The sequence below is a fragment of the Meriones unguiculatus genome, chromosome 8, assembly GCF_030254825.1.
Source record: "Meriones unguiculatus strain TT.TT164.6M chromosome 8, Bangor_MerUng_6.1, whole genome shotgun sequence".
In the NCBI taxonomy this organism is placed as follows: Eukaryota; Metazoa; Chordata; class Mammalia; order Rodentia; family Muridae; genus Meriones; species Meriones unguiculatus.
Genome location: NC_083356.1, coordinates 70,973,709 through 71,114,345, shown reverse-complemented (window position 1 = coordinate 71,114,345; position 140,637 = coordinate 70,973,709). Strand labels below are relative to the sequence as shown.

At 49.5% G+C, this 140,637-nt stretch overlaps 4 protein-coding genes and 2 long non-coding RNA genes across 11 annotated transcripts; 3 read left to right on the top strand and 3 right to left on the bottom strand.

Annotated features, from left to right (window-relative positions):
- Nucleotides 1-684: 684 nt before the first annotated feature.
- On the bottom strand, nucleotides 685-11,338 carry Gbgt1 (globoside alpha-1,3-N-acetylgalactosaminyltransferase 1 (FORS blood group)). Of its 3 annotated transcripts, XM_021639374.2 has the most exons (7): nucleotides 11,080-11,338; nucleotides 10,258-10,447; nucleotides 9,641-9,703; nucleotides 4,602-4,652; nucleotides 4,487-4,522; nucleotides 3,666-3,800; nucleotides 685-2,002 (listed from the first exon to the last, which is right to left on the bottom strand). In XM_021639374.2, exons 2-7 carry the CDS (start codon nucleotides 10,326-10,328, stop codon nucleotides 1,318-1,320), a joined length of 1,041 nt encoding a protein of 346 aa, XP_021495049.2. In that variant the 5' UTR covers nucleotides 10,329-10,447; nucleotides 11,080-11,338; the 3' UTR covers nucleotides 685-1,317. The 3 variants fall into 3 exon arrangements, with proteins under 3 accessions (XP_021495049.2, XP_021495134.2, XP_060245742.1); XM_021639459.2 differs by lacking the exons at nucleotides 10,258-10,447; nucleotides 11,080-11,338 and having other exon boundaries at nucleotides 3,666-3,985; nucleotides 9,641-9,658; XM_060389759.1 differs by lacking the exons at nucleotides 9,641-9,703; nucleotides 10,258-10,447; nucleotides 11,080-11,338 and having other exon boundaries at nucleotides 3,666-4,291.
- Nucleotides 11,339-19,364: 8,026 nt separating this feature from the next.
- Nucleotides 19,365-21,902, bottom strand: Mrps2 (mitochondrial ribosomal protein S2). The gene is made up of 4 exons (XM_021639256.2): nucleotides 21,788-21,902; nucleotides 21,571-21,687; nucleotides 20,999-21,128; nucleotides 19,365-20,318 (listed from the first exon to the last, which is right to left on the bottom strand). Exons 1-4 carry the CDS (start codon nucleotides 21,828-21,830, stop codon nucleotides 19,736-19,738), a joined length of 873 nt encoding a protein of 290 aa, XP_021494931.1. The 5' UTR covers nucleotides 21,831-21,902; the 3' UTR covers nucleotides 19,365-19,735.
- Nucleotides 21,903-21,939: 37 nt separating this feature from the next.
- On the top strand, nucleotides 21,940-28,125 carry Pierce1 (piercer of microtubule wall 1). Its single transcript, XM_021632572.2, has 4 exons — nucleotides 21,940-21,990; nucleotides 23,358-23,777; nucleotides 24,614-24,692; nucleotides 27,697-28,125. The coding sequence occupies exons 2-4, from the start codon at nucleotides 23,635-23,637 to the stop codon at nucleotides 27,883-27,885; spliced, it is 411 nt and encodes a 136-aa protein (XP_021488247.1). The 5' UTR covers nucleotides 21,940-21,990; nucleotides 23,358-23,634; the 3' UTR covers nucleotides 27,886-28,125.
- A 4,550-nt stretch (nucleotides 28,126-32,675) lies between these two features.
- On the bottom strand, nucleotides 32,676-41,516 carry Ppp1r26 (protein phosphatase 1 regulatory subunit 26). 4 transcript variants are annotated; one of them, XM_021639047.2, is made up of 3 exons: nucleotides 41,495-41,516; nucleotides 40,032-40,143; nucleotides 32,676-38,129 (listed from the first exon to the last, which is right to left on the bottom strand). In XM_021639047.2, exon 3 carries the CDS (start codon nucleotides 37,816-37,818, stop codon nucleotides 34,318-34,320), a length of 3,501 nt encoding a protein of 1,166 aa, XP_021494722.2. In that variant the 5' UTR covers nucleotides 37,819-38,129; nucleotides 40,032-40,143; nucleotides 41,495-41,516; the 3' UTR covers nucleotides 32,676-34,317. The 4 variants fall into 4 exon arrangements, with proteins under 4 accessions (XP_021494722.2, XP_021494638.2, XP_021494557.2 ...); XM_021638963.2 differs by lacking the exon at nucleotides 41,495-41,516 and adding an exon at nucleotides 41,093-41,236; XM_021638882.2 differs by lacking the exon at nucleotides 41,495-41,516 and adding an exon at nucleotides 40,695-41,072.
- Nucleotides 41,379-136,249, top strand: LOC132655860 (uncharacterized). Its single transcript, XR_009593760.1, has 9 exons — nucleotides 41,379-41,595; nucleotides 45,051-45,197; nucleotides 81,009-81,115; nucleotides 116,209-116,338; nucleotides 125,961-126,046; nucleotides 126,398-126,498; nucleotides 133,434-134,227; nucleotides 134,702-134,818; nucleotides 135,265-136,249. It is a non-coding gene; the product is annotated as an uncharacterized LOC132655860 (long non-coding RNA).
- On the top strand, nucleotides 46,436-59,920 carry LOC132655861 (uncharacterized). The gene is made up of 2 exons (XR_009593761.1): nucleotides 46,436-46,527; nucleotides 59,740-59,920. It is a non-coding gene; the product is annotated as an uncharacterized LOC132655861 (long non-coding RNA).
- Nucleotides 136,250-140,637: the final 4,388 nt, after the last annotated feature.

Here is a 140,637-nt window from a genome sequence, read left to right as displayed (position 1 = left end):
GGCCAGGCTGTGCCCTTGTACTTGAGACTCTGTCCGCCACTCTCATGACCACCCCTGCTTGGCAGATGAACTACAAGGTATAGAATAATAGGCTCAGGGAGAGCCTCCAACTTTGCCAGGGTTGGGTGGGTTATGGGGTGCCTGCATGACTTCAGAGCATACCCACGTCGTTTCCTTCCACGGAAAAGATACTGCAGCCTAGGGAAGTGTGTATTAAGCAACCAAGCTCTCAACCAGTGTCCAATTCCATCTCTGCCTGGCCTCCAAGGACCTTTGAGGTTCTGGGTCCAGGCGGTTACACTATCTGTTTCTGGCCTATCTTGTTCCACTGTCCTGGAGCCCCATACCCACCAGTGACCTCCCAGAAGCACAGTGGCCATGGATACAAAGGGACACACAAACACACCTCCTGTATGTCCAGGGACTGAGGGCACAATGACACTGATGAGCACTGTTACCCTCTAGGTGTTCCTCATCTCTCCATGGAACCCCACCTCCTCCAGACTCCTAGAACTGGAATGAGCAAATTCTCTGGCAGCAGCCAGCTTCAGCTCAGTCTCCTGGAATAACTGTTAGCCAACCCTCTCCCCACATAGGCTGTCTGAAATCCAGTCTGTCTGTGTCCGCCAGACCTATCGTGACTGGCAAAACAGTCCACTGTGTAGGCAAAACCCTGGTCAGAACTATAGTATAATACACCATCGTTTATTGAAAGCTACCTCAAACTGTGTAACAAAGCAATGATCTAGTCCCTGAGAGTGTGGCTTGCCATGGGATGCAGGGGACCAGAGGGAACCTAAGCCTGGCCAGCTTCCAAGCTAGCTCCGGAACCCTGAATGAAGAACTGGTGCACGTGGCTGGGGGAACAGCATGGTACCTGGGATAAGATCATTAAAGTGCAGCTTCAAGGCAGTAGGCAGGGCTGAGCATAACTCAGGGGCAGAACTTCCCTTCAATGTGCAGCGCCCCAGGTTTGATCCCTAACACTGCAGATTAAAACAAATTTAAAAAGCAGTATTTAACAAGTTAGGGCAGCAGCACTAACAAGTTAGGGCCCCCAGGCACTTTGAGCAGGGCTGGATTCCAGGGCCTGCCTTGGGGGTGGGGGTGGGGAGACCTGCCAGGCCTTGTGGTTTTGAAGCTCTGGCCTCCCTCTTGTCCAAACATATAGCTAGATCGCTATATGACAGTGGGTACACAGCCCTTCACAGGTTACACTGTCTCTACTCCTTTTTTTCTGGTTAGACTCCCCTGGTAGACTGTGCTTGGCAATGGGGTGGGATTTGACAGGGCTGTGGGTGGGTCTTAGCTCCGCTGTCAGCTCCTCAGCCAGTTGGTATTCTTGTCCACTGTGGAGAATCGGATCATCTTGAGGGTTGGGGGCTGAGGCTTCCTGTCATCCCAGAGGTACTCTGGGGACAGCACCGTAGATGGTTTGTGCCAGATGAAGCGGCGGTTCAGGTGGCTCTCCTCCTGCCAGGCCGCCATGATGCCATTGGCTTTGTCCGCCAGAATGGCCATGTGGCAGCCCCTGGTAAACTCATACACTCTGGCCACTCGCCCCCCGAAGACTGCCCCACCATAATAGAAGTCCCCCTCACTGTCTGCCACAAAGGCAGAGGATGCTTGCCTGCGCTCATAAGGGAATTGCTGTCGAGGTACAGCAAAATAGCCTGGGTGAATGGCAGCCACTAGATCTCCCAAGGTCTCAGGGCCCCATGGGTTATGGAAGACCATATCCACATCAAGACAGAAGAGGTAATCCACCTCTTGGTGGGCTCTCTCAGCGATGTGTTTGCTGATGGTCTCCATTCGGCGCATGGAGATCTCCTCCCACTGGGAGTGACCCTGGATGGGGATGATGCTGAGGAGCCGACCGGGGCCCAGTGGGACTCTGGGAACAGCTGCAGGATCATGGGTGAAGAGGTAATAGTGTACTTGGTACCCATGCATAAAGAACTCTTCAGCTGACTCCAGGAAGGATCGAATGAAGCAGGTGTACCTGGGGATGACAACGCTGTTAACCACTGCTGCCCACCACTGCCTGGGGTACCCTGTATTCCCTGAAGTCTACAAACTAGTTTACCACCTCGAGAAGTCATTCAGATCTGACCTTGGGGTCCTTATCTGTCCAACTCCCACAATCTTTGTCAAAGTTGAACACCCTTATCTGAATGCCCTGCTTCAGAGATTGGGATTAGGATGCATAATTGTTAAAGTCTGCACAAATTCTAAAGTCTGTACTGTGAGACACTTCTGGTCCAAGTGTTTCCAATCAGGGATACTCAATGGGTGACAACCATGTGAGTCTGGTCCTTAATCAGCTGTGTCTGTGTGCATATATGTACCAGAGGCTGATACTGGGCATCTTTCTCATTGCTTGCTCCTGATGGTTTTTGGTTTGTTTCTTTTTGGTTTATTTTGTTTTGTTTTGCTTTTGTTTTTGAGACACAGTTTCTTGTGTAGCCTTAGCTGTCCTGGAACACTCTCTGTCAACCAGCCTGGCCTTGAACTCAGAGATCCAAGTGCCTCTGCCTCCTGATTGCTGGGATATAAAGATGTACATTGCCGCCCACTATCTTATTTTTCTGAGACAGGGTCTTTTTGTTTGTATGTTTTTTGAGACAGGGTTTCTCTGTGTAGCCTTGGCTGTCCTGGACTCAATTTGTAGACCAGGATAGCCTCAAACTCACAGAGATCCGCCTGCCTCTGCCTCCTCAGGTTCTGGAATTACAGGTGTGTGCCACTGCACCCAGCTTTGAGACAGGGTCTTAATGAATCTGGACCTCACCAATCCGGCAAAGCTGACTGGACTGCAAACCTCAGTGATGTACTTTTCTCTGCATCCCTACTAGCGTTATAGGCATGTGCTGTTGGGTGTGGCTTTCTTTACATGGGTGCTGGGGATGGAACACAGGCCTTCATGTTTGCATGAAAGCACTTTACCAATTGAGCTGTCTTTCAAAGTGTCTTAATGTGCTTCTTTAAAAATTAAAAACATTTATTTATGTATATGTATGCATGCCGTGGGGTGCCTGTGGAACTCAGAGCACAACTTTTAAGCATCCGTTCTCTCCTTCCACCCTGAATGTGTTCTGGAGATCAAATTGAGATCATTGGGCTTAAAGGCAAGTGCCTTTATCTACTAAGCCATCTTGCTTTTACTGAGCATTTACTGAAGCCGGACGGTGTTCTTTGCGATTCCCATGGTCTTTTTCTTAGTATTTATTAATGATCTGCTTAGAAACTAGACTATTTTATATGCACAAATACTGAGCAACAGGAGGATGAATGAAGCAGTTGAGCTGCTAACGGGGGGACAGAATCAAGGGAATATGAATGCTAGGTGCTTCCCTCAGACAAAGGGTCATCTGATCTTTGTGGTCCATTTTTCATCTGGCCAGCACTTTACATCCTAGGGCCCAATCATGGTTCCCAAGTGGACTTAAAAGACATGGAGAGGAAGGGAAGACAAAGTCTCTTTCTATACTCTGCTATTCCTCACCTAGGCTTCTCGCATCTCCCTTTTCATGGCAGGTGAGGCCTTACATAAGAAAACTCTCCCAATCTCTGTACAGCACTTGGCCAAGCTGACCTCTCCCCAGACCAGAAACTGCTGTGGCTCAAGGAGACCAAACCCCACCCCTGCCTAAGCCACTACTCACTTCCCCACGGCAAACACGGTGACTCCGATGGTCAGGTTCAGTGGTTGGTACATATTCTTCAGAAACTCTGGGTCGAAGGTTCCCTCGGAGATGATGGGTGCCAACCAGGGGGTAAGCGTCAGCAGCTCTGTGGGCCTGGCATGGGGGAGGCTCAGGCCATGGAGGCCTCCCTGTTCAGAAGCCTGGACAGCAGTGTGGCCCTGTTGCTGGGCCTCAGTTTCCCCATGTGAAAGTGGAGATAGTAACAGCTATCTCCTGCTAGGGCTGGGAAATCTAGGAGTTGGCACTGACACACAGTGTCAGAAGCAGTGGTTCTCAACCTGTGGGTCACAATCCCCACGAGTTACATATCAGCTATCCTGCATATCAGAGATTTACATTATGATTTACAACAGTAGCAAAATTAGTTATGAAGTAGCAATGAAATTGATTTTTTGATTGGGGGTCACCACAACATGAGGAACTGTAGTGAAAGGTCACAACAGGGTCCTGGCAGTCCCACTGCAGACCAGGGGATACTATAATGTAATAGAATGTACCATAGGTGACATGCTCCTGTCTAAGGCACGCGCCATAGAACCACTGTTCACTGTTCCAGCCTTCTACAGCGTAGGTCATATTATGATCTCCTCAAAAGAAAAAAGCACAGAGCAGATGGCCAGCCACCTAAGGTCACACAGCCAGTGATAGGTGAAGCTTATCTCCCGGACTCTCTGGGCCCAGGACCCCTCTGCTATTGGTACCTCCACCATCCCTCTAGCCACACTGGGTCTCTTCCGTTCCCCTCCCTGCCACTACCACGCCCATTCCCTGACACATACCTGCGTTCTAACAGCTTAGGCTGAGGGTACTGTAACCTGTAATCAAGAAGAGCCAGTGTGAGTAAGGCAGCCCTCACTCCTGGGCCTAGAATCTAGGGAGAAAGGGTATACTTACTGTGCCATGGGCTGCGGCAACTTCTCTCGCCTGAACTGCACCTTCATGTTGCTGGTGACAAAGACAAGACAGAGTGGGACTTGTTAAGGACTCTTTAATATAGGCTTAAAACGTAAGGGTTAAGAGAAAGAGAGGGCTGGTGAGATGGCACATGCCTTCAAACCCAGTATGCAGGAAGGCAGAGGCAGGCGGATCACTATAAATGTGAGGCTGGCCTGGTCTACAAAGCAAGTCCAGGACAGCCTAGACTACACAGAGAAACCCTGTCTCAAAAAAAAAAAAAAAAAGAAAAAGAAAAAGGAGGGAGAGAAAGAGAAAAAGAGAGGGAGAGAGAGAAAGAGGGAGGGAAGGAGGTTGTTACTGGGGAAAAAGACACCCAAGAGGATGCATGTGGGCTCAAGGGAGAGGTGTCTCACCTTTTCTTTGAGATGGGGTCTCACTCCTAGTAGGTTAGGCTGGCTAGCAGCAACCCTAGAGATCTACCTGTCTTCACTTCCTCAGCCTGGGAACTATAAGGGAGTACACACCCCACACCCATTATTTTCAAAGCTTCCGGAGATCGAACTTGCAAGGAAAACACCTTACTGACTGAGCCCTCTCACAGGCCCTATTTCAGTTACTTGTAAGTGCACAGTGGCGCAACCCCTGTAATCCCGGCACTTGGGAGGCAGAAGCAGGCGGATTTCTGTGAGTTTGAGGCCAGCCTGGGCTACAGAGTGAGTCCAGGACAGCTAAGCCTACACAGAGAAACCCTCTCTCAAACAAACAGACAGAATGTTTTCTTTGTCATTCTAAATTTGGATACATGAAACAGCGGCTCCCTGTGGGCCTGCCCATGGAAGACCTGCCACATCCTTCTGCCTCTGTGAACTGGTACCTCTTGAAGTAGAATAAGATAGAAAAGACCAATTATTAGATACTGCTTTATTGGTTTATTTAGTGATTTATCTAAAGCACTGCTTGTGCTGTGTATTGGCCAAGGATGACTTCACTTGCCATCTAAAAAGCTACCTGAAACAGGATGCTCTGGAGAAATAACCAAGCCAATAGGCCATTGCCCTTAACTACCTGCTGACTGTCATATTTGCTTCTGTAAAATCTTGCGTGCTTGCCTGCCCTGCCTTGTCGTTTTAAAGTCTCAAGTGAGAATGCAAACTGAGTCCTGGACAGGAGCCTTTCAGGAACTGTCTGGCTTTGGTCCTTGGGGGACATCTCCTCTCTTGCATTCTCATTGGTGTTAATGTGCTTATTCCAAGAAGAGTCTCACAGTACTCTGAGCGTAGAGCGTCTGTTTGTTCATGGTTTGCCTCTCCTCTGTAATTTTCAATCTTCAAACTGTCTACTGTGTCCTTGCTCAGGAAATAAAGGGGTTCTGAGGAGGCAGTCAGAATCAAGATGAGGATGCTGCACCAGGGCCCAGCATTCTGTGCAGCCTGATGGTGATTTCCTTCTCCTACAAGCCCAGACACGCTTTAGTTACATTAGGGAATAATACATGAGAATACAGAAGCTGGGGCTGAGAGTGTAGTTCAGGGGAAGAGAACCTGTATACTACACAGGAGGCTTTTAGCCTACCACACACTTGCCAAAAAAGGAACTTCATAATCTAAGCATTTGAAGGGAATAAACTGAAAGGAAAGATGAGCCAGGTATGGTGGCACGTGCCTGTGATCTCGGCACTCAGGAGTGAAGGCAAGAAAATCAGGAGCACAAAGTCATCCTCAAATGTAGTGAGTTCAGGGTCAACCTAACACAAGCTAGGTCGTCTTGGATCAGGTACCCTCAACAGAGAAATGCCTTCATCAGACTGGCCTGTAAGCAACTATATGGGGTCATTTTCCTGATTAATGGTTGATGTGGGAGAACCCCGCCCAGTGTGGAATGCCATCCCTGTGCAGATGGTCCCAGATGGTATAAGAAAGCAGGCTGAGCAAGAAGCCAGTAAACAGTGCTCCTCCATGGCCTCTGTTCTAGTTCCTGACTCCAGGTTCCAACCTGACCTCGCTTTCATGATGGACTGTGTTGGGGACATGGAAGCCAATCAACGGTTTCCTCCCCAAGCTGCTTTTGGCCGTGACATTCTATCACAGGGATGGAAACCTAAACGGGGCAGTGTGGTGGTCTGAGTAAGATTGGTCCCCATCGGGTCTTATAAGTGTGACTTTGTTAGAGGAAGTGTGTCAGTGGGGGCGGGCTTTGAGGTTTCAAAATGCCATGCCAGGCCCAGTCTCTTTCTGTTGCGTATGGACCAGGATGTAGAACTCTCAGCACCATGCCTGCCTACATGCCATATGGTCCCCACCATGATGATAACGGACTAACTACTGAAGTTGTAAGCAAGCTCCCAATGAAATGTTTTCCTTTGTAAGAGTTGCCTTGGCCTAGAGAGATGGCTCAGAGGTTAAGAGAGCTGGCTGCTCTTCCAAAGGTCTTGAGTTCAATCCACAGCTACCAGGTGGTGGCTGACAACCATCTATAATGAGATCTGATGCCCTCTTCTGGTGAGCAGGTGTACATGCAGACAGAACAGTGTATACATGATAAATAATAAATCTTAAAAAAAAAAGAAGAGTTGCCTTGGTCATGGTACCTCTTCACAGCAGCAGAACAATGACTAAGACAGACAGATAGCCTGAACTACATAAGACCCTGTATAGGAACTGAAGAGATGGCTTGGAGGTTAAAAGAACTGCTTTCTCTTCCAGAGGACCTGGATTCAATTCCCAATACCTACATGGTGGCTCACAACTACCTGTAAGTCCAGTTCCAGGGGTTCTGATGCCCTCTCCTGGCCTCTGGGGGCACCTGGCATGCGGTACCTAGACATACATGTAGGCAGAATACCCAAGCACATTAAAAACAAATAATAATAGCCAGGGCAAAGTGGCATACACTTTAATCCCAGTATTCAAAAGGCAGAGGCAGGTAGATAGCTGTGAGTTCAAGGCAAGCCTGGTCCACAGAGTGAATTATAGGACAGCCAGAACTACATAAGAGAAACAATGTAGTTTTCTCATAAAAAACTATGGTTTTTTGTTTCAAAAAAAAAACAAAACAAAACAAGACAAAATTGGCTGGGTGTGGTGGCACACACTTGTAATCCCAGCACTCTGGGAGGCAGAGACAGGAGGATCTCTGTGAATTTGAGTCCAGCCTGTTCTACAAAGCCAATCCAGAACAGCCAGGGCTACACAGAGAAACCCTGTCTTGAAAACAAACAAACAACCCTCTCCCCAAATAAAACAAAACAAAAACCCAAAAAAGAAAAAGCCCAAACTAATAATAATGATAATAATAAAAGCCAGGTGTGATAGTATACACTTTTAATTCTAGCACCCAGGAGACCAGATCTCTGTAAATTCAAAGTCAGCCTGTTTGACTTAGAGAGGAGTTCCAGGACAGGTAGATCCTATCAAAAAAAACAAAATAAACAACAAAGAAAAGCAAAAAAAGAAACAAAAACCCCACAAAAACATGTCTTTAAAACAAAAAACAAAAAGACCAAAAAATATGCACACATATCCTGTCTGTCTCTTACTATGCAATTAATGCCCTACACTGTCCTGGGACCTTGCCAGCAAGAAAACCATTAACAAATTCAACACAAGTAGCTCCTTGATCTGGGGCCAGGACTATGGTATCCTGTTATAAACATCTGGATAAGGCTTAAAACAGTACTACATTCTGTTTTTTAATAAAACAGTGATGCTAGCGAACAGGCAGAATGCCAGGCCCAGGGCCAGTCTTCGGCGGGTCATCACTGGGTGCTGAACAGAGGATGGGCACCTTTTGGAATGAATACAATTTACCCTTGCTCATTCAAATGCTGATTTCTCTAGCCCACTATCTGGTTTCAATCCGGACATTGCATTGTGATACTTATTCTAAGCATCACCTGTCTCAAGTTTGTGTAAACATGCCACCATTTGTTCTCTGTATTGTCAATAAAACAACCAGCCACAAAGCTGAGTAAGAGAGAGAATAGGGTGGGACATCCTGGTCCAGAGGGGAGGAGAAGGAAGTGAGGGGAAGGAGTAGGAGAGCAGGGATCAGCAGGAGAGGACTGCAGGAGAGGACTTCAAACCACTAGGAGAGATGAGCTGGACCTAAGACATGACTAATTCAAGTATAATGGGTGAAATCTGAATGGGAGGAAACTATGCAGACTTGGAGGTTTAGGATGGAATAACTATTGCCCAGCACTGTGCTCTAGGTTAATTAAATAAATCCTAAGTCTCTGTGTGGTGATTTGGGTATACAGCTGGTTTTGGAATAACCGCTGTTTAACTAAAAGATAAATCAATAATAAATATTAATAACCTACAACACATGTGTTATGCCAGGTGGTGGTACACACCTTTAATTCCAGCACTTGAGAGGCAGAGGCAGGTGGATCTCTGAGTTGGAGGCCAGCCTGGGCTACACAGAGAAACCCCATCTCAAACAAAACAAAACAAACAACCACACAAAACAAACAAAAAACCCCATCACAACCAACAAAAAACAATAAGTAAATAATAAAGCACCCATGTTATCAAATAGGCTATAGCCCAGATGCTTTTCTTTCGCTGTTATGAAACACAAAAATTCATAAGGCCCAGTGCTTTCACTCTTAGGTTCACCAAGTGGGGAAGGCCTTAGCCCAGTGCCACTCAGTTCCCTGCATTCACACAAAATGAAGAGGTTCCTTCCTTACAGGGCTGTTTACTGACCACCTTCTCCGCACCAGGGCACCAGGCTCCCCCTAAGCATCAGCCAGGAGAGGCCTGTCTACCCATTCCATCTAACAGGCACAGGAAGCAACAAGGGAGACCGGAGCTGTGCAGTGTGGCTAAAGCAGAGGCATGCTGAGGGCAGCAGGATGCTTGAGGGCTGAAGTCTCAGGTTCTTAGCACATGCCTGTAGCAACTGCAAGTGGCACTTCTCAGAGCCATAAGCTGAGGAACGGGCACCCTCAAACAACGTCAGCCCCAAAGGGTCCCTGTCTCTGCAATATGGCCACCCCACCCTGCCCCCAAATCCCCTAGCCCCATACTTACAACTCCGGGCAGGGAAGGTAATAAGGCACGTAGGAGACCAGCAGCCAGTCCTTGACATATCCACTAGAAAGAAAAAAACACCTGCTAATGCTACTCTGCCTCAGAGGCTGACACCACTTGCACTTTATCAGGAGCAAAGACCTTCAGTGCATTTGGGAAGAAGCGCCATCCCTCTATGATTGTTGTCTATGGAGGACAGCACTAGCAATGCAGCACAGGGCTTAGTGTGTAGCTGTCTTGTTGTCCACATGGCTATTCACTCATGGCATGTCTATGTCCTTGATGCCACGTCCCTCAGACAAACAGTAAGGAGACAGACATGCAATGCCAGTAGCTCCCTCCAAGGCCAACGGGGTGACTTTAAGACCATGAACAGGGTTCCTTGTAACACAGTCTCAAGGACAGTCTAGGCAGAAAACATGGCAAGTTATAGGCTGGGAAGCCAAATCATGGTAAAACACAAAAGCCAAAACTAGTTAGTCTGGCTGAGGCTGGAGGATCCTGAGGCTCGAGAGGCTAGTGGGACTTGGAAAACTGTATGAGTATCAAGGTTCAGGGGTGACAGGCAGAGAGAAGTGATGTGAAGGGCAGCGGGGAGACTCTAAAAGGCAACTCACCACAGGACCCAGAGACTGATGCTAGCGAACAGGCAGAATGCCAGGCCCAGGGCCAGTCTTCGGCGGGTCATCACTGGGTGCTGAACAGAGGATGGGCACCTTCGGAGACCCCCTAGGACCTTGGCCAATCAGGCACTTTCCTCCCAGGTCTGTCAGGCTGAGCCTGCCTCTCTCGAGGTCTCGGAAACGCCTGCAAAGAATGCTCTAATTATTTTCCTCCTTCAGCTGACCTCGGGTTCAGCACTGGGAAGCAGCAGGGACAATGCCTTGGTGCTCAGTAGCAGCTACGATGTCTCCCCCAAGCAGCGGTCTGTTGCCTAGGCTCTGTCCCTTCACCAGCAAAAGCGATAAGGGGCCACCTAGGGGCAGGCTGGGTCAGCATCCCCAGTGACTTCAGCTCACGAATGTGGGCTCTTCATTTCCTAAAGCTGTGACTGTCCACCTGAGAGAGGCGGGGCCTGAGCTCTGGGGGACACAGCAGAAGGCTCTTCACCAATCTTCGGCTGTTTGGTTGTTCTCTACAGCCAAAGGGTTGGGGGAAGACGTGATGCTGCTACCGACCACAGAGGTGGCCCACAGAGGTGGACCCTAAATAGAAAGTTCCCAGGTCTGAGGTCCTGGGGGTTAGTGCCCTGCGCACTCGGTTGTTAAAGCAAACCCGTTCCTTCTCTCGCCCTCTGGGGCCGGTTTCCCTCCCCAGCTCCCACCACTTCCTGCCTCACTAGCTTCGGCCTCGAGCTGGACAGAAAAGCCAAGCCCAGGTCCAAACCCGGCAGGTCCAAGAGGAGATTCAATTCCAGAGGCTCGGGCTGAGACGCGCACCTGAACTTTGCCCCACTTGTGCTGGCTCCAGGACCTCTTCCTCCTCCTCAGCGGCTGCGGTGGAGTGCGGTGCAGGCCCGGGTGGCGGCCAGGGTAGGGCGCAGCGAGACTGTTCTTGGGAATACAGAATCACTCCCTTTGGGCTGATCAGGCGATCGGACGGAAAACAGGAACTGGGAGACTCCCCGGAGCGCAGCTGCGGGCCTACATAGGTGGAGCCTAGTAGAGCACGCCCAGCGGGTCTCCTGGCCTCTGGGGCGGAGCAAAGTAGATACCGAAGAGGGCGGGTACCTTACCCCCCCCGAAAGTCTCCAGGGTCCCACCCACCCACGCCCCTCCCACAGCCTGGAGACCCTGCCCACCGGCCTCAACTGTGCACTGCCTTTAAGGTTTGACTGGCTGAACCGTGCCAGAGCCTTCTCTGGTTTTCTAAATCCTGGCCTAGTGCAGAGGGTCCAGCTCGTAGGCAGGGATCGCAGGTCCCGGAACATATGACAGCATGTATGCAGAGCTGTGAGATACAATTTTGGAGGAAATCTTACTTCCAAACAGTCAAGAAAAGAGAGAACCAGGGGCTCTGAATCCGGCCTGGGCCTTCAGAATCTCCTGGAGGAGGAGGCTCTGTCCCTCCCTCAGTCCAATAGAGTGGTCATGCTTCCTTCTTCGGCCTATCGGCTCCAGGAAAGGCCGCTCTTCTCTACTCCAGGGGCCTAGGAAGGACCATCTGACAGGTCTGATCAGTTGTGTCAGCCAAGCCCAGGGGCTGCAGAGGACTCCATTAGGAAGGATAGAAGGGGAGAAACCAGCCAGAGAAGAACAGATTCGAAAGAGATTATGGATTTGCTCAGGGTTACAGAATGCTTGAAGCGCAGGTGCCACAGCCCTCCAGCTCAGAGCAGTTAATGAGCAGCGAAGTGAGAGAGCCTTATAGTCCAATGGGTGAGGCTAGGACCCGGGAGGGACTCTCTACCAGCATTCTTCAAAGTGGCCAGGCACTGTTATAGTAAGTGATGTGTAGAGGTTATGGCTTGAAACTAGATGGAGTGACCCTGAGGACGGAGGGTAGGATCAATGTTGTCCAAGGAGGATGTTAGAGAGATAAGAACCTCTGAGGAATGTTGGACCACTTATGTGTCTATACCTAGGGGTTGAGAGAGTATGATGGTACCCTCTGTATTTTGATTGTGCTTGATGGGCAGCTGTGATAAATGCTGTAGTAAAGTGACCCCCGTCTCCCATCTGCGGTGCCATGGAGCCTTACTTAGGAAGTAAAAGATCCCTCGTTCTGCATAAAAGGTACAACACCATCTTGAATATGCATCGCGTCTCCTACAGGATCAATAGGGGAAGCCTCCATAAGTTTCTGGAGGCTATTACTATAACAGACAGTAATCTCTATTTTGATCAAAAGCAAACAAGCATGGGAGACAGGTGTTTTAAAAGTTAATTAGGCATCTCCGAGTTCAAGGTCAGCCTGGTCTACAAAGCGAATTCCAAGACAGCCAGGGCTCGTACACAGAGAAACCTTAAAAAAAAAAAAAAAAAAAAAAAAAAAAAAAAAGAAAGAAAAGAAAAAAAGATTTAGGCCTTTTTTGGCAACCTGCTCGTGAGCTGTCTGCAGACCGGACCATGACAGTAGTGTCTGAACTGTTGAGTATAGGTTTCCTGAACCTTTGAAATCTTGTAACAATAGCATAGGGGAGGAAAGAAATCTGAAATATTTTTTCATTACCTTAAATCTGTAGTGAGAATTTTGGAATTTGGGGTCTTTTAAAAGACACAGAAATAGAGCTGCTCATAGGTTAAGAGCACTGGGTGCTCTTCTGAAGATCCTGAGTTCAATTCCCAACCACATGATGGCTCAAAATCATCTATGAAATCCGGTGCCCTCTTCCGGCCTGCAGGTATACATGCAGGCAAAACACTGTATACATAATAAATAAATCTTTAAAAAAAAAGGAACATCAGTATTAGCAGAGCATGTTTTTGTTTTAATCCCAGGTGTGGGGATATTGAGCTACTTTGCAGCAGCTGATTGTGATTTGCCCCGTTTTCAAGCAGCGGTGTGGTTTTGCCAGCTGCAGATAGTTTCTGAGATTGTGTGACATTTGGAATTCTGGGAACTTTTCGGAGGGTATAAGTGCTAGGGCCTGGAGGATGAGTGGTTGGTGGGTTGCTGTTTGTCAAGAAACAGCAACCAAAGAAGAAAGAAAAGAAGAAACTAGATCTCTTGATGGCAAAGGTCAAACTTGCTCTAAAGAGCTCGATGCCCCCAATTGGCAGGCAGTAATGAAAACGTTGCCTCATTTCCTCTTTATCCCGGTTCTCTCTTATCTAGTGTTAGGGAGTTGAAAGGGTGGAAGTAAGAAGAACTCACACAGAAGCAAAAGGCAGGCTTCATAAATCACCTTCTTGTACTTGAGAACTTTCTTAAGCTGTCGAACCCTCAGACCTTTACACACTTTCTTAGACTCACTGCAGCTGGGCTGTGTTTCCACCAATAGCCTCTCCTGGGCTCTCTTTAGGAACTTCAGTCCTGCCACACAGTGCTAAGTCTCAGCTGCTCTCTATGACCCCTCCATATCTTTTTAAAACTAATACTACCTAGGCGACTTATATTACAAAATTTGGCTACCAGCATGAGGTTACATTTTTGTATACGAGTTCAAGGAGGTATAGCTTTAATACCTTATTAAACAGTTTTTTAAAAAACCTATCTTTCATAAACTCTTTCTGTTTATTTCTGATTTTAATTCTCAGAAATTATCAAACAAAAATAGAGAAATCAGCCATGGAGGTAAGCCTGGGTGAAGAAGAGATGAATAAGGGAGTTATAGGGAATTTGATCAGCCTTTGACAGCCTGCTATAGAGCAAAATTTTCCTACCCTATTAGGACAGGCTGTTGGTTAGAAGGTAGGGTCTCTCTTTCATGATAAACATCCATCTGTAAGAACTACTCCAGCAGGTGTATATGGAAGGAAATAGAGGAGGAGAAAGCAAGTTTGTGTGGTGGCAGAAGCTGCAACCATCGACAACTGAGCATGGCAGGTTTGGCCATTCAACTGTACTGAGGCCAAGCTGTTTGTTGTAACAGAGTGAGGACTTAACAAGATCTGAGTCGGTGGAGGAAGAGGGGAAGGGTCACAAAATGAACTCTGCTGAAGAGGGTTTTATAAGCTCCAAGTGGGAGCCCCGAGACCAGAAAGCAGCCTGGGAGTGCTTAGAGAAGCTGTGAGACTCTCAGGGTGGTGCTGAGAGGCAGGAGGACAAGGCTGCAGAGGACAGGAAGAGCTTAAGGAAGCTGCAGAACTTAGCCGACAGCTGCTAAGGGCAGGAGGTAAGAAACAGGAGTGTTCCAAATAGACGGGCAAGTGGAGAGATGCCCATGGGGCCCCGGCGGGTGGAGGACATAGTGGCCTCCGGGAGCTAGAGAGAGGGCACCAAGTAAGTGGGGAGAGAAAAAAAGATGGTTAGCGCCGGTGGAGGAGAGAAGCTGCTGAAGAGGCAGACTCTAGAATTTGGAACCAAATATGAGCAGTGGTAGAAGCCAGCAGAAACAGATGATCTGTACATATCTTAAGAAAGTCAAATCAGGGGCTGGATAGATGGCTCAGCGGTTATCTGCTCTTCCAGAGGTCCTGAGTTCAATTTCCAGCAGCCACATGGTGGCTCACAACCATCTATACTAGGATCTAATGCCCTTGTCTGGCATGCAGAGAGAGTTCTCATATATGTAAAATAAATAAATATATATATTTTAAAAAGAGTCAAATTAGCTGAGTCAGTTTAAAATGCTAAGATGTCAGGCTGTGGTTGTGTACACCTTAGACCTCAAGAGGCAGAGTTGGGGGCAGCCTGGCTATAGAGTGAGTTTCAGGACACCCAGGGCTACACAGAGAAACCCTGTTTCAAAGAAAAAAACAAGAAATGAAACACTGAGACATGGGCATGGCTAAAATGTAAGTGTGGCATCCTCTACCAATGCTACCTGAAAAGAAAGAAATCATGAAGGAAGTAGAGTTTGGAGTGTGTGTATGTTAGGAGATGGGATAGGTCATGAAAAGAGAAGACAGGAGTGGGCTATCAGAAGCTTAACTTTTCAAATGAATATAAGAAGTTCAGCTTTGGCCAGAGCATGCAGGCAAGGTGCCCATCCTTGGACAATATGGTCTCAATTTTTTTTTTTTTTTGATAAGTATGGAACATACACAAAGGAAGGTCCCAGTTGGTGACCCAGAATCCTGAAGGTATATCCCTCCTTTTCTGTAACAGAAAGAGAAGGGAAGATTTAAGTCTGGAAGCTGTAAGGCCAGGGCCCGTTGGTAGGCCTGTTGAAGCTTACAAAGAAGGGCTCGTGTGAAAGGCCAAGGGCCGCCTCATATAAGGAGCAGGTGAGAAGACAGAAAGGAATCCAAGAGAATAAGCCAACCATCCCGAGGAAGGCTATAAGGTTGGCTTGAAAGCAACTGGATGAGATATTTCCTATCTAGGGTGAAAAAACCCTCTAGCCAAACATAATCCTCCTCTTATCATCCAACTACAAAAGTCTTTCACTCCCATCTAGGGCAAAAGCAAGGTTGCCTGCCCACCTGTCCTGGTTGTTTGACCAGTTTTGTCTGTTTTTTAAGTGCAGATGGGTCTGTGTTTTCTCGTGTAAGTCTTGTAGCAAACAAGGGAGTGGAGATGGAAACGGGTGAGGCGCAGCTGAATGGCCGGCTGTGGCCACCACGTTTTGTTTCTGACTCATCTCTGAGCATGTGAGCTTTCTGTGCTCTGGGTTTACAGCCACCAGTTACTACTGCTCATGGTGCTTGCCATGGTTGCTCTGATGGCCAGGGCTTAGAATTTATCTCTGGGTTTTCTGGCTACTGGATTCACTTAAACAGGGATTCAAATAGCTTATGAGTACGGATAATATTAAAGTTGTTTAATATTAAACTTCTTAATTTTTTTTTTTTTTTTTTTTTGAGAGACAGGGTTTCTTTGTATAGCCTTGGCTGTCCTGGAACTCTTTCTGTAGACCAGGCTGGCCTTGAAGTCACAGAAATCCACCTCCCTCTGCCTCCCAGGTGCTGGAATTAAAGGCATGCACCCAGCAGCTTGTTTAATATTTTAACTTTTTGTCTAGACTTCAACAAAAAAATCCAAGCGATTTCTAACCAGACTTTTAATCAGTTGTTATTACAGAATTACCTGTTCCTAGCTACAGAGCCATAGGCCTGCAACTCCTGGTTATATCCTGATAGTGAAGTTCAAGCTTGCCCCAAGGACTTCAATGACCCCATGCAGCAGGAAGTTGTCTAATGATTGTAGGGTAAATGGGCCAGGGACAGAATACCCTGACCTTGACCTGACCCCAAGACCAAGACCAAGAAACAGAATCTCATCAATCCCTTCCTCGCCACAGCATGCCACCAATCCCCGAGTTTACCACAAACCAGGCCACCCTAGAAAGCTCCACTCCCCAAGAAACCCTATACAAACCCTGCCTCCTGCTCAGTTCTCAAGCGAATAAAAGCAGCCAGCTCCCTGGGTTTCCCTGCCTCCAATAACTCTCTCGTGTGGGGTTTGTTGTATGCTGTGACTTTGTGGTTCTTAGCTCTTATTGCTAGGATACCTCTAGGAGCTGCAACAGTTTTGCTGGGGAAACCTACCCCTGCCAGAACAGAGCTGTACACTTATATATTGGGTAAACCTTCTCTCACAGTTGGAGCAGAGTTTTGCTTGTTTTTGATAGGATTTCTTTGTGTAGCCTTTGATGTCCTGGACTCACTTTGTAGACCACGCTGGCCTTGAACTCAGAGATCTGCTTGCTTCTGCCTCCCAGAGTGCTGGGATTACAAGGCGCACCACCATGTTTGGCCTGTAATACTTCTATAGGGAAAGCCTTTCCCTTCTGAGCAACAACAGTTACGATTTGTTGTTAATCCCAGATGTGGTCAAGCTGACAACCAAGAATAGCCATCACAAGTCCACCCCTTGTCAACTTAACACGCAGTCCCATCTCCTTCTGTCATGATTAATTTCCAAATGGAAACAGGTCATACTCACACCTAACATGACACTTGTATATCTGCATATTTGTATAACTGCAAACACATTATAAATTTTAGAATAGTTAGCAATGTCCTTTGAGGGACATTCTTTAGCTATCATAACCACTGATATTCTCTTAATTGCTGTGTTAATGCTTCAGCTGTCCACTTCTTGGAGGTGCCTGCATAAACCTGCATGACCATCAGTAAACCAGGCCCAAGTCTTCTCCTCCTCATCCAGAGGCTATAGGTACATGATTGGCAGCAGACGACATTGCACTAGGAGTAGAAACCACAGGCATTTGGCCAACTTTTTCATGTAACTTGCCTGTGCCCTCAGAACCTGCTTGGGCCCAATAGTGTATATACTACTTCCATTTGGTAATGGATTGCTGCTGTGCACATCCTATCTTATGACTTGGTGGGCCAGATAACACCCAGCTCATGGTGCATAACAACTTGATGGCCCATTGTGAAAGTTTCCCCTAAGGCCCAATAGCAGACTAAGATCTGTCTTTCAAAGAAGGAATAGTTGTCTGTAGATGATGATAGAGCCTTGCTCCAATTCTGTGATTTACCTATAGGAGCCTGCCAAAGGCTTCAAACTGCATCCCTATCTGCCTCTGACACCGAAAGTACCATCAGGTCTGCTGGATCATATGGTCAAAGTAGGGGATCAGCCTGCACTGCAGCCTGGACCTGTTGAAGAGCCTTCTCCTGTTCCAGGCCCCACACTTGTAAAGCTAGCACTTTACAAGTCATTGGTATATGGGCCAGCTGACACACCCAACTAAGAACGTGCTGGCTCCAGAATCCAGATAGGCCCACTAAATACTGGTGGTGGGAGCGGCCATGGTGGAATATATCTGCAAGCCCCACACCACTAGATTCCTCCAAGAATTTCACTGAGGCCCTTGAATTTTGGTTGGATTTATTTCCCATTCTCTGACGTGCATATGTGTTACTAATGAGTCCAAAGTGGTTGCTATCTCCTGCTCACTTGGTCCAATCAGCATAAGGTCATCAATATAGTTCATCAATATGATATTTTGTGGAAGAGACAGATCCCTTCTAAGTTATGACACAGTACTGGGGATTTAATATATCCTTGAAGTAGAGCTGTAAAGGTATACTGGCGGGGGGGGGGGGGGCTGGAGAGATGGCTCAGAGGTTAAAAGCACTGGTTGTTCTTCCAGCGGTCCTGAGTTCAACTCCCAGCAACCAAATGATGTCTTACAACTATTTATAATATCTGGTGCCCTCTTCTGGCGTGCATACATAATACCATTTACTAAATAAAGGTACACTGCTGGCCTTGCCAACTGAAAGCCAAGTGCTTCTGATGGTTCTTATGGACAGGCATTTGCTTAATCAGTAGCTGCATACCATGGATCAGGAATGTGTTAATCTCAAGTAAGGACACCACATCTGGTAAAGCAGCTGCAATCAAAATTACTGATTGAGTTTTGATAGTTGTCATCCTCCATGCTTCATGTCTTCTGCACTGGCCAGATAGGAGAGTTAAAGGGAGATGTGGTACGAACCACCACCTGCATCTTTCAAGTCCTTGATGGTGCCACTAATTTCTACAGTCCTTCCAGGGATGCCATACTATATTTGAGTCACTATTTTCAGAGGCAACTCTGAAAGTTTCCATTTGGCCTTTCCAACCATAAGAGCCCTCATTCCACAGGTCAGGGAACCAATGTGAGAATTCTGCCAACTTCTATCTATCCCAATTCTACATTCTGGGACTGGGGAGAGAACCACGGATGAGTTTAGGGATCCAGTGGACCTACTATGAATTGGACTTTAGCCAAAAGTCCATTAATCACTTGACATCCATAAACCTCTACTTTAACAGGAGAGTCACAATGTTTCTTGCGATCTCCTGGAGTCACTGTTAAGAACCAGTATCCAACAGACCCTGGAAAGCATGCTTGTTTCCTTTTTAGCTGTTCAAGTTTCCACATTAAACCTAGATCTCCACTCAGAAGGCCCATAGCAATAAACTCTGCCTGATTACATCCTTAAAATCCATTCCCACATATATTCCCCAGACCTCTGTTTGAATGAGTTAGCAAAATTTAATTAAGCTCTTTAGTATCATGAACTTCCTCATGGACTACACATTTTGTAGCTCCCCTCTAGGAGCCTGCTTAGCCTTAAGTCTGGCTATAGGTCTAGAGGTAGCTATTTGAAGGCTATCAGTATTGTCTTGCTTGTAATTTTCTTCAGAGAAAGATTAATTAGCAGACAATGAGGATTAATTTTAATTGAAAAGAGAAACTAAATGGAACCCACCTGATACAGACCTATACTTCTAAAGTGGAAGCAAGGGCTTCTTGACGAGAGAAACAGTGCCATCCACTTGGCTATCTATGTCCAAGTCTTAGTGGATGCCAGAGGCCATGTGGTTGTGCACTTTACCTGAGTTTGTCCCCAGAAAAAAGGCGAACAAGGGTCAGCTCAGGATAGTCACACTCGGGTGGCCGTAGCTCAGGAATATAGGACACAGATGCTGACTGAGGATGGGGAATGGGGGTACAGACCAGGGCTGGACCAGGAGCTTCCTGTTTAGAACAGTCCTGCCTATCTGTTGTGGGTGCAAGGCTTCCTGTCATGGGGAATGGCTCTTATCAGGTGCAGAAGATGTCCCACTGCCCTCAGAATCCCCGCTCTGCAGCCGATGCAGTGCCTCCATCTGCCTCCTCTTCTCCTTGGCCCGGTTGATGGTTGTCCGGAAGAGCTGGCAGAAGAGCTGGACAGCTTGGGGTGAGTCGTCGTTGCCAGGGACAGGGTAAGTGATGAGGCATGGGTTGCAGTTGGTGTCCACAATGCCCACTGTGGGGATGTTCATCTTGGCCGCATCCCTCACAGCCACATGGGGTTCAAAGACATTGTTGAGTGTATGCAGGAAGATGATGAGGTCTGGCAGGCGGACTGTAGGCCCAAGGAGGAGCTGAGCATTAGTCAGCAAGCCACCTTTGAAGTAGCGAGTGTGGGCGTACTCCCCGCAATCCCGGGCTGTATTCTCAATCAAGTAAGAGAACTGCCGGTTCCGGCTCACAAACAGGATGATGCCCTTCCGGTAGGCTACATGGGCTGTGAAGTTCAAGGCCAGCTGGAGATTCAAGGCTGTCTGATCCAGATCGATGATATCCTGACCCAAGCGGTTCCCAAAGATGTATGGCTCCATAAATCTGCCAAAAAACAAACCCCAAAGTGAATCCGTGTTCATGGAGCCACCCTTCCCCTTCCACAGACCCCTATCAGCAATGCAGGCTTATACAAATGGGCTGCAGGCTGGGAGGCACTATTTATATTACCTGTGCTCCCTGTTACTCCTTGCCTAGTGAGGGATGGGCTGGGTTGTGGAGTTGAGCAGCTAGTATCAGGTGTGTGGCTCAACCTGTCCCACTTTCTCCCTGTGGAGATTTGAGGACCAACGGCACCTTAAACATGAACCCTACTGGCAAGTGGGTGATGTGGCACTTGCCTTTAATCCCAGCACCAGAGAGGCAAGAGTCAGGCTCTGTGAGTTCTGAGGCCAGCCTGGTCTACAGAGTGAGTTCCAGGACAGCCAGCACTACACAGAGAAACCTTGTCTCGAAAAACAAAACAAAAAAGCATGACCCATGCAGTGCACTCTGTCTAGTGTTGCTCTCTATGGCTACTTCAGTTCTATAAGGCAGGACCTCTCTATGGGGTCCTGGCCAAAACTTGGGGGTCCTCGGCCGGTGATGACCCCCAATTTCCACCACATCTGTGAAAAGCATCAATAATATACGGCAGTCGGTATTGCTGCTGACACCCCCATCCAGCACCACTTCCAATCTTGACCCGATGCCAACCCTCTGCCCACACTGTTTGTGCCAGCTACCTATGCCGACAACCAGCTTTGTGTCCCAGGTGTACTCGGGCCTCGAAGAGGCTCTTCACAGAAAACAGCTCCTTGACATTGAAGAAGTCCGAATGCTGCAGCGGCACATTTAGGATCCTGCTCTGGAGATCTAAAGAAAAAGGGGGAAGACACTATGGCCCACCAGCACCAACCAAAGGCTCCTGAGTGTGGGGACCTCAAGGCTGAGGTGAAATGCCAGGAAAGATCTGGAAGACACGGGGGCATTTTTATAGCACTAGTGCCAAGGTCTCAGGTGGACTCCATGTGGGGAAAGCCTGGTCAGCTCTCTTCTCTTAGTTTCCTCAGACACAAGAGGAAAGAGATGCGGGCATTGTTAACTTCTGGTGCCTCAAATGTCCCGCCTGAATATCAGCAAGGTGGACAGAGACAAAATTGGTCTCCACTGGTCTCGGGAGCTACGAGGCCGCTGAGGGGCTATTCTCCCTCCCACCCCACTTAGGGAGATTGACCCAGGCTTCGCTCAGGGATCCCGCAATGACAACCCCTCCACGATTCCGCTCCCCGGCCCACTTCCGGCCGCTGGCCTTTACCGTAGCTGTCCTGGGGCTCGCTGACCGCGGGGACCGGGGCTCCTGTCACCATCCTACCATTTTGCCCCGCTGGGCCCAGGGCCGCCTTCTGCAGGAAACCTGGCCAGCGCCGCACACCTGCGGGAAGAGAGGCGATGGGGCCGCGCCCTGTCCACGTCCTTGTCCTCCTCTCTCAGATCCCAGGGTCCCTCCCATCTCTGGCGTCCTCTGCTCTCACCTGCACACAGCAGCGGGGTCAACAGGGCCGGAGCAGGAGCCATGGCGGGCGCGTGGACAGAGATGCCGCAGAGACTCTTCCTCCCGGGCAGAGCGCCATCTCCGCCCAGCGCGCAGGGCTGCAGCGCCACATGCAGGCCGGGAGGACCTCCGCCACCCTGCGCAGGGCAGGCCGTGCAACCTTAGAAGTGGGATTCTGCCCAGGTGAGCCAGTGCTGTGGCGGGTGATTGGTGCCTAGGTGGGACGTGGGACTGAACCAGGACCAGGGCACTTTCACCCACAGCTCGTTCCTCCCTGTGAAATGACAGCATCCTCTCAGAATCGGTCTGGAGGAGGCATCCTCTTGTTCAAAATGTTTTTTACTGGTCTTTTTTTGTTTGTTTGTCTTTTTTTCCCAGGGAGTCAGGGTTTCTCTGTGTAGCCTTGACTGTCCTTGATTGTCTCTGTAGACCAGGCTGGCCTTGAATTCATGGAGAGCCGCCGGCCTCTGCCTCTGGAGTGCGGGGATTAAATGTGGGAGCCACCACCATCAGGTTTATTATTTGTTTGTTTTTGTTTTTTTAGATTTTATTTATTTATTTTGAATCCTCTATCTGTATGTACACTTGCATGCCAGAAGACGGCAGTAGAAGGTATGGATGGTTATGAGCCACCACATGGTTGCTGGGAATTGAACTCAGGACCTCTGGAAGAATAGTCAGAGCGCTTAACCACTGAGCCATCTCTCCAGCCCTATCGTTTGTTTTTTAATTGCGTTTTTTGTTGCTGTTTAACAATTGTTCTAGGTTTATGTATTTTATGGATGTATTTGGCTCTCAGGTATCCATATGCACCTTGTGAGTACCTGGTGCCCTTGGAGCTGAGAAGGTGTCTGATCCCCAGGAACAAGAGTTAAGGATGTTTGTGAGTCACACTGTAGGTGCAGACTTGAACCCAGATGCCCTGCAGGAGCAACAAATGCATTTAACTGCTGAGCCACCTCTCCAGCTCCAAATTACATTCAAGAATGACGACTATACCAACCAACCAAAGTCTCCCTGGCTGGCCAGGCATTCTGCCTGCCTCCACCTCCTGAGTGCTGGGATTACTGGCGTCCAGCACCACATTGTGCCCAAGCAGTTTTTATTGTTTGTTTTAAAAATCGTTATATTATTATTATTATTATTATTGAGACAGAGTCTTACTATGTACCCCTGGTTGCCCTAGAACTCAATGTAGATCAGGCTGCCTTGAACTCAGAGATCTGCCTCCTGGCACTGCACTAGCACTTCATTAATGCAGTCACTCTTCTGTGAGCTACGTGCACGGCTCACGAGATCATCTTTTTATATTTCAACAGTATTTGGCCTAAGAAAATTACCTAAATTTAGCAACATCTCTCGTCTAAGTTTAGGCGTTGTTATGGGGAGCGTGCGGTGACGGGGCCAAGGAGAAGCCCTGGCCAGGACAGTAAACGACAGGCCAGTGAGTGCTTGCTCAGGCAGAGATTGGAAGCACCTAATTTCTGCGCATTGGTTAGTGAAGTCCCGGGTCCTAAGATTTCATTTGTCCAGGATCTGCTTCCCAACAGTTCCAGAAAAGGGCCAGCGGAAATTCCAGAGGAGCTGCGCTGCACGTGGAAGCTTGGAATTCCTTCGCGTGACAGTCCCAGTTTAGAACTCCTCACTGTCTCCTTGTTATTCGCCTCCTGGAAGATTCTAGATTTGCCTGTGGCTGCTCAGGCAGGCAGCTTACAAAGAACCGCCCCGCCTCCTCCTGGTCAGGTGACGCTGTTGCTTAGCAACAGGACGCACTGCTGCCTTAGCCGCAGACTTCACTGTCCTTGCCTAGTTTCTTGCGGAGGCCCAATGTCTGGAAAAAACCCTCAAGAGTGCACCAAGCCGGTGGTAACCAAGGCTAAGCTGGGCCCGGAGAAGACGAGCGACTATTACCGTGTGAGCGAACAGCTCCCAGACAGGTTCAACAATCCAGGGTGTTTTCGTGGCTACAGGTGAGGAAAACTGAGGTTACCTCCCCCATACTGGAGAGTGCCGCAGGTGGCCCTAGCTTTGGCCATGTTTGTGAGACTCCCACGTGCCTGGCTGCTGAGGTCAAAAGAAGCCAGACATGAACCCTGTGCCTTGTGTCACCATTACTATCAGGGTCCTCCTGTCTGAGCAGCCACAAGAGTGAATGTGTGCAGATGTAAGGTTGTTGTGGGAAGAGGAGGTGGCTCTTCACTTTGGAAGCTCCCCCTGAAAATTGTTCAGTTTACAGGGCAGCCTCTTTCGCTTGGAAATGAGAATGGAAGCCTCCCTGACTTCCCTGAAGCAGCTGCAGGCACACTACCACCCACTCCCTACAAACAAGAAGACTGCTGAGGCCCCAGGATGTGAAGTAGAGTTGATGGTGGCCTCTGTATCACAGACCACAGCCTCACAAACCACATTTCCTTCCTCCTCCCCATGTGACAGCAGCTTGGCCTCTGCAAGGTTGGGGCTCAGAAGCAGAGGGAATGCTGCCAGGGTCTGGAAGCTGAGATGCTGACCCCAAGGTAGCTACCATACCTGGCTGTGGTAGTCTGTGGCGAGGTTCCACCAAGGCTTCTCCTCCAGCAGTTGCTGGCTGGGTGTTCTGTAGGGTTTAACCCTGGAAGGATCAGGGGCCATGGCCAGCAGAGGAGACCCGGGAGGCAGGCCTGCTGAGAGAGAGAATGCTCATACTAGGAGCCTTGTTGGCATGGTATTGCTGCCGTGAACGTCACCAAAAAAGCTCCATTAATCCAGGTTATGATTTGTCTGACTTAAAGTGAGCATGAGTGGGAAACAGTGTGTCTCTCTTCTACAGGACGGACAAAATTCCCTCCATGTACCAGACCAGTAACCAGACTTATGGAAGCCGAGCACCCACAGTGCATGAGATGCCGGTACGTGCAAGCCAGACATGCCAGGGTGAGGTGCCAGCTAGAAAAGCAGGGTTGTGAGGAATCAGACTTGGAAATCAAGTTCCCACATTTTAAATTCAAGGCAGCTAAAATCATGTTAGAACAGGACAGGACAGAGAAATGATAAAATACAAATTAGAAGCAAAACATATTGTACAAAGAGAAAAGTCTGCTTGGTGGCTGTAGAACACGCCTTTAATCCCAGCGCTCAGGAGGCAGAGGCAGGTGGATCTCTGAGTTGGAGACCGGCCTGGGCTACGGAGTGAGTTCCAAGACAGCCAGGGCTACACAGAGAAACCTGTCCCTCCCCAACTGACCCCCTCCCTACAAAGAAGAGTCCAAATAAGCTTGCTTCCACACTGCCCTCCTTCCCATTCTATGGTCAGCTACACCACTGGGCAGGCATGCACGTCACACGGACAAGCATACCTTTTACGCAGGTGTTCAGAGGCGGATGAAGGAAGTCCGCTCTTTTCGGCTCTGTTTCTTGTTGTGAGATGTGCTCTGTGCACTGGACTGCAGTACTGACTGCAGCCAAGGGTGCAAGATGGTGCCTCTAGGGCTGAAGTCAGACTCAGGTATCCAGGGAAAGCACCCCCAGATTCCCTGGGCTCCCACACTGGAATGAGGATGTTGGAGATAATTTTCCCAAAGAGTTGTCAGTTTTGAAGACCTGGTAGTCCATCATTTAGTTGTGTCATATGAGTGACAGAATGCCTGTGAAAAGATTATGCTCTAAAAATCAAAGACAAGGTGTTTCTGCGAGAAGCAGGCACATAGGTCCTGTTGCTTATGCATCCTTAAATTGCATTCTACTTGCCAGGCATGTTGGCTCACATCTTTAATCTCAGCACTTGGGAGGTAGAGGCAGAGGCACATGGATCTCTTGAGTTTGAGGCCACCTTGATCTACAGAGTGAGTTCCAGGACAGCCAGGGCTATACAGAGAAACCCTGTCTTGAAAAACAAAAACAAAACAAAACAAAAAAAACAACAGCTGTGTGCGGTGGCACATGCCTGTAATCCCAGCACTTAGGGAGGCAGAGGCAGGTGGATCACTGTGAGTTCAAGGCCAGTCTGGTCTACAAATGAGTTCAGGACAGCCAAAGCTACACAGAGAAACCTTGTCTCCTCCCTCCCCCCCCCCCAAAAAAAAAAAAAAAAAGAAAAGAAAGAAAAAAAACAAACAAGCAAACAAAAACTTGCATTTGACTTGTCTTTGTATGGGGATATGTTTGTGGGTGGAGGACAACTTGTAGGAGTTGGTTCCCCTTCTACCACACCAGTCCTGGGGATCCAACTCGAGTCATCAGGGCTGGCAACGAGTGCCTTATCTTTTTCTTTGAGACATGGTCTCAAGGTAGCCAGAGCTAGTTTTGAATCAGTTCAAAGCTGAAGATGACTTTGGACTCCTGAAAATCCTGCCTCCATCTCCCAAGGGCTGGGTTAAAGATGTACTCTACGACATCCTGTTTTATGAAGTGCTGGGGCTTTGCAAGTGGTAGACATAGTGTTTTACCAGCCGAGCCAAAGCCCCACCCACTGCTTCTGCCTTTATAAAAGGCCACTGAGAAAGTGCTGCCTTGTTTAACAGTGGTGCTTCACACTCAGATTAGCAGGCAATGGGCCACAAGGTGAGGGGATCAGAGGCAAGCTGGAAGGGAGGTATGTGTTCCCTGCTTTTTACAGTGCTGTTCTCTTGGGTTGGCTCTTCAGCTTTCTGGCTGAGTACACTCAGTCTGTGAGCAGCTCTTAGTATGATTCTCCACAGCGATGCAGTGGTGGATGTGTGTAATTATACACTGTCAACAAGTACTGAATGGAGCTGGGCTTGGTTGCGCACACCTTTAATCCCAGAGAGGCAGAGGCAGGTAGATCTCTGTGAGTTCGAAGCCAGACTGGTCTACAATGTGAGTCCAGGAGAGCCAAGGCTACACAGAGAAACCCTGTCTCAACAAACAAACAAACAAACAAACAAAGTGCTGAATGAACATGCAGGGCCAAGAGACACATCCCCCTCCCCCTCCAGGGCACAGTGCACAACCAAGTAGCAGTTTTGGCTCAAATCCAGTGCTCCTGCAATAGGCTATGCTAACAGCGGGGGAGCTGTGTGTATTGGGATGGGATTTGGACACGGTATTTTATGTTCAGCTTTCCTGGAGATATCAAATTTTCCTCTTGAGAAATGCTCTGAAATAATTTCTCTTTATATGTGCCTCCTGCCAAAGAGAGAACACACCAGGTGATCTTGACACAGGGTATGTGAGGGCTAGGGTACCACTGTCTGGTGGAGGTCAGTCTGCATGTGCCGGATCTAGGGATTCTGTCTGACTAGGCTGAGTATCACCAGGGGGTCCTGCACTCGCAGTGGCTACTCAGCAGGAACTGAGTGGGTCAGGCCTCAGCAGGGCAACCCCTTCCCATACCCTGCGCTGGTTGTGCGTGCCCAGGAGTCTTTTTAAAACACTCTACAGAGGATTTTGACTCAACAGAGCTTTGCCTTCTGAGTGCTGGGATTAAATGTATGTACCACCACTCTCAACTAACTTTGTCTCTTTATTAGTTACAAGTATTTGTTAAAGCATGGCAAGCTGCCTACCCTCACAGAAGAGACAGCTGAGGCTAACAGAGAGGCCTCGTGTGGCGTGGCTGGAAGTGGGCCTTGGTGTGTGTGTGTGTGTGTGTGTGTGTGTGGTCACTCTGGCACACCCCAGGCTGATGCTTGTTTCATACCTAGGTGTGGTGCTATTCACATATGGGTGATCCTGAAACTTCTCTTGCTGTCCATGTAGTGTATAAAGGAGGCAATGTTAATTATGTTAGACATGTTAAGCACAAATTGGAATGGTTGGGGCAAAAGAGGCTATCTTGCCCACTCTGGTTTCTGTGCTTCTTAGCAACGGAGCTGTATGTATTTTTCTGAAATACCAGCCTGGCTGCTTGTGTTATCATGCACCACTAATCTTCTTGTTTCTTTTTATTTCCAGAAAGTATATTATCCACATACAAGTGAGTTCTCCAGACAATTTTTAACTTCTGGAATGTTCCGGAGAAACAATATTAACGTCAGCCTGGAGAAGAGCATAGTGACAGGCCCTGACAATTACATCACCCATTGTGACCGCCTTAACTTTCACCCCAGTTACAATGTCAACAGGCCATCCATCTGCGACTAAGGGAGCGAGATGCCTGTCCCAGGGGACTCTCCTGACTCAGTGCTGCTGTAGGGATCATGGCGGCCATGATCCTTGACAAGTGCCCAGTTGTGAAGGCATGGATCTCACTGCCTTTTCAGAAAATACTTTTCCTTTCTGGAGGAGAAAAATATTCAAATAGGGTCATAACGTCTTGTGTTCCATGTTGCACACAGGAGAGATGCTAATAATGGCTAGATTTTCTATTAAAAAGATGCCACGGCCTCAGTTTCTGATGTGCCTCATTTGTCCTGGAGCAGCAGGGATTGGCACATCTTGGAACCCACATCTTGGTCTGAAATGCAGGGTGTGCCAGGGAGTGCCATAAGGTGTCTTTATTTGGGAGCGTTGCCCTTTGTGTGGCCATACTAGGCTAAAGTCTGCATAGACTCTAGGAGGTGCCCAGAGAGTGTGGGGAGGTCCTCTAGTCACAGTGAAGGCCCAGAGAGGGACATGTGCCATACAGAAAGGCTGACGATGATAGCCATTGTTAACTGTGAAGGTTGGAGGTTGCCATCCAAGGTTCATCCAGGCCTAACCTCACTTAGCTTCCCAGACCAGAAATGCTCAGGTTCACATAAAGGCTCTCTGTGATCCTTTACCAACTTTATTTTTATTTTTAAATCTCTCTCTCCTCTCTGTGGAGGTGGGGTGTGCCTGAGGAATCCAGAAGATGATGTCAGATTTCCTGGAGTTACAGGAGGTGTGAACTGTCCCAAATGGGACCTGAACTTTATAAGAGTAGTGTGTGCTTTTAGCCACTGAGCTAGCTCTCTAGCTCTCATTTTCTTGTTACTTTTCTTAAAATTATTTTATGCATATGAGTGTTCTATCTGCATTTACACCTGCCAGAAGAAGAAATCAGCACATTATGAATGGTTGTGAGCCACCATGTGGTTGCTGGAAATTGAACTCATGACCTTTGGAAGAACAGACCGTGCTCTTAACCACTGAGCCATCTCTCCAGCCCCCTTAGTTAGGGTTTTTATCTCTGCAATGAAACTACATGACCAAAAAGCAAGTTGTATAGGAAAGGATCTGTTCAGCATACACTTTGACATTCCAAAGGAAGTCAGGATAGGAACTTACACAGGGCAGGAACCTGGAGGCAGGAAGCTTATGCAGAGGCAATGGAGGAGTGATGCTTATTGGCTTGCTTCACATGGCTTGCTCATCCTGCTTTTCTTTTTTTCTTTTTTCTCTTTGTTTTTGTTTTTGATTTTTTTTTTTTTTGAGACAGGGCTTCTCTGTGTAGCCTTGGATGTACTGGACTTGCTTTGTAGACCAGGCTGGCCTCGAACTCACAGAGATTCACCTGCCTCTGCCTCCCTGAGTGTTGGGACTACAGGTGTGTGCCACCGTATCCAGCTCAGCCTTCTTTGTTATACCCAGGACCACCAGCCCAGAGATGGCACTGTCCACCATGGGTTGGACCCTCCACCATTGATTACTAACTGAGAAAATACCCTCCATCTGGATCCCATGGAGGCATTTCCTCAATTGAGGCTTCTTCCTCTGATGACTCTAGCTTCGTCAAGTTGACACAAAGCCAACTAGTACACTAATCTGGATGACTATTTTAGTGTATGTGTACTCCTGCACCTGGGTGAACTCTGCTACGTGTGTGGAGACCAGAGGTTTACATCTGCTGCCTTCCTTTATTGCTCTCCACCTTGTTTTGAGACAGGGAACCTCACTGAAACCGGAGCCTGATGTTTTGGCTGGACTGACTGGCCAGTGAGCCCCAGGATCCACTGTCCTTCAGTTATAGATGCATGCCTCTGTACCAGGCTGGGGATCCAGACTCAGGCCCTCAGGTTTATGTGGCAAATACTTTACCCTCTGAGCCACCTCCCTACCTCTGATTTATTTTTTTCAAACTTCATTCCCATGAAGGAGGTGGTGTTCTCTTTACAGGAAATTTGTAAAGCGTTGATAACAGAAGAAATCCTTACATGCTGTCATTAATGCTTTGTTCACAGAAATTAAACATCCTGTTCCCCCCCCCTTTGGTATTATTAATGCACAAAGTAAACCTTTGGCGACAGTCTTAGTGTCTAATTTGGAGTGGAAATGCTTTCTAGGAAAAAATCAATTGGATTAATTAGAAGCTATGTGCTGAGGCTGAAGCCAGAATCTACAGACTCTTTCTCTGAGGCAGGAAACCAGCGGACTGGGTGTCCGGCTGAAAAGTTGGTCTTGTTTTGAACGGTTTATTTAGGGATGCCAGGAGTGGTGGCACATGCCTTCAATCCAAACACTGGGGAGGCTGAGGCAGAGGCAGAGGCAGAGGCAGAGGCAGAGGCAGAGGCAGAGGCAGAGGCAGAGGCAGAGGCAGAGGCAGGCAGATCTCTGTGAGTTTGAGGCCAGCCTGGTCTATGTAGCCAGTTCTAGGATGGTCAAGCGTTCACAAAGAAACCCTGTTTCAAAAATTTTTTTATTTTATGTTAAGATTTAGGGTCTGGAGAGATGGCCTAGGGGCTAAGGGACCTGGCTACTCTAGTTCCCACATGGTGATGCGAAGTAAATCCAGCATTAGTGCCTCTGAGGGCACAACGTGGTGCACACACATATATGCAGACAAAACACCTCTACACGCAAATAAAAGGGTTTAAAATTGTTATTTGTATACATGTGCATGTCTTCATGAGTTTGCATACCACATGGGTACAGGTGCCTAAGCCCAGCAGAAGAGCCCCTGGAACTGGAGATGCAGGAGGTTGTGAGTCACCTAATAAGGGCGATGGAACTGAACCTGGGTTCTTAGCAAGACCAGTACTGCTCTTAACTGCTGAGCCATCTCCCCAGCCCCTGAACTAATCAATTTGTGGCTTTTTGAGACAAGGGTCTGTCTACATTGCCCTGCTGACATAGAACTCACTATGTAAGCCAGGCTGGCCCTAAACTCACAGAGCTCCACCTGCCTCTGCCTCCCACTTGCTGGGATTAAAGAAGTGCACCACGGTGTCTTGCTAAAAATAGGTTAACAATCATTAAAAATATTCTCTATGGCGCACACCTGTAAATCCCAGCACTTGGGGAAGCAGAGTCAGGTAGATCTTTGTGAGTTTGAGGCCAGCTTGGTCTACAGAGCAAGTTCTAGGATAGCCAAGGCTACACAGAGAAATCTTGTCTCAAACAACAACAACAACAACAACAACAACAACAACAAAATCTATAAATGCTCCTAGCTCTTCTATATCTAGCCTTTCCCCTTTCCACATAGCTGAGGATAACCTTGAACTGACCCTTTCTCAACCTCCTGAATACTGGGATGACAGGTATATGCTACCACACTTGGTTTCTGTGGTGCTGGAGATCAAACTCAGCCAAGCTTCATCCTCAGCCCCATTTATCTTCTGTTGAAAGAAAAGGGCTTGTGCTCAAGAGATGGCTCGGAGGTTAAGAGCTCTGGCTGCTCTTCCAAAGTCCTGAGTTCAATTTCCAGCAACCATGTGGTGGCTCATAACCATCTATAAAGAGATCTGGTGCCCTCTTTGGGTGTGCAGGCCTATATGCAGGCAGAATAATGTGTAAGTAATAAATAAATACATAAATCTTAAAGAAAAAAAGAAAGAAAAGGGCTCACCAACCAAGGGCTGAAAAGATGGCATGCCTTTGCAGCAGCCATCCTGAAAAGCAAGTGGACAGTGCCATAGCAGGAAAAACCAGAGGCAAGACTCAGCCAGAGTGACTGAGCTCCTGTCCCGCTGTGTGAAGAGGCAGCTTTGTCTCAGCACCTGGTACATCTGAGCAAACCTGTATGCTGGACAGTCTCTACTTCCAAGCCCAGGGTAATATGGGGCCTGGGCCAGGATTGCTGGCTGGCAAACAAAACGTGGCTTGGCACAGGGACCAAGCTTGCCTGTGGGTTGTGTGGGTTTCATTCTGGCACTACAGTTGGGCACTGAATTGCTTTAATTGGTCATGTCCAATAAAATGCTTCTTCTGGAAGGGCTGATGAGTACAAAGGTAGACATGCATGTTAAATAGAGGAAGTGTCTACAATGACAAAGAAACAAAACCAACACCCAGAAACCAAATACTTTTGATGTAATCCACCTGCCTGTCTTACTCCATATTCTTGGTATAACAAATTATTTTAGGCTTGTAATTGATAGAGAATAGAGGTTTTTTGGCTCAGGGTTCTGGAGCCTAAGGATTCCATACTAAGGCCCTGGTATCTTCTGGGCATCTCCAAGGCCCTCACTCTGGACCAGAACAAGCAGAGGCACCACATAACAAGGAAGAGCAAGGCAGTCAGATGAGGCTTCTCACAAAGCCACCAGTGCCACCACAGGGGCACTTATCCCTGTTTGCTGACTGAGCATGTGATGTGACCAGCTGCTTCAGGCTCTTGCCAGGCCTTTCCTGATATGATGGGCTGTATCTCTGAGCAGAATAATCAGCCCTGAAGTTGCTTTTGTCAAGAGCTTTTAATCATTCTGCGAAGAGTACTTTATCACAGGGACAGGACAAGAAACTAAGACATGAGCATACATGTCTTGCTGGCCATAGCTGATGGATGGCACAGCCCACAACCCAAGGGCACTGTCCTTCCCACAATGCAGAGCAGATATTCTGTGGCCCCCAGCACAACAGACTTGGAAGGAAAGCATTATGGCCCCTGGGTTCAGGAGACTTGGACCAGAGCAGGGACTGGACTGACAGGCACTGTTTTGGGGCAAAGCTCCTTCCCTTTGGTGGTGGCATCATCACCCCAGCCAGGCCATGTTTATACTCCCCTCTCCCCGCAACAAAGGACAAACTAGTTTGTGGACAGTACTTGGTTTATTCATTAGAAAAGCAAGAACAAAAACCTGATGGGTCTTATATACAAAACAAGATGCTTTTGTTTTCAAGGGTTAAAAGCACTCTTTAAAAATTTTAAATGGGAACACGGATGACACAAAGCTGTTTCTCCTAGAAACACATGAACAAATATGCACACAGAATCTCTTATACACAGATCAAGATGGTTTAGGACCATGATGGGGCCACAGAGCCCTGCACCATGTCACAGCTCCAACATGGCAGACACTGTGTCCGCATTTGGGCACAGAAGTGAATTATAATTCAGACCCAGGTGCATAAAGTAGAAAATTCACTTCCACGTTAGAATGTTAAGAGTACTGACAGGATTCAGCCACAAAGTAGACCCATAGCAATCCAGTATACTGAGCTGCAGAACTCAGGGGGGACAGGCAAATAACCACAACACAGATGTGATCTCCTCACTGGGGTCCCACACATCTTCAGCCCCCAGTTGCCATGGATACCTCAGCACCACGGCAGTTATCACTCTGCCTAACTCCCAGGATCCCAAGCTGCTGCCTGCGCCTGTCCTCAGCACTGGCCCAGGCCCTCCTGGGGAGAAGCAGGGTTGCACAAAGCCATGCAGACTGCCAGTGTTACTGTTAGGTGCACACAACTGGCCTTTGTGTCTTACAAGGCAGGAGTGGGGAGGGTTTAGCTTCACTGTTTCCAGGGCTGGGGCTCGCCATCACAAGTGGCTAAGATCAGTTAGGGGACCAAGCCATTTCATGGCCTCACTACTCACCCATACATACATCAAAACAAACATGTGGATCACCTTTTAGAGACATGATTCAGAGAAAATCAGTAGCTCTCATATGAAGAGGTTTCTATGGATGCTAGAATTCCCCACCATCTGGATACTGGATGATCTGGGCTCCACTGAGCTGCAGCACCAGCAGCCAGATTCCCACACTAAACAGGGGATGGCTGGTTAGCTATTTGCTAGCTGTTGTGCTTCAAAGTGCTTTCTAGTTGCGGGCCTTGACTACAGAATCCAGACAGCCTGGGCCAGAGACCAGAGTCCTTCATGAAGCACCCTGTCCTACTGGCATCCTGACACACCTCAGCCATATTAGCACTTCCGAGGTGGACAGCTGCTGCCGGCCTGAATATTTGCACCAGCAAATGGCCGACAGTTTCAGCCTCTGCCTCTGTCCCTCACAGGGATGGTTAGAACCAAGTGTTTGCTCATCTACCATACATGCACGGAGACCACAGAGAATTGCAGCTAGGAACACCCTGCAAGACTGAACATTTTCAAAAGTTTTTTTTTTCTCTCAGCATTTTAAATAATTTACAAAAAATAACAAAAACAAAAAACCAAAATCCTACAAAAAAAACATATGTACCAGGACACAATCATTAAATAAGAACGTCATTTGAGATTAGTGTACATATTTATAGAGGGGCTGCACAGAAGGGACCCAGTTTTGCTCTTTAACTGTCAGGATCCCCGATTCCCATCCCATGCTGTATGTACACACACACACACACACACACACACACACACACACACACACACACGCACGTGTGCACATGCGCACACAGACAGGACACGAACACTGCTTCCCACAGCTGAGAGCCATAACATGCCTGTCACAGTTTGAGGCCTTTACTGCTCACTGTGGCACTGCCCCCATCCTCTATGGAGGTATCACTGAATTCGCTGGCATCACTGCCCAAAGCCTCCTGGTCCTGGTGTTCCCTGTCAACCCTGTGCCGGTATCTCAGGTCTAGGACATTGTCCTCAGAACTGGAATTCCTCCTGTCCTGCTGTCTCAGGGGCCCCTGAGCCTTCCGGCTTGACCACTGCCCACTGTCCTTCATAAGCAAGTGTGGGCTTCCAAATACAGGGCTATGGCCAGGCTGGGGCTCCCTGAAGGCCGAGAATGCTGGACCCTGCAGAGGCAGGCCCAGGTTGGGGCTGAAGAGACCAGCCTGCTTGGCTCCCCAGGAGACACTCTTCCCAAAGTGGAAGAGCTGGGTGGAGAGGAAAGGCAGGCTCTTCCTGGGGCCTGAGGAGAGGCTGGGTGGGACCCCAGCCTGTGATGTGGCCCCCTTTTCTTTCTCACCCCGGAAGACCCCTGTCCACACTGTGCCTTGGCCCGAGTTCAGTGCCCATGGGCTGGACAGCCTGCTCTGGTGTGCAAAGTCACTCCAGGGGAGGGTAAGGTCAGCCTGGGGTCCAGGTTTGGGGGTCAACAAGTTCTGACTGCCATAGTTCAGGTGAAAGGCACCCCCTGCACTTCCAGCCTCTGTATAACTGGGCAGCTGACTGAAAACACTTTCTGCCACGGCAGTCTGGGTTCCCCGTTGGTCTTTGTGAACACTAGCACTTTTCCTGTTTGGTGGAGATGCTTTGGCACAGCTGTTCCTGCTGGTGTTCTTGGGTAGTGCTGGCTCGCTTCGGCCCAGGGCAGTGGGGAGGCGAGTGGCCTGCTCAGCACGAGGGGGGACCCTCCCAGTCTGGCTCAAGAGGTTGGCTGCCTGTGTCCGAGCTCTCTCTGGGCCTCTTCTTCCTTCGGCCAACTGAGGGGTTCCCCTGGCTTTTTGGCTCCGTGTGCACACTCCAGGCTGCAAGCTCGGGGTTGGCTCTTTCCTGCAGGGCATCTCTGGCTTGGCAGGGACCCCTTGAGGTTCTGAACTGCGTACAGACTCCTTGGCCTTTTCTGCCAAAAACTTCCTGATCTCTAGCTCAATGCTGTCATCACTGTCCACTGAACTGTCCTCAGACAGGGGGACAGAGGCTGAAGGAGGGTGGCTACTGGATACTGTGTCCTTAGAGGTAGGAGTCTCTTCTGGACTTTTCCTCCTGGGAAGCAATGCAGGAGCGGCATCCTCAGCCCCCATGCCACCCAGCTTCACCCTCTCTGCCACCCTGCCGGAGATGCTAACTGGGCTCCTTCCTGGGCTGTCTTTGCCGTCCCCTCTGCACTTGGGCAGACAGCTCCGTAGTGCATGCTGTCCTTGGTCCTTCCAGTCCCCAGGAAGGCTGCTCAGCTTCTCCCCACCCCGAGTCTCTGTGGTGCCAAATCTGACCTTCTTACACGCAGCTCGGGGCTCTCGGCATCTCTTCTTGAACTTCCGCTTAGATCTTAACAAGTCCTTGATGGCCATGTCCAGGTCCTCGTCACTGTCCAGAGAACTGCTCTTATCCTCGGAGCTTTCTTTCTCAATGGCACTCTTCCCCTCGCTGGCCTTGCCGAGGCCTCCATGGCCTTGCGATAGCTGTGTGTCGCTAAGCCCAACCGTCCTGGAAGTGACAGGCTGGTCCTTGGCCTCAGCCTCCCCTCCTGGGGCCTCTGTGACTTTGCTCGGGCTGAGAGGGTCCCAGCCATCATGGCCAGGCTGAACTTTCCCCTGGATGTGGTCACTGTCCCGGGCACTGCCCTCCCTTATTTTCTTGGTCACCATAGTATTGCCTCCGTTTCTCCGTTTCCGTTTGCAGCCCAGAGGCAGATCTGGTGTTTTAGCAAGAGGGGCCTTGGGGATGCCAGGCTGGCCACTGGGGCCAGGCGAGGACAGCAGGCCCTGGGTAGGCTGAGGACTCCCTACTTGTGCCTTGAGGGCCAAAAATGTCCGGATCTCCTGCTCTATGCTGTCATCACTGTCAATGTTGCTGCTATCACCTTCAGAGTGGGGAGGCATGGGTGGGGGACAGAAGAGTGGAGTCATGGATGGAAGCCTGTCACTGCCTTCCATGGGGGCTGGCAGGATGGTCTTGGAAATGTCCAGGATTGCTTCCGCGCACATCAGCTCAGTGGATGTGTCGGCTAGGCATGAGGCATGGTGGACAGCTTCACTCTTGGCAGCTGTGTGCCCTGAAGGTACAGAGGCTCTTGTGTCCTTTATGACCTTGGAGACGGGGTCAGGGTGGAGGCCCGCCAGATTGGTGTCCACAACCTTTGGAACTGCCAGCTTTTTCTTGCTAGAGGCTCTCCTGGGGACTTCAGGCAAGGCACTTGGCTGGGCACTGCCAGGGCTCTCCTCTTTCAGCTGGGCTCTCAGAGGTGGGTCCCCACTGGCCTCCTTCCTGGTTTTCTCTAGCTGGTATAGCTGGATGGCCTCCTCAATGCCATCATCGCTGCTGGAGTCAGATGCCGGTTGCACTGGGGCTAGGCTCCTGATCCGCTTGCTGCGCCTGGCAGGCATGCTCCTCCTCACTCCACCCCTGTTCTGTGCAGCCTCTGGCCTGTGGGCAGTCAGCTTTGTGTTGACCAGAGTCTCAGGCTCTGTGGTGACCTTTGGCCGGAAGTTTCTGGGCTGTGTGTTCATCTTCGTCAACCTGGGAGGTTTTCGGAAAATAAATTCCTTACAGGTTCCTATCAGAGCTGCCCTGGCTGAGGTCTCTTGGTTCCCTCTAAGTCTGGCAGGGCTTTCATTTGGGTCTGATTTTTTATCCACAGACCCATCACACTTTGGGTTTTCATGCTGTCTTTTCTCATTAAGAAACTGTTCTATTTCGGCTCGGATGCTCTGTTCAAAGGAGTCCTCGCTGCTCATGCTAGCTGGGGAAGTAGAGCCGTGGTCCTCGCTGGCTCCCACAGGATCACTACCTGAGCCAGGCGTGAGTTGTGGGGTACACGGGATAGGCAGGGTACTGCTGTGGGCAGGCTCTGGGACACAGGGGGGACCTCGGGACATAGGCTCAGAAGCTCCACCCTTGGCCTTCAGGTACTCTTGGATGGCCTCCTCAATGTCTCGGTCCACAGAGTCATCACTGTCAGAATCCAGTTCCAAGGGACCCTGTCTCCCAGCTTCATCTTTCTCCAGGGGGTTGCAGTTTGCAACAAGACCACAAGCAGGGAACTCTGGCTGCTCTTTGCACACAGCAGGTTTGGGGGCCAGCCTGCTGTCCCGGCACCTCTCTGCACGTTGGCCTCTTTGTGTGACACGCTCATGGCTCATGCCCAGGGCAGCCTCGTCTCTCTGCAGTGTGCTAATGAGCATCTGTACCCTGGCACTCACTGATGCCCTGGAGGTGTCCTCTTCTTTAGACTCAGAGAAGCAGTCAGGAAAGCAGAAGTTCCTGGGCTGGCCAAAGGCCTCCCATCTGGACTGGAGCGCCACCACTGGAGGGGCGTTCATGAGGAACATCCTAGCGGGCAGGCTGGGTGCTGGGAGGCAGGGCTTAGGCGTCAGCCTGTTTCACATCCTGGGAGCAAAGAAAGCATAATGGAGGACACAGCTAATCAGTAACATCAGTAAACAGCCACATCAGGACAAGAGACAACACAGCTGGGGCTGCAGCGGAATGTCTCTTTGGCTGGGGTGGCTTATGCAAGCCTCTCAGGCCTTAGTTTTGCCAGTAGTACCAGGAGTCACTTCCATCCTGTAGGTGGAAGACTGTTGAAAAAAAGTGCCAACTCCAGCAGCCCTTTCCTTTCCCCTCTAGGTTTGCACGTTTTCTGTAAGAGAACAAAAGAGGGGTCATTTACCTCCCGGTGATCTCAGAAGTCACAGCAGTCTATACATGCTTCTCTGTGCTTTAAAAAGAGTGACTATCCACTCGCCCAGGTATGTTGGACTTTATGGGTGGATCCTTTCCATAAACGGTCTCTATGTTTTTTTCACCAAAGCTGCAATGTACGAAGGACTCAAAAACCACTTTCTCAAGCTTTTTTGGAGATGCCTTCACTATGCTGTTGTTTGTGAAAATGTCAAATGTATATCTGACAGATGATTTTCTTAGGCTGACATCAATGAAAGTTGTGCCAGCTTTTTGGTGGTCATATCCTAGGGGTGGGTCTGGAAAAAGGACTGTGCAAACAGACCATGGGCTTGTCGGCCCAGATGTCAAGGATACTGTGAAGTAAAGTGACACATGCCTGTGCCATCGGAGCCAGGTTTCTACAGGCCAGCCAGGCTGGTGTCAGGAACACTGCAAAGAGGGGCCTCATCAGGAGGTGCAGGGACATTTGGAAAAATACCAGCTGCTCTGTGTTGCTCTTAATTCTTCTAGGCTTCTTTGATCCCCTTCTGCCTGCCTGAGATTGGAGAGCACCTACAAGGCTGAAGGACAGAGACCTGAGCTCCTCCAACGGAAGGCACAGAAGATTGTTGCCATCCCTAACCCAAGGCCGGATGGTAGGGTCTGGTCTGTTGTTTGCTTTGCTTCCATGGTCTGTCCTCTCCACCAGTTATTTCACCAGACTTTGCCTTTCTGAAAGATCAGGATGCGCTGTATACATCCTGAAAATCCCTTCCCAGAGTGATGGGGCTGGCCACATAGACCAAGATCTGCTTAGAGCACAGGCAACTAACTAGAGGTCACTGCAAGGGCAGCGACAACTCATGGGCGATGACCAATGTGTGCTTAAAGGGTGAAACTAATATACAAAATCTACTGAAATGACTTGGAAATTCTCAGGTGTAGGCATGCTCCATACGGCTTTAGGGATGAGGTCTTTGCTGCTTCATTTACATGTCAAAGCATCATCCACCAGCTTCTAAAATAAAACTTTGAAGGGCAGGACATACTTTTAATCCTAACACTTAGGAGGCAGAGTTGGGTGGATCTCTGTGACTTCCAGGCCAGCCTGGTCTACACATAGTGAATTCCTGGCTAGTCAGGGCTACAGAGTGAGACCAAATTGTCCAAATAAATAAATAAATAAATAAAATCAGCTTTTACTACCATGATTATAAAGAATCAGGGACACCTAGTTTAGCAACTGATGATAGCTTATAAGTATTTTTTTTTCTGTTATGTCAATAATGTAAAAAAAGGTTTAAAACAAATTCAGGAATGCTTGCCCTAACACCAACCACATTAATTGTAGATAATTTGCCACTCTTCTGGGTGAGAGCCACAGGGTGGGGAGTGCTTTCCTATACTGTCTATCAGAGCGTACATCCCGGCCACCATCTACCATAGTCCTGCTCACTAATAACATTGCCTTCCCGAGACACCCCACAGCACAGGGCAGCGGGAACTCATAGGGACAGGAACTTCTTTTATTGGCTAGGGGACCTACGTCTTCCCTGCTGTAGCTGTGTTCAGACTGCCAGAGCAATCCCACAGAAATCACTAAACATTGGCACAGCCTAACTGTGGAGGGTCTGAATCAAGTGGGGTGTGGTGGCAAAAGCCAGTAATCTCAGGTGACGGCCAGAGGATCAGGAGTCCAAGGCTAGCACTGTTACCTTATCTTCAAAGACGGGGCTGCTGAGGTGCTATCTCACCAGACCAAAGGAAACACAACAAAAGGTGCTGGAGGGGGTGGGGAGAGTAATGATGTCTTAACAAGAGGGCAACCATTACACCAGGCTCAGAGCTGGGCGGAAGAGGTCAGTTTATCTCCACTCACCTGTTCACAGCTTATAAGGAGGGACCCAGAGCTGAGCTTCTCTGACAGTCTTAATGGTTGTTGGTCCAGCTACCTGGTCTACATCACTCTTGGGAGCTGTCATTCTGGAGAACTGCAGAGAGTTAGAAATGTGAGCTGAAGGCAGGGTTGGGGCTTTAAACTGGCAGCACTGGGAATCATGTTTCCTGGGTGGCTGTGGGTACAATCAGCTCCTGCACCCCAGCGTGGTCTCTAAATTTAAGTTATGATGTTGAGGGCCCTGTACTCCAACTTAAAGTGGGTGTGGTTAAGATCTGGTCCTTAGGATCCAGAGGTACTGACACAATTCGGTCCCCAGAAAAGCTGCTGTGTCTGTCCTCTCCTGTGCGGGAGTGGAGGCAAGGGGAGAAAGAATGCCGCTGCTGCTCATCTCGCTGCCTGAGAGGCAGCTGGAGCAGCAGTCATTCTGGTCTTCGGCAGAATAATGCCAACCTTTTTCCAAGCAGAGGCAGGGCCTCCGGCTGGTCTGTGGCCCCCACCCATCCATTCCCGGGGTCATTTTCTGTGATCCTAGGCTTAGGAAATCCGGGGGCCTCGAAACTGCGCGTGGCAGGGCAAGAAGGCCAGCCTTGAAGGCCAGGCAGGCCTCGGTGACCCAGAGCCCGCCCCTCACCTGAACCTCACCTGGGCCCGACCTGCGCCCGCAGGCTCTCGAGGAACGTAGAGTGTAACAAGCGCCAGGCACCCGCGGGAGGAGCCTCCCGTGGGCTGTGACCCTCTCCCGTGGCGGCGACCAGCCCCAGCCACCGACCCGATCCGGTGCCCGCCCGCCGCGGCCTGCACGGCAAACCCAGCCCAGCTGCCCGCCCTGCGCCCCGCGCCCCGGGAGGCGCCGGGCCCGGAGCGCGGGGAAGCGCGGACACACGCGCCCCGCCCTCCCTCGGTCCGGCGCCCGTGGCCACCGCGGAGTCCCGCGGGGACCCCAGGGCCCGGCGCGCCGTGGGAGCGCGGGAGGGGAGGGCGGGGCCGGCGCGACGAGGGGCGGGGCGACCCCCCCTCAGGCCGTCCCTCCCGCCACCTACCCGCGGCGGCGGCGGCGGTGGCGGTGGCGGCCGCGCTCCGGAAGCCGTGCCCGGTGGCTGGGCATCATGGGAATGGCACGGCCGAGTTCCGGGGGAGGCGCGCGGCCCGGCCGGACCCCCGCCCGCGAGAGCGCGCCCACCTGCACCGCGAGTGCCCGCGCTCGGACACGCACAGCGCGCGGGAGGAGCGCACAGGATAGCGCGGAAGCGGCCGCGGCCGCGGCACCCGCGGGAGTCTGCGCGGGGACCCTTCTGTCCTCCTACCCGGGCCTGGCGGACCGCCTGGAGCCGAGAGCGCGCACAGCCCAGGGGTGCTGGAGGTCGCGCGCGTTGGCAAGTTGGCCACGGCGAGGGGCGTGGCCGTGGGGAGCAGGAGGAGGGCCGCCGGACCCTCGCACATACCTTCTTAGGCTGCCTTAGGGTCGTCCACAACCAGTGCTCCTCTCTCTCTTCGTGCCTGGCATCTGCCCAGCCCTGCCCTCCACATCCTCAAACCTGCAAAGGTGTGCTTTCATGACTATGGTTTGCACCCAGCTGGAGATGGTGCTTAGCTTGCCTGCGATGGACACCGCGGGGCCTTCTGCCAGGGCCTTTGGTGTTTCTCATGCCTTCTGGGATGCTCATGTCTCCTTACTTTGCAGAATGCTTCATACATCTTTGCACAATGACACCCCCGCCCCCATTATCGAGATCTCAGCCCACACTTAGAGACTGAGGAGGGATAAACAGACCCTGGCTGCGCATTCACATCTGAGGTCTGGAGGAACAGGTGGGGTAGGATTGGTTAGAGTAGAATTCTTTGGCTCTGTGGCCCACTCTGACCATGTGACATTGGGAATCTTTCTAGTTTTCTTTAGACAGGTCTGGAGATACTGCATTGATGTCAGGGAGCAAGCCAGGCCCACCACGGGTCTTCCTCACACACGTTGTTTGGTGGGGCCGATGAAATGATTAGATCTGACTGGAAAAACCCCCAGAAACTTTGTTCCAGAGAAGGGCTCATTCCCCTTCTCCCCCAACCCTTCCCTTCACCAGCTCTCTCTTGTTTTTGTTTGCTTGCTTTGATTTAGAGATAGGATCTTCTGTAGCCCAGGCTGCTTTTGGACGCCTATCCTCATGCCTCTACCTTCCGGGTGCTGAGATTACATACAGTAAGTCCTGCCGTGCCTAGCACCAGAAGAGAGAGTTCTAAGCTTGGGGAAAACACATAGGACATTTTAATGCTTCCAGGACTAGTGTTTTTCCTTCTCTTTTTCTTTCTTTCCTTTTTCTTTTTAAAAGATTCATTTATTTTAGCCGGGTGGTGGTGGCCAACCCCTTTAAACTTAGCAATTGGGAGGCAGAGGCAGGCAGATCTCTGCGTCCTGGTCTACAGAGTGAGTTCCAGGACAGAAAGGGCCACACGCAGAAACCCAACAAGTCATTTATTTTATGTGTATGAGTGTTTTGCCTGCATGTATGCGAGCACAGCTCTTGCTTGCTTGGTGCTCAGGGAGTACCAGAAGAGGACATGGGATCCTCAGGAACTGGAGTTACAGGCAACTGTGAACCACCACGTGGTCCTGGGATTTGAACTCTGTTCCTCGGCAAGAGCAAGTGCATTAGCTGTTGAATCATTTCTCTATACCCACCCCTTTTCTTTCTGGCAGGGTCTCACTGTGTGACACCCCCCACACACTGGGGGGATTTGTTATGTAACCTGGCTGATCTCAAATTTACAGATATCCTGTCTTCAGAGCACTGGGGTTAAAGACGTGCCGCCTCACCTGGCTGAGTTATTGTCATTATCGAGTACTATTGCCAACATTTGGAGAGAATTATCTTGCCAGTGATGCCATCTCTTGGAATATGGCTGCAGGACTATTTTGGCATGCTGTCAGCATTGTGAGAAATGTCTTTGGGCGTCTCCAGACTGTTGCCTAGAAGACAGCAGTCTGCTTGGCAGAGATACTGACGCTGGCCACGTGCCCTTCAAGGATGAGGACTGCCTTAGTTACTTTTCTATTGCTTTGAAGAGACATTGTGACCAAGGCAACTTACAGAAGAAAGTGGGGTTCATGACCATCATGGCAGGGAACATGGTGGCAGGCAGGTGGGCTGGAGCAGGAGCTGAGAGCGTACATCTGATCTGTAAGGAAGACACAAAGCAAACTGGGAATGGCATGGGCTTTTGAAACTTCAAAGTCCACACTTGATGACACACCTCCAATGAGGAGGCTATACCTCCCAATCCTTTCCAAACAGTTCCACCAACAAGGGCCCAAGCATTCAAACATATGAGGTGATGGGGGCCATTCTCATTCAAACACAGCAGGAATCCATCCCACCATCTTCATCGTAGGCAGACATGCCATTCTTTACTTCCTGCCTGCCTGTAATGATGCCATCCCATTGACTTTCTGGCAATTTTATGGGTAGAATAAACCTCTTTGTCACTTTAATTTTAGCTTCTTCAACTGTTGATGATATTGAGAATCCTTTCATTCTTTTATTGGCTTTGGAAAATTGCATGTATGTTTTCCCTGGCCATTTAAAAGTTTCCTATTGGACTGTATGCTTCTGCCTTATTGATTCTAAGAGCATTATTTATTCATTTGTGTGTGTGTGTGTGTGTGTGTGTGTGTGTGTAAACTTGATGATGTAAAGGTCAGACTTGATGGCCTTTGAGTGCCTTATCTGCTGAGCCATCTCACCAGCCTTGAGTCTAGGGGTTTTTAGTATCAGGGATTTCAGCCCACCTCTGTTATATGCTTGTGTGCATTGCAGTAGAGACTGTATTTTCTGTCTGTCTGTCTGTCTCCCACTCTCTCCATCCCTTCCATGCTTTGTCTTGCTTTATAGCCTTGGCTGGCCTTGAACTTGCAATTCCCCTGCCTCAGCCTTCTAAGGGCAGATATTACAGAGATTATAATCTTTTGATTTGGGAATTCCTCTTCTTCCTCCTTCTTTTTCTTTGGTATGGGGTATTGAACCCAGGACCTCACACATATTTTGCTGGAACTCTGCCACTGGGTTTCGCTCACAGGCCAGGTGTTAGTGTTTTTATTTGCTTGTTTGCTATACACAGTTTTTTAGTTTTTCTGTAGTGAAATTTGTTAGATGAATGACAGGGTTTGGGTAAGGCCACAGTAGCTTTAACTATGCTGTGTTTGTTAGTCAGCTTTCATTACTGTGACAGAGTACCTGAGATGAACAATTTTTAAGGAGGAAAACAGGTCTGGAAAGATGGCTTCGCTGTTAGGAGTGCTTCCTACTCTTGTATAGGACCCGAGTTCTGTTCCTAACACCTATGTTGGGTGGCTCACAGCCACCTGTTGGCTCTGGCTCCAGGGATCTGATACCTTTCTCTGGCTTTCACAGGCACCTACACACACACACACACACACACACACACACACACACACACACACAGTATTGATGCTCTCAATACTTTTAAAAAATAGATTTATTTATTTATTATTTATGCAGCATTCTCCCTGCCTGTGTGTCTGTACACCAGAAGAGGGCACCAGATCTCATTATAGATGGCTTTGAGCCACCATGCAGTTGCTGGGAATTGAACTCAGGACCTTTGGAAGAACAGCCAGTGCTCTTAACCTCTGAGCCATCTCTCCAGTCCTCAATACTTTTTTTATTTTTTGAAATAAAGATGCATTATGTGTATCTGTATGCATTTTCACACGTGTGTATGTAGGTGTGGGGATCTGTGTGTGCATGTGTGTGGAGGCCAGAGGTTGACATCTGACATCTTCCTAGATTGCTCTTTGCCTTATTTACTGAGTCAGGGCCTCTCCCCGAACCCCTGGGTCTCTCTGTCTCCTGCTCCCAAGTGCTGGGAAGGGTCTCCACATCCACTTGGCTTTGCCACGAATGCAGGAGACTCGGGTGCTAGTCCTCATGCTTGCACAGCGAACATTTCTGTTGAGACATCTCTCCAACCACCCTATTTTGTGTGCAGGAATGTACCGTGACATGCGGGTGGAGGTCAGAGGACACTTTGCAGGGATTGGCTCCCTCAGGGACTGAACTCCGGTGGTCAGGCTCAGCAGCAGGTGCTGCTACCTGTTGAGCCCCACCTGCCGCTTTCTGACCTGACAGTCATGAGGTGAGTAGCTCTGCTCTGCCATGTTGTTCCACAACAATGTTCCTCCCCATCACAGGCGTGCAGACACAGAACCAGTGGATCCTGGATCTCTAGAATGGAAATGCTAATAGTCTGTGTGTGGGCTGTGATTTGAAGAGCACCTGACATTCTCTACATTTGCTGTGTTAAAACACGACAGGAAAAAGACCCCAAACAACTACCTCAGCCATGAGCACCTCTACATTAAAGCCACTTAGGTTGTGACAAAGTCACCAGTTGTTGTAGGATCTTTGATAACATTGTGAACCCCGAGACTGTGAACTGAAAAAAAAAATCTGTTTCTAATTGTGGTATACTGTAAACAAGTATTCATGGTGTGGTTCAGCCCTAGCACACACCTTTTATCCAAGAGCTTTCTGAAAATAAGATTAAATAAAGTTGATTCTAGGTCAAGAGCAAGAAACCAGATTGACAAGAAGTGAACATGGGGGAAAAACATCATAGAGAGAAAGGAAGTCTCACAGACATATAGAGAGATGCACACAGGAAGTAGAAAGGAGAGACAATGAGTTGAAAGATATTTAAGATAGACAGAGAGGTTAAGAGCACTGGCTGTTTTTCCAAAGTTCTGAGTTCAATTCCGAGCAACCACATGGTGGCTCACAACCATCTATAATGAGATCTGGTGCCCTCTTCTGGCTTGCAGGCACATATGCAGGCAGAATATTGTATAAATACATAAACAAATCTTAAAAAAAAAGATAGAGAGAGAGAGAGAGAGAGAGAGAGAGATAGAGAAAGGAGGATAGGCTTTCTCCTTCTGGGACCTGAGCTGAGTAGGATCTGAGCTAGCAGGCTTTTACTCCAGCATCTGGATACTGAGTCTGTATTGATAAAACCAAATGATTGGGATTTTCTTTAATTAAAACAACAATGAAGCCAGGCAGCTGGCACACGCCTGTGTTTCCAGCACTCAGGGAGGCAGAGACAGGTTGATCTCTATGAGTTTGAGGCCAGCCTAGTCTAAAAAGTGAGTTCAGGATAGCCAAGGCTATAAAGAGAAACTTTGTCTCAAAAAGTTAAAAAAAAGTTTTTTTCCTTCCACCTGTAGGTGTCAGGTCATCATGCTCAGTGGCAAGTGCCAGCACCTACCTATCTATCTTACCTCCTCCCCCTTAAAAAAAAAAGTTTGAAGAAAAAAATCAACTGAATGTCCTCTATTTACATACTTCCTAATATTTATCTATTTATTAGAGATAGAGTCTCACAATATAGTTCTGGCCTGGAATTCACCATATGTCAAAGAGGCTGGCCTTGAACTTGAACTGCTTCCAGAGTGCTAGGATTACAGGTATGCTCTCTGACACGTAGTTTATACTTCTTTACTCTTTTAAAAGGTTTTGCAAAGAAATACCTTCCCTACCATTTTTTATTTAGTTCCTCCACATTTTTAAAATTTTATTTATCTTTATTTTATGTGCATTAGTGTTTGCCTACATGTATGTGTATGTGAGGGTGTCAGATCTTGGAGTTACAGACAATTGTGAGCTGCCATGTGGGTACTGGGATTTGAACTGGGTTCTTTGTAAGAGCAGTCAGTGCCTTTAACCACTAAGCCATCTCTGCAGCCCCCTACTTCTTCCAAATTCTAAACAGACAATTCTACAAACATGAAAAAAATAGTCGTGCACACTGATGCCTCCATCTATGACTCTCAAGTTGGTAGGCTGTGGCACATGTTTTCCCTGAGAGCACAGGAGGGGATAGCCTGTTTGTACAGGGGACAGCTTATCACCTGGACTCATTTTGAAAATTCTAATCTTTTAATGAGGGTGAGAGAGTTTTAAGAGAGGGTTTCTTGAAGCCCAGGTTAGCCCTGATGGATGTTATGTATTTCAGCATTTTGGCTAAAATCAAGAATAGTATTAAACTTGCTATGTAACAAGGATAGCCTTGCATTTCTGATCCCCCTGTGTCCTCTTCCCAAACCCTGGGACAACAGGTGTCCACCGCCATGCCTGGCTGAAAGTTCTATTTCTGCAAAAATATTTTCTAGTTGTTGCACTTTTGTTTATGCATGTGTGTGAATGTGTGTAGGGGCATGTGGAGGTTTGAGGACAAACTCAGGCCCTTCTGAGGCAGGATCTCTCATAGCTTACCAGCTAGGCTAGGCTAGCCAGTGAGTCCCAGGGATCCTTCTGCCTCTGCCTCCTCAGTACTTGGATTACAAGTACGTTCTATCATACTCTGCCGTTATAGCTCAGTGGTTAAGAGCACTGATTGTACTTCCAGATGGACCCAGGTTCAATTTCCAGCACCCACATGGCAGTTCACAATTGTCTGTAACTCCAAGATGACACCCTCACTCAGATGTATGTAGGCAAAAACATCAATGCACACAAAATTATTTAAAAATTTATTTTAATTAATTATGGGTATGGGTATTTTGGCTGCATGTATGTCCGCGTGCCCAGTGCCTGAGAAAGCCAGCGAGACCATTGGATGCTCTGGAACTAAGTTACAGACAGTGGTGAGGCACTGTGGGAGCTGGGAGTCAGATCCAGGTTCTCTGCAAGAGCAGCCAGTGCTCTTATCTACTGAGCCATCTCTCTAGTCTGATGCCCTGCTTTTTTTTTTTTTTTTCACATGAATCTCGGGGTTTGAACTCAGGTCCTTGTTTTTGCAAGGCAAACACTTTACCTACTGTGCTATCTCCCTAGTCTGCAAATCATTTAAAATTTTTTTTAAAATTTATTTTATTTCATTTCATTTCATTTCATTTCATTTCATTTCATTTTATTTTATTTTATTTTATTTTATTTTATTTTATTTTATTTTATTTTATTTTATGTGCATCAGTGGTGTCAGATCCCTTGGAACTGGAGTTACAGACAGTTGTGAGCTGCCATGTGGGTGCTGGGAATTGAATCCGGGTCATTTGGAAGAGCAGCAAGCCAAGCAGCAAGTCTTCTTAGCCACTGAGTGTCTCTCCAGCCTCTAGGCTCTGCTACTTGTAAACTGATTCTGTGAAGGTTTGGTTCTTTCCCTTCACAGCCAGGACTATGAGACCTGGATGTGATGTGACTCAGAGGGGCCTAGAAAGACCAGAACAGGGAGAGGTGGCCCTTTTTCAAGGGCATGAAAACTTGTGCAGGAAAAGTAAATGTGATGAAGGTCAGAGGAAATGGTATTTCCCAGACAAGAAAACCTCTAGGACAGGAGTCTCATGTAAACAGATACCCACACAGGGGAGAAAAAGCTGGGAGGGGCCCAGTTAAGGCAAAAGTGAGCAGGCATGGTTCCATTGTCATGCTGACACCATGGAGGCCTCAGCTACAGATGCCTGGCACTCCAGAACAGTGGCAGCCCCTCACAGAGCTCCCACTGAAGATGGTTATGGGGCCTTTAGAGCACACACAGTGATTCCCAGGGCTGTCGGAACGGGGAAGACTCAAGTGTGCGCTGGCATGGGTGACAGGCTAAGCTCAGGCCATTGAGGCCTGCGGAGCCTGGGAGAGAGCCCAGCAGCCAGTCTGTGTTCCTCACGACCCTCCCAGCCCTGTGAAGCAGATGTGGGATCTCTGACTTCCGAGTCTCTGGTAGGAGCGGGTGCGCTCTCTATTTTAGGCAAAGACTTTGTTAATTTTGTCGAACTCTGAGGCATGTTGCTGAAACTACATGCAGTGGAAGAGGCTGTGGAAAATGTGTCAGGCATTCTAGGATTGTATGGCTTATGTATGAAAACCCAAAATAGAATTTTAACCGGCAGGATTATGCCGATGGCAGATGTGACCGAGGAAAAGTTACCACAGGCACCTTTCCCCACTCGTGGAGAGTGAGGTGCAGAGAGAGAGGAGACCAAAAAGTATTGCTCCTCCAAGCCTTGCATGAAGATGATTCTATTTTCACTCACCTGCAAGAGAAAGAAGGTTGGGAAAGACAACATAGGACACGATCTTTGTGTGTGTGTGAAAAATAAAGCAAAAATCTTATATCCTGAAACATGGGTTGGAAAATTGAAGTTTGTAGTGATTAGTTTGAGGCTAGTGAAGGGTGTGTGGAAGGCTGTACTCTTCTGTGATTCTTGCAAGGCCGTAACAGAGCAAAAGGAACTGAAGATGGCTTAGCTTGGTTTCCGTCACTATAACACGATATCTAGTGTGGGTTAATATAGAGAAAGGAGAAAGGAGAAAGGAACTTATTCAGCTCAAGGCTCTGGAAGCTAGGAAGCCTGAGGGCATCCAGTGAGAATCTTGCTGCCGTCCTGAAATATGGTACAGGGATTTCATGGCAAGCAGAGAAAGAAGGACAGCCTGGGTCTCCCTTCCTTCCATGTTAATTTCTTCTCCTTTTCTTCCTCTCTCTCTCTCTCTCTGATTTGTTGGGTCAGGTTGGCCTCCACTCACCATGTAGCTGGGATAGGCCTTGAATCCCCCGTCCCCTTCCTGCCTTCACCTCCTGACTGCTGGGATTACAGGTGTGCACTACCACACGCAGACATGTTTTTAGCTTTTGCTCTGTGCTGTTTTTTATCCTCTCCTAAGGGAGACCAAGGGGCATGTGGACTTTTTAGACTGGGTGGTACTGTATAGATCTCCACATACTCAAGCTGCCCAGGCACCCAAGATGAGGGCAGAGGGTAGAGACAGGATGTCCCTGTGGATGCCATGGAGGTGTTGGCAGGGCTTCCGGCCCAGAGGTGAAGCTTACTGAATGGGGTTATCTCTAGTGGTTGAGGTGGTGGCAATCGGTGCATTTCACAGCCATTTTCCGAACCGAGTGAAGAAGGTTCACTCAGTCATTACTGGAAAGCAATATTCAGGTGACCAGTCAACCAGATGAGTGTCCTAGTGGTTGCTATTAGTGGGAAAGACAAGGCCTTTAGGACCCATGAACCTCATCAACAGAGGTGTGACTTTCCTGAGCTTTACCTGGTTCATTCACAGTTAGCCTCCTGATGCTATGGCTTTTCCAGATTGTCTAGCACAGCAGAAACTTTCTGCTTAGTTTTGCATACATGGAGCTCTTCAGTGAAATGAGTCTTACAGCCCAGGGCTCAGAGGCAGATGCCTAGAGGCTGGGAAGAGGCACCCACTGCTCACATCTTTCTGCTCATCCCTGGCACTGACAGCATTTGTAATCTCTGTCATCAAGGTCAAAAAGGGACAGGAATGCGGTGCCACAAACTCTCTCTTTCTAAAAGAAGAAAAACAAAACCAAACAAACAAAAAAACCTCCGACAACAACAAAAAAACAAACCTCTTGCTTTTAAGACAGAATATCCTGGCCCACTCTTATGCTTAAGCCCAGAGAGTGTTGGAGTGTTGCTGGGCCTGTTATCACCTGCTCCTCTGCTGGCCCTCACCACCCCCTCTACTCCTGTCCTGTTGAAGAAGCAGCTGCTCCATCCCAGAAATTGCAAAGCAGAAAGCTGAGCCTTTGAAAGTGACACCAAAGAGAGAAGCTAGTTTCATATCTGATGCTTGCCCTGGGATCCCCTGACCTGGCTAAGCTGGAGACAGCAAAGCTCTGTTCAAACTCCTCTGTGTAGGAGCCAGAGGAAAAAAAAAAGCTCTTCCTGCTGCAAGCCTGCCAGGTCTCCTACTCCCCCTCCTCTTCTCCATCCACATCCTTTCCCTCCCCTTCCTCCCTTGTTCTTCCTTCTCCTCCTCTTTCCTCCTTCCCCTTTTCATTCTCCTCACTCTTCTCCGACACCCTGCTTTGAGAGATCTCACCACACACCATGGCTAGTTTGGAAATCTCAACCTATCTTATCTCCTAAGGGCTGAGTTTCAGAGTGTGCCCCACTGGCACTCAGGAGGCAGAGGCAGGCCAGCCTGGTGTACAAACAGAGGACAGCCAGGGCTACACAGAGAAACCTTGCCTTGAAAAACCAGGAAAAAAAATAGGTGTACACAGCTATACCCAGCTCTGCTGGATTTTCTTATTCCAAAGCTGACCTGGCTGCTTGGGCTCCAGCTCGATAGAGAATGGAGGAAAAAGCCATTTGCTGGTGGCGAATGCCTTTGATCCCAGCACTTGGGAGGGTGAGGGAGGCAGATTTCTGTAAATTTGAGGCCAGGCTCATCTACAAAGTGAGTTCCAGGACAGCCAGGGCCGCACAGAGAAACCCAGCCTTGAAAAGTAAAAACCCAAACCAAAACAAAAACCAACCAACCAACCAACCAACCAACCAACCAATCAACCAACCAACCAAAGAATGTACACTGCTGTACCTGGCTCTGCTGGATTTTCTTAGCCGGAAGCTGGTCTGTCTGTTTGGGCTCCAGCTCGATAGAGAATGGAGGAAAGGATCTTTGTGACAGACAGAGCAGGGAAGGCTTAGAGAATGCCCTGGAGAATCCAGAGCCGACAGTTGAAAGCCTTGCTCTTTAAGGCTCAGCGAAGGGAGGGAACAACAATTTGCAACAGAGTCAAGGATGTGGCCCAAAGTCAAGGGCACACAGCGAATTCTCATTGCACAGGCGCAGAACTCCAAGTGGTTCTTGCAGCTGGCCAAGAAGAGCCTGGGTCCTTATGAAGGGAGGGGCCAGCAGCTGGAACTCCCAAACCCCTTCCTTGATTGTGGATCTCATGCTCCAGGAAGGTGCTGAAAAATGATGCAGAGGTGAGACTTTAGTGTGGAGGGGAGGTGTCTTCCTGAGGGCTGTGTGAAGACAGACTGAAGCCAGGTTGTCTCTGCCAGGGGCAGAGACCTTGGCTTGCTTGCGTATGCTGCTGACAGAGAGAAGTTATTCCAGATGCCCACCCTGAGCCCAAGACTATTCTATTTTAATAAAAATTGTAAAACTGCTGGGCACTGCTGGTGCACGCCTTTAGTTCCCAGCACTTGGGAGGCAAAGGCAGATGGATCTCTATAAGTTTGAGGCCAGCTTCAAGGTCTATAGAGGTCTATAGAGCGGAGAGTTCCAGGACATCCGGGATTACACAGAGAAACCCTGTCTCTAAAAACAAAAATGCACACAAAAAAATTGTATTGATGTTGATAGTTCACTACAGTGTTTACCCAACAGTACCTCTTAGTTTTCTAACCACAGAAGTGAAGATTCCAGTATTAGAATATTATAGATTCAAAGACCCTGATTACAGGGGCTGGGGAAATTCTTTTTCTGTCTCTGTCTCTTTCTCTTTCATATTTTTTTTTTATTTTTATTTTTTTGCAATGTCTCTCTGAGCAGCCCTGGTTATCCTGGAACTTCCACGTACGGGGACTAAAGGTGTGCGCCACTTTACCTGGCGAAGTACTGAAAGTCCCTCCGTTCTGGAATTTGTTCTCTCACCCTGCAGCCAGCTAAGGCGGAGCACCCACTACCGTTAGGAGACTCCTGCTCCAAAAACTCCAAGAGGCAGTCCAAATATCCAGACAGACAGGCTCCATCTGGACGAAAGAACTTCTGGCTATTAGAGATAAAAGCCAGCATTCCTCAGGAACTTGTGAAGCCGGTTCCCCCCTACCAAGAGAGGTTACTTCCCGATCACTGACAGAAGGGACCAATGGCTATCTGTGGTGCTTATTAGCATACCGAAGCCTCCAGGCTCACACACACACACACACGCACACGCACACGCACACGCACACGCACGCGCTCTAGAGCCTCCTTCCCACCAGCTACTCATTTCTCCTTATAATCCAGGTATTTCGGTTATGCTCTCTCTTGGTCTCCCACTCTCCTCTCTTGGTCCTCTTTTTATCTTCATCTCTTGTCACCTTGACCCCGCATGGCCAGGTCCAGTCTGCTGGCCATGTTCAGTCTCTCTGCTCTGGACTCTTCCAAATGCCTATGGCTTTCCTCTCCCTCAGATCTACAGTAAAAACCTTCCTCTCAGCTCTACCATGGAACAGTTGTGTTGTCATTTTATACATCTGGTGCTGAAAACTTCCAGGTGGAACATAAATGAGTGGATCCCTTTCCAAGGCATCTGGCCGCTCCTAACCTACTCAAGCTTCTGATCCCATTCTCCTAAGGTAGGTGTGGACCATTTGTTTTTGCTTCCATCCACAACCCACCATGTTGACTCCAAGTTCAGCTGCTGCTTCCCTCCTGCTTCTCCACGGTGCTTCCAGACACCGCTCAGCCTCTCTGCATCTTGCTGCACCTTCCTGGGCAGGCCCTGTCTCTCCCTGACTCTCCCTCTACCCCCTACCCCCTCTCTCCTCATGGACTGGGTAAGTGTCACCCCGGAGCCGCCTGCTTTGACTCTGTTAGCCCCTGGAACTTACACAAGTCACAGCAGTGCTGGATGCTCCTCTTGTGTTACTGCCTCCCATCACACGGGAAGAGACTCCTGCTACCCTATAGGCAGCCTGCTTCTGGGTTGCCTAGTAACCTATGCGGTCATCATGTGCCAGCTGCCAGCTGTGTACCTGGCGGACGCAGTTCAGCTGCACATCAGACATAAAAGGACCAACCTGCCACCTCTCTTATGCTCGCTGTTTTGGTCTCTCTCCCCTTTCTCTGTTGGGGCGCCCCCCTTCTCTCTCTCTCTCTCTCTCTCTCTCTCTCTCTCTCTCTCTCTCTCTCCACCTCCATCCAATAAATTTCTTTCACATCAGATCTGTTGTGTGTAGCATTTTTAAATACACCCTAACAACACTTCTTCTCTGTGACTTGGAATAAGTCTTTCCATCTGTTTAGGTGCACCCCAGATTGAAATTCTTGTCATTAGGACACTTCTCCTTCTCTCTTTTCCCACATGTTCTATGTTCTCAGCTCCTTCCTAGAGCCTGCTCTGTCTCTCTTGCCCATCTCTTTACCCTGCTCCTGACTGCTCCCAGCTCCCTCCTAAAGCTTCCCCCCGTCTCCATCCCAGGAGCTGCCTGCTCTTTCTGTCCTCCTTGGCTTGCTGGAGCCTGCTGTGTAAATCTCACAGGTACAGCAGACAGCTTCCTTAGCTCTCCTGGGTCTTCATGTGGAATCCCTCTGCTGCAGCTCCTGTTTGAGACCCATTCCCTCCTTAAAGTCTTTTCCTCCTTGGACTAAGATTGCATTGAGCCTAGATGCCATACTGCAAACAGCTTGGACTCAGTACAGTTCAATGGCCACAAAATAGCACACTTGGTTTTCAAATTCTCCCACAGTGTAACAATTTAAGCCAGTGCAGAAGCCAATGAGCCCAAAGTCTCTTATCGCTAAGCTTTTTCTTCTTTCCTCTTTTGAAAATCTCTTATCTCTCTCTACACTTTTTCCGTTCTAGGCAATCAAAAATAAATCTCTTAAAACCATTGTTTAAACCTTCTTTACCTCAGGATTTGTAAATTCACTGGGTGTGGTTAAAAATCTGTAAAATCTGGAACAAAAAGTTAGCTTAAAATTTGTAAGGAGCAGGGTGGTGGTGGTGCAGGCCTTTAATCCCAGCACTCAGGAGGTGGAGGCAGGAGGATCTCTGTGAGTTTGAGGCCAGCCTGGTTTAAAGAGTGAGTTCCAGGACAGCCAGGGTGACACAGAAAAACCCTGTCTGGATAAACAACAAAAAAAACCCAACCAAAACAAAAACAAAAAACCTCCAAACAACAACAACAAAACTTGTAATGAACTGGGCAGTGGTTTAATTGAAACCAAAAAAGAAAAAAAAAATAAAAATGTTGTAACTGGAGCTGGAGAGATGGCTCAGAGGTTAAGAGCAATGGCTGCTCTTCCAGAGGTCCTAAGTTCAATTCCCAGCAACCATATGGTGGCTCACAACCATCTATAAAGAGATCTGGTGCCCTCTTCTGGCGTGCAGGTGTGCATACAGAACAGAACATTGTATATATAGTAAATAAATAAATCTTAAAAAAAAAAAAGTTGTAATTGTTGGGTTTTTAGACCCAGGACAATTGGCTGAGGTGCATATTTAGCATACCAAATTGGGTCTGGCCTCCAGGTTCTCCCAGAATCCCTGAGTCCCTACCTGTTACAAGGCTGGCATACCCAGTCCTCTACCCTGAACTTTTCAGCCCTGGGTCTAGTTTCCCTATATAATCCAGACATTTTGGTATGCCTTCTTTTCATTTTCTTTCTCCCTACATGCACATGCGTTTTCTCTCTTTCTCTTCTCCCTTCTCTCTGTCTTCCTTCCCATGTCAACTTCCCTGGCTTCAATCCTTGGGGCCAGTGAACCCGCCCGAGAGCTGTACCCAATAAAACTGCCTGGATGCTTTAATCTGACTTGATATGGCTCATTTCATTAGCAGAGAAAACCTATTAGTAATGAAAAGTGCTTATAGTGAAAAAAAATACCATCAAAACCAAAACAAACAAACAAACAAAAACTGTTCCTAGGTAATAGGGTTTTTTGTTTTGTTTTGTTTATTTTATTATTATTATTATTTTTGAGACACGGTTTCTCTGTGTAGCCCTGGCTGTCCTGGAACTCACTCTGTAGACCAGGCTGGCTTCAAACTCAGATCTGTTTGCCTCTGCCTCCCAAGTGCTAAGCTTAAAGGAGTGTGCCTACACCATGGCTATCTAGGCAAGCTTATGGAGGTAGAAGGCATGCTTGTTTGTAACTTGGGTTCAACTTGCTGGACAGGCAGCTGTTGCCAGATGTCTTTGCAGATGAATTTTCTGTGCTAGTCTTCTAGAGTGGTTGTGTGTAAATACGTGTATAAGACTCCTCTATATTTTTCTTGCTTTATTTGTTGTTTTACTTTCCCCTTTAGTACTAAAGATGGAACCCAGGGCCTCGTGCAGACCAGAGAGGCATTATTTATTTATTTATGAGGCTTGACAGAAAGGATTGCATTTTGACTGACAAATTTCACAGTGATAAGACAAATAGTTTTAGAGGCTCTACCACACACCACATGAGTATGGTTTGTGGGACCCCGTTATTAAAGTCGCAGTCTGGCACTTCCAGATAGCCTGTGAACTCAGTCTATGATGGACATCCTTTCTCAGTGGATTCCCTCTTCTTCGAAACCCCAGATCCCCTAAGGTACTTCACACAGCCCTCAGGGAAGATTACAGGCTTGACCCTCTCCTGATAAGAAGCCTGTTCAGCAAGCACCTGGGGATTCCTGGAGACATGAGCCCTGTGCTAATAAGATGTCTTGGTATCTTGGCTTTCCACAGTGACCTTTAACTGTACCTGGATATTCTCCCCCACCATAGAGTAATGAAGTACTGCTTCCCCTTTTATGAGAGGACTGTGCTACTGTATGTAAATCAAGTATCCCTGGCACCTCTAGCCCCAGCAAATCCCTCTCAGTGCCCAAGGTTTATAATTCCTTGTTTCACAGGAAATATAAAGGGACCAGCAGCATTTATTTCACCATTCATCATTTTTTTTTCCTCCCTGAAGGCACTTGGAGCTTCTGGACATTTCTCCCATCCATGCTCCCCTCCACCCCCAGCCATTCATTCATGTGTCAGCACTGATGGCTGCTGCCACCTTTCTAGCACTGCTCCGCCTGCCACAGTGCCAGTCTGGGGAGCAAGTGACTGGCTGCTCCAGACACAGCCATTGGTCTGCCTGGAAAAGACCGGGCTCCAGCCTCTCTTGGTTTCAGGGCTCCAAGTGAGCCTCTGTTACTGGCTGTGCCCTAGGCCAGGCCCTAGTTGCTGCCTGACTCAGGCTTCAGAGCTCCATGCTCCTTGCTGTCAGCTGGCCTGGTGCTGGCAGCCTAGCCTAAAAGGCATAACGCTTATTTGTGGAGATCTTCTGTTACAGGTTTCATCTATTCCGGTCCCTCCAGCTTGGTGAAACGTGGAAGTGGGGGGACAGTAGTTGACAATAGTTGACAGTAGTTGACATTTGAATTTTGAGGTGGTATAGACTCTGATTGCCTAACTGTGCTTGCAACATATGCACTCATATTTGCCTTCTTATGCACACATATATGCTTACATGCATGCACACATGTTCACATTCTCACACATGTGTGCACACAAGTGTGTGTACATACCAGCACACACTTGTATTCTTACACACAAGTACACACATATACTTACACATATGCATGTATACACATATACTCACCAACACCAAACACACATATGCTCAGATGTGTGTATAAATGCACACACATGTACATATGTGTGCACATATGTAAGCTTCCACAATGTGTGTATACACATTCATATATACATATATTCTCATAAACGTGTACACATATACGCTTACACATATTCACACCCACAGTGTGTGTAGTGAAAGTTTTGGAGGTTTGGTTTCTTTGAAAAACAGAAATGTTATGGGACTATGTCTTCATTTGGATGCGGGATAGGGGCTGCTTTGGACTGCGAGCAGCAGCAGCTGACCATGATTTGCCTGTGCTGAAAGGGCATGAGTTTGCCAGCTGCAGATAGCGTCTATGATTGTGTGACATTTGGAATTCTGGGGGTTTTTCAGAGAGTGCATAAATGCGAGGGCCCCAAGGGGCAGGGTGGGCCGTTGTTGGTCGTTGTTGGTAGCAGTTTGTTAAGTAGTCACGCCCAAAGAAGGAAAAACAACAAGAAGAAATTAGATATCTTGGGGCGAAGATCAGACTTGCTGCAGGGAACCCGATGCCCCTAGCAGGAGGAGGTAGTCTAACCACAGCCTTCTCCCTCTCCCAGCCCTGACTTTATTCGGGGATCTCTGTCCTTTCCTCTCCATCCTTTTCTCTCTCTTAGCTAGTGTTAGGGGCTGAAAGGGAAGAAGAAAGGGGTGGAGAAGGGTGAAGAAAGAAGAATCCCCAAAGCGGCCGAGGACCCTTGCAGTGGTGGGCGCGGTAGTTACTGGATTTCGGTAATTGTTTCACAGAGTATATGGAGACCAGGTTGCAGTTTCTCACACTCATCCCCGGCACCCCAGGGATGCTGGGGGAAGAAATACATTTTGTGAGTTATTAAGTTCAGTAGTTGGTTTAAGAATGAGATAAGGCCAAGTTTTATTAGGATCTCTCTCTAAAAAAAGGATCAGCAACACCTAGGTGCCATTGCTCTTCCTCCTTCCCCTGCTGTCATCTGGCTTTTCTGGCAGCCACCAAGGGAAACTGTCCTTTGTGGTTTCTGATCCTTCAAGAAATGGAAGAGTATGGAGGTTGCCCATCCCCACTGAGGGCCTGGGCCCCGCTTCAGGTGCCGTCCACACTGGTGAAGGAAGTGTGTGGGGAAATCCCACCGTGGGCTGAGTGGGAGGTTGAGAGGCCACGAGGGACAAGAACTCACAGAGAGGAGCAGAGACAGGGCTCCCGTCAGATCCAAGCAGAGTGTCAGGGGGGACCTGCTCGAATGTGGCCTCCAGGGCCTTCTCCTTTTGAGGCAATTACATGAGGCCTCTTTTCGCGGCGGTTTTCTCTGATAGCAGCGATCCGTTCCTGTTATAGTCTAGATGAAAGGCTCGGGGTTAAAATTCGCCTCACAGGAAATTCATTCATATCGTGTTTAGTGGAAGAGGCTGCTGAGTATGTGTGGGGAATACAAACTCAGCCCGAAGCAGCAAGCTGAACTGATGCTTCTGATCCAGGAGTGAGGCAGGGCTTCAACGGGACCCAGAAGAGGTCTGTGAAACCCATTCACTAGAGTGGTGTGAGTCCACTTGGTAGCCTGGGGTCAGAGGATTGCTGTGAGATCCTGCCTCAGGACAAGCAAAGTAAAGGACCGTGGACACCTGTAATCTCAGCACCAGAGGGGAGACACCTTGGCCGCATAGTGAAGTTGAGGCTAGCCTAGACTACAGGAGACCTTGCCTGAAAGAACCAAACCCCTAAAGAAACAATAACAACAAAAGCAAATGAAATGTTCTATTACACCACGTATTTGCCGTTCTCACCCTGGGGGAAGGGCGTGGGCTGTTGGCATCAGGAATGGAGGTCAGGCATGTGGCCTAAGGTCCCAAGGTGGCCAAGATGGTCCCTAAGACAGCAATATGTCCAGCAGTGAGACCAGCCATGGAGCGTCAGAACCTCTCCCTTAAATGGGCCTTTTAGGAAAGAGGGACAAATCTGGGTTTTGGCAGAAAAGAATGCATATGCAGGTGGTTTTCTATTTTTCTGTTTGTGTGGAAACTGTGTTTATTATAAAGAGAAAAGTGTCCCTCCACCCCTGCGTAAGCGGCTGTCTCTCAGCACATCCTGTGACTCAGACGTACATTCGTTCCTGCTTTTTCACTGTGATTGATTTAAGGCGGCCAGAAAATTAATTGGTTTAAATGTTCCAACCTGAAGGCAAGTTCCCTTGATGGATGCGCATGCCTGGAGCACAGAGGACAATCGATAGATGTTTGCAGGCTACGCAGAGGAGCGCAGGGCTACTGGGGCTGGGAAGGAAGGTGGGAGCGCCCTTCCTGCCCTAAGAGTGAGTCTGTTTCCAGGTGACAGTGTGAGGTGAGAGGCCTGCTGTCTTTAGCCGGGGCATTCTGGACCACACACATCTAGCAGGTGGAGAAGGAGCTGATACAGAGGATGCAGCAACTAGAGTTAGAAAAAGCCTTCACAGTCTCCCGGCCTCTCAGGATGCTCCCCAGCCTCAGAGGGCTCATTAAAAATGCTCTTTGGAGAAGCAATTTTAGCTCTCGTTGCAAATACTTCCCTCTCTTCGATGTCTTCTTTAAAAGATTCTGTCTGCTCTCTTCACAGAAAGTACTTCGAGAAAGAGATAATTAGTAGGGCAGAGCCGAAGCTCTGTGGCCTGCTTGCAGAAAGCCCTGGGCCCCATCATCTGTGCTTGCAAAAATCAATCAACCAACCAATCCATCAATCATCACCAATCATCAATCAATCAACCAAAATAAAATAAAAGCAAAACAATGAAAACAAACAGTTCGATGGTGTGGGTTGTAAAACTTCGCTGTGGGCAGCTGGGAGCTACAGCCAAGGTATGGGCAGGGTAGGAGAGGGCTTGTGCTGGGAATTAGCATGGAAAGTCACACAGGAAGTATGTGTGTGTGTGTGTGTGTGTGTGTTTGTGTATTGCATTGCAGTCTTGCTATCTGTGGAGTGTGGAGTTCTTGAAACTAGGGTTGTGGGGCTTCAGGAGTTTCAGGGACAAAAGCTCCGCCTGTTTCTTAGATGTGACACAAAGGCAGATGAGGCATCATAGCTCTGGGAGGACATGATGAACTCCTGAGGCTGCATCCATCTTTACTTGGTTGGCTTGTGACATCTGTCAGGACATGCCTCCGGAGTGCCTCCTCGTTCCACAGCTCCCAGGAGAGGGAGTGGAAGGGCCGTGTCTCCATCAATCAGGCGGCTCATCAGGGAAGTAGACTTTCCATCTCCTGGCTTGGAAATCACTACTTTCCTGTCACCATTTGGAAAAGAAAAGGCTCCCACCACATATACTGAAAATCCTAAGCGTCCCTGAGCTCTGGATAAAATGGAGGAGGAACTTAATAGGCATGCCAGACATGAATATATTCTAAAGAGACACTTTAGCCCTCAGACTGTTAGAACAATGACCCCAAGAAATGGGAAGGCTCCCCTGGAATCTTTTGCTGGGAGAAGTCAAGTCTGGACCAGCCAGAAGGGGAATCTTTTGTCTCCATGGGAGAAAGATTCACAGCCTTTCAGAGACAATGATGTGTTGGCGGTGGGCAGGACCACACTTTGATTGTGTACATGTGCAGAGCCCCCGACTTCACATACATATGTGAACCTCATGTCAGGAAAAAAGACTGGAGAAGGTCACTGCATCTCTTTGTCCCTCATCTTAAGGTGGCAACATTGGAGAAATGTTCTTAATTTGACCTTAATTGGCTTCTCAAGAATAAGTGGCCAAAGTGGGGTGGTGGTGGCACATGCCTTTAATCCCAGCACATGGCCAGGCAGACTCAAGCAGATCTCTGTGAGTTCAGGGCCAGCCTGGTTACAGAGTGAGTTCCAGGGTAGCCATGCCTACACAGAGAAACCCTGTAACAAACAAACAAACAAGCAAACAAGCAAATAAAAGTGGCCAAACCTGGTTTCTTGGAAAACAGACTGTGACCTGTGACCCAAAATTCAGTAACAGTATCATATGTGGAAATATGGCTTTAGGAGTTTGAAGCCAAGACAGCTTACCATGGAAGGTTCTGGCAGTGTGCACAGGAAGAAGTTCTGGACCTTAGAGAGGATGGCAGTGAATCATGCAGTAGAATGGATTATTTTATTTTATCTTTATTTTATGTGACTGAGTGTTTTGCCTGTGCATATGTCTCTGTACCGTACATGTGCAGTGCCTGGAGAGGCCAGAAGATGGCACCAAATCCTCTTGGATTGGAGTTATGGACTGTATGGGTGCTGGGAATTAAACCTGGGTCCTCTGGAAGAGCAGCCAGTGCTCTGAAATGCAGAGCCATCTCTCCAGCCTCTGGTTCTTTGTTTGGTGAGATTAGAATATGTTTCTTGTGGAGTCTTTTATCACCGAGATGAATCGAGGAGGCAGGAGGCTTCCTCACAGAGGCACACGTCTGTCAGGGCTCACGGTTCAGCTGGTGGCTGGTGTAATGCAGACTGAGGCGTTGTTGGCTGGTGGACCTGTTCAAGGTCTCCCCTGTGGCTTGAGTGTGCTTATCTGGCTCCATCACAGAGGGAGCCGGGAAATAGTCTGGCCTTTGTTGACTCCCCTGCAGACATACAAGTCCTCATTGTCTTGATGGTGGAAGCAGCCACAGCTCACTAGGGGGAGGGACAGAGGCATCGCTCTTCAGAGGGCCAAAGATCAAAGATGTTGGGCTCCCCAGTTCACCACTTCTACCAGCAGCCACGTTGGGGTATGGCTTCATGCTAATTCTTTTTGCGTGTATATGTGTGTATGTACATATGTAGGCTGAGGTCAACATCAGTTGTCATCCTCAGCCACTCTCCTCTATGGATTTATTTAGTTCTAGTCAGAGTCTGTAGTGTGCAGTTCTATATAGACATGGCTGGTCTCCAACTCACAGAGATGTGCCTGTCTACGTCTCCCTAGGGTGTTAGGATTAAAGGCATATGACATTACGCCAGGTTTGACTTATTAAATCTATATTTTCAGATTTATTTATTCAGTGTAGGAGCGTTTGCCTGCACGTATGTATAGGCAGCACCTGCACGCCTGGCGCCTGTGGAGGCCAGAGAGGGTGTCAGGTCTTCTGGAACTGCTGTTGCCAATGGCGTGAGCTGCCATAGGTGCTGGGAACTGAACTTGGGTTCCCTATGACAGCAAATGCTTGGAACTGCTGAGCCGTGTCTGGGCTGGCCAGGCAGCTCCAGGCATTCTCCTGGCTCTAGTCCTCTGAGCTCTGGGATACAGATAGGAGCTACTGCATCAGACTTTTTAACCCACCTCCAAACTCATGTCCTCGTGCTTCCAAGGCAAGAGTGACTTTACTGACTGAACCACCTTTCCAGCCCTTTGTACTAACATCTTTAGTGAAGAACACTCAGCCTTGGGTGTCTCGGGGCCAAATGGGACTACTCTGAGTGGCGAGACTCAAAGTCCTCCTGAACGAATGCCTCAGATTTCAGGGGCAGGGCCCCGATGCCCATAGGATGTTCAGCAAGGATGAGAGTTGGGGGAAAAGGACTGAACACAAACCAGAAATCCCCAACCCTTGCTAATTAGACCTTGACACCACGGTGCCTGCCCTGGTGACTTTTGATGCCTGATATAAACGTTTGGAATCTAGCTCCTAATGACCCGTGGGGCCTGTATTCATGACTTTTCTGCTGTTGTGATAAAATGCCACGAGTGAAGGCGACTTAAGGAAGGTTTGCATTGGCTTCTGGTGCAGAAGCCTTGATGTCCATGATGGTGGGAAAGGCACAGCAGCAGGAGAGAGAAGCTGAGAAATGAACTCTCAAAAGCACACAGGAAGCAGTGAACTGGGTGGGGCTATAAACTCTCAGAGCCTGAGCCCCAGTAACTGACTTCTTCCTGCAGGGCTCCATACCCTTTCCCAAACATCTCCAGCAACTAAGGACCAAGGGTTCAAATACATGAGCCTGTGGGGGTACATTTTGCATTCAAACTATCACAGAGCTTTAAGCCAAATGGCCGATCTCAAGAAAGACAATGTACACTGTGAAACTTACAACTTTGTATGTCTATGCATAAATGGCCCAGGAGACAAGAGCATATAATGTCTCTCCTCCTGTCATAAAAGGACACTCCCCTCCCCCCCCGGAGTTCTCACTCTGTGAACTCCCTGTTAATGTGCTCTTAAAATATGTTTTAATAAATTCTCCTTATCTCTTTTGACCTTTGGTAAATTCTTTTACTCCCTGTGTCACTGGCTGTCACACACAGTAGAAAGCTCTTAAAAAAAAAAAAAAAGTAAAAAAAACCCTCACATAATAGGAGGCTGGAGAGATGGCTCTCTGGTTAAGAGCACAAGCTTTCCCGGAAGACCCAAGTTGGCTTCTCAGCATCGACCCTGGGCAGCTCAGCTCCAGCTCCAGAGGATCCTATGTTTCTGGTCTCTTTGGAGTACCTGCACTCATGTGTACATACCCCCCCATTAACAAACAGCAAACAAACAAACAAACCAAGCCTTACATAATATAAAATTAGTCATCTTTTTAAAGAAGCAGATCTGAAAACTTAGGTTTGTGTATTGTGTGTGTGTGTGTGAGCATGCGCTTGTGAACGTGTTTGTTGCAGCACGCATGTGGGAGTCAGAGGACAACTTTCTTTCTTTTTTGGGACTCACAGCATTCACCCGCCTCTGCTTCCCAGAGTGCTGGGGTTAAAGGTGCCAGGGCGCCTGGCTCAGAGGACAACTTTCAAGGGTTGGTTCTCTCATTGTGTTGGGTTCTGGGTTGTCAGGTTGTCAAGCTTGGCTGCAAGTGCTCTGAACTGCTCAGCCATCTCTGCAGCCCCCACCTGGCTAGCTTTTTTCCTTTGCTCCATCTCTGTGGACATTCCTTTTATTTATTTAGCATGGGTCTGTATGTATGTGGCCTTGGCTGTGCCACAGTGTGTGGGAGCACAGAATAACCTATGGGAACCCCCTCCACTCTGTGGGTCTTGGGGATCAAGCTCAGGTCCTCAGGCTTATCCCAGGACTGGCGGGGGATTAGAGAAGGTGAGAGGCTGTCTCTGATGTGCATTTTGCACTCTCATGAACATGATTAATTGTGGGGAGAGGGAGCTAGGGTCTCAAGTAGCCTTGAACTCCTGATCTCCTGCCTCTACTTTTCAAATCTGGGGATTATAGGCATGCACTACCACACCTAGTTATGTCGTACTTGGATGGAACTCACGGCCTCCTGTATTTCACATATGCTTGGCAAGTGCTCTCCCAACTTAGCCCTGGCTGTCCTGCACTTGCTCTGTAGACCAGGCTGGCCTTGAACTCTCAGAGATCTACCTGCCTCTGCCTCCCAACGGCTGGGATTAAGGGTGTGTGCCACCATCCCAGGCTGGAGAGTCTGACTTTTAAACAGGTGTACTGCCTGTTTCATTCATTCATTCATTCATTCATTCATCCATTCATTCAATCTTGATGATTCTCTGGCCTCTCCTGTATCTGTCCTGTGCTTGAGATCATTGTCTTAGCTCACTGTGTCCTCGTCCTATTTCTGGTATGTTTGGTAAACCTGCTCCCAGTGGGTTCAAGCCTTCCCAGTAGGCTCCAGGAGCAGGCACTTGCCAAATGCCGGCTGGCCACTGGGTAAAGGGAGAAGAGTGACCAGCAGGGGGCAGCAGCACACTTACTTGGATTGCTCAAACACTTGAAAAATAATCCAAAACCTTCCATGGACCCTTAAGGGCCAGAGCTCTGCTGGGCACTGGGATGGGCACAGGAAGGCAGCAGGGGGTCTGGGGAGTGGGGTGGGGAGAGAGAAGGGGCACACTTCTCCTTCCTGTTGATCTCTGCTCTGATCCTGCTTCTCCTTAAAACCTGGCTCCACTGAGGTTCCCTGGCTTCCATCACATGAAGGAAGATGTCCAGTTTCCATTGTAGCTGCTCGTCATGTATCACCCCAGCATGTGGGAAGTGGGGCTGGCTGGGATAAGGTTGATTGTTTAGATGTAAAGTCTGTGCTTGGTTTTGAGCAGTTAGAAGAAAAAACTGCAAACAAACGAACAAACAAATATAGCAAATTTCCTGTTTGTCATGAGGTGATAGTGCTGGGGATGGCCTAGTTCCAGGAAATGTATTGCCAGAATGAGTTTTCTGGGCTCCTTTTGCCTTGTGAAGCATAGTGGATACGATGCCACAGGACAGAGCTCCAAGTGTGCAAAGGTCATTGTCATCTGCCCTGTGCTGGGTTGTCTGGGTCCCTCGCAGTGGTTCCCATGGGCACTCCCGGGGCTCAGTATGTTTGGGAGTACACCGTGTTTTTCTGACCCTCCATTCTGCTGCCTACCCCATGACCTGCTTGTGAGCACTCTTGGTGCTGCGGTGACAGAAGGCGGGATCTCAACACTGTCTCTGATGACCAGAGGCAGAACTTGCTCCCGGACCTCTGCCCTAGAGGTGGGAGTCTTGCTTTAGGAGGTCAGTGCAAGGTTTACCTGTCTGCTCAGGCTGCTGGCCACAGCCAGGTTGTGGTCACTCACTGGTTCTGCTCTGGACAGGCAACAGGCTTGAGGTTTGCAAGGTGCCATGGCTCTACATGTGTTGGATCGGGTCCCGGTGCAGCTGAAGCCCAAGCGAAGGGCAGGTGGGGGCAGTCACCATATGTGGGTCATCTAGGTACCCAGAGTGGGAGTGAGTGAGGGGAGGGATGAGTAGGGCTGTATGGTCTGGGTCAGGAGGTAGAAGGCTAAGTCTGGGCTGAGACATACAGGAGGGACAATGGTTCTCTGTGGGAGATCTAGCCAGTTCCAGGGAGGTAGGTGGGAGTGTATATGAGGCTGGAGAGATAATGATTTTAGCCCCCCTTATTGCACCCCTGGAGTGTGCAGGGTTCAGCTCCATCCTCACTCACTTCTTAGTCTCCACTCACTTGTCTTGGTGGCTAGGGTTAGCAGAGAGTGCAGGGACCCTCGTGACATAGGTTGATACAGGGAAAGTTCCAGGGGACCTCTTCTCATAGAGCCAGAGACACTCTGGAGCTTTCACAGTGATGGGGGAGGTTTGTGGAAGCTTCCTACAGAGCAGCGGGCACAAGGCTTTGCTTGGAAGCCCATGAGCCTATTAGTGGCTGAGATGGAGAATACGTGTCCACTTTCTCACAGTGGATGAGGAAGACGAAAATCTAAAGTCTAAGTGCCAGCTGGGCGGTTCCTTCTAAGGACTCTCTTCAGCTTGCAGATGTCCCTCTTCTTCATGGTTTACCATGACCTCTCCTTGGCCTCCATTGGGCAACTGGGCTTTTCCAGAAAGTTATCAGATAGATGAGCTTCTGCTGGTATCTATCTCTCACTTATCAGACAGAGCTTCCTGGACAGCCCCCCCCCCCCCAAATTCTCAAGAGAGCATGTGTTCATGTGTGTCCTTATCTAAGCTTCTTGAATGCATTCTTACTTCTCATCAGCAAACACTGACACAGGAAGGGGTAGGGGCAGAGGCAAAATTTTCATCCTGGAGGGAAACTGAGGCAAGCCAGGTGCTTCAGGCTGCTGTTATGTCACAAAGATGACAGGACCTCTCTGCTAAGCGACATCCTGGTCCCTCAACTGTGGACCTAACACCAGGGCTCCTTCTTGTTCCTCACCCCCTCACTGCCCCATACCACCTCTTCTCCTTCTTTCTGGCTGAAATCTTCCAAGGTTAAACCCACCCCCTATCTGGGCACACTTGTGCCTTCCTGTGGCCTTGTGAACTGGGAGCCCCAGTGGCTGCAAGGCCTATCTAGCTCTGCAGAGTGGCTGTTAGCCATTGCCTGTCAGCTCACCTCCCACCCAAAGCTTAGAGAGACTAGACTCCTGTCTCCTCTTGGATCTTGCCTCTGGGGCCCCCACACTGGTTCCTGTAGTCTTACCCCAACTTGCCAATGTAGAGGGATGCACTTACCTCTAGAGTTTTTGCCTCCTTTCCCCTCCATTCTCACCCCACACAGTGTCCAACTCTGGGCTGCCTAAGTCAGCCCCAACTGCCCTTAATGAATCAGCCTTCCTGCTGTGACCTCTTCTCCAGGCTCTCAAGCTCAGGTGGGAGAGCCAGTTTCAGGAGACTGACCCCGATGGCCTAGCTCGCTTGGCCCCCTGTCTTTGCACCCTCCTAGTGACTGCAGCACACCCATTGTGTCCTTTCTCTTGTTCTCTAAACCTGGGATCCTGGCTAAGGAGGGACTCCCAGCGTGAGCCCTGTGTGTGGATCTCTCTGGGGCAGCATTGGCTGCTCTGAGGAAAGCCTTAGTACAAAGCAAACCCCAGTGAGTGTGTGAATGGCGACCCTAGGGCCCTGAGCTCTATGGTGTTAGAGCATTGGACCCTCACAGTTAGGAGGCTTCCAGACTACTGTTTCTGCTAGGCAGGAGCCTTTCTTTGCTTCTCCACGTGTCCTCAGGGACAGCACCAGGCTTCCACTTTCTCTGGCAGCATGCCTTTTTTGCCTTAAGAGCTGGGATGCTGAAGAGAAAGTGCTTGCCAGCCTGCAACTGTCCACCAGGGGGTGCTGTGAGCTCATCTATGATGACTGGTGCCTGGTGGCTGGCTGGTGCCTGAGGGCTAGCTGGTGCCTGAGGGCTAGCTAGCAGCTGGTGGCTGGTGGCTGGAGGCTGGAGGCTGGAGGCTGGAGGCTGGGGAATAAGGGAGGCAGGTTACAGGGCATTAGGACTGGAGTGCCGTTCAATGTCAGAGGGATAGAAGCTTCACAGGTCTGGGCCTGTGAGGGGCCTGGGTACTTCTGTTTCCTGGAGACCCTGACCCTGGCGTAGCTCTGGGTGGACAGGATGTGCATAGGGCGACCATTGGGCACAGAACAGGGGCTGCAACCTGGAGGTAAAGGTCCAGCTCAGCACTGAATGGCTGGGTTGGTGGGTTCTTCAGCCTTCTTGTCCAGTGTCCTGGCCTCTGCACTGCCCTTTGTAAAGCTCTGTGCTCTTAGCTGGCTCCTTTCTGGCTCCTGGGAGTTGCATCACTTGGGGGCTGTTTGGGAGGTGTACTGGTCACCTTGTATGTCCCACTGCTATTGGCTGGTCCATCAGCAGTTCTTGCGTTGCACGGGGCAGCCTGAGATACAGATCAGCTCTGATGGGCTGAGAATAGTCTCATGAGAAGATCCAGGCTGGGAGGAGCAGTTGAGTGCAGGTGGGTGGGCCAGAGAAGTGGACAGGGGCCTTGATTCGGAGTCTGACATCTTGGAGGAAGACCATGTGGAGTTCAAGTGGGCAAGAAAGGTAGGGGATGATCTGCACCTTGGAGGGGTAGATGGGTAAGATGAGGCTGGCAGTGGGGTCCTCCTGAGACAGGAAAGGGTAGTCCAGGATGAGGGCGTATCCACAGGACAGGTCTAGACCAGGAGTTTCCATCACCCTGTGGCGGTTCACAGCTTTTCCTGACACAAGAATCAGGTCTGGAGAGGCCAGGAGGGTCTTGACTGAGTGAGCAGAGAGAGGGGGGGGGGAAAGAATGACAGAGAGACTAAGACACATAAGCATATATGCTGGTATGTGCATATACACACACATACAAACACACGCAGAAAGACAGACATATACAGACATATATACACAGACACACAGACACACACAGTCTACCTTGACCCTCCAATCCTTCTCCACACAGTTGCCATGGGGACTCTGCAAATGTCAGCTGCCTGGCCCCTCCATCCTGTCCCAGGAACAGTACATCATGGCTGCAGGTACTCTGAGCCCTGACTTGGCCTTCAAGGCATGCTATGGCTAGTGTCTACCTGGAGGGCTTTCAGGACCCCATGCCCCTTCCTGCCCGTCCAGGCTTGGCAGCTTCTCCTGGCACCTCTGCTTCGCCAGGGAGAGCCTTGTCCCGCAGACTCACTTGTCCTGCGGGGCCCATTGTGCATGACTCGTATTTTGAGTCCCCACAGGCAGCCCAGGGGGAACAGCTTTGCCCTTTGCATGTGCTGGAGCCCAGAATGGTTCTGATAACAAAGCATAGAGCTGGGATCTAGGTGGAAGAGGAGGAGGAAAGAGTGTAAGAGTCAACCAGAGGTGGTTGGTGACTCCAAAGAAACAGTGTTTTCCAGACAAAGCAGCCCTGATGTACACATGGACTCACAGAGACTGCGGCAGCATACACAGGCTCAATCCAGATGGAGTCCCAGCACTGAGAGGGCCAGGGACACAGGCTCCTATCCCTAATCAAGATGCTATCTGCACTTGATGCTCACTGGAACAGTGAAAATCAGTTTTTCCGATGGAGTGTTACCTGGGTGTACCAGCCACACCTGGGCAGGCCCATACCCAGGGATAGCTGGCCAACACGAAACAAATTCCATGTTTTCTTTGTGGGATAGTTTGTTTTATTTTGGTATTTTTTTTTGTCTTTTTGTTTTTGTTCTGTTTTGAGAGAGAGAGAGAGAACATAAAATAGGGTAGATAGGCTCTGGGAGGAGCTAAGGGAGAGGAAAACATTATTAGAATATATTGCATGGAAAAGATTTTAAGGGAGAAAAAGAAGTGTTTGCTGACTGACTGAATGAAAATGCTTCTCTAGCTCTTGATGTGCCACTGTTCCTTGGTGTCCTGGTCTGCATGACCTGTCCACATGTGGGGCTTGGCCCAGCGCCCACACCTAGCAGAGTGTAAGTGATAGTGTTGTTATTACTATGATTACTGGGGACACTTGGGGCGGCTGATACAGTGCTGAGCAGGGCAGGCTGTCCTCTCCGTCAGCATGGGGGGAGGTGGGGGAGGTGGCCCAGGAGAGGCACTTGGTGGAGAGCTTCATACAGGAGCACTGGCCAGCATCACAGTGGACATGGTATGGCAAGCTGCCAGTGGCCTGGGGACGAGCCATAGCTCTGCCCCAAGGGCCTACCACAGTGTCCCCAAGCTGGGCACGTGCTTCTCTTTGCAAATTGACTTGGCACTAGGCATGCTGGAATGAGGCCGTGCCTGGCTCCCCTGCTGCGCTGGACTCCTTCCGAATGAAAGACAAATGTATTTTAATTTGTTCCAACTTGACACGAATCCCCTCCCCTCCCTTTGAGAAACTGGGTCACTAAGCAGAGAATTCCACAGCTGGCTCCAAGTTCTCTTCTTGCTCATAAAACAGCCTTTGTTCCTTTCGCATTGTAGGGAAGGTTCTGGTGCTGTCTCTTTGGGTACATGGGCATGAACTCAGAGAGGTTCAGAAATGTTGGGTACTGCTGAACAGACGAGACTGTGCTGAGTGGGCTCGGAGGGGCTCCTCTCCATCCCTCCTCTGGTGAAGGTACCAGTATGGCCCAGGCAGGGGAAGGTGCTGGTTCAGGTCACACAGCATCGGGGAGACAGGCTGGAAGTCCTGATGAGTCTTGGTGCACTGGGCATTGGGAAGGCCACCTGTGCCGCCTCAGTCCTGTAGCATTCACCTGGGCGTTACTCAGTTCTATGCAGAGGCCTTCCTTACCTGTAAAATGTGGTTTGCTCCCCTTACCTATAAAGTGAGGAGAGCACAAGGTTTGTGGACTGGGGACCTGTGTCCAGATGCTACAGGTTTCCCGGGCAGGCTTTTGGTACTGTAGGTCTCAGATGCCAGGGTGTTGGTGTTGGCCATACATGTGACTTTGTCCAGATGCCTCTGGTGATCTCAAGTCAGATCAGCTACATGCTTTGGGCCCCTAATCCTGGGAAGGCACTGCTGGGACCACTACCTCATGTGAGCTGCATGAGGAAGTTGAGGCCATGATAACCTGACTAAAAGCTTCTGTGGGACTCACACAGGTGGGACATGTGGACAGGAAACATGTTTGGGTATCAAAGTCCATTTGGATCTGAGGAAGGACAGACAGACATGTCTGGGCCTTGGTGGTGGGCTGAGGTCACAGAACATGATTCTGAGTAGCCTCAAGCTGGGCATTGTGAGAAATTCTTGGCATTTGTGTTCTTGGGTTTTCCCAGAGTGAGAGGACAATTAGGGCCTCAGAAGGCTGTGGCTGTCATCCAGGTAGGGACACTTTTTGCTCTGGGTGCACAACTGCTTCACTTCTGGACTCTGTGGGCAGGGCCACCCTGGGCTGTGGTTAGGTTGGAACTGGAGAATGCAGCTGGAAGCAGCTCAAACCTCAATTTCTATTTCTGATGAGATTTCCCTGGCCAGCACCTTAATGAAGCCGGGGCTGCTGGGGCTGCTGGGAAGTGCACATGAGCTTAATTACTCCTGTTCTTGCTCTGCTTGGCAAATGGTCCCTCCTCCCTGGGCTTTCAGTTCTCAGACCTCCAGCCTTGGCTCTCATACCCAGGTCCTGTCCTGTCCCTGTGTTCATCCACTGTGGGCCAAGTACATACACCCATGTCTACCTCACTGTGTAACCCTGTACCATCCTCTCTCCAGCCATCCATTTGAACCACCTGTGTATTCATTCATCCGCTCATCTCCGTTCATGTGTCTACCCGTCCACCCTATCCACTGTCTACTTGTCTAATAATATCCACATATGTAGCCATTCATTTACCTACAAATCCATTCACTCATCTATCTTTTCACTCATCCACCATTTACCCATCCTCTATCTATCTACCTATCCATGCATCCTTCCACTTATTCATCTACTCACTCACCATCCATCCACCCACCCACCCACCCACCTATCCATCCGTCCATCCATCCATCCATCCATCCATCCATCCATCCATCCATCCATTTACCCATCTATCCATTTATCCATCCATCCATTTATCCATCCATCCATCCATCCATCCATCCATCCATCCATCCATCCATCCATCCATCCTCTTATTGTATAAACACGTTTCTAAGGCTGGGTTTGTGGGGAAGAGCCCCGAAGTGGGAAGGCTTCAGCTCTCCCATAGGAACAGTCTGCTGAGTGAAAGATAAGTGATGGGCAGGGCCATACATGTGAAGGACAGGCCAAGGTCAGGACAGGGTGTTGAGAGTCTGTGGGGCCGTGCTGAGTGTAAGTATGCACTTAATCTTCCTTGAAGCCAGGGTGGCACTGAGAGGCTGCAGGCTCATCCTCTGTGCCAAACTCGCTCTCCCGTGGCATCTCCTGATCTGGTGCGGAGGAGATAGCACCAGGAGAAATCTGCGTGTACCGCCCACATGGGGGTGGTGCCACCAGTCTTCCCACGAGCCATCTGCCTCATCCTCTCCTTCCCCAAGCTCGCTGCAGCCCACGGGCTGCCTGGCTCCTGGCACAGTTGCTAGCTGCACATGTGGGCCTGGATTCCTGCCCCATGCAGTGCCCAGCACTTGCTCTCATGGACTGGTGGAAACTAGGTCTGCCTGAGGGCTTTGGCAGGACCATTGTGACACTCCCCAAGGCAGAGGGCTTTATGTTACAGGTGCTTCTTCTCTTCAGTATAGTGTCAGTTCTTGGGACTGTTCTGGAGATGGCAACTCAGGGGCCCATTGCTGCTTCTGGGAAGTGGCCCAGTCGTGGCCACTCCAGTGTGGCGCAGATTTATGGGCAAAGGGAGGGCTGAGGTGGCACCTGCAACAGGTGAGCTTCAGCCTCACCCTCCATGGAGCACAGGAGGGCAAGGGCTGCACATACTGCCCTCCAGAGGTGCTCAGAGGAGGATGGATGGATGGGCAAGCGTCCCAGGGGAAGCAGTGACCTGTGCATGCTCCCTCACTTTCTTTTGCAGAATGTTTTCCTGGGTCTTCTCAAGCTTGCCATTTGAAAGGCATTTGCTCCTTTTCTGTTTCCCATAACACCTTGCAAGATTCCCTATAGCTCAACTCTGTGTTTGGTCTTGGCTGGAGGCAGCTTTGGAACATTCTCCTCACATAGTAAAGCTGCCATATTGGAGACCTATCATCAGCTCACCTGGTGGCTTCTACGAGGAGGAGGAGGAGGAGGAGGAGGAGGAGGAGGAGGAGGAGGAGGAGGAGGAGGAGGAGGAGGAGGAGGCTGATTTGTGGTCAGCATGTTCCATGTTTTTTCTGGAACTCCATGTGTACCACATGTGGATAGGTTATTCCAGGGAGGGTGGGAGCCAGACCTCAGTGTCCCTATATCCTCCAATGTGTTACCACTGTGCTAACTCTGGAGGTTGGTTTGGAGTCACAGACTGAGTCCTGGTCTCACCAAGCTGGTCCCCTACCTTGATCATGTCATGGGTGCTCCAGGGACCTCGTTTCTTTCTCTAGGAGTGGAAAGGAGGCTGGGGGGTTCATGGTAGGAGGCAGTTCTCACCAAGTGAGTGTGAGGAGACAGGCCGGGACCCTCCCTCCCTCCTGGTTACCTTAGGTGCTGGTTGAGCTAGGGTGGAAGAGCCTTAATGACTCCAAACCCCACCTTCTCTACCCCCTTGTCTGAGTGCTTTTCTGGACAGAATGCCTCCTCACAGCCATCTTTGGTCATATTTATTTTATTCTATAGCTTTGATCTATAAAATGTCATGGAAAGTCTTTCTCAGAGGTGCTGGCTCTGTCTCCCTCATTAGTAGTGAAATATGGTGTTTAAACATTTCATGGCCTCAAGGTAAATTTTTTATCAAGGAGTTCTATGGATTGCAGGTTGGTGGCTTGTCTCTTTTGGGACTCATGGTCACTGAGGAGACTATGAGAAGCAGGCTGGGGAGAAGTGGCCAGGTCCTGTGTCCACAATAGCTACTATGGTACCCTGGTGGCACAGTCTGCTGGGGAGGTGGGAGAGACTGACATGGGCTTCTCTTTCTTCCATCTCCAATATCAGCCACCATGGCAGCAGGACAGAAGGTATAACAGTATTAAGAGCCCATGCTTATTGAGAAGTGGCTCTCCTTCCCACTCTTCATTCTTCTCTCTGGGACACTTGTCCTCCTCCCTGCCCTGGCCTGGCAAGACTGCTGGGGCATAGGATGGACTGCCAGTTCCCTGGGGGTTCTGGTTTCCTCACAGATTCATATCCTCAGCTCAGGACCTGTCTGACTGTCACACCCTCTCTGGTCCATCTGGGAGTGATTTACCTGAAGTCTGGGTTACAGAGAACTTTCTCTAGCTGGTGCACCTACCCTTTCAGGAACTCCAGGATGTAGGGACCATAGAGAAAGAGATAAAAGCCAGAAGGCAGAACAGTGGTGTGGACCTCAAAAGCTTCTCCTCTGGCGATGTGAGGTGTCTCCTTTCCAAGCAGTGTGGACTCAGACACCCATCACTGTCTACTGCGAGGACAAACTCAACCTTCAGAACACATTAGAGGGAACGGCTCAGTGTTAGCACTATCAGGCCAGGATGCCCCAGGATGCTCCTGACTCCAGTGTCCATGTCAGGCCTTTGCTTCTGTTGTGAGGATAACTCAGTTTAAAAGTGAGGTCCAAAGGAACCAGCTGTTTCAAAACTATCTTACTCCCAAACAGAGTTCCAGCAAATTTATGTGAATAAAAACAACACCCAGCAACATTGGACATTCAATAGAAGATTTATCAACCAGTGAGAAAATCTGACCCAGAAGGAGAAGAAAAGCAACTGGTTTACTCAGACTGACTGAGGATGGCACAGGTGCTCAGGCAAGCATACAGCGATGTCAAGACGCTGCTGTGACCACTTGCCATGCATTAGGAAAGCTTGAGGGACCATGTTTGGTGGAATGTGGGAATGAAAGGAGAGTCAAAGCAAAGTTCTGGGGTGAGTTTCAGTGTCTGAGATGAGACGTGCAACAGATGGGATTAAACCCTGAATTAAAACAAAGGTTAATAGAGGTAAAGACACAGGATAGAAGACCTGCCAGTGAACTACAGGAGCATGAGCCTCAGACCCTGAACAAGCCTCAAGAGCCCTGGAATAACGTGCTTAGTTAAGTCTGTACTAGGGGGAGGCTGGGAGAAGGAGTGAGGAAGGGAGGAAGAGGAAGGAGGGAGGAGGGAACAGGAAGGAGAAAAAAAGGAGGAGGTAAGAGAAGGTAGGGAGAAGGGTGAAGGCAGCAGAAATAAGAGTCAATAAATGTCCACATTGGATGAAACCCACAAGCTTCCAGAAGCAGGAAGAGGAACACAGAAAGACCCACAACATCCCAAAGCTCAGAACCTCCAGGACAGAGGCAGCTGGCTCCCTATGGCTTCCTCAGTCTGCTTCCTTATACAGCCCAGGGCCTTATGCAACACCACCTGCCCAGCGGTGGAACTGCCCACAGTGGGCTGGACCCTCCCATTTATCAAGAAAATGCCCACAGGCTTGCCTTCAGGCCAATCTGACGGAGGCATTTTCTTAATTGAGGTTTTCTTTTCCCAGATGAACCCAGATTGTGTCAAATTGATAAAAAAAAAAAAAAAAAAAAAAAAAAAAACCAGCATACTCTGGGACCCACATGGTAGAAGGAGGGAACTGATTCCCACAAGTTGTCCTCTGACTTCCTCATATGTGGTGTGCATGTGTCAACACACACACTCACATGCATGCAATCAATTAATAAATGAATGTAACCCTGATTCTTTCAAAAGACTGCTGTGGTACAGTTTCCCCCTCTGTATTACAGGTGATGGAAGTGCAGTCTGGGCACAGAGCCTGGCAGAAGCTCCTAGTGGAACACCTGTACCTAAAGGCCTGGAGCCTCCGAGGCTGTGCCGGGAGAAGGGAGGGGACCAGGTGACCTGGACAACAGAGCACACTTGAAGAAGCCAAAGCCCGAGCTTGAATTCAGTTACTTTTACTCCCCAAACTGTGCTCTTGTTCCAGATCTGTCCCTCTGTTCCCTCCTGACTCAAGACTCACCAGAACCATGTCAGTCCCACACTCTGAGCCCTGAGGGTCTCTCCAGTACCAGGCATGAGGCTGATGCCCCTTCCCTTCCAGCTTGGTGTTTTATAGTCTTGCTAGAGCTTGTCTGAATCTCCAAGAGATGAAATCTGGGCCGGGGCTGTTGCTGTGGCAACCGTTCATCATTTATTGATGGCCAGAGAGCCCACTTGCTCATACAACCAAGAGTGATTTGCTGGTTCCACTCTGCTACCCACAGGCTGCAGGGTGTGGAAGGTCAGGGGCCAGCAGAGGTCCTGTGACCCTGCATGGCCACATTTACTGTCCTTTCAGACAGCAGAAGTCATCTTCTCTGCTTCCCTTCCAAGTGTTTAGTGACATGCTCAAAGCAGCCTTGATGCTGACCAGCAGCTGACCTCCTGACCTCCACTTCCCAGGCCCTGCACACCCCATTCCACCATGCAGGCTGTCCCATAAGCCTTCCTGTGTTCCTGACTTGTGCGGTGAGTGTCTGTGCGGAAAACTCATCAGCAAACACCGGCAACAGTTGCCGTAGCAGGTAGGGTGTCGGACAGGACAGCACTGCCTTGTTAGAGTGAACTTTGCCGGGCAATCCTCATAGCCAACACATGCTCTTACAGTAAATCAGTTCTTTCTTGAATTCAGTTACTTTTACTCCCCCAACTGTGCTCTTGTTCCAGATCTGTCCCTAGAAGACTTGAGGCCTAGCATCCTAACCCCCTTTTTATGATGTGCTGGGGATGGGACCCAGGGCCCTGTGCTTGCTAGGGAGGCACTCTACCACTGAGCTACACTCCCAACCCCGTCCTAACCTTTTTTAATCTCAGAGTCCAATGCATTTAGCTCTAGTTGCAGCATTGCGTAGCCACGACCTTATCCACCCACGGAACTCCTCCATCTCCCAAAGGGAAACTGCTCCCCATTGAACCCTGATGCTCCAGCTTTCCCCACTCTCTGGACTTCCCATTTCAGTCTTCTGCCTGCATGGGGCTTATGACACTGGGCACCATAAGTGAGTGCTGTGGGTCCATTGTTTGGAGACCGGCCTCCATAGCCTCAGTTTTGACCATACTGTAAGTCATGTGGGGACCTCCTTTCTAGCTTTGTCAGTGTTTCATCCACTGTGTGGTGGGATATTCTTTCTTTCTTTCTTTCTTCCTTCCTTCCTTCCTTCCTTCCTTCCTTCCTTCCTTCCTTTCTTTCTTTCTTTCTTTCTTTCTTTCTTTTCTGAGATAGGTGTAGCATTGGATGTCCTGGACTTGCTTTGTAGACTGGGCTAGGCTTGAATTCACAGCAATTTGCGTGCCTCTGCCTCCCTGAGTGCTGAGATTAAAGGTGCATTCCACCATACCTGGCTGTGATGGGCTGTTTTATTTACCCATCATTAATGGACATGTGAGTGGGCAGTGGACCCAGTGCAGGAACTGGGGCTCCTTCATGGGTCCTAGATGAACCAAGACGAATGCCACAGCATTCACTCATGATCCCCAGAGTCTTAAGCCCCATGGAGAGAGAAGGCTTTGGGATGGGAATTCCAGAGAGTGGGGAAGGATGGAGCATCGGGGTTCAGTGGGGGACAGTTTTCCTTTGGGAGATGGAGGAGTTCTGTGGGTGGATATGGTGCTGGCCAGGAAATGCTGTAACGAGAGTTCCGAGTTCCATGAAGGCTTGGCTCCCCTAGTGTGAGGAACCAAGATTGCTGCTCCATAATAAGAGCACTGGAGACTCAGAGCAGCGAATGTGAGGCAGTTTGTTTCACGACTTTGCAAAGCCTCCTGCCACCCCAGAATGATGGGCTGACTGAGCACAGAGAGCAGTTTCATACCCCTGAATGCAGGCCTCTTTCTCCCTTTCTTATGACTGAGTAATCAAGAGGGCACAGTCTTACATGTAACCCGTGTCTCACCTTTCCTTCTGTTATTTACAGTTGTATCTCAACAAAAACAGAGTGTAAATTCATCTTTGCATTTTACTTTTTAATTAAAAAAAACCCCAAAAGTGTGTTTTTTTGCCTGTATGAATGTCTGTGCCCCATGTGCAAGCAGTGCCCAAAGGGCTGGAAGAGGGCATTGGATGCCCTGGAACTGAGTTGTAGATGGTTGTCAGCCCCTGTGAGCGTGCTGGGAACTGAACACAGGTCCTCTGCAAGAGCAACATGTGCTCTTAACAGATGAGCCACTCTCCAGTCCTCATCTCTAAATTTTATATCCTCTTTATTTTAATTAAATTTTTTTATTTGTCATTTCAGACAGGGCCTCACTATGCAGCTCTGGCTGGCCTGAAGTTATGTAATGCAAACAGGCCTTGAACTCACAGAGATCGGCCTGCCTCTGCCTCCCAAGTGGCCCTTCTGCTTACTTTAAAGTTTATCAGATGTGTGACCTTTTTGTCATGCCTGCAGATGTCTCACCAAGTGTGGCTGTTCCTAATTTTCTGCTCTAAATGTATAGCCTTGTGGGTGGGGTGGGGTGGCCTAACAGTATTTGAGTGGGAGCAGCTTACTCAGGCTTCCAATGTTTCCTGCTTATCTAGAACAGGACCTGAGCTGACTCAAGGGACTTGTAGTTTGAAAATAAACCACTCCCGATTTGTTTCTTGCATCTAGAAAGCACGAGCTCTGGGTTCCATGCCTAACACTGCAAAACAAATCAGAAACAAAAATCTCAAACCCAAACAACCATGGCTTTGCTCTGTTCCTTGTTCTTTTTCCTTCTCTTCACTTCCCTTCCTATGCCCTCTCTTCTCTTTCCTCTCCTCTCCCCTCCCCTCTGCTTCCCTCTTTATTCCCTTCTCCACATGAGTTTGCACAGACAGACAGACAGACAGACACAGACACAAAGACACACACACACACACACACACACACACACACACACACACACACCATGAAGCCTAGCATCCTTATGAAAGATATTCAACATATGTTGAGATCGCCTCCTCTACTGCCCTTTGCCTTGTAGTTTTCCCTTCTGGAGGGCTAAGCAACAGAGTGGCCCCCTGGGAGAAGAGTGAAGCTCCTGCAAGACTCCCAACCTGCAGGCACCTTAGTTGTGCCCTGAAGTTGGTGTTTGGCGAACTGCCCAGCCTTGGGTGTTTTGTTAGAGCAGCATGTGCGGATGAGTTCTTCTTCATGACTGCCTTGACTGACAGCATGGCTAGCCTGGAAGCAGCCATGAGCTTTTGGATCCTCTTGGAAGGCTGGCTCTGCAGGAAATTGCAGCAGAAGCTCATGGAGGGAGTTGAGGCTTACAGTACATGAGCGGGTAACAGACTTCTACCTTCCCTAGGGCTGTGTTAGCTCTTCAGCCTCTGTTTGTGATGGGCTATGAAGTTGTTGGGGCCACCTGGTCACCTCCAGAGTGTCATAGAATCTGGGATGCGGCTAGCAGCATCCTGGCTGGGTCACATGGAGGGGTGGCAGGCACCATGAGGCCTCGGAAGATGCATGGCCTCTAGAGGGAGGGAAAGACGTCTTTGAAGAGGGCTCTGTGTGGAGCTGTCTGGGCTGGGATGTGTGCATCCTGCCTCTGAGCTGGGAGGGCCTCTTCAGCAGGACTGTCCTAGTTTCCTTCCCTGCTGTATTGGTGAAACACCCTGACAGAAGCGTCTTTAAAAGAGAAAGGTTTTATTAGTCTCACAATTCTAGGGTTCAGTCCACCATCAAGGGGAAGTGAAGACTAGAACCTGACACAGGCAGTCACACACACAGTTCAGAACACATAGAATGCTTGTTAGTGGTCAGCCCCCTCTCTTACACTTTCATGTCTAGAAACCCCTGCCTAGGGAATGGCACTGCCCACAGTGGGCTGGGTCTTCCCACATTAATTAACATAATCAAGACAGTCACCCACAGACCTTCCCGTGGGACAACTTGATCTAGATAATCCTGTATTGACATTCTTTTCCCAGGTGGCTCCAGATTGTGGCAAATTGACATTAAATCTAAACATCACACATTGCTCATGATCTTGTAAGGAAAGGAGCATGGGAACTTAACCCTGCTACAGACTGCAGAGGAGGTTCTCTGTGAGAAGGTTAGGATTAGGTTGAAGTCATCACAATACAGTCCCAGTGGATTTATAGGTAGGGGGGGGGAACAAAACAGACATTCACAGCTTTCCTACTCCTTGCCATGAGATACTGGTGAGGCCTGAATACTCTACCAAGCAAGAGACCATTACTAGAAGGACCTCAAGATCCAGGTTAGTTCTTATACCAACAGAAAGTCGGCTGACTACAGTTGAGTCTCAGAAAGGCTGGGTTGAGGCCCTCTGGACCTATGCACCTTCCTCTGTACCTGCCATTCTCAAGGAAAGGGGACCCATGGCAGGGGAGGATGGCATGGGTCACGCGTCTGTCCCAGCAAGGAGGGTCTTTGTCTGTGGTGACAGTGAGCAGCAGCTATTCTGTGTGTCATTTGCTGTTCAGTCGCAGGTCTCACAGAGCTTGCCTGGATAACCCTCTGTAGCCAGTTACCTACCACAGCTGGGAAATCTTACAAGGAGTCTTTCACGGTCCCCTCTAGGGACCAAAAAGCCTGGGCCTGGGTAATGACTGTGGGTCTCCAGTTCTCCAGCACCTGACCCACCGTCGTGCAGAGCATTAACTTTGGAGACCTCCCTGCACTGCAGTAATGACTCCAGTTAAGCTCCATTAGAGCCTCCTGTTTGCATTATTAGAATGAAATCTCTGCAGACATCAAAAATGCATCAAATTACTCAACAGCTCACATTTGGTCATAATTAAAAGTAGAAGTGATGGGCGAGAAGAGGCCAGCTATGTCAGTTCTAAAGCTGGCGCTGGTGACAGTAACAGGAGGAGACGCTGGAGACCTGGCCCCACTGTGGGACCCCCCCTCTCTGTGACAACCAAGAAAGGGTATCCCTGAATTGGTGATCTGGAAGTGATGGAGGAAGAGGGCTCAGAGGTAAAAGTGGGTTGATGGCTTGAAACCAAACTTGTCAGCACGAGGGCATGGATGGCAGGTGCTAGGTCTACTGCCTGTGTTTTCATCCAAGAGCAGCCTGGATCCAGAACACTGGCACCAATAGTGTGGGCAGCCTTCACCCTTGGACCCATGTGCAAAGAGGTGCTGAGGGACAGAGGTTTGGCACCATGGTTCTAGATAGAGTCCCTGAGTTTGAGTCACACTTAGCAGACATGCCATGCTTGTGGCCAAGTGACTTGCTTTGCTGTCTTGGTTTTCCAGGTTGAAGTGATGGCGTGGTTCCTGTGACTGGTAGAGCAAAGGTTAAAAAGACAAGACAACTCAGGGCGTGTAGGTGCATACACATGTGGAGAATGGGGCAGGCACAGGTAAGTTTGCCATCCAGGTGGCTGCAGCGTTGCTGCTTGTGAGCTCCGGCTCTAGTCTTTCTCTACTGGGAGGCACCCCCTTCCCCCAAGGCAGGGGAGCTGAAGACGGCCTCTAGACTAGACTATACCAAACCCAGGGTCTTGTCACAGTGCACATTCAGATTCAGCAGCTAAGGTCCAAAATCCAGGTAGAGGTTGGCCTGGGCGTTGGGCAGCAGTTGGGGTGAGGTTGGTGTCTTTGCTGCCTTTTCTGGCTCCTGCTGGCTCTACTGCCCCTTCCTCCTGGCTCCATCTTTGTATGACTTTCTTTTCTTTGGTGTTGAATGTCCCCCTGGGTGACTCCTAAGTATATCAGTAACTACACAATTCCTACTGTCTAGCCCGAAATGATCCATCCTAGCTCAATTCCCCCCAGTAAAGAGGTCTGAGGTCACATTCATAGGTGCTAGGGGATTGGGATATGACGGCCTGTCTTACAGTTGATCACAGAAACCCTGGTTTAAATTAGCACCTCCACCTCAAATAAGATGAGGACACAAGACTAGTCTGCAGATCATGTTTGATCTGTTCAGAGGCCCACTCTCCTGGACATACAACTCTGGAAGCTTCCTGCAGGGCTGTAGGCTTGCAGGCCCTGAGTGTCCTTACTGATGGGGATGGGCACAAAGCTGCAGCCCCTGTTACCCAGAATAGAAGAAAGCTAGTCACCTGCCTAAGAGTGGTAGGTAGGCCTTGGTTGGATATAGGGTGGCACATCCCAGAACCTTCAAAACTCGTGCCCCCTTTTCTTCTGAGAGGTCTGTGTCTCCAGAGACATCAGTCTCCCAAGCAGACACTAAGGGCCACTTGCATCTGCTGGCCTCTGGCCCACTCCACTCACAGGGTCCTCCGTGAAAATGGGAGCTGCCAAGAAAGCTGCTGCAATAAATCCTCATGGGGTAATTTTCAGAGGTTGCAGTTCCACATGGCAAACTCACTTCCTGTCCCCCACCCCATCCCAATGCAGGCTGGATCTCCATGGCTGTGGCGAACGCAGGGAGAGTTTGCCCAAGGCAAAGGCCCAGCCTTCTAGAGACAAGCTGGTCCCCCTGACAGACCAAAGCCCTGGTGTTCCGTGCACGGGAGAAGGAGCCTGGCATTCTGAAGTAAAATAAGAGAAGAGGCGCTTCAGACCCACAGAGAGGCCCCAGGCTTCCCTGGGGGTTCATGCGGACTGAGCATACCATTTGGGGGTCTATTTACAGCTGGCTATCCATCACCTGTCTCGTGCTAAGGCAAACTCCAACACCTTAGAAAGAAACCTGTGCTAGCCAGAAGTCCTGCTGCACAGTGTTCTCCTAACCTGCCTTCTCCACTTTTGGCTGTGGCTTGTCTCTGTGGCAGTGGCCCCGTGGCCTTGATCAAACAGTGTGATGTCCTACCCTGAGCTTGCTTATCTGGAGGGCTGTGTGGCAGCAAAGGTGTCACTTCCTTTGTTGGTGGGTGGAGGGCAAGTGGCAGGGTTTAGGGATTTCAATTCCTTCTTGACTGCAGGCACAGGAACTGGCTTAGAAAGTTCAGTCTGGGCTGGAAAGACAGCTCAGCAGTTAAGAGCACTGTCTGCCCTTCCAGAGGTCCTGAGTTCAATTCCCAGCAACCACATGGTGGCTCACAACCATCTAGAATGTGATCTGATGCTCTCTTCTGACATGCAAATAAAGCATTTACACACATAAAATAAATAAATCTTAAAACAAAAAGAAAAAAGTTCAGAGTCTTCAGGGGCCTGGGGCTGACAGCCATAGCCATCTTCACATCTTCACATCACTGCACCGCTTCCCACCTCTGCCCATCCTTAGACTCCTGCTCCTTGGTGAACATTACTGCATGCCAGTTACCACAGTCAGCATCTTTCTTCCTTCCCAGGATTGCCCAAGACAGAATTCTAGGTTCCTCTAGGAACCAAGAGACAGGAGTGTGGAGAGATGTTATTTCCCCAAGGTCACAGGGCCTGGGTATGTCTCTCTAGGCAGCAGAGGGCTGAGCCTTACCACGGGCAAAGCCTCCCTGCATGCATCCTAGCCATGGAGATCCAGCCTGCAGTTAGATGTGTGTGAGGAAACGCCGACAATGGGAATGGGAAGTGAGTTTGCCACGTGGAATTGCAACCTCTCAAAATTACCCCGTGATGATTTATTACGGTGACTCTCCCGGCAGCTCCCATCTTTGCAGAGGATCCTGTAAGTGGGTAAACAGGAAGGAGATTTAATTAGGACCGTGGAGCGGGGGAGCAATGATTAGCGGGTGGATCCTCTGATGTCCTGTGCAACATGCAGTTAATTACACAGACTGCAGGGGAATTAATGTCGGGCAATGCTAATGGTTTTTTGGGGGAGAAGAATAATTTTATTTACACAACATAGATGCAAGAATTATTGAAACGAGAAAAATGGAAGCAGCATAGGACTTCGGACTGGCAATTCCTAGGCCAGGAGGATATTGCTGTCTTTGGATGCTGGTGACAAAGAGAAGCCAGGTGGCCTCTCAGCCCTGTCATGCCTGGCTGGCAGGGACCTGGGGAGTCTAGCCCAGGGACTCAGGATCTGCCTGGTTTGCTTTTCCACGAGAGTCCCTCCACTGCCAGGATGTGTGGGTATCTGAAGAACCGCACCCTGCAGGATCCTGCAGAGATATGACCCTTTTTCTGTCAGGCACAGTCTGTCCATAGGTCCTGTGGTGGTTCATATAAACTGTCAACTTGCCTGCATTTAGAATCACCTGGGAGAAGGGCCTCTGGACATCCTTGTGGGGTATTACTGGGACTTTGTTGAGCTTGGGAGAGTTGCCTGCTGCGGGTGGCCTCATTCCCTACTCAGGGGATCTGGGACAGTACTGGAGTGGAGAAATGGAGCTGAGTGCTCACATGCATCCATTCATTGGTCTCTTCTGACTGTGTGAACAACTTCCACAAGCTTCTGCTTGCCTTGGTGTCTCCTCTGTGATGGGCTGTGCCCTGAAACTGTAAGTGGTAAAAAAAACCCTTTTCTCCTTTAAGTTGTCTCTGCTGGAGTGTTTTATCACAGCAACAGGAAAAGAAAGCAAGGCAGCTCCAGAGACACAGACCCCAAATGGTGTAGGTGGAGGCCAAACCTGGAGTTTATAACAGCAAGCCCCAGGGAGTGGGTTCAAGGGTGTGCAGCTGGGCACGAAAAGGAACCCCAGGGGCCCTACCCCTGCAGGCCCTGTGAGCCTCTCCAGTGGAAGCTCAGTTGACTTTGCCCTTTTCTGGTAGAGACAGCTGGTTGAAAAGGCCACTGCTGTCGTCATCTGTCTCTAGTCCTGGTCTCTGTTACAGAGCTGTCCCACTGTCTCCTGATATTTGGGACAGGGAGGAATCTTGCCTAGCAATGGAGAGTGTGTGTCCAGAATGAGGGGCTCAATCGGATTCAATGTGAGTGGAGTTTTTCAGAGGTGGGTAGGTCAGGGGAAAGAGAGGAAAGGCCTTCACTTACAAAGTCTGAGGTGCAGTGTGCACATGGCTGTTAGGCTATACGGGGAAAGTATTACTTATACTCTCAAACTTCCACACTCCCTGACATGGCCCCCATCCTTGGAGTGAGGGGAGGACTTGTGGGCAGACCATGCTGGACCTGAAGGATTGGCTAAGATGTCCTAGAAGGGAGGCAAGTTTCAGGAAGTCAGTACTGGTCCACTGCTGCTCTGGGAAGGCCTTTCTCCAAGATCCTTCTGACCTCTCACTCTCCACTGTAGCTGATGTCGGAAATGCTGCCCTTCCTGGCCTTTTCTGTCCCTCATGCTTTTCCCTTCCTGCCTCTGTGTCCTTTCTCTCTTCTTCTGGGTACTTTTTGGCAGGCTGTGTGTGTGTAAATTCCATCCTGATGAGGCAGGCTCAGATCTTAGACAGTTCTGCTGTCCCCAAAGACCACTATGATCATCACACTCAGAATTCATGGCCAGGGTTCTCAGATTGCTCCCCACTCCCACTGGGTGCAGGGAGCCATGAGGCCTAGACTGGATGTGTAGCATAGTAGGTATGCAATAGATAACTAGATGAATGTTGTGTCACACACCTTTAATTTCAGCACTCTGGAGGCAGAGACCCTGTCTTGAAAAAACAACCACCAACCAACAAACCACTAACCAACCACCAACTAACCAACCAACTAACCAACCAACCACCAACTAACCAACCAAGCACCACCACCACGACCACAACAAAACCCTCAGCCCAACCCAACCCACCAACCAAACAAACAAAAAAAATAGATACTTGATAAAGGAAAGTCCATGGACTCAGCTCTTGTCCCCAAAGGCTCCAACCTCAATTATGTCCTAGCCATGTTCAGTCCTGCCTAAGAATTTAGGACTGAGTGTACAGAAGGATCAAGCTTTGGGGGACACAAGGCTGCCTCAGGGGACATGATGCTCTCCACTTCCTCTGTTTGTTTTACTCTTTTGCATCTTCTCCCCTTCTTGTCTAATCAAGTCCTACTCTGTTGTGCCTTTACCTATATTGTCTCTTCAGAAACCCTGGGAGCAGCAACAGGTACACCTGCCAAAGGGAACGTGAAGGCGGGAGTGGGGTTCTCTGAGGGGTCACAGTACCTCCCTCGGATCTGGCCCCTCACCAGGTTCTTCACCACCCTCAACATGGCTCCTTTTAGTGGACTCTCTTGGGATGGGTAGGACCTTCTAGGCTCCAGCAGTCCCCACTCTCACCTGGGCATGAGTGTAAACAGGGTTGCATCTCTCATTCCTCCATGGGGGCAGAAAGGGGGAAAGGCTCCATGGGTTCCATGGTAGAGGGTGAACCTCCACATAGAGAGGAGGGGCCCTTGGGGAAGGAGAAGCTGGATGCTCCTAGGTTACAGCCCAGTAAACATCCCTCCTGCAGACTGGTCTCTTTCAAGGTGGAACGAACCCTTCATCTCTCCCCTCTCATTGTCTCCACATCCAGTGGTGCAGGAAGCTTGGAAATGGTGTGGCCTGGGCTCTACAGGCTCAGAGCTGACTCCTGCTCTGTAACTCTCCATGGTCCATCCCCCATGTGGCCATCAAGATCTTAGATGTATGATCTTTGGGGACATCTCCCACAGTGACAGGCTCTTTGCTCATAGGAAGCCCCCATGCCCTTGCTGCTCTTCGTGGCCTCCAGAAACCTTACAGTTTATGATGGATAAGACTCCTTTGGTCCCATGTGCACAGAATTCCCAGAGAGGGCCACCTGACAGCTCTGGAGGGGACCTGGAACCTGACCACTTTACTCTTTCATTGTGCTGCTGAAGAGGGTGAGACCTCTCTCTAGGGGTGTCCAGTCTTGCTGCAGCCCTCCCTCCCCGCCACTGGCAGCTTGGAGATGTTAAGGAGCACATATTCAGGGGTGCTACTGTGTGACTCAGAAAGAGCCTTCACTCCAAGCCTCAATTTCCCTTCTGAGGAATGGGGACAATCCTCATGCTAGTGCCCTGAGATCTCTTTGGGTGGGATACTTCTGGCTGCACTGGATGCCCCCACCCTGGGGGGTGTGGGCTTCTCTAAAGGACAGACCAGCAATTAGTGTGCCCTGTGAGAATGCTGTGTATGACAGCTGATGGCCGCTGGCCGGGAACTGCTTGTGGCTTTTTAAAGGTCCCGGTGATCCTGTCTGGCTGCTCATTTGCAGTGTCTATAGAGAAAGCAAATGTCAGCCTCTGCCGGCTTAGGCAGGCTGATCACAAAGCCCTAATTAGCAGTGTCTGAAATAATGAGGTTTTGCTGTGTTCTCATTACATGGAAATTACTTCTGGAAAGCAACTTGGAAGGGCACGGAGGTGTGAGACAGTCTTTTCTGGAGGGCACTGGCCACCAGGCCAGTGGCCAAGCACTTTACCTTGAAGGCCACCCGTGGAGGAGCCCTGAGCTGGGGAAGACCGCAGTGGGAGGAGACTGAAGGCTGGATATGGGTAAAGGAGGCCTGAGAAGGAGTTTGGGGGACCCCCTGGCATCTTCTCACTTTGGAGGGGAGTGGCCGGAGTGCCCAGTCTCGGAGAAGGGAGGTTAGAAGAATAGCAGTCCCTGTAACACAGCCTAGCTCCAGTCCAGCAGCAGTACTGCTTGCCTGCCAGTTAAAATGACACTCTTTGGCAGACAGCAGGACACCTTTAAAATTTCATGGGCTCTCCTTGGTGGAGGCCTGTTGTCCACAGCCTTGAGCCAGGGCTATGCTGTGTTCACATGTGCCACCCCTTGGCAAGCCTGTCTCCTTGAGTCATGAGCTGAATGATGGCTCTATGGCCAGTGGGCCATTGGCGGGGCCCTGCCTCTTGCTGGCTGGGATGCTGTCAGAGTGAATTTACTTTCCAGTAATGCATTGTTAACATGACTATTAAATGTCTGGGACTCTTTTTTGTCTCTAAATGGTGTTTCAGGGCCAGCCGTTGCCAGTGGCTGTATGTATTCCATCAGGAAGTGAGCTTTTACTGCACCTGTAGATTTTTAGTTGCTGAAGCCACGCTGGGTGAAGGCACGACTAACTGATGGAATCCAGGGATCCAAGCAGGCATGGTCTAACCGTGGCCAGGAGCTTCCAGTAGGCCTGCTGGATTGCAGATGTCAGCGAGACCTCAGCCACTGTGAAGACTAGTGTGTTTGCATCCTGAAGCAGAGGATGCTGTCTACTCGGCCTAGAGCAGTTCTGAGCTGTACACACAGACAGACAGACAGCCACATGTATGCAGGGAACAAGACTCTTCCCCACAGGAAGTATGTCCAGTCATCCCAGAGGCTCCCAGCTCCACTGGAAGTTCCGTCCCTACAAATTAGGAACAACCTCCAGGGTTAAGTGTGTGTGGGGATCCCTGCAGTCTGCAGAGGCTGGAATCCAGCAGCACATGCGGGCTCTCTTGGAGTGCTGTGTGTGGTCCCCTGAACACAGGAAAATATGCATGGATGGCTGAAAAGAACCGGTGGACAGATATGAATTAGTGAGTTAAACTGCACAGACCTGCAGTGGGATGTCCACATCCTTTGAGGAGAGCTGGCACTGGTGAACACATGTTAAAGTTCCTGCCACATACTGATGTCCAGGCCTTGCTGCTGGGACACCTATGTCTCTCTTGGTCAAGCTGTTACCAGCAATAAGGTGTGCCTTGGCTTCTCAGTGTGGTGTTCCTGCCCGCATGGGAGCCACCGTGGAGGTGGGTGTTGTGCTGAGGGGAGTGAAGAGAGTGCTCTTCCACAGGCCGCTTGCTTGATAGCTCTCTTCTGACTCCCAATTTTATTGCCTCTCTTTTTCCTGAATAAAAAGCTTTATCCTTACTTGGTCAGGGGCTTGGGAGTGGCTGTGGGGCAGTTCCAAAGCTTCCTAGTGGCTAGAGAGGTTCAGGTGGAGGTCCTGATGCTGGCCGTTGCAGAGTAGAGGAGGGAGCCTCTTGAAAAGCCAGGAGACCTCCTAGTCACACTTGAGAACGAGTCCCTCAGATACTAGCTCAGACATGGCTGGAGCATGCCAGTGTGCATTGGCTGTGGCCCAGCCAGTCAGCAGAGGTTGGCCAGGTGGTCATCCATCTTCTAGAAGAGCTTCACCTCTTCCTCCAGGTTGTAACAGAGATGTGGGTCTGTATGGGCAGAACTCAGTGCATGAAGCTCCAAGATGACCTGGCTCAGGTTTTTCTCCAGGGCCAAGCCAACTTCTTCCATGCCCTCCAGGGGTTTTACACTACTCATCCAAAGATGACATCTGCTCATCTTAGAAGAGCCCCAGCCCTGGCTTTGCTACTTGAAGAGAGGCGTGGCCTTTTCTCTCTAGGAAAAACTGGCCTATGCCCTCCAGAGAGTGTTGAAACAGTATTCCAGAGAGAGGTGGCTATAGGAGGCCAGAGCGTGCATCTTGATCAGGCAGTTGATGGCAGCTTACACTTCAGTTAGAGTCACTCAGAGGAATCTGGGAGGTTGTGGCTGATCTGCACTATGGATTAACCACAAAATATAGTGTTGGCTGGCCCTTGGAGCTGAAGGTAGAGAGGAGATGGTCCAGGGGGCTGCACATGCAGAGACTGGAAGGTGGTTAGAAGCCAAGAAAGAGGGAGTCCCTGGGTCTGCTCCAGCCAAATGTTGTTGACACAAGGCCCAGGTCCATAGCACCCCTGGGGCTCTGCTCTCTACTGCTTCTAGGTTCCTTCTTGCTTGAGGACACTGACTGGGAAAGGTCTCATTTGCATATATGTCTGTGTGTATGGCATATGCCATAACACACATGTGGAGGCCAGAGGACAACTTGCAAGAATTGGTTCTCTCCTTCCATGACATGGGTCCCAGAGATCATCAGGCTTGTTGGTAAGCGTCTTTATCTGCTGGCCCTTGCCCCCTCCCCCTGGTTATTTTTATTTTATTTTTATTTTATGTGTAGGGGTATTCTGCCTGAATGGATGTCTGTGGACCAAGTGCATGCCTGGTGGGCATAGAAGCCAGAAAAGAGTATTGGCTCCCCTGCAACTGGAGTTACAGACAGTTGTGAGCCACCATGTAGGTGTTGAGAATTGGACCTGGATTCTCTGGAGGAGCAGCCAATGTTCTTGACCCTTGAGCCATCTCTCCAACCCTCCTCACCACAAAACCAAACCAAACCAAACCAAACCAAACCAAACCAAACCAAACCAAACCAAACCAAACCAAACCAAACCAAACCAGCTTCAGAAGATATTCATTGTAGGGCTGGAGAGATGGGTTAAGGGTCCGTACTGCTTTTGCAGAGGATCCAAGTTTGGTTGCCAGCATTGACAACTGATTGTAACTCAAGTTCCAGGGAGTCCAATGCTCTCTCTTGGCTTCCAGTGGCACCACATGTACATACCCTCCTCTTGCACGTGCTCATGCACAGGCATGCGTGCGCGCACGCGCGCGCACACACACACACACACACACACACACACACACACACACACACACACGCCTGGGCATTTAGCTCAGTGGTAGAACATGAACTTAGCATGCATGAAGCCTTGGGTTTTATCCCCAGCACCACAATAAACTATCAAACTCACAATCAAGTGGATCTGAATCTACTCTCTCCTTTCCAGAGTGTTTGAGGTTCAGGTCCCTGCATGATGGTGCTTGGTCTCAGCCCCTCAAGAGGCTGCTGGCTCCTAAGAGGTTGGAAGGAGGAAGTTAGCTTCTTACTCCTCAGCAGGGCTGGGGTTGGGGTCTCCACAAGTGACATTACCCACAGGGCAGGTCACTCAGTGGGGGTGGACAGGCCCCCATCCTGATCTTGTAGACTCAAGGAGTCAAGTCTAGCCTCTCCCTGTTAGGGGAGTGGTCGACCCTGGGCATTGGGGAAGGAAGGGACTTTATGTGGGCTGTGAGCCTCTCTGGAGGGCTGGGGGGATTCCTAGAGGAGGAGCTACCTCAATGAAAATTGTGGCTAGATGAATTGACAGGGTGCCGCTGAAGGAAGGGGCGAGACTGTACTGGAGAGCTTTCTTGGGAGACAGACCAGTAGGAACTCACTGGGGATTCTCCATGTTCTGAAAAGTCAGGCGTATTGTTCACGAACCCAGGCTGGGCACAGTGGAACCACTGGATAGCTCTCAAAGTTTTCTGGGGCATATCTGCCATGGGCTCGGCCTGCTGGTAAGGGGTGTTCAGGCAGCCCAGGTTTGCTATGGGTGGTACTGTTGAGTAGTGGCTGGAGCTGTTGATAGCATTAGCCCACAGGGGAGGCTGGCTGGGCTCTGGCGTTAAGTGGTCAGGACCAGGATGCCCCAGGTGTTCTCAGAAGCCAGTTGGATGGGGAGCATCTTGACACATTCAGCAGCCCTGTTTCAATTGTGCTTATGAGATCTGGGGGCATTGCGGGGTCAGTGACAGAGCTCAGCAGGTAAAAATGCTTATCGTCAAGCCTGACAACCCAAGTCTGATCTTTGGAAACCCCTTGGTGAAAGGAAGGATGCAGGGGCACTGGGCCACCAGCCAGTGAACTGTAGGAAGGGAAGCCTTGAGGGCCAGAGCAGGATGAAGCCCCACAGGATCAAGCGCCAGCGTGGAGGGAGACTCCACTCCAGCAGGCACTGGAGTCAGTGGCATGCCAAGGCCTAGGCTGCGGTGGCTAGAGTGGGAAGGAGGTGGGCACCTGAGGGCTTTGGAGCCTGTACACCCATAGCCACCTGGGACCCTCAGCCCAGCCTAGGCTCTTAGGTTCTACCTGTGTCTTTCAGACCTTAATTCACATACCTTTTAATTTATTCTTTTTTATGTTAAAAGTTATGGTCTAAAATTGGCTGCAGTTAGCTGGTGTAAGCAGTGTGGTTGTCAGTTCTGCTAGCTGCTGAGCGCCGGGCTCCACCTCTTCTGAGTGCAGCTGTGCTGGAGTCCGGGGAGGCCAGTTTCACTGAAGCCAGCTATCAGAGTCTGTGGATGCTCCTCCAGCAGGGACCCGGCAACAGAGAGGATCCAGACCCCAAATCCCTCCTCCTTCCATTCCCACTCTCCTCTTTTCTTGGGAACCCTGAGGAGACTGGAATGGCGGAGACCGTGTTGCTTAATGCCACTCTCTGTGGCCTCATCTTCTCCCCTAAGGTTCTTAGAGAGGCAGGTCAGGGCTGCCTCACTTTATGACGAAACCCCACGGGTCCAGTCCTCCATACTGGACAAAGGGTGCACTGCTCCCTGTTCACTACCTACTGTGCAAACAGCACAGGCAGCATCTCATCTGTTAGGTGCACCATTCTGCCCATGTGGAGGGCATTTTAGGGAGTTACCGCATCTCTTCAAAAAGGCACCCAGTGGAGGAAGCAGGGGGCAAGGGTGGGTCCAGGACTGCCTCCTCCCCCTCTCCAGCAGTCCTAACTTCTTGTGCTTGGTGGCACCTTTCTCCAGCTAGCAGAAGCCAGCAGTCTGCCTAGGGGAGCCCAGGTGATTAGAAGGTCACTTCTGAGCTCCTTTTCATTACACTCGGTTGGTGGCTGTGCAGCTATACCCAGGGAATATCTCTGGCCCTAGGGAATACATCCATGCAATCAAGAGAGAGTTTGTGTGCAGATGGCTCTGCCCACTCTCCTGCCACATGGCTCTATGCTAGAAGCTGCCCAAGGAAGGGTGCCTCCTTGGCTGTGTAGCCCCTGAAGCTGCTTCCGTGATTTAGAGTTACTGTTGATCCAGGCCCTGTTTGAATATAGGGAGCCTATTCCCAAGCTGTGGGGAGAATGGGGGGGGGGATTCTTCCTGAAGAGAACAATGGTTCATGAGCCAGCATTGCACTAACTAGGTATTACCATGGTGAAAAAGCTTGCTGGCATGGTTGCTTGCTTCTCTCACTTTCCAAAGACTTGAAAGTTGGCGTCTTGGAGGCAGGCATGGTAGCACACACCTTTAATCCCAGCACTCAGGGGGCAGAGGCAGGCAGGTCTCTGAGTTCTGGGCCAGCCTAGTCTACAGAGCAAGTTCTGGGACAGCCAGGGCTATACAGAAAAACTTTGTCGAGAAAAGTAACAAACAGAAAGTTAGCCTCTTGGTTTGATTCCTAGGGGTCTGCTTATCCGTGGATGCCTAGCTGGTGACTGAAAAGGGAGAGCGTGGAACCCATATTTCAGAAACTGTGCAGCTTCCAGTGTGGCTGTGGCATGCAGAAAGAACCTGCCCTTGAGAATGTGGAGGCTGTGTAATTTCAAGGCCTGCAGTATACCGTACTCTTCATGGATCTTGGGCAAGGAGGCCCCTCCCCTTTCTGATGAACCAAGGAGAGCTGGTGGGTTCCAGACTTGAATAAGCTTTTTCGTGGAAAAGAACTCATCAAACACTCTGCAAGTTGAGATATGTGGGTGGCTGTGTGTATGTGGAAAGAAACTAGAACTTGAGCCTATGGTTACAGACTTAGTGTCAGAACATAGGGGACACAAGGAAGTAGAATAGGGGCCCAACAGCTCACTCAGATAGGGTGACTGGGCTTGGCAGGTCCCAGGCTTCAAACTCCAAATCTAACTCTATTCCCCCTGACATAGTATGTGACTTGATAATTTAGTACCTTCCATTGTTGGCCTGATCCTCCAGTCATCTACTGCTCATCACTGTTCCCTCATGCACTGTCTGTCCATCCATTCATCCGTCCATCCATCCATCATCCATCTATCAACGCACTTGTTCATCTACTTATCTATTCACTCATTGACCAATCTACCCATCTACCTACTTGCTCATCTTTTCATTCACTTATATATCTACTAACCCATCTAACCTAAAAATCTACCTATCTAGCCATTACTTCATAACCTATTCATCTACCCATTTATTCATTTATCATCTATTCATCCACCTACTTATCCATTCACCTATCCACCAATCCATGTATTTAATACACTCTGTATCCACCTACCCACCTATCCATTAATCTATAACTCATCCATTTACCCACTTATTCATCCATCTACCAACCCATTCATTTACTCATTTACCCATCCATTTATATGTCTACCAAACTATCCACCTATTCATATTCCATCTATATAGCTATCCATGTATTCATTCATGAATAATCCATTACCCATCCATCCATCCATCCATCCATCCATCCATCCATCCATTTACTTATTCACTTGTTCACTCTTCTAACACTAGTCAAACAGCCATTTTTATCAAGAGACAAGGAAGCCAGCACAATGAGAGAGGTCTTTGCTAAGATTTGCAGGATGAGAGGCAGAGTTAGACCACTTCATGAATCCAGTTGACACTGATTAAGAGAAGTGTTCACTTGATAAAGACCCAGATGACCTGCTGGGCACTCTGAGCAAGTACCTCAGTTTACTCACCTGAAAAGCAGGAACAGCAAATGACAGTGTCAACCTTATTTGCTTATTTGAGACATCAATACATTTGTGAGTGTGACATCCTCAGAAGTGATGTCTCTGTGGCTGTCATCACTGCTCTTGTTATGGGGTCCACAAAATGATGCCCTGGAGCTGTAGGAGAGGCAGTGAGAGGCTGGCTTGACTAGGGGGAGAGTGGGAAGCTTCGCTTAGCCAGGGATGCAGGGTGTGAGGGAGTGGGATCAGAAGGTACGGGTTGGGACGGGAAGGGTGGCTTGGAAAGAGCCACTGGGAGCTGGACCAGTGTGTAGGAAGAACACTTGCTAGTGGCATGACCTGCCAGTGGCATAATGAACTGCAGAGCTCACATGGGATAATTCAGGCTGCCCCTCCTGAGCTGTTCTTCTGGTATCTACGGGACTGGTGCTCAGCTTGGTGAAGGGAAGCCAAGCTCAAGGGTAGAACACCCTGCATCTTTGTCAGTCGCATCTTCAACATTCACCTTTTCAAGTTCAGAGAACAAAGTTAACATTTGTAAGCCCAAAAGGTCCCCCCTCCCTTCTAAGCTGAGTGGTGGTAGAGCTTCTCTCTCTCTCTTTCTCTCTCTCTGTCTCTTTCTCTTTCTTTCTTTCTTTCTTTCTTTCTTTCTTTCTTTCTTTCTTTCTTTCTTTCTTTCTTTCTTTCTTTCTTTCTTTCTTTCTTTCTTTGAGACAGGGTTTCTTTGTGTAGCCTTGGCTGTCTTGGACTTGCTTTGTATACCAGGCTGGCTTCAAACTCACAGAGATCCACCTGTGTCTGCCTTCCCGAGTGCTGGGAATACAGGCTTGTGCCACCACACCCGGCCTCCCTCTCTCTTCCTGAGCCGAGTGGAAGTAGGGCTCACCAGGCCAGGCTGTACCTACTCCTCCTGTGCCTGCGGCCTACTCTGAGGGTACTTCTCTTCTTGTCCTTCCACACTAAAGGACTTCCACGGGACAGGTTATCACTGTTTTCTCCTCATCTTCAAACTCCCCTCGAAGGCCTGGAAGGTGGTTGGAGGTTAGGCATGGTCCCAGACTGCTCTGCTTCTCTTTTGACATGGGTGGCAGTGGTGCTCACTCACTGAGAGCCTCAGAATTCCCTGCAAGGTTCTCTGGTAGCCTTTGGTGGAATAGGTGGAGGTTATGTCCTTGAGCATGGATGACATGGGCAGGTTCTGTGTGGAATGGGGTGCACGGACAGCAACTCTTTCACCAGTGTGTCACTTCATACCCTCATGCTGACCTCCTGGAACCTGTGGCACCTGTGTCCTCATTTTAAGATATAAAGACAGGCAAAAAGAGGTGATATCACAGCCCCCAAGACACAGCTGGGAACATGTAGGACCAAGAGCAAACCCAGGTCCCAGGAGGAGACATGCCCATTATTGCTGCCCTGCTTCCCCATAGGCAGTGAAGTAGAGTCCTGGACTTCTGGAAACAAACACTCCAGACTGGAGATCCCAGAGGCAGGAGGTAATTTCCTTCTGGCTCTGGAGATCAGAGGTCCAAAGATCAGCCCTGGGCTGAGTGATGTGTCCTCTGAGAGCCCTGGGGAGAATGTTCCCTCTGCCTGAGGATTCATCTCTCTCACTTCCTCCTCATCCTCAGCATCCCCTGCTCCATCCTCTCTGTCCTTTGCTCCCTATCCTCCATTCTCCTGTCTCCCATTCTCTCCTCCTTGTGCCACAGGTTGGGGCAGTCTTTTCCCAAGTCAGCATTCCAGTCTTAGGTTCTGGAGGGGCAGTGCAGGGACAAACTTTTTCAGGGGCATAATTGCACCCACAACAACTGGCAACAAGTGGGATGTGCTCTCTTCAAAGGAAATCTCCCTTGAGACTCTCCTGCACTTGCTCCAGGGACAGCCATCCTCCACAGTCCTAGGGCAGCCTCCATTATGGGCTTGTGGGCACACTACCTCCCAGCTTTCCTTGTGGGTTCTTGTCCTTGTCTCCGAGTATGGTTGCTCATCCCTCTCTTCTAAAGACTTGTCCCCAGAGAATACCCTAGAACATGGTTGGACCTAAGTCAAGGCCAGGAGGAAAAGATCACAGTCAATGAGCCTGGCCCTACTTCCTTAGTGCTGTTGTGGCTTCCTGGGACCTGCGGCTTCACACCTGCTGTGGACGCCCCATGGTTCATTAGCTTTCTTCTCTGCTTGTCTTCTCTCTGCCTGTTGCCATTGCTGCAGATTACTGAGCAAACAGCAGACAGCCCAACCCTCCTGCGTCTGGAAATTCCAACAGCACTTTTGTCATAGCTGATAGGTGGCAGGTACCTCTGATGGCTGCTGGGGAAAAGTAAGTAATTTAGAATAGAGAAATAACTATTGATCGAGGCAAGATGTTACTGCAATGTCCATCTCCGGATCTTGGTCTCTGTCTGCAGGCTCCCTCCCACCATGTGGAAGCTCTTGGGAGCTTCCCACTTAGACACTTCTCAGCTGCGAATCGGCAGAGCTTGTGCCAATTCTGCTTTCCAGCCATAGAAACAAGGTCAGGTGCTCTTATGTCGCCTTGCCCACTGCCCAGATCTTTGGTCTTCCGGCTTCTGGGGGTTAAGGTGACTGATATACACAGACGTTAGCTTCAGGTAGTTTCACTGAGACTTTGACCATGATGGTTGACAAGAAAGGTTGGACTCACACCTAAATGTGTTGAGGGAAACCAATGCATGGTGGGCAGACACTTATCGCATGGGTCAGAGCATGTTTGTAGATCTGTAGCCTTGTATTTCCCAGGCTGTTACGGAGCTCAGTGGCTTCTTAGTCGAGGGGCGTGGGGGAGAAGCTTGCTCTCTGCCCCAGCAAGAGAGTTAACACACCCCAGAGAGGAAAACACTTTTAAGGGTGCAGTGTGCTGGCCCAGCAGGAGGGGCTGTGAAAGAAGTTACCGGTTAGGACTTGGTGGCCCATCACAGTGTGCTGCCAGAATCCCCTCCCCAAGGAGATGTAAACAGTTTTTATCTACCCCCTCCTCCTAAGGTTCCAGCGACAACCCAAGGCACGGGTCCACCAAAGCTTGTCCTGGAGTTTATTGGGCTTACTCATTGTCAGTGAAGGGGCTACCTGCAGTAGTGCAGGTGATTCCACAGCAGCCACACTGGAGTTTTCACCCAGAACCGACAACATTTCCCCAGAGCCACACGGAGGAGGGCCCTCTTCAAGATTAACTGCTCCAGTTCATAACACAGTGGGTCTCAACCTTCCCAATGCTGTGACCCTTAAATGCAGTTCCTCATGTTGCAGTGACCCCACCATAAAATTATTTCATTGCAACTTCATAACTGTAATTTGACTACTGTTATAAACTGTAATGTGCAGGATACGAATCTGGTATGCAGGATGTCTGATATGTGACCCCTGTGAAAAGGTCATTTGACTCCCCCAAAGGGTCATGATCCACAGGTGGAGAAGCATTCATCTACTACCTCCCAAAGGTCTAGGTCATGTGTACTTAGGGCAAAACTGCATACAAATGTCTGGGAGGATGTGCTGGGATCTCAAGTGCGGATCCAGTGGCCCTCCCCACCCCTCCTCTTATGAGGCCTGATAATGGTGGACATTTGCATGGAGGCCCAGATGGTCTGAAGAGGACGGCATCTGTTCTGTTCAAAGGGTCGCATTCTACAACATCATGGATGCCACTGAGGGTATCTCAGCCCTTCAGTTCCACCAGGGGAGAGTGGTGGAGAGTGGTGCTCTGAGGCCTGGAGTCCCTCTGCCATACTGGCTTTCTCTTACTCATGGGCCTCAGCTCTACCCAGGCCTGAGCACTGGGCAGTTTTCCCAAGATTGTGACCATCATCACCAAAGACAGCCCGGATGCTTTGATGCTTTGAGACTTTGCCTCAAAAGTCTCATTTTCAGGAATCGCTTTCCAGGGACTCCAGACCGGCAGGTGACCTCTGTTCCCTTCCAGGCTTGCCCAGGCCTCGCCCACCTGCCACACAGGCTTGCCTGCCACCTGGGCTTTCCTGCGCTGGGTGGTGGGGCACTGCTGACAGCCTTCTCCTTGTCTGCCTGGTGGGAAGGAGTGCCCGAGGCTTGACTCCCTTGCTATCCCTGTGGCCCATGAAGGGAAGCTTTGGACCTCTGCCACAGGAGGAGTCAGTCCACTAGCTCTGAACTCAGGACCTTGACAGACCCCCCCAGAGCCCAGGTTCTAGATTGACATCTTTGTGCCCTGTTCATGACTTAGCTGCCATCCTGAGCCCCAGATCACCTCCATAGAGAACATGCCTGGGCTTCAGGTAAAGGGTGTGTCAGGTTCTCACCATCAATGTGGCCACTGTCACTTCACAGCCTGTAATCCATCCTGGAGGTGTTTGGGTGGCAGGCGTGATTTTCAGACTTACCACCACCATCCCAGGCTGGTCCAGCATAGGGAGGCGGGGGTGGGGTGGGAGCTACTGGCTGGGCTGGGGCGTTGCTAGCCTTGAGCATTCGCAGAGATCTGTGCCAGGCTTGGAGCAGTTCTTGCTGCTAGGAAGGAAACAGATGGGGCTGTCAGCTCTGCTTACGCCCTGTCTTCCCAAACTCAGTCAAGCATGCTCAGAACAGGGGAGAGGCTCCTCCGAGCAGCTGGTGGCATTCAGGGCCAGCATCCCTCGGGGTGTGTGACACTGATTAGCAGGAAATAATGAGAAAGCCAAGGGAGCGAGCCCTCAGGCCACCTCCTGGCCACTGCTGTGTCCCTAAGAGACTGTGCAATGAGCATCCAAGGCAACTTTCATACCCACCCTCAGCTGCCTCAGCCTCAGCCCCCGCCGGGAGCTGGGACTGTGAGGGGACTGTTTGATTGCGTCTTTTGTAGGAAAGAGGCTCAAGGAGGACCATTCCCTCCCCACTCTGGCACCGAGAGGCTTCTGATATGTGCTGGGGTGCGGGGGACACACTGGTTTCCTCTTAAAAAAACAACCAAAAACCCTGGGGTTAGAGGTGTGCACCACTGCACCTAACAAAACTGTAGCATTCATTTGGTTAAACAAATAATTCAGGCCATATAAGAAAGACCAGAGAATCCTCAGAACGGAGAAAAGAGAGAGGGAGTATTTGTTATTCCTGGATTGGGAAGTGGCCCCGGTGATAGCTTAGTGACTACTCCTCCACACACGCAAGACATGTGTCACTGTGTAACATTCATTCTTCCTGTGGGTGACCTTAATTTCACTGAACAAGGTATTGTGAGCACTTGGATATGTCAGCAAATGCACCTCTACCCCAGCGTCATATGTCACTGTCTAGAGTGTTCTACTGCACAAAGGCAACAGGATTTACACCCGTAGTTATGTCTTTAAGCTAACCCCCTGGAAATAGAGTTGCTGAGGCAGTGCGTCTGTGTGCGTGCGTGCGTGCGTGTGTGTGTTCATGTGTGTGTGTTCATACAGAGGTCAGAGGACAACCTGTAGGAGTCAGTTCTTTCTTACCATGTGAGTCCCAAAGATTGAACTCAGGTTTGGTGTCAAGTACCTTTAAGTGCTGGGCAGTCTTGCCAGCCCTAGTCTATGTGTTTTGAAGGCAATCAACACTTGTCACCACACAGGTGCCCCGTAGGCCTTCCACGAGGCCTGTCCACTCTCTTACAAGCCGAGAGAGGCCACCGTGATGGGCTGAGTGAGTCTTCAGTGGGGTTGTGACAGTACTCTTGTCTCCGAGAGGCATCAGCACTGGGGAGGGATGGGCGGATGCAGAGGATGCCACAGGTGGTGATGGCCGTGGCCCCTGGAGGGAGATGATGATGATGGCCAGGCTGCCGAGGAAGTCTTGAAGGAATCTTCAAACCAGAGGAATTTTAATTTATCTTAACAGAAAAAAGCAGCAGCACTGAGCCTTTTTAAAAATTGTTGTCAGAAAAAGTTGACGTCAATCTTACAAAATCTAACACACGATACAGGGCTGATACATTTACAAAGGTGTGGTTGCTATAACAACATGAGAAGAGGCTATTAATATTTATCACATGGGGAGGAGGACTCAGAATCTGGCTCCTCTTCTTAGGGGCCCCTTGTGTCCAGCTGGCTCAAGGAAGCTGGCGCTGTCTCCCACAGGCTTACAGTAGCCTCACCTCTTGGCCCCAGACCCTCTGCAACAGGGTCAACATCATCAGAGACAGACTTCTTCTTGTCTAGGAGCCTTAGTTTTCCCTGTACAGCTCAGCTCCAGCCCAGCCTCTGGAAGGATGCTATAGATTTAGCAGCTCTGACCTGGCACTCTATGTTGGGTTCTGCTGAAGATTTAAGTACTGAGATCCAAACCACAGCTCCAGCACAGGCTGTGAGCTGGTTTCCACACATTCTGCCCACCTTGTTCCAGGCAGGAAGCAATGCCTGAGGAAGGACAGCAGCATCTCCAGCCTAGGCTATAGGTCTCAGCTGAGTCCATCCTCCCCTAGGTCACCATCATCCAGGGAAGACAGGCTCTGGTCTCTGTGGACTTGAGAATTGCTAAAGAGGAACTGAAAAACTGGGGAGGCCAGTCCATGATGGAAGATTGGAGCTTCCCAAAGACATCCCCTCCAAACTAGAGAGGACACTCACACTGGACCAGGGATGGGGGAGAAGAGGCAGGTGGCCCAGTGTTATTTTTGACAATGTGGAGGACATCGTCCAGTCCTGATGGATGCCAGATGAGCGCCCACAAAAAGGGAGCCTTGAAGTCTCCCAGCAGGCTTGAGATATCACAAAAGCTGAGACCCCAGAAGGGCAGGGGCTGAACTCCTTGCACACAGGAATGTCTTTCTTGACATTCAGCAAGAGAAGGGTCATACATATCACCAAACACCACTCCTGTCCTCATGGTACACAGCATAACACTATGATGGAGCTGGCCCATGGAGGATTTGTTCTGAGTTTGTGGCTCTGGCCTTGTCCCTGGAGAAGGTCCCCATCTGACATTTGGTCACACAAGAAGCGGTCAGAAACAACCCCTGCCTTCCAGTTCAAGCTCGGGTGCCATTAATATTTCATATCCAAAGACAGCATTGACATTTTGCTGGATAGCTTCAATTAGCTAAGAGCCTCCTTCTCAGGCTAATAACCAGCCTGCTTATCCTAATGGTTTATTAATCTACTTCGCAGCGTGAAGGCAGCCGGCACACGCAGATACCGCCTGCTGCTGCCTTGATTGGGTAGAAATGACTCAGGCCCATGATTGTGTTGGTTAAAGGGGTGGAGTCCTTGCAGGACCCAAAAGTGGGGAGTGGAGAGGAGGCTTTCAGTTCTGGTTCCTGGGAAGCTGAGAGCCCTTCTACTGAAGAGTCCAGGTCCCTGAGGGCCACGGGTGGTGTTTGAGATGTTTCCTCTTGACGTCATTCCTTTGCTGAATTTCCTGGAGGTGGTGGAGGCATTATTGCATATCTCAAAATGAATTTCAAATGAGATTTTGATTGGAGTTGGGCAGCAAGGCAGGTGATGGATGGAAGGTTATTAGAGCAGGGGGTATTTTTAATTTTTTTGTGAAGATTTTTTATTTTAATGCATAGGTGGGCATCTCTGTATTCTACAGCCTTCCATCTGAAAGAAGAGTGACAACCACTAAGAGATTTGCCAATGGCTATGAGTCGGCCTAGTGCTACAGCACAAGCTGACAGGGCCCACTGGCCTACCACAGTTATGTGGTACATGGAGCTGGGAACTGGTGCTGGGTACGGTAAGGGAAGAAGTCAGATGTTAGGAGAGGTGGCCTCATCACCAGAGGTGATGGACAACCTGCTGTTTTGTGTCACGTGACTGTGGGTTCTGAACAGCAGCTTCTCCGGAGGCCACTCCGGGCAGCTGTCCTCAGCTTCACATCCCTATCCTGTCGTTGTCAGAGGTCCCTAGAGGCAGCAGTTTTGCCGTGCCACCTGGACCTCTCTAAGTATATTCTGCCATCTCTGCAGTGCACGTCCCTGGGTGCTGGCTGGCCTCCCTGGATGCCCCGACCAGGTTCTCTTGTTTGCCACCCCTCTCGCTCCCTGGAGGTCTCTCTCTGATTGAGAGGCCCCATCCATCCTTCAATTTTCACAGCACCCCCAGGCAACAGGGTTGGGGAGTCTGAAGCCCCACCTGCTTTTGCTGAAAGATGTTGTGGGCTCTGAAAGTCCAACTGTCGCTGTGTCCCACTTAGAGTGGTGGGCAGAAGCTCCCTGTGGGAGCCTCTTGGCAAGCTGTAGGTGTACAGAGGGTTTTGTTTGCTGTGGGTGACAGAGCTCTTTCCTGCTTCCTCTTGGTGCCACTCGTGGGGAGGAAGGCCATCAGGGCCGCCTGGAGATGTCTGTGTGTGCAGTGGCAAAGCTGAACAACGTTGGGGCTGGCAGAACCTGGTCTGCAAATGTATCACATAAATTTGGTGTAGTTTCAAAACAGACAGGAAAACGTCAAAATAGTTGAGAAATTTTGTGTGTATCTTCTACCCAATGTCTCCTACGCAGCCAATCACAGCACAAATATGCAAAGTGAGCTGTTCAGAGTGTTAGTAACTCGGCGGTGCACTTTGCTGGCATTTCAGCATCCACCTGTGGTCTCTCCTGTCCCAGGGTCTTATCCAGATGCCAGGCTGCATTGGTGGCCGAGTCCTCCCAGCTCCAACCCTGTGATGCCTTCTTCTCTGGCTCTGGGACACTACAGGTCACTCTGTGGAGTATCTCTCACTTTGGGTATAAAACTGTTTTTCTTCTTGGTGTGTGTATGTGTAGGCCCTCAGGTGCCTTCCATCTTATTCTTATTTATTTTATATATAAGAGTGGAGGCCAGAAAGAGGTGTCAGATCTTCTAGAACTGAAATTACAGATGACTGGTAGCTTCCATATGGTGCTTGGAACTGAACACCAGTCTTTTGCAAGAACAGTAAGTGCTCTTAACTACTGAGCCATCTCTCCAACCTCTTCCACCTTGCTTTTTGAAGCGAGGTCTCTCACTGGGACCTGGGGCTCGCAGATTGAGCCAGGCTGGCCTGGTCAGTCTATGTCTATGTCTCCCCAGTGCTGGGATTACAAGCACATGCCACTAAATCTAGCCTTTTTTCCTCCTTAAAGCTTTATTTTATGTGTATTGATGTTTTGCTTGCATGTATGTCTGTGCACCACATGTATGTCTGCTGTGCCTGGAGGCCAGAAGAGGGTGTCAGGTCCTCTAGAACTGGAGTTATGGGTGGTTGAGTCACCCTGTGGCTGCTGGAAATCAAACCTGGGTCCTCTGGAAGAGCTGTAGGTGCTCTTAACCACTGAGCCATCTCTTCAGACCCTGCCACTCAGCTGGTTTTTTTTTTTTTTTTTTTTTTTTTTCTTCACGAATTCTGGGGCTCAAACTTGGCAAGCAGTTTACTGTCTGAACGACTTCCCCAGTCCCAGGCATGCTTCATAATGAGGCTGAGTGTAGAGGATTTGAGGAGGGCTTCCGAGAGGCCCGCGGGTGTTCATGATGAGGGCAGTCTTGGAGAAGTTAACCTTGATGGTTGACCATAACTGGTGCCTACAAAGCTGCTTCTCCGTACAGTTACTGTTTTGTCTTTGGAATTAATAAATATCTTGAGGGAGATACTTTGTGACTATGCAAATACGTTGTTCCTCCTCAAGCTTGCTCTCATTAATTCGTGCCTCCTCCGTGGCTGTCGCTGGCAGCAATGACTTCTGTGGCATTCTAATGGCGACATTTTATTTCCCTCAATCCTTCTACACTCATTAATTAGGATTCTTCTCCAAGACATCCTTTCTCTCCTATTTAATGATTTGTTCACTTATTTATACAGTGTGGGCTCGCAGTGCTTATGTGGTATTTATTAGTGCCTCTTGCTTTGGCCGTGGGAACCTCTAGGTTGGTTCCCATGCCTCTGACCTGCCAGCTACATTTTGAACCTTTATTGTTGTCTGATACAGCTAGAGGTTTGGCTGTGTACTGCTAGCACTACCCTTCAGGGACATGCTTCTCCAAGAGACAGGCTTGCCTCTCTCCTTGGTGGCTGCGTCATGGGACAGGACTAAGGCTTTGCTGCTCAGGAGGTTGGAAGCATTAAGGGGTGGCAGGGTGGCAGTCTAAGCTTGTCCCTGAATGGCCCCAGATATAAAGGAGGACACAAAGACTGTCCCTTGGGGCTAAGAAGAATTCTTCAATATCAGGAAGGATGTGGAGGACTTGAACCTGACAAAGCCTAGCTAGGACTGAAGGCACCAGGATCTGGGGCACAAGTCTGGGTCTCACTTGAGGCTGGGTCACTCCAGCCTCAGGGGCAAAGGGAGGAGTCGGGGAGCATGGAAGGGGGTATAGGCAGGGTTCAAGGGGCTGTGGCTTCCTCAGCCTAGGAAATGGCTTTGTCACTTCCTCCTACCTGTGGAGCTTCCTATCCTCCAGCTGCCTTAGCGAAGCAGTGAGGGTCCACTTGGGGAACCATTGGCCCTATAGTGTGGGCACCTATTATTAGGAGTGTCGCCCTCATACTCAGCGCATGATTCCAGCGCTTACAAGTGTGGAATCCAAGCAAGGCGAGAGGCAACCTTGACGAGTCCCAAGGATGGAGCCCGAGGAGAGCTAGCACAAGTGTCGTAGCCCTTGCTTGAACTCAGGGACCTCTGAGATGTCTTCTTGCCTCTACTCCTACCCAATGTTCTTATAAGACACACAGCCCTGCGCGTCTCACTGAGAGACCCAGCCCTGGCAGCAGCAGTGGCTCTGGAGGATTTGCTAGAGATGCTAGAGTTAGAACCGTGATGGACTCAGTGTCTGCCCACGCTGAACCCTAAGCTCTTCTGAGCACCCCACTGCTGCTGGGTTCCAACAAACAAAGACCAGGTAACTCACGGGATCTAGCTGCCCATCCTCTCCCTGCTGGGAAGGGCAGCAGGGGCATTTACGAGAGCTTATGGAGTTGGGAGTGTGTGGCATCTGCTCAGGGGCTTGTAAATGTTCCTGAGGGTGACAAACGGATTCTATATATTCCTGCTTCCCCAGAGACAGAGCCGATAGTGAAGGTGCCTCTACTTTGCATACCTCAGGGCATCCTGGGAGCACCCCACCCCAGGGCTCTGAGGAGGGAATGAGCTTCCACAGTATCCTCTTCTGAAAAGATCTGGTGTCCCCTTTTGCCCTGCACCAACTCTCACCCGTGTGTCGCAGGATGACGGGTTTAGAGCTGAGTTCTGTCTCCCCACAAAGCCTGCAGAGACAGCCCCACGCCGCCTCCTTGGTGTTGCAGGCATTTAAATTGCCATTTTATTTAAATTTATGTCCGGAGATACAGGCGGAGAAAGGGCCATTTCAAAGTCAGTTTCTGCTTTATGGCTTTACAGGGATTGTGGCCGGCAGCTGTTGGAAATATCTTCTGCTCCCACATGGCAGAGGGGCACGTAGGCGCGTGGCTGGCTGTTCCAAGAAGGGATTTGCTGCTTGACTGGCTAGGAATTCTTGCTTAGTACCCCAGTGCTAGGCTGAGCCCTGATCCTAGCCATAGGCTGAGTCTTGTCTTGGCTTTAGGTGGAGCCTTGAGCAGTCCTGACCTGGGCCACCGTTGTTCACAAGGATATCGGGTTCATCTGGACTTATATAGTCTCAAAGCATCTTCGGGCAAATCTGTCCAATATGTAAAAAAATGCACCATGGCTCTGGGCAGCTGGTCTTCACAGCTGGAGGAGTTTCTGTCCACCTGCCCTGAGCTGATGGGAGGGGGGAGGTGTCGCCCAACATCCTCATCAGAGAGCAACAGCTTCAACCCAGAGCACCCCAGTGTAGCTCCCGCAACCCCAAATAGCCCAGCTTGTGACCTCCATAGCCGTGACCACAGCTGAGACTCTTCATTTGGTTGAGGTATCTCTTTAACATGAGGCTGGGATGCTCTAGCCTTGCAACATGGTTTGTAGGCTGGCTGAAACACTGAGTGGAAGGAAGGGCGCTTTGCAAAGTGTGTCACTGGGGCACCCAAGGTGGGGAACCCATGTTAGGGGGGCTGTTGTACAGGACTGCCCTCTGAGCCAAACAGCTGGCATCTTCATGAGGTAAGCTGTGCCTGTTTGCAAATGGTCCCAGCTGGCCTAGTTGACGGTTGACATTCCCTCTGACTCTTTCCAACCAGTTGCATACAATTCAGCACATGGCCTTTCGGCCTCAGAGTCTGGGGAGGGGGTAGAGCACATAGGCTGGGGAAGCCTGGGGGAAGGGGGCTCCTTCTACAGGCCTATGGGAGTGCCATCATCCATCCTGGGTGAAGACTGTCCAGCATGTCTGCCTGGGGGACCCCAAGCTACTGTCAGTAAGCCACACCCATGCTTTGCAAGCAAGTCCAGTGGACTTATTGGCTACTCATGAGAACTTTGGTAGACTCCAATTTTAACTTGTTACTGGGACCTTAGAAGGAGGGGGAATTATTGGGACCAATATGGTAGGATGTGGCCAGGATCCGTGTAGCTAGTCACATGCTGAAGCTTAGCAGGGTATGGTCATTCCTGCAGAAATCATAGTGATTCAAGGGTTCACCTTACAGCCCTGTCTTAAACTGAGCAAGCCCAGGGAAGATTTATCATTGGCTTCTGTGATCCCCATAGACATGCAGTCTTTTCCTTTAGTCGTTGATATACTGAGTACCTCCTTAGAGCATGGCCACAATGAGGAGAGATTTCAGGATAAGAAACAGGGAGAGAGAGAGAGAATCAATAAAGGAGACTGCTCGAGGCTGTGAAGGACAAGACAGGGTGATATGCAAAAGGCATATCTCATCTATGAATGCTGTTTCCCAGGGTTGGGTCCTGAGTCCCTTTGCCATGAATGGTGCTAGAGTCAAGACCTGAGCAGCAAGAAGTTGCCTGCAGCGAGTATCCCAGGAAAAGGGAAGAAAGAGGCTGGAGGCGATCAAGGCCCCCCTCCCCTGCCTGACCCCTCCTATATGAGGAATTAAGGGCCTCAGAGGCTTAGGTGCTGGGGAGGAACGTCCTGGAGGCTGGCAGCAAAACCAGTGAGAGCCTCCTGAGCAGCCAGCACACCTGACAGCACAGGCGTCCATTACTCCGGAGGCCTGCTTTGACTCTCCCACCCCAGACCTTTCCCTCACTATTGCTCACCCTTGAACAATCGGGGGCTTCTCCCTGGTCTGTTTATCTGGGAGTCTGGCCTTTTGGGGGACATGTGCCTGTTTAATCCTTTGCTCTAAGAACATTGGACTGGTGGCCATGTCAGGAGGCCTCTTGAGGGAGGGGACTGTGGCTGAGGTCTCAAGGATGAGATGGGGGGCCTCATAGCAGGGACATGATGAGTTAGTTGGGCTTGATGAGTTGCAAACACAGAAAACAAAGGCCCTGGGGGCTGTGACACTAGGAACCTGAAACAGGTAGGAAGCCAGGCTAGGTGTGTGTGTGTGTGTGTGTGTGTGTGTGTGTGTGTGTGTATGTGTGCGCGTGCGTGCACTGTAGGAGACTGTGCCCTCAAGGGGGTGGGCCCATGCTGGGGACTTCCAGCAAATCTGTGTGGTGACAATATAAGTGGAGCGGTGGGGGTGGAGGGGAAAGAGGCTTATGGTGGCTACGGTGGGGGAGAGGCTCAGCTAGCTCAGATGGGCACCTGGGGGAGCCAGTGGCTACAGGACTGGGTGAGAGTTGGGATCCGGAGTTGGCAGGCCTTACGTCACTCTGCACAGTGCACCGGCTGGGGCTGGAGTCAGGAGAGGTGGCTGATGAGGAGGTGGGGCCAGAGGGGGGCAGGATCAGCAAGCATGTTGTCCAAGCACAGGTGGGCACTGCTTCTAGAAGGGAGTGGCCAGCGGCTATCTTGGGCTGCAGAGGCGGGCAGTGAGCTGCATGCCAGGCTGTGGTGGTCCCAGGGAGCTGCGGGTGGAAACGCTTCGGGTCTGGGCGCCAGATTGGAGTGGGCTGTGGAGCTTGTGGGAGGTGAGAAATGGAGACAGTGGGTGCCACTGATGCTTCCAGACTTCGCTCTCGCTCTCTCTCTGCCATCCCATTGTTTTATTTACACAGCCAGTACAGAGGATGCTGTTCTAGAATGCCATCTTAAATGTGAGAGACCAAATGCACATATGGATCATAGGTTCATAGGGTCATCACAGGCAGTTAGGGCCATGGGGCACACTGACTGCAGGCAACTCCCAAACCCAGGGCAGTGGCCCCAAAATGCAAGTGACTATTTATAGGGGATTGATCCCACTCCAGACATGGCCAAGGCCACCTTCTGAGAGCACTCAACAAGGAACACTGTGCTCATAATGCACAAGCTGTGAATGGGAGCTTTTCAAGGGCGGGGTTTGTTGTCCCAAGGTGTTGTTTGATCATCCTGGGGGGGCAGAGTGGTGTGGGGTGCATATCATTATCCTTAGGGCAGAAATATGATAACATTTAAAGCCTGGTGGGAAGGGCTGTGTTGAGCAGGAGGTACTGGCTGAGAGCGGAGGGCCAAGCTGGGTACCAGTCCCTGCAGGAGATCCTATTGGCCCCCCCACAGGCCCGGATGCCTGCGCGTCACCATACCCACAGATGCCTGATGTGCAGCTCAGAGCAGGCTCCCTCACACAGGGATTAGGTCTGTAGTGCCCAAGGCTGCAGTGTCCAAGGAAGCTGGATTTGCAGGTCTGAGGTCTCACCTGCCCCAGAGCAGGGTTAGATTGTGGGCAGAGCAGTGGATGGGGGAATTTTGGTTCTCATAGGTATAAACATCCAGCCCTCCAATCTGAAGCTGTTCAGGCATTTACATGTATGTATACATACATATCTGTACTTATGGAATGTACACACGTGTTCATCTATGCAGGCACAACCACCTTACACAAATGTACATCGACTGTGCATACGTGCGCGTCTGCCAAACACGCCCACACAATACATGAAAATATCAACACTGACCAAGCGTATGCTCACACCCACCACACACGCATGCCTCCCCACCAAGCCCATAGGCAGTGCACACAGGCACACACACAGCCACTGTGCACACTCACACACATAAATTCACACAAGCGCACCCCTCTCACTCACGCACACCCGTGGGCATGGACGCTCACATGCACACCCATCAGGCACCTTGCACGTGCATGCTGCCCACCGTGTGTATACTCAGACCCACTAAGCGCACAGGCATGCCTGCCATGCGTACAGGCACACCCACCAGGCACACCTGTTACGTGTTCATAGACACACTCACCACACCACATGCTGAGAAAAGAACAGTGTTGGGTGGCACCTAGCTGCCGGTAGCAGGGCGGCCACCTGGGCCAGAGCTTCGGAGGCAGGCTGGGCCTCTGTGGAGGTTCTGGTTGTGCCCAATAGGTGGGTGGTTTAGCGCCCCACCCCCAACCTTGTCCACAGGCTTCCATCTGTGCTGAGCCAATGGGAGCTCTTCCTTCACCTACCAAACGGCCAGGAGTTGTGTCAGGCTACAGTCGAGGAGGTAGACACAGAGTGTCTTTTAATCAGTGTTGGAGCCAGGGAGAAGACTAAGGGTGGGGAAAGGTCTTCACACATTGGAGAAAGGTCTCAGTCTACCCCTGACAGGAAAACCTCTCTGTGGCCCAATAGGACAGACTTCCAGCCTTGGGCTCCACTGCTGGCCTGGAGGTCCTTAGGTTGGCTTGCTAGGTCCAGGCCACACTGTAGTCCACCCGGCCCACTAGATGGCGCTGCCTCCTATCTGTGTGCTGCTGGTCCCAGGGACAGCTGGGGAGTTCAAGGAGTGTCAAAGGCCCTTGTGTCAGCCAGGGCTGGGGTCAGAGGCCTAGGGGTGGGGATTCTTTCATCTCTGGGTTTGGCATGCAGAATGTGGGCTGTTCACTTACTGCAGGAGAAGGGTCTTTCGACAAGAAGTGACTTCTCTGTGGAGCCAATGCATGTGAGCCGAGATCCAATGTCACTGTAAGGGGACACGAGGTGACAATGTGCAGTGGTCAGGTGCCTCTAGCAGCCATATTAGAATGACCTGGAGACTGAACCCTGCTAGGAGTGCTTGGTACCCAGCTTGTTCCAGGTGCTGAATTCTGTGCCCAGAGCAGAACGCTGAGGCTGCACTTCTCCACACCTTTGGCTGTGCTGCTGGGGGACTTGGGTATCCCATGCTTCACATACGGCCTCCATGCAAGACACAGCCAGGTTTGGTGTAGGGACAACCAGCAATGCAATGGTCCCCGATCCGGCCTGGCCTCAGCAAGCATCATCTCGGGGGTCCTTGTCGCCAGATGTTTTTATAAGGCTGGGTCAGCCCCTCATATCATTCAGAGGCTGAAGGGAGCCTGGATCGGTGTGCATGCTTCTTGGGCCTTCACGGCTCAGGAGCAACAAAGCCTAAGGCCCATCCCTGGGCAAGAACCCCTTCGTGGCTGGTCACTAGGTTCTTAAGAGGATGCCTCTGAGTGGGAAACCTGTGGCTGGAGCTTGAAACATCTGTCTAGTAGGACAATGTGGCACTTCACCCTTGGGGCAGATATGACCTTTGATGCTGAGACTCGGTAGATGCCTGGAGTCATCCTGTGGTGCCCAGTCATCCTGGGGAGAAGACACAGGTGACTTCTTAGAAAGGGGTGGGGCTGGCCCTGCTGTCTCTGGGCTCCTTTCTGACTTCAAGCCTTCTGTCTTAGAAGGAAGGCCCTGGAGGCACATGTGAGCCTGGTTCCTCATTGTATGTCTGTTCTACCCTGTTGCCTAGACCTGCTGGGAAGGGAGTGGGGGTCTGGGAAAATGCTTACCCCTTGAGGATGGCTGGGGAAGGTCAACTTTACAGAGGCCGGGTCAGCACCAGTTTGTTCTAGGTGGTTGTGGTCTTCCTCAGTGTAGACTGGGAGCACTCCACAGGCACAACTCCCTGCACAAGAACTCAGAGGGCAGATGAACTTGGTGCCGCACAGGGAGAAACAGCCCGCCGCCAGGCTTGCACCGTCAGGCTTAGTCCTCAGACCTCCGCTAGGGTCAGACTCCTACTGTCCTTCACGGCATTAAGAATATACTCTCTTCCCCCCCCCCCGTGCGCCATGGTAGCTTCCTGTTTTCTCCCCAGTCTTCTCTGTCTTTTCCAACCCAGTGACTCAAAGCCAGCTAACATGGCTGTGATGCTTCAAGGAGTTGCATTTTTAGTATCCATTAAAGCTTCAATGCATCCAGGCACCACCAGATCTGCAAAAACCATCACTTCCCTTCCAGTTAAAAAAAAAAATTAAATAAAAACCTACAAGGCCGTCTCCTGTGGCTCTATAATCCAAACACTGTAAATTTCAAAGATTAAAGGGATCTGTGCCCCCCAGCGAGATGCCCCTTTCCCTGGTGCTAAGAATCAGGGCTTCTAATTGCATTTCCTGTTTGCAACTGGTGAATAAAATATTTAGAGAGCCTCTGTTGAAGTTTCCAGGGACAACTATGCTGGCAGCTACACTGTGCTCCAAAAGGAAGGCATGCAGACAAAAAAAAAAAAAATTAAAATTAAATAAATGCCAGATATATGCAGATGTAGCTTTTTAAGAATTCATAAGCACTTTATACAATTATTTTGGATGCAATTTATTTTGGTTAACTAGTGAAACCATTAACTCATCTAGCTAACTAGAGAGAGTAGATTGAAGTAGGATTTTTCTAGAAATCTCACAGGGTACTTTCCCAGGGAGTGTGGTAGCTCAGCAGATTCCCGGAATGGAGGTCCCCAAAGTCCTATGAAAGTCAAGCAAAGTAAGGAAGCACTAATGTCAGCATGAGCCTTGGGCCAGAGACCCTGAACCTGAACCTGGGCAGCACCTCTGCCTATGACCAGCTGGAAAAGCCTTGCAAACATCTGGGGCACCAGGTCTCCATCTGTACTGAAAGGCAGTCTGTAGGAAGCTCCTACATGACAGCGGGGGGCAGATGGCGCCCATGTGGGACACACACACACACATTAGCCTGGCACCTCGGTGTACCCCGGGAGATTGGGCCTCCATAACTCCTGACCACCTCCAGGGAGGGGAAGGGACTTTGGAATAAGTGCCTCTCTGGCAGTCCCAGCTAGGGTGCTGTTTGCCAAGATACTAGGATCTCTCCTTATTTTGCAAAAAGGAGCAGTATATCAGCCCCAGGAGGCAGCCAGGGGACCTTGGTGCCACCCTCCACATCACTCGATGGGTGGAGGGTCAACCTCCCAATGGGTGAGATCACCCAGTCTATAAACCGTCAGAGCAGGAGTGTGTTTCAGGAGACTTTGATCTGTCAGCGCAAGAATGTTGTCTCCATATTAAATGATGGAGGCCTATCTGTGTAGGAAGCTGTTGACAGAGAAGTAGTTATGAAACATAATCTGGCATAGAAAGGCTCCATTGCTGTGGCAGGATCTGGAGATGGGATGCCAGCCTAAGGGAGCTGACAGGGGAGGAAGTGAGAAGTCTGGAACCCCAAGAGGGCATCCTGTGGACCCTTGTGAGACGAGCAACGGGATGGTCCCTTGTGGTACCTCACTCTGCCCACGCCCATCCGACCCTCTTCCCCAGGCCCTCTGGTTGAGGCAGTGAAAGTGTGAGGAGAGCCTGGGTGTTAGGAACTGTGCCACCTCTTCTCCCTTCCACCTCAGAAAGGAAGTCCTTGGGCGGCAGTGTAAGAAATGAAATCCGATGATACAATTTCAAAAACTCCGTGGGCCAGCTTATGCCCAACCATCAGACTCCTGCGAATGCCTGCTGGTCTTGCTATTCCCTGCCACCCAAACTCTGCCAAGCTACCTGCCTTCCGCCTCTCCCTAAACTGTAAGGTTAAAGTAGAGCCAAGCCTGCCTGCCAGGTCATACATCTGATGAGCTTTAACATAAACAGTCTGTAAAACGTAGGGACAAAGCCACACAAGGTTCTTGTTGAAAGACAGATGAGAGCAGCAGAGGCCACAATAAGGCCATGATGACCTCAAGGGTGTGCCCTCCTGATTACTCAGCAGAAGAGGAAAGGGAGGAAGGGTCATGCATTAGGGTTCATCAACTGTTCCCTGCGCTCAGTCACTGCATCTGCTGCCATTCTAGGCTAATGCTGGGCCTCATAAAGTCACGAGATAAACTGTCTTGTTTTCCCCTCCGAGTCTCCAGTGCTTCAGGCAAGCAAATCCTGGACTCTTGTTTCACTCCAGTGTACCTAGACTTTCCTGAGGCCCCCCAGAACCACCTCAGTAGATGGGGTGGTTCTGGGTGGATCCCCTTCTGTTTCTCACTGGCTTGAGGGCGTGGGTAGTATGGGGTTTTGTCCTTGTGGGTGAAGTGTAGGGGACTTTCTCCACCTTGGAGTGGCTGGGAGTAGAAAGAACAGAGCAAAAGGCCTTTGTGCCAGCCAGGTTCTGGCAACAATGAAGGTCTTGGCTGCCCAGTGCTTCCAGGCAGCTCTTCTGAAGTGAAATGTTCCTTTGGTGGTCTTGTCTTGAAGAATAGCCTTCACGTCCATGCCCACCGTGGAATCCTGGGAAACACATTTGTCAAGACAGGAAGGAAGAACTGCCTCCGAGCTCCCTGTAACTTCAGGGTAGGGTTGGTGAGGGTCTCTCTGGGCTTTTCCATTCACTCTGTAAGAACCGCCTTGCACATTTCCACAGCCCTGCATTGCTGGGTGTCCAAATTGACTGACACCGCTCACTGGCAGCACGATGCCCCTGTGTTGCAGGATGGCCCTGTCCCTCACAACTCTCTCCCACATAGACCTTTAAATCAGAGGATTGACTGTACTGATGGGGGCATTTGAACCTGCAAATCACCTGGGGAGGTTGGGGAGATGCCTGGAGCTGTTTGGACGTGGGGTGGTGGAGGCAGGCAGGGCTCCTCACAGTCAAGCAGACTGCAGGGGCCAGGTTGCATCTGTCCCTCTGTTTCTCTGGTCAGCTGGTGAGGTTGTTCATTGTATCCCTCCAGAGGGCGCCATCTGCTGAGACATGCTGTCAAAAGTGTCCTTTGGAATTGGGCACCGAGGTGGTCCACTGGGGGGAGACTGGGGGAGGGGGTCCAGGACTGTGAGCCTGGGAGAGGCGAGGTGCTACTGCACCTCTGTGCCAGAGTCTGGCTGCTCGGTTTTGCTTCTCCCTTCTCTGGAGGGTGTTGGTGGGTCTAACTGGAGCTGGTTTTGGTGAAGTGCACTGTGTACAAACCCTGCCTCATCTAAGACCTGGAAGCCTCTGGGCTTTTTTGCACAGTCCTGGATTCTTTGGGGGTGCCAATGCCCACCGGATGAAGTTACTTTGTATTGTCCTTGGGACAGGAGCTCCTGGAGGCCCCGCCCCCTCTGCTGGGTCCCCACTGACACTGGACACTGCAGGGTGGGCTTCGGAGTGCGGCAAGTCGCCAGAAGCGCTGCCAGCATGCACTCACTGCTGAAGCCTTTTCAACCTTGCAGGAATGTGACTCCCGAGGCGCATGAAGATGAAGTTACAAGGTCCTGCTGAGCCCAAAGGCTTTTCCTCCCTAGACTGTGGCCCTTCCAGAATGTGAAGTCACCCTGACTATGCTCCATTCCGGGGGGCGGGGAGGCGCTGCCGAAACTGAGCACACTTCCCAGATTCAGGAAGCCAGAGATAGATGCCAAAGTCACACAATTTTAAATTAAACCTGAGCACATGGGGGAACGCTGCATCTGGCTGTCTCAGTCATGAGTTATGAAACCCTCCCTCCAGATGTTCCCTGAGCAGCTTCCCCGGGCTCCAGTTGGTTTGTTTTCCTCTAAGTTTTTTTTTTTTTCATACACAAGCAGTATTTCCTTGCTTCCTTTAGGAGGCTGGCCAGTTGAGTTTAAATCAAACCCCGAATCTTATCATAAACTGAGGGCCAAGTACTATATCGCATGCTGGTGGAGCTGGCACAGAAAGTACCTGCTTTTGTCCTTATGGCTCTTGCAAGTCACGACAACAAATTTCTCAAAGGTTCCCTCATTTTCTCATGGTGGCTAGGGGTGTGAACGTGTTGGGTACCAGGATCTGTGCCCATTGCTGGGGTGGAGGCAGAAAGACCCCCAGGGTCTTTTCGGCTCATCAGAAGACAGAACTCACAAAGCCCTGCACAGCTGACAAGTGGGAACTCCCTGAAGGAAAAGCTTAGTATCCTGGGAGTACGTTTTTATTCCACTCTTTATTGATGGATGTCTCTGTTCATAGGTACATTATTGGAGACAGGGAGGGAGGTACATAGCTTAGGAAGGAAACCAATACCATATCACACTCACTCAGTGGCCCTGCTCCACCCAAGACCCCATGCCAGCTCAGTAACTGTCCATTTCCTTCTTCCTTCCTTCCTTCCTTCCTTCCTTCCTTCCTTCCTTCCTTCCTTCCTTCCTTCTTTCTTTCCTTCCTTCCTTTCTCTCTCTCTCTCTCTCTCTCTCTCTCTCTCTCTCTCTCTCTTCTCTTTTGAGACAGGGTCTCACTATGAAGACCAGATTTGCCTGTCTCTGATTCCCAAGTGCTGGGATTAAAGGTGTGAGTCACAATGCCCAGTCTATAACTACACATTTCCTGTCTTCCATCAGGCTGTTGATGACTTTGTGTGGAAGAGGCTTAACTGGGCATGTGGCAGGGAGAGATGGTCACATGATTGCAGAGTATTCTACGTCTTTTACTAGTTCACTCTTCCATCCATTTGTTTATTATCTGTCTACCCTTCAATCTGTCCATCTATCCATCTGTCTGTCCATCTGTCCATCCATCCACCTATCTCTTATCTGTTGTTAGTTTCCCTCGCCATCCTCCTTTCTTTCTCCTTTTTTCCTTCCTTCCTTCCTTCCTTCCTTCCTTCCTTCCTTCCTTCCTTCCTTCCATCAATGCTGTATAGATATCTATTAATCCATTCATCTATTCATCCATATTTTTAAGAGGTCTGTTGAATTGCTTACTCTCTTTAGTGCTAATTTTCTCATCTGTTAAAATGAAATATGGTGTCCTATTCCACTCTCACAAATGTTATGGGGATTTTTAACCAATGTAAAGGGTCGAAAGGGTCACAGCAGTGGCTGACAGTGGCTTTGTGTCCTACTCTTGGAGGTGTCCGGATGGTGCTAAGACTGGAGGAGATGGACTGGGTCTGCTCAAAAGCTCTGTCTCCTGATGACTGCTCTCTATTACACTCTTGATCCTCAGGGGTCTCAGTACCTTCATGTAGAAGGAGAACTCATACTTCACATTCCACAGTAGCTGAGACCATTAAACTCAGGAGCCCTGGAGTCAGGAACACTGGGTGTCCATGGAGGACAGTGGGTCGTCTCGCTCTCACCTCTACCGTCATTATAACTCACTGTCAGACACTTGTGGGACATTCTGTACTGAACTATGTGCCTCCCTCCCCACTTATCAAGGACACCCAGGACTTAGGTGGGTGTTAGGGAAATTCTTCAGGGACCTCTGAAACAGGTAACCTTTTTGGAATCTGTGATTGACAGTATTTTCTGCTGAGCTGCTGCTGACCCTGGGTGAAGACTCACATGGACACCCTCCACAGGGCATCTCCAGATGACACTCGATGAAGACCCATGTGGACGTCCTTTGAGGGCCATCTCCAGCTGACTCCAGGTGGGGATCTGTACGCGTACCTCTGGGTGTCTCCTGAGCCCCCTCTGCAGAACTGTAGGCTGGTTTCCAGGATGAGCATTACAGGTGTGCACTGAGGAGCTGCGAGGTTTGCTCTTGGCTTTTGGGAGGGCCCCGTGAGTGGCCCTGGACAGTCTCACAGCCACCGAGGCACAGTGAGCAGCCTCTGGTTTCCCTCTTAGAAGGACTTTGGTGATTTGCTGTCCTACTTGTGAGTTTGGGAACACTTTCTGTGTTGTGCAGCCTCCTGTTACTAATAATAATTCCCTCTTATTCTTAGAGGGAACAAGGGGACCCCCAGGAGGCAGGGTCAAACCTTGAACAGCACACATCTCATGGCTCCCCAGGGAGGCACTTCAATAACCCGTCGTGTGCCCAGCAGTGCAAACATTTGCCAGCAGATACACTGAGTACCTACAGAGTGTCTCTCTCCCTTCTGTGTACATAAACCAGGTTACTGTCTTGGTTCCCTCCCTCTGTGGTGGGTAGATGGCTAGGCAGGCAGCAGGAGCTTTTCCGAAACTGGAGAAGCCCAGGCCTAGGCTCAACAGCAGAAGATGCAGGGCTGATGCTCTTTGGAGGGACCAGGGAGTGAGGCATCATGGGACAGCAAGAAGCCCCTCCCATGCCTGGTATTTGAGGTATTAGGCTGTTGTGCCTTGACAGTGAGCTTTTGCAGGCAAGAACCCAGACTAGAACAGTGGAAAGCCACCACCGAACCACACCCATCTGGAAGACTGGAACTGGGGACGGGGCTGAGGCGGACATGATCCGTCCGAGTATCTGAGGCACAGTAGAGACTGGGTTGTCAGGTTCCTCGTGGCTTCAGTAGCACATATTTAGCCCTAATTGGCTTGGCCATCTTGGTCCAGCTCTTACTAGGCCAAGGACAGCTAATGGAGTGACAGAGGAGGCCCTTTGGGCTCATGGACCTGGCTGAGACCTCCATCGTGGTGTGTAGGCAGGAACCTCTGAGTGCTTCGTGGTCTTCCACTTTCAGAGGGGACTGATGGTGATCACCCCAAAGAACAGCCAAATTGCAGGTGAGCAGATGACCTGGAACAGGAGACTTGCTCTGATAGAGGCAGGCGAACATGGCTGGTGGCCAATGCAGGGGCAAAGAGACCAGAGACCTGACCAGGCAGTGGCCCAGTGGCCACTCAGACTGGAAACCTGTTCCCTGGGAACATATGGAAGCCTTAGGAAATGCATGTCTCTGTCTAAGAACAGATTTTAACCACTTCCCAAATGACCTAGGATAGACAAGGAAACCGGTCTTTAGTCCCTACTCATCCAGGGGGGAAACTAGGCCTGCAGCGCCCAGAGGGAGGGGCCTGCCCAAGGTCAGGCTGGCGTCGTGTCCCAACCGCAGCCCTTGGAGCCTGTGGTCAGGTGCGAGATAGTGGGGTCAGGGATTCTCACAGCAAACCAGTCAGGGTCTTGGTGTGAAGCTGGGCCAGGAGTTGAGGCAGTCACCAAGAGAACCCACGGAAGCTAAGGGTTCAATTCCAGGGACTTCTGGTCTACACTGCACTTTTGCCCTCAGGGTGCTTTCCGGTGACTCTGGCAGGAGGTTCTACCGTCTTGGAGAACATTCCAGAACGCAGCCCATAATGGAAAACTACCCTCTTCCATGCCAAGATCCTGGTTGGCACTGTTCTCAAAAATGAATCTTTTTTCCCCTTTTGTATTAAAAATATGAACAACTGGTTCAAAATGATAGTGGATGAATCACAGGCACCAAGAGTCTTGTAATTAGCTGGGGTGTGCTACGTTTGTAAGGGCAGTACATAATTTATCCCAGATCAGGTCAGAAAAGCAATTCACATGTACACACACACACACACACACACACACACACACACACACACACACGAACACGCACACACGAACACGCACACAGCAGGCCCCATGCACGGCTATTTATATTTCCTCCTGCTTGCTCATGAATGTACACTAAATTATTCAGCCAGAGCCTGCCGGAAGTCCCTGCAGCAGGCCGGCTGGTGAGCAGGTGGCGGGAAGGCTGGCGGAGCCTGCAGGAGCCAGTGGGAGCAGAAAGGCAGAGCTCAGGGGTGTGTGGAGAGGTGGTGCCAACTGGGCCTGGGGAAGTCCCCACTGGGCTGGACCTCAGTCATGCCCACACCAGGCGTCCTGTGCTCAGGCATTCTCATTAGCCCAGAGAGGAATGCCAGCTATTGGGGTCTTTCACGGCAGATAGGTGAAAAGAGCTGCCAGAGGGGTGCCTGGCAACCACGTGTGTCTCAAAGGGCTTGGGGGCTTTCAGCGCCTTACAGCAGGAGGCTGGGGAAGGCAGACTTCAGACAACAGCAGTGATGGTTTTCAGGCCCTGAAGCTTGAGTTTGAATTCTGACCCAGCACTTAATGGCAATGTAGTCAGTGTAGTCATGGAGAATTGTAATGGACATTTTGGTTTCTTTAAAACCTTGGTTATGTTATGTAAATATGTTTTTGTTTAATCCCAAGTGTGGGATTTTAGTTTGGGGTTTAGTTTGTCCACAGCTGATAATTGCCTCCTGCGGGGCGTGGTCCAGGACTCTGAGCCCAGAGAGAAAGGCATGTGACGTGTGGCGTGTGGTAGTTTGGAGAGATGCTTCGCGGCGCAGCAGCTTGGAGGAGACAGCTGGCTGTGTTTGCTGTTGATGGAGTTTGGTATGGCCCCGAAAGAACCGTCAACCCTAAACAGCTGGGAGAAGTAAAGAGGTCTGCGGCCCCTCTCTCCTGTCTAGAGCTGGAAGGTTGGAAGGGAGAGGCTTTAGGAGCCCCAAATAAAAGGTTTAAAAACAAGCGCTGCAGAGAAGTGCCTCAGCCTCCCTAGATTTCATTTTTTCATCTTCAAAGCAGGGTTATGATAACGCCCGTCTAGTTTTTAACATTCCTATGGCAACCAAGAAGCCCGAGGGCCCAGCTTGCTGAGGGGCGCCTGTGGTCCACAGCTCTGGAAGCTCAGGCCTGCCCAACCCAGCTTTTGCATGGCTGCTCTTCTTTCCAGGGCTCACCTGCACCCACACTCCAGAGCACCTGCTCAGGTCTGTCCAGAGCCTCAGGTGTCAGGCTCTGCCATATTGTCAGACACTGTGAGGCCTCTGAGCCTGTCCTATGTGTGGCCTGAAGTTGCAGGTGCCCAGAGACTAGTGCTTTGGACACTGTCACTGGACATCAGAGTCCTGGGGTGGGCCATCTGAGACTATTCGTACACCCCCCCATACATATATACACACATATATACACACACTCACACATGTATACATACACACATATATACACATCACATACACATGCACACACACCACACATATATACACCACAGACATACACACTTACACATATACATCACATAATATACACACCACACACACATACACACACACACACCCCACACTATACACATCTCACATGCACACACACTCACACACTCATATATACACAAACACACATGTCCACAAACATACACATAAGCACACACCCATGCTCACACACATATATACACAAACATTCACACACATACACCACAAGCGCACACACACACACACACACACACACACACACACACAAACGATTTCTCCTTCTTGGCTGTTCCTGGACCAGTCAGGTGTGAGGCTCGGTCCCTGACCTGAGGCAGGCTATGCCCTGGTCTCCTGATCTGCACTCATGCTGCCCACGAGGCAGGAGTGTTAGTGCACACTTGTGATCCCAGTTCTTGTGAAGCTGAGGCAGAAAGATTGACAAAGCGTGGGCTTCACAGTGAATTCCAGGGCAACCAGAGTGACGTGGACAGATGCTGTGAGAGACAGAAACACACACACAGCTTCCATGCCTCTTAGCGATCACCATCCGAGTCCCTAAGAAGCCACTAACATACTCGCTCCCGTGGCTTTCCTCTTTCGAAGCATTTTGCCCACACCGAGTGAATGGCCTTTGAGGTCTGATTTCTTTGGCTCAGCACAACTGGGGAAGGCAGGAGCCTTCCTGTGTGTGTGTTTGTGTGTGTGTGTGTCTGTATGTCTATGTGCATGAGTGTGTGTGTATGTGAGTGTAGGTATTTGTCTGTGTGTCTGTGTGCATGAGTGTGTGTGTGCGTGTGTGTGGTGCCGCCTGCACGTTACCCTCCTGGGTATGGAGGCTGCCTTTGCTTAAGTCTCCTCCTGTGGGAAGACATGGCTGTGTTCCTTCGCCTGGAAATTATGGTTACTTGAAATTGTGTTCATGTGTGTGTTTGCCTGCCTGTCTGAAGTGCACTACGTGCGGGCAGGTGCCCACAGAGACAAAAGAGGGCATCTGTGCACCTGGTGCCAAGTGGTGGATGGTTGTGAGCCACCTAATGTGGGTGCTGGGAACTGACCCAGCCCTCTGCAGGAGGGGCAAAGGTGCCTGGGCCACCTCCCCGCTCCCGTGGGCTCCGGTGAAGGTGGCCTCTGTGGACACTGGGCTGTAGTGTGGACACATGCTCCTTTTCCTGGACCACATGGGAATCCTGCGCTGTTTTTTGAGGGGCTGCAGAGCATTGCTGAAGCTGCAGCGCTGTCTTCTGTCTCCCAGCTCTGCAACAGGCTCTGAACTTTCCCAGTGGACCTAGCAGACCCTACAGCTCATGTGTGGAAATACCCAGTGCACAGGCAGCACAGGACCTAACTTCAGCCATTGCCACCTCCCTCCAGCCAGCACGATTCCACATGGTCGCCCTTCTTGCAGATAAGAAGTGGCCTGTGCTTGGCCTCTCAAAGTCGCTGCAACCGCAGCCTTCCCAGCCCTTCTCACCCTTTAGTCGCTAGCATTGGGAATGTGCAGAGTCCCTCCCCACACTTCGAGGAGGCAGGGTGTGTCAGGCCAGCTGGAAAGGAAGCGAGCCGAATCACAGTCAAGCTGACCCCACCCGGAAGCTTGCTCTTCTTCCTGCCTCAGGCAGCCCCAGAGAGCATTTAACTCCATCGGCAAGAAAAGGCCAGGCCAGGCGCTCATTTTCTCTCTCTGCCCGAACGGCTCTGTGTCTGTCACAGCCACGAAAATTTATATTAGCAATGAAACTGACAGAACACACACACACACACACACACACACACACGCAGGGCCCCGGCGCTTTCATAACCACCCTCCCTGCTTTCAGTGATGCTTCTATCGCAAGAGCAGTAACCGCATGCGGCTCCTGCCTCCCCTCGCTGCAGGAACCACACGGGGCTGGGCACGGAGGCTGTGGTGCTGGAGGCCGCCGGGGTAGATGACGTCCATCAATTTAGATCTGTGTGTAGCTAGAAGGAATGATCAGAGATCCGTGCACTGTGTCAGCGGGGGCTAGTTCTAGAACTGGAATGGATACCACAGCCACGGTGCCGATATCTGTAACATCTTGCAGGGCATCTGTCTACACGTGACCTCTGGTGCAGGAACCTTTCTGGCCACCACATCCATTTCTCTCCAGTCCCAGCTCTGCTTGGCTCTGGCCTCCTCTTCTCCACCGGCTCTCTGTGGCTTGTACTTCTGGGGTGGTCTATAAAAGGAAACTTGCAGCCATGCCCTTCAGAATCCCGTGCCACGCCGTCCTGTTCCTGTGGGATTCGTGCCGCGTGCTCATCTGTGGTTCCTTCCGGTGCTGCAGTTTTCCAGCGTGGGGCTGTTCTTTGCTTGTCTGGTGAAGGGCGCTTGGTTCCTGTTTGGAGACGTGACACCTGAAGCTGCTGGGAACATTTTTGTTTAAGTTTTGAGTGAACATGTTTTCGTGTCTCTGGGATAAATGCCCAAGAGTCCAATTGCCGAGAAATATTGTTGTGGGTTTTGTTTTACAAAAAGCTGCCAGCCTGCTTCTCAGAGTGGTTATAGCCTTCACCTTCTTTCAGCCGGCTCCGAGTGTGCAATTTCTCTGCACCCTCGACAGCATTCTGTTAGGTCTTTAATTTTCATTTTATTTGCTTTGAGGGGCACTCTGGGCTAGCTCACTGTGGTTTAATCTGTGCTTCCCTGACGGCATTGGTCATTGCCATTGGCACTGGTGATCTTTTCACGGGTCTACAGATCATCTGCCCATCTCCTTTGCAACTGCCTCTTGCCCGTTTTATAATTACATTGATTTTTAATTTGAGGTTTGAGAATTCTTTCTGTATTATAGGTACTTGTCCTTTGTCAAATATGTGGTTTGTCAGGCTGGGAGGATGGCTTAGCTGGCTGTCTTAGAGTTTCCATTGCTGTGAAGAGACCCCACGGACATGACAGTTCTTATAAGGGAAACATTTGATTGGGGCTGTTTAAAGTTTCAGAGGTTTAGTCCATTGCCATCACGGTGGGGGGCATGGCAGCATGCAGGTTGTTGACATGGTGTTGGAGAAGTAGCTGAGAGTTCTGCACCTTGATCCTCAGGCAGCAGAAGGAGAGTGTGCACTGCACTGGGTGTAGCTTGAGTATAGGAGACCTCCAAGCCCACCCCCACGGTGACACACTTCCTCCAACAAGGCCACACCTACTTCAACAAGGCCACATTTTCTAACAGTGCCACTCCCTATGGGCCAAGCTTTCAACCCTCCATGGGGGCCATTCCTATTCAGACCACCACACTGGTGGGCTGTTTGTTGTGCAAGGACCTGAGTTTCAATCCCTATGCAAAAAGTCAGCTGGAGTGGCCCATGCCTGAAATTCCAGACCTGGAGAAGCAGAGGCAGGAGGAAGCCTGGGGTTCGCTGGCAGCCAGTATAGCTGAATCAGTGACCTCCTGCTCTATCGAGAGACCCTGTCTCAGCAAATAAGATAAAGGATGACTGAAGAAGGGTCAAATGACAATTTTTTTCCTATGAAAAATGAATCTAAAAGCTCTGAACTAGGACCTGAAAATTTCTCTTAGTTTTTTATTCTTCTAAAAGTCTTATAATTTACATTTTATACTTAACATGGTCACTGTGGTGCCTGTGGGAGACCAGTTTCTCCCACAGTAATTATTACAATGTGCTTTCTGCTTTGAACTGTTCTCTTTCTGTCTCTCTTCTCTCTGTCTTTGTCTCTTTATTCTCCCTGTTGCTCTCTCTTTCTTGCTCTGTCTCTGTTTCTGTCTGTCTGTCCACCTGTCTCTCTCTCCCTCTGTCTGTCTCTCTTTCTGTGTGACTTGGCCGACTGCTGTCGTCACATGGCTCCCTTTAATGATTGCCTACCTTACTTTTTTGAGGCAAGGTCTCTCACTGAACCTGCCACTCACAGGTTTGTCAAGACTGTGGTCCAGCAAGCTCTGGGGATCCTGGGTCTGCCTCCCTAGTCATGGAGTACAGGTGTTGACAGCCACATCTTGCTTTTTAGGTTGTCCTAGGGATCAGACGTGGGTCCTCACACTTTTAAAGCAAGCACTTCCCTAACAGAGCTGTAGGGCTCATTTTTAAATGCTATTTTATTGGGGTTCCTTAAAGCCTAGATAGGAGAGAGGTTACTGGGGAGAGGAGATGCAGACCCCTTTACTTCTCCAGACTGTTTAGGGTTGAAGGGTTCTTTTTGGGGTCTCTGTCTTTCTCCAAGCCACCACACTGTCCATCTCTGGTCTCTCTCTTTCTGGGCTCTCTCCCTGGACCACTCCCTTCTCTGTCTCACAGGAGGCAGGCTGTTACCAGCTGTCAATGATCACACCCTGCATAGACAATTATCATATTTACATAACATAACTGAGTTTTTAAAGAACCCCCAACTTTCCTTATGCAGAGCCACCTCCTCATCCCCTCAAATTGCTTTTGAAGTATTGTTTATGCAGCTCACATTCTGGGCTCTGTTCTGTCCCAGTGACCTGTGCATCTCTCTGTTTGTTTATTGCCGAGACCTGCACTACTTTGGGGTTGACATGACTGGTACAATAGAGAATGAAGAAAGGACAGACACACAGAGAGGGCTCTGACAGAAACACACCCACAGTCCAGGAACACGGCCCTTTATTATGTATAGCTGAAGGAGGAGGGTTGGATAATCTCACTAGGGGTCTATGGACAGTCTCAGACTGCAGTCATCCTGCAGGAGGAAGCTGTGGTTGCTATTTTCTGCACACACTGTCAATATCAGTATCAGATCAGGGGAAGGCCTTGCTAGTCCCTTAGGCCTGAGGTTTTGGGGCCCTTGACACAGCCATAATCATGCCATAAATGCTCATTCATACAGAGGTACACTTATTCCCCACAGGCCACACCATGCTCTCTTGATGACTATAGCTCTGAGTGAATCTTAGTGGAGAAAATGATTCCTTTTATTTTACTCTTTTTCAGAATCACTTGAGCTTATTATGGTTCTTTGTAGTTTTTAAAAAAGTCTTTTTCAGCCAGGTGCAGTGTCGCATACCTTTAATCCCAGCCCTCAGGAGGCAGAGGCAGAGGCAGAGGCAGAGGCAGGTGGATCTCTGTGAGTTTGAGGCCAGCCTGGTCTACAAAGAGAGTTCTAAGACAGCCAGGACTACACAGAGAAACCCTGACTCAAAAAAAAGTCATTTTCTTTTTTATATACATGTTAGAATGAGCTTGGCTGTCAACCACACCTAGCAGGTGTTTGGACAGAAAGGATGGTCTACAGGTAAGCTGGGTGGAGTATCATGTTTCATAGTCTCCCCATCCATGGCTCACAGTTTCTCCATCCAGGAAGAGTTACTTCTGTTGCATGCATACTTGTTCACTAGGCCCTGCAAGGACCCTGCCTAGTCTGGGCTGAGTGAGTGGGGTTCAGACACAGGAGTGAGAACAGGCTGGCTTAGGTCAGTTTCCCAAACTTCCCTAATGCTAGGAAGTATCTGGGAACTTTGTTGAAGTCTCTTTCCCGTTAGTGTCCAGGTAAGCCGATGGATGAAATTCACCATGTGTATTTTCTGTTTTGTCTTACTGCTGTATCTAAAACTGAGCAGAAGCAGCTTGAGGAAGGAAGGAAGGGTATATTTTGTCTTACAGCTGGATTGTTCAGCCTGTCACAGAGGGGAAGGCACGGCAGCAGGAGGGCGAGGCCTTCAATCACATTGCAGAGAAGTGAGGAAGCAGAGAAGGATGAAGGCTTGCTCAAGCGTGCTTCCTCCTTATTCCAGTGCATTGCCCACAGCTATGGTGGATCTTCCTATCTCAGTTAACACGATTCAGAAAATCCCCTGCAGACATGCTCAGGGACATGTTTCCACAGTGGTTTAAAACACTGCCATGTGGACAGTCAGGATTGATCACATCAAGGCAGCTGGCCCCAGAATGAACACAGTGATATTTGCACACTTGTGTTGTTTTCTGGAAGAGCATGTGGAGGGCTGGTGCAATATTTTCTTTCTATGTTTGGAAGGATTCACCAGAAAACCCCTCAGGGCCTAATGCCTTTTTTTCCCCCCTCAGAGAATTGTTACTGACTCCAGGTTTTACTAGACACAGTCCTGTTTAGATTGTCTTTTCTTTGTGTGGGAGTTTGGCTAGCTTGTGTCTTTTAAGGGATGGTTCTGTCCAAGCTGAACTGTCAGGTGACAACAGATTTATAAGTTTTATGTAAGTAGAAGCATACAGTCATGTACACTGCTGCTCAACATCACATTATGAGATTTTTTATAGGTATTTTTCACAAATGTGTAGTTTTCTGTTGTCTGATCAAATGCTATACTTTGTTTGCTTTGCAGGTTGTTGGTACGTTTCATACATATAGTATGCATTTGTATGCATATGGTTTCCTGCTCATCTTCCTGTGGCCCCACTATTCTGCTGGGTAAGTAGAATTGCTGGATTCTGGAGCGTGTCGAAGAGTTCTCCAGAATTTTTCTCTGTGTCATTATTATTATTGCTACTGTTATTTCACTCTAGCAGCAGAACATGAAAGTTGAGGTGTGTCCACTTCATGGCTTGTGGGCCACATATGGATGAAATCCAACACAACATCATTAATTTACATTTAATCATTATAAAGATTTTTTGTGAAAAATTTTTTTTTTTGGTAACTTGATGTGTGATTCTCAAGTGTGAACTTTATTGATGGCAGTGTGATTCAGAGAATCCCTAAAGTTAGACACCCTGATAAGTGGCTTCCGAACTTTTGTAGCATTTACTGTTATTTGCTTAGTTTCAGCCTTTCTGGTCGCTGGGTAGGGATACCTCCCTGGCCTTGAGCTTGCATTTCCTAGACTGATATGCTGAGCACCCTTGTATGTGCACGGACCACAGGTATGTTTCCTGTTGATGAGTGTCTGTTTGGTCTCCTACCCACTAAAGTCTTCAGCTACTGACACTTTTCTTATTGACTTATGGGATTCATTATGTGCTATAAAGCCAGTCCTTCAGGGTTTGTGTTAAGAAATGTCTTCCTCTATCAAATGAAAGTTCTTAATATGACCAAAGTCCCATATATCAAGCTTTGACCTTGTGGCTTTTGCTTTTGTGTGTGTGTGTGTGTGTGTGTGTGTGTGTGTGTGTGTGTGTGTCATAGCCTAAGCTAGAGAAAGGCCGTGATGCCATTTTTACTTTCTTCTAGAAATTTTTGTGTTTTTAATCTCTGTGTATGGGTATGAAGAAGGGGCGGTCAGCCAACATGGTGTCATTGTATTGAAAAAGACTTTTCCTCTACTGAGTGGTAGAATGTTGTTGCAAATTTGACTACTTTGTGTGTGTGTGTGTGTGAGAGAGAGAGAGACTTGCTGTGTGTGCAGGTGTGTGCTGTGTGTGTGCATTGTGAAACACCTCCTCAGGTCCATATGTTTGAACACCTGGTCCCCAGAAACTGGCACTATTTTGGAATGCCGAGGAACCTTTAGGAGGTGGAGCCTCACTGGAGGAAGTGGGCCACGGTGGTGGGGAGCAGGCATCTTGAAGGGGTGGAGCCCTCTTCCATTTCCCATCTGCTCTGCATTTCCTGACTGCAGATGTGCTGTGGCCAACTGCTTCACGCTCCAGCCACTGTGCGTCCCAGCGCGGTGGACTGTGTCTCTCAAACTGTGAGCACGATCGGCCCTTCTGCTCTGAAGCTGCTTCTTCGGCATTTCGTGATAGTAACAAGGAAAATGATGAATACAGTGCCTGTGTGAAAATGTGTGTGCATCCGAGCTTAAGTGTGCGTGTGTACATATGCATGTGTGGGTGAGTATCTCAAAGAAGATGAACGTGTGCGTGCATGCGTAAAAGTGTGAGTGTGAGTGTGTGTGTGTGTCTGAGAGCATGAGTGTGTGTGTGCATGTGCTTTCTGGGATCCCTGGGCTGGCCTATCTGCTCCTGAGCCTAGGCCCCATCAGCTCATCATGACCCCTAACACATTTCTATTTCAGGTAGCAGAATCCCAGCTCTGTTCACATCTGTAGGATCCTGGTGTCTTTTTGACTCTTTCCATCTCCTTATGTAATTCAGAATCTGTTAGTTAAATTTTATGAAGCATGTTGTGACAGGAAGCAGATCAGTTTGGGGAAAAATATATAGATTTATTTCATTTTTGTGGCACTGGGGACTCCAACCCTTAAGCACGGATATATTTGCAATGCCAGGTCTTCCCATCTACCGATGGTGACTGACCCCCGCCTATCCAGGTCCTCAGTTTCCCTCAGCAATGCTCTGTGGCATTGAGTGAAGTGCTCCAAGGCATTCTTGTAGTGACTTTTTTCTTAAGTAGTTGGTGCTATTTAAATGGTATTTAAAAGGCTTCCCGAGTATTTGTTGCTACTATATAGAAAACCAATTAGCTTTGCTTGTTGCCTTTGGCCGCTACTCGGCAATCTCTTAGAATGCAAGCAGTTTAGAATTTCTCCTTTTCTACATACCCAGTCGCACTGACTGAGTAGCGACCGTTACGTTCCTCTTTCTCTCACCCTGTTTGCTGGCTAGAATTTTCAGGTGTGGAGCCGACCAGGGTATCCTCTGGGTCTCCAGTAACTGTGAAGGCCCCGGGGTGCTTTTTAGAGATTCTTAGACAATCCTCGCACTTCTTGGTCTTTGCTGAGATTGTCAGGCTCCAATCATACCTAAAGTACCGAAGTGCTATTACTGAGTTTATGAGGAAACTACACAGGCCTCGATGTGAGTGGGGAGCCTGAGACATCTGCTGAGTGTGGCTTGCATGTTGCGAACAATCTCTCCATTTCTCCACACAGCAGCAAATACCCTTTATTACTGTCTTCATAAATACTCAGGGCATAATTTTCCTGTATTTCCCCCTGTATACACTCTCTGTTCTATTCTTAGCCATATTCATTAAAAATTTCATTTTCTGTCTTTATTTAATTTCGGTTAGTGTATTAAAAAGCAATTGCTTCTCTTTGTTGTTTATTAGTTTTTGAGACAAGCCCTCACCGCGTGGCCCTGGCTGTCTTGGAACTCACTATGTAGACCAGGATGGCCTTGAACTCACAAAAATCCACCTGCCTCTGCCTCCCGAGTGCTGGGATTAAAGACATGAACCACTACACTTCTCAAGAAATTGCTTTCTGTTTATGTGTTTTGTGTGTAACAACTATCCTACAATTTCTTGTGAAATCTAGTAATTTCCTTGAATGTTCTTTGTTGTTTTTGTTTGTTTGTTTGTTTGTTTTTAATGTATGTGTACCATGTCCATGCTTGGTGCCCACCAGGGCTAGAAGAGGGTATCAGATCTCCTGGAACTGGAGACACGAATGGTTATGAACTACCATGTGGATGCTAGCAACTGAACCATGGCCCTCTGCAGGATCAGCCAGTGCTTTTAACCACTGAGCCATCTCTAGCCCCCATGGAAAGCCAGTTAGACCATCTGCACATCATGGTGAGCCTACAGCATCTTTCTCTGATGTCCACAGTGAGTGGACGTGGTAAAAAAGACCTGAGTACATCTCTGAGCTTGAGAGACGCTTTTGATACCCCCAGGTTAATTATCGGCCCTTTTCTTTGTAATGCTTTGAAGCCTGTCTCCCACAAATTCATTAAGTTTCTCTCTGTGTTTACTTTGTAAATGGCTTTTTAAAATAATCATACATAAAAATTGAAAAAAACATCATTGGCATTTTTTTTTTTTTTTATCTAAGTGAGATGGAGCATTAGTTCTGTTTTTTCAAGAACAACAGATTTATTTTTATTCATTTAGCCTCATGGAATGTGCCAGGTGTCTGACCAAATGCTGATTGGATAAAATATTGTTCAGAGTGTAACCATTTTAATTGCGATTAAGGCTGTTTTATCAGTTTTCCTTTTCCCATGCTCTTAGCATCAGCTGGGAAATTGCCCAAGGGCTAGAGGATAACCTCATACATTATTTTTTTCCCTGAATGTTTTATAATTTCATGCTTTACACTTAAGTGCATGATCTTTTTGGTGAGTTCACTTTTGGGGACAAAGATGTGAATTCAAGATCAAAGTCAGACCTTTAAAACGTTACATGCATTAAAAAAAAAACTTATGTGTATATGTGTGTGTGTGTGCTCACGAATGCGCCTGTGCGCACAGGGCACAGCATGCATACAGAATGAAGGTGTGCGGCTTCCTCTATGAGGAGTAGCCTTCTTCCGTACAGAAGTCGCTCCTGTGGGCTCCTTAGTTGCCAGCTGGGCGTGATGGTTTGGCGGGCCCCAGTTCTCGCTCCGGCTGTCAATCTGTGTCATGCTCTTCACTTTAGTCTTCAACATGGTAGGGTAGGGTTCAATATCTGTATTTCCATTACCCATGCCCTTCTATATGCACCATGGAATAAACCTGTCATATTCACCAAATCTGGCTGGAGTTCTGGAGAGATGGCTCAGTGGTTAAGAGCACTTGCTGTTCTTCCAGAGAACTCAGGTTTGAATCCCAGCACCCACATGGTGGCTCATAACTGCTTTTAGAGCCAGCTTTGTATTAACCCTTTACATATTTTGCTAAGTCTATGCCTAATTATTTCACTTGTTTTGTAAATGGAATTGTACTTGTGACTTAGGTTTTCACACATACAAATGCACTTAGGTTTTGTGGTTGACCTTGTATGACTTTTCTAGCCTTGTTTAAGTTTAGATTCCTGAAGTCTGGTTTCCTATAAAGACAAAAAGACATTTACATCTGTGTGTCTTTTCTTTTTCTTGATTATGACCTTCTAGAGCTTCCTGTACTGTGTTGAGTGACAGTGCTTTGTCTGCAATCTTACCACCTTCTTTTAATTCTTCCTTCCTTCCTTCCTTCCTTCCTTCCTTCCTTCCTTCCTTCCTTCCTTCCTTCCTTCCTTTCCTTCCTTCCTTCCTTCCTTCCTTCCTTCCTTCCTTCCTTCCTTCCTTCCTTCCTTCCTTCCTTCTTTCTTTCTTTCTTTCTTTCTTTCTTTCTTTCTTTCGACAGATCTGTCTATGCAGCCAAGCCTGATTTAGAATTCATGTTACAACCTGCGATTCACTCAGTGTATCTTCCAAAATCATCAGTTCTTTTCTTGGCTGTGCCTATTCTACTTTTGTGCTCACTCTTAAATTATTTTAGCTTCCTATACTAATAGATTGTCAACCTGAGTATATATATAGTCTTATAAAAGAAATCTCTTGTTTATTGTACAGATGTAACACTTGTCAAAAACAACTATGGACTATAGATGAGGCAGGAAATAGAAGGTGGAACATCCAGCAGGCAGAAGGGATTTTGGGATGGAGCCAGTTATGGGGGATTCAACTAACAGGATGTAAGGAGAATGGAGGCATGATACCTGAGCACAGGTAACCAACCATGTGGCAAAATGTAGATTTGTAAAATGGGTTATTTTAAGTTATGAGTTAGTCAGAGAAGAGTCTCGCTATATGACCTAGGTATTTGTAAAATATGTGAAGTCTCATGGGAGCTTGGAGCAGGGAGGAAAACCCAAACCTATAACATATCCCTATTCTCAAATTGCTCATCAGTTTCACCTCTCTTCTTGATTATCTTTATCAGAACTACTTAAATGTCCACATGGTACAGTTTGGATAGGAAATATAGCCTGAAAGGCTTGGGTGTTGAAGGCTTGGTTTCCAGGGCAAAAGTTGGAAGTGGAGCCTTTGGGAAGTGATTGTCTTATGAGGGCTCAAGTTCTTCCTTGATGGCATTATTGACAGGTATTGAAAACTAGAAGGTGGGGCCTAATTGGAGGACATCATTCCCAGTGGGCATGCCTTAGAAGGATCCAGCCTCTCTTCTCTTCCCTTCCTCCTCCACAATTCTTCCTGGCTACTATAAAGTGAGCGGCTTCCTCCCACAACATACCAATTCATTGTGCATGGGCCCAGAAGCTCCAAAGCCCAGTGACCGTGGCCTGAAACCTCAGAAGACATGAACAACAATAGATCTTTTCTTCTGTTGAATCGTTTATCCCAGGTTTTTTTTGTCACACTGACAAAACCCTAAAATACTACATCCGATGACTTTAATATAGGAAGTTCCCACAGGCCTCTTTCTGTTGTTCATTTTGTTTCCTCTTGATCTGTCTCTCAGGTTGACTGGTAATATTTGACTCAGTGCCAGACCTTGTGGATGACATGTGTTGAGGCTCTGGCCGGGGCTGTGTTCCTGAAGGCAGCACTGTGTTAAAGCCCCTTGCAGACCTTCCCAGTAACAGCAGAAGGGTCCCATCTAGTGATGGGCGCTCTGCCTCCACAACCGGGGTTTGCTATCCAAAGATCCGGCTTGCGGCTGCCTCCCTCCTTAGTCCTGGGTGTCTTCTTCAAGCATTCCCTGGAGCTTTCCTTAGTGTACCCTGAACTCCGCTTGTGTTCACTTCTTCCCTCTCTCCCTCCCTGCTTCCTTCCGTTCTCCTTCCTCCTGTGTAGTATGCACAAGCGCACATGATCACATGGCCAGAGGGTAGGGTGTCTTCCTTAACTTCTCATTTACTTTTATTTACTCTTTTTGTTTGTTTGTTTGTTTGTTTGTTCGTTTTGAGACTGGGTTTCTCTGTGTAGCCCTGGCTGTCCTGGACTCCTTTTGTAAGCCAGGCTGGCCTTGAACACACAGAGATCCACCTGCCCCTGTCTCCCTGAGTGCTGGGGCTACAGGCGTGTGCCACCACTCGGTTCTTGCTTACTTTTTGAAGACCTATTTTCATTTTGTATTCTTATCATTTTGCTCTGCTTGCGTGAATGCACATACGCCACTTGTGTGTGACAACATGCTAGAAGAGAGTAACAGAAACCCCATAGACAGTCCCAAGCCTCGAAGCAGGTGCTGGGGACCCAGGTCCTCTGCAAGAGCAGCAAGTGCGCTTAACCATTGAATAATCTCTCGATCCCTTCCGACATTTTTTTTTTTTTGAGACAGTTTTTCTCACTGAACTTTTTGCTCACCAATTCTGAGAGACGAGCCTGGGGGCTGCAGGACTCTTGTTTGCACCCTCCCATCACTGGGATTACAGTCACACACCACCAGGCCTGGCTTTCATGTGCAGGCAAGTTTCCACGCTTGTTCGACAGTTACTTTATTTACTAAGCCATTTTCCCAACGCTCCAATTTTTATTTTCTCACATTGTTGAGACTTTTTTTTAAATGATGCTTAAAACAGCCTCTCACTGTCTTTTCTCGAGCTCCCTGTGCACAGTGTCCACCTGCTTTGAGGAGGAAGGCCAGCAGACAGCCAGCTCATGCTCTGTACTTTCTTCTTGCCAGCATCAGGGCTCCTCCAGCCATGGCTTCCTTGCCAGGCCCTGGAATACCCCACAGCTGTTTCTGGGCTGGTATGTCAGCCAGGCATGATTCTTGTGGAGCATTTTCAGGGTCTTTTTTCTCCTCTTGGGAAGGATGGGTGGATGGCCACAGATGAAGCTCTGGCTATAGGCAAGAGTCTGTCTGTGGACTTTCATTAAACACTTTGAGAGCCTATAAAGGATGCTCTCCTGAGTCCCTCCCTTAGCTTATTAATGCTGTCAGTAACATTATTTCCTCATGTTAAGCCGGCCTTGTGTTTTATAAGTGAATTTGGACATGGAATGTTCCACATTGTTAGTGTTGATTGGCTGAGTGAGATTGGACACGACTTTTATTTCTTGTTCTGCCCTTGTTAGGGTGAGTGTCAGGCTACACTGTCCTTTCCAGTGGACTCTGGGGTGTTCCTTGCTGTCTGATATCTGATGGGTTAGGCAAGTCCTCTAGTTTCATTATGCTGCTGTGACAAGCTCCATGACCAAAAGGAACTTAGGAAAGGAAAAGATTTATTTGGCTTACAATTCCAGGTCACAGTCCATTGTTGGGGGAAGGAACTGAACACTGGAACCGGAGCTTGAAGGCAGAACTACCAGCTGTTCTGAGCTGCATTACACCCAACAGGAACTGAAGGAACCACAGTAGAAACCCATGGCTTGCTAATAGTATTGTACTTAGCTAGCTTTTGTATACAGCTCAGCAGAACCTGTCTAGGGAATGGTGCTTCCCGCAGTGGGCTGGGCCCTCCTACATACGTTAACAATGAAGACAGTCCCCCACAGAGGCCCACAGGCCAGTATGATCTAGACAGTCCCCAAATTGAGGCTCCTTCTCAGGTGACTCTAGTATGTGTCAAGTCAGCAACTCCAACAGCAAGGCTCTTTACAGGAACAGAAGTAATGAAATGTAAAAACCTATATTTATAACTCTGTATTTGTGTGTAATAAAATTTATGAGACTGCCTCACACAATACAGTCTAGGTAATCCACCTACACTCAGAAGAGGCTGAGAATCTGGTAGCTGCTCAGTCCACAAAGCTGGATGCCTCAACTGTTCTAGTCTGGCACTGAAGACCTGGTTCTCCATGGAGAGTCACTGGCATTGAGCCTGCCTTGGAAGGTCAAAGAAGCTGGAGTCTGATGCCAGCAGAGGGTGGGTGGTCGTGGCCTGTGGAGGTGGCTGTGGCTGTGGCAGAAGCGGTGGCAGTGATGAGAACTGACGTACTCCTCAGGAAGAAGTGAGGGTGGATGGGCAGGCAACACTGCCTTTTTCTTGGACCTCTGTATCTGGGTTGCTCCTTGGATGACGTCACCCACTTCGAAGGTGAGCTGTTTCTCCTCAGTTAATCTCTGAAAGAACCGTCACAAACATGCTCGTAGGTGTCTCGGAGGTGACTTTAAGTCCTCTCAGATTGGCATGTCTAACTATTGCAGCCAAACAGACTTTTACAATTCTAACTATCTTTTGTTGGATGTTTTATAGAATTTAATGGGTGACAATTTCTGAGGCTAGTGTTTCACTGGGAAGAAGGTGCTAAATTAGGGCTTCAATTCAGGACTATGCATATCTTCTAGTACTGCGTTGGAAGGCACTTTCCTAGGAATTTGTCAATTCATTTAAAATTTTAAATATAGGAAATACAGGTTCTTTGTATTTGTAGCATATTCTCCTACTAACCACTAATTTACGGATGCTTATGGAAGTATGTTTACTTTCTAAGTTGGGAGGATTTAATTGATTTAGTTTTTTATTAAAGGTGTGCATGTGTGTTTATACACGTGTATTTGTGCACTTCAGGTGAAGGTGCCTGAGAAGACGAAAGAGGGGAATTTCCTGGACCTGGAGTTACAGGTGGTTGCTGGGAGCCCAAATCAGGTCACCTGTAAGAGCAGCACAGCATCTCTCCAGCCCTTGGTACGTGTTTTTTGAGACAAGGTATCCCTCCACATGTAGCTCTAGCTGGCCTTGAACTTGTGTCCATTCTCCTGCCTCTGCCACACAACTTGTCTCTAATAGTTCTAATTTGCTGTGTGCCTCTTTTTATCTGTGACCAATAGTTCCAAAATATGGAAATTTAATTTCTCCCCTGTGAACACTTTTTTGTGTCCTCTGGTGTGTTTTCTTCCTCATTCTTTATTATTTATGTTCATGGCTTTGCATTAGCCTGCTTTTCTCTTGCATATTTTTAGATAAGTTCACACATTTTCAGTTTTTCCAAAATAATTGTTTAGCACTTTAAGTTTTCTTGTGTACATATTGTTTTAGCTTCATTTCTTAAGTTTTGACACATAGTATTCTATTTAAAATAATTTTTATTCTTTTTATTTATTTATTTATTTGTGTGTTTCCCATGTGTGCAGTGTCTGTGGAATGCAGGAGTTATCTATCGGTCCTGGAACTTGCACTAGAGACTGTGTGAGCCACTGTGTGACTGTGGGAATTGAACCTGGGTTCTCAGGAAGATCATCCAGGGCTCGGAACCCCTCTCTCCAGCCCCGGTATGCAGTGTGCAGCATTCTTCACTACCTTCTAGGATAAGCAAGTTCTAATTTCTGCTGTGACGTTTGAACCCTGGGTTGGGGCTGTTTTCCTTGAATTCCCATCAGTGTTTTTCTCGTTTTCCCTCTGCGCTCACAGGACCTGGCCTGGGAATTGCCAAGGCTCTCAGAGTTCTGGAGACATGTTTTTAGCCCAGCATGCCATCCATTTTAAAGCACATTGTCTTTTGCACTATAAAGACTGTGTGCACTTATTAACTGTGTTATTTAAATTTCTCATGTCCCTGCTGACTTAGAAGTGTCCTCAATCTGTCACAGTAGCATAGCTGTTTTGCCTGGGTGTGACATGACCATGGCAGTCTTGAAGCTGAGTAGCTGTGCTGACTTACGGAAGACCTTGGCCATAGCCATGACAATGAAATAAGCAGAATGATAGGTTGACAGCCAGGTCTGTGGCTACAGTGAAGAGGCTCTTCCCTGTGGAAGGACCAGGGGCCACTGAGGAACCTCAGCTGAGATCCTATCACACTCCCTACTGCTCCAGCTGCCCAAGGAATGAATGAGAACTACCTCCCCACCCCCATAGGCTTATGTGTTTGAACACGCAGTGCCCAGTTGGTGGTGCTGTTTGGAAGGTCATGGGGGAAGGGCCGCCTTACTGAAGGAATTACATCACTGGGGGAGGGCTCTGAGCTCTCATAGCCTCATGCCACTGCCAGGTCTCTTTCTGGTTCATGTTGTGGTTGAAAATGTGATTTCTCACCCTTGTTCTTTGCTGACATACTTTCTCGTCATGATGGACTCTCCCTCTAAAACCTCAAACCCAAATAAACTCTTCCTTCCTTAAGCTGCCTTGGGTCATGGTGTCTACGACAGCGACATAAAGTCACCACAAGTTGAAAAGTGCTGCAGCTCTGTGTGCAGGAGCCTGCCTTGGTGTGTACTGCCAATGCTGGTTGGGGTAAAGCTTTGTTCTGGAAGGTCTGTTTTACTTGATGTGACAGCTGCCGCCTGAGCTCTGCTTTGACTGGAAGTTGCCCATCACTCTCTCCCCGGCCTCTTATTCTCTCTCCTGCTCATCTAAATCTTTGTTTTAGAAAGTATCTCTTATACATAGCTGGTCAGGCTGGAGAGGTAGCTAAGATCTTGCCGAGGACCCTCTTTCAGTTCCTAAAATCCACGTGGTGACTCAACACTGACGCCCTCTTCTGGTCCCCTGTTTGGTGGGCCACACGTGGCCTGGACCCCCCTTATGCCTGCTGCTCTGAGGTGCCTCACCAGTGCTCAGAACAGACTTACCCTGAGCCTAGATTTGGCAAGCCCACATGCTCGCTGTCTCCAGGTGGGATGGCTTCTAAACAGGGGGAGCATCTCTGGGAGCAGTGCTGGGTAGCCACATCTTAGGGGGCTTTGGGAATACATCCCATCCGCAAAAAGCCCTAGTTTTGTAGCAGGAGAGTGCTGTGTGTGTATGTGTGTGTGTGTTGTGTATTGTGTATGCCAGAGAATGGGTGTGTGTCCAAAGTGATTTTAATGTCTCTCACCCTCAAGTATCCATGCTCTGAATATTTAGGACATATAATTTAAGTAATTGTAAAAGTGTATGTGTGCATGTATGTCACATATGTTCATATGTCACATGGGTTCCTGTGGAGGCCAAAAGGGGGTATCAGAACCATGTACCTGGAAAGATAGGGGGTTGTGAGCTGCTCAGTGTGGGCACTGGAAACTGAACTTGTGTTCTCTGAAGAGTAGCAAGTCCTTAGCCATTTAAGCCATCTCTCCATCCCTGGAAATGAGATATTAAAAGAGGAAGTAGTCGCTGGACTCTCACTGTGCTCGTAACACCTTCCCCAGCTTTTATGCTCCTACAGCTTGCTTGTTGGTGGGCGCTGTGGCTGTGCACCCTTCCTGGCCACACTTGCTGAGGTCTCCTTGGCTGACCAGGGCTCCACCAGGGCAGACAGTTAATGAACTTTCTCAAGCTCTTTGAAGAAGAGGCTTCTGGGATTCTACTTTGGTGATGCTGATATGGACACCCCGACTTCAACAGTCAGCTGTGAAGGTCACATGCTTTCTCGGCACCCCTGTTTCTTTCTACTGTTTTCACATCTGTGGAGGAGAGTGAGTGCAGTGATGAGAGGTCCTCAGTGGGCACCCAGGGCTGTGCCTGGCAAGCCGCTGAGATGCTGGCCAGGCAGGATGCCCTTGGCCCAGGCATCTCTGGACCCTGTGGGCTTCCTACACTGTGCTCAGATAACCCCTAGGGAGGCCTGGGCCAGCACACTTTGCATTTCTGTTCAATGAAATTCGAGGTGAGAACCTGTATACAAAATAGGTTTTGTTTGTTTCTCCAGGTGGGAGTGTGCTGGTCTGGTCGCCTCTGTTCTCTCTAAGTACCCAATCACATAGCACCAAGCCATCAGCCACCTCATGGAGGAAAGCAATCAATCTTTCATGAGGCTCTCACACCCACCCTCGAATGACAAACACTTTAATTCCAAATTAAATACAGCAACACAGCTCTGATGAGGCCGTTGTTCCATTGCACCATCATTTTCCATCTCTTTTGGAGTCGATTAAATTAGTCCTAATTAGAGGGAGGTAAACATTTCTGGAGGACATGCCTTTGCTGCTGAGGTTGGCTGCTGCCTGAGAACAGGGCCTACTTGTGTACCCTTGCTCTCGAGCTCCCTGAGTCATTTGTGATGAACTGTGGCCTGAGGTCTTGGGCAGTCCTGGCAGGCAGATGGGATGGATGACCCCTGGCCCCCTGGATTCCTCCTTGTTCCAATTGCACAGTTCACATGGAAAATGAGACGGTGTAGTAAGTCAGTGGCTGGGTCCTGCTGAGAACGTGGCTGACCACAGGCGTCTATGTCTCCCCGGTCACAAAAGCAAAACAGCGGAGTATGCAAATGCTTGTCCGAGGCCTCCGTCTCACTGCCCTGTAGGTGTACTGTAGATGCCATGCAGTTGCCGCACGGAGCGCCCTGGTGGGTAACGGCATCATCCAGAAAAGAAGCAGCTCCCATCTCTGTGGTGAACACCCAAGCCGGGCGCAGCAGGACACCTTCCAGCTGCTTGCAGGACTGCTGCCAGACAGGCCTGATGCTTGTTAATCAGATGTCGGAAGTGGGTGGGACTCACTCTTCCCCAGGCCATGTGTTAAAGAGACACACGTGGCCCTTACTATGTCCCCATTGTGCCACCCTTGTGCCCTTTGCTTGGCAAGGCTGAATATCAGTGAGTTCCTTGGATTGGAGCCCTGCTGTTCTTTCTTGACAAGGCTGAGGAGTTGGCAGAGTCGGCTTAGATGTCGTCTCTTCTAGGAAGCCTACCTAAGAGAGAGGCCCTGTCTTCTGTGCTGATCAAGTTCCCACTTCTGTATTTTATTCTTCCGCACTGAGGCAGCTGGTTTCTCTGTCTCTCTCTCGTTCTTGATGTAGTGTGTTTCAGCCCCCACGATGGATGTCAGGCCTGGAGAGCGTGGCTCAACGGGGAGTGCTGATCTGAACACTTACGAACAAACGTGTGTGTGTGTGTGTGTGTGTGTGTGTGTGTGTGCGCGTGCGCACGTGCATGCATGCATATGTAGGCACAGGTACTAGGTAGGAATGTCACATGTGTGTATTCATATTTTGGATCTTCCTATATGGTGTTCAATCAGGGTTGCAGACTCAAAACCTGCCTCATTCCAAGGAACCCTATGGGAAGATGGGAAGTCTGGAGGTGGGTGGGCGCTTCTCCATTACAGACCCAGAGCTCTGGGAGCCGAAAGCTGTACCACCCCGCCTAAGGTCTCTTGGGGTATGGAAATGTTTGTGCCTGGCTTTGCTGTTCTGTTTGTCCTGCTGCCAAGCGTCTGATGTTGCCTTTTGGCAATAAAACAGTCAAAACCCAGCTGAGTGAGCTGAGTGTCAAGCAGCTGTAAACAAATCCTAAGTGGTAAGTTCTAACGCCTCCCCTCCTCGCCCCACAGCCTCACACACAGATCAGCAGGGTAAGGGAAGGAAACACTACATTTGGGCTCTGCTGTATTTTGTTATCTGTTTGCTCGCCTCTAAAACTCCAGTGAATAGACCAGATGCAGTTTCCATGGCAACCTCCAGCCCTGTATGCTCAGAAAGCCAGTGTTCAGCATAATCTTCCCGGGGTCTCTAGGCTCCCAGGGTGGGGAAGTGGGGGGGGTGTTTATCTGAATGGGAGCCTTGGTGGGAGGTGGCCCTTCCTGTGCCTGCCATGGTCACCTCCCTCCCAGGGCCTCAGGAGTTAGACTTCAGTGAGGCTACTTTGCTTCCTGAGTGAGGGACAGACTTCAAGAGTGATGATTGGGGAGAAGCCTGAGCATGAGCCACAAATCAATTGGTCCTCCCTTCCTTCAAAGACCAACTAGTCCTCAAAATTTTATGGTGGGGATTGTGACTAGTCACCTTTGTTGTGCAGAGGGACAAAAGGGACTTGGTTCAGTGAGGGGCAAAGTTAGAACTGAGCTCGGGATGTGTGCCTTGCCCTGCTCCTGTTGTTGCCCATGGGTGACCCCATCAGGCTGTGTCCCACAGCTTCTTGAGGTCTAGGCAGGGCCAACCTGTGGACACTGAGGTGGATGACTGCCAGGAGGCCTGATGGTCATAGCTCCCACAGGCCTGCCGAGGTGTCCGGTGCTCATGTCCAGCTGCCCACCAACAGAGTTTTTAGAAAGCCCTGGCACATTGCTCACCAACCTGTAATGACACCAACAGCATACAGTCTGGCATGGCCACCAGGTCCAGCCAGTTCTCCTTGAACCTAAATAGGCTCAGGTGCAATTCAGTTTGAAGTCAGCATACATTGGTGGCATTCAAAGACTCCCAAGCTTAAAGTGACAAGCATTTGTGATCTCAAATCTTTGCACCATCATTGGAATTTCTGCTGAACAACAGGGCTCCGATGCATTAGTTTAGAAGGTTCTGTTGACAGCCCAGGCCCAAATGCACAGGGCATGTTTCACAGACTCACTGTGAGAAGAGAGTAGGAGACTGTAGTTAAAGGCGGCCGTCTTCCAGGTAGAGCTTGGAGCTCTGAGCCAGCCTCCTCATATGTGACCTCAAAATGGCAGAACCTACAGAACACATCTATGAAGCTCCATCCAGATCATCCATTCCATCTCCACCGCTGTCTTTCCAGTCCTCACTTGAGATACTGATTCTTCCGTGGGCTAATTCGTGGGTGGGCTCTTAGGAGCTAGGGCCTGGT

Excerpts from the sequence above, each read along its gene's own strand:
- Ppp1r26 (XM_021639047.2), bottom strand. The coding sequence starts at position 37,818 with ATGTTCCTCATGAACGCCCCTCCAGTGGTGGCGCTCCAGTCCAGATGG.
- Gbgt1 (XM_021639374.2), bottom strand. The coding sequence starts at position 10,328 with ATGACCCGCCGAAGACTGGCCCTGGGCCTGGCATTCTGCCTGTTCGCT. Across the intron at positions 3,801-4,486 it reads CCTAAGCTGTTAGAACGCAG|GCCCACAGAGCTGCTGACGC; the intron begins GTATGTGTCAGG and ends CCCCCATGCCAG. Across the intron at positions 2,003-3,665 it reads ACCGTGTTTGCCGTGGGGAA|GTACACCTGCTTCATTCGAT; the intron begins GTGAGTAGTGGC and ends TGTCATCCCCAG.
- Pierce1 (XM_021632572.2), top strand. The coding sequence starts at position 23,635 with ATGTCTGGAAAAAACCCTCAAGAGTGCACCAAGCCGGTGGTAACCAAG. Across the intron at positions 23,778-24,613 it reads GGGTGTTTTCGTGGCTACAG|GACGGACAAAATTCCCTCCA; the intron begins GTGAGGAAAACT and ends TCTCTTCTACAG. Across the intron at positions 24,693-27,696 it reads CCACAGTGCATGAGATGCCG|AAAGTATATTATCCACATAC; the intron begins GTACGTGCAAGC and ends TTTTATTTCCAG.
- Mrps2 (XM_021639256.2), bottom strand. The coding sequence starts at position 21,830 with ATGGCTCCTGCTCCGGCCCTGTTGACCCCGCTGCTGTGTGCAG. Across the intron at positions 21,688-21,787 it reads GACCCCGCTGCTGTGTGCAG|GTGTGCGGCGCTGGCCAGGT; the intron begins GTGAGAGCAGAG and ends CTCTTCCCGCAG. Across the intron at positions 21,129-21,570 it reads CGAGCCCCAGGACAGCTACG|ATCTCCAGAGCAGGATCCTA; the intron begins GTAAAGGCCAGC and ends CTTTTTCTTTAG.